The sequence below is a fragment of the Procambarus clarkii genome, chromosome 45, assembly GCF_040958095.1.
Source record: "Procambarus clarkii isolate CNS0578487 chromosome 45, FALCON_Pclarkii_2.0, whole genome shotgun sequence".
NCBI classification, from domain to species: Eukaryota; Metazoa; Arthropoda; class Malacostraca; order Decapoda; family Cambaridae; genus Procambarus; species Procambarus clarkii.
In genome coordinates, this window is record NC_091194.1 from 5,917,916 (window position 1) to 6,062,094 (window position 144,179).

Sequence of the window (144,179 nt, forward strand, 5' to 3'; positions counted from 1 at the left end):
TGGCTGTGTGGGGGTCCTTGGTGGCTGTGTGTGGTGGTCCTTGGTGGCTGTGTGTGGTGGTCCTTGGTGGCTGTGTGTGGTGGTCCTTGGTGGCTGTGTGTGGTGGTCCTTGGTGGCTGTGTGTGGTGGTCCTTGGTGGCTGTGTGTGGTGGTCCTTGGTGGCTGTGTGTGGTGGTCCTTGGTGGCTGTGTGTGGTGGTCCTTGGTGGCTGTGTGTGGTGGTCCTTGGTGGCTGTGTGTGGCTGTGTGTGGTGGTCCTTGGTGGCTGTGTGTGGCTGTGTGTGGTGGTCCTTGGTGGCTGTGTGTGGCTGTGTGTGGTGGTCCTTGGTGGCTGTGTGTGGCTGTGTGTCGTGGTCCTTGGTGGCTGTGTGTCGTGGTCCTTGGTGGCTGTGTGTGGCTGTGTGTGGTGGTCCTTGGTGGCTGTGTGTGGTGGTCCTTGGTGGCTGTGTGTGGTGGTCCTTGGTGGCTGTGTGTGGTGGTCCTTGGTGGCTGTGTGTGGTGGTCCTTGGTGGCTGTGTGTGGTGGTCCTTGGTGGCTGTGTGTGGTGGTCCTTGGTGGCTGTGTGTGGTGGTCCTTGGTGGCTGTGTGTGGTGGTCCTTGGTGGCTGTGTGTGGTGGTCCTTGGTGGCTGTGTGTGGTGGTGTTTCTGTGTGGACTGAGGGTGTTAACCTCTTCACAGATTACAGTGTGGATTAGGGTACTTTTCGAAATAGGTTTACCTACCTATTTAGCTACGCAAATTTCATTTTTCTGTTATGCTTAAAAATATACAAGAAATACCCAAGAGGAAGGGTATTTCTGAAGAAAAGGATATTTTCGTGATTTGCTTCGTATATACGACAAATTAATTAACAGGAAATTTCAATCTTAAAAGATTTTTTTTTTATTTCAGGGAAGCCTATGTATCAACTACGACTGACGTCACTAAGCAGCATTTACCGTAGCTGGGTAAGTTAAAATACAACCGTTGTATAAATACAATCAGGTCTCCCGAGGAACAAGTTGGGTGTTGTATCAGTCTTCGCAAGATATCACAGATAAAAGTTTAAAAGCCACAGATAACATTTAATAGAATTTTATCTTTTAATTTACCGCCCGATGAGTGCCACCAACTGGTTACGAAAGCAGTCACTAGATACACTCTCAACTCTGTGATATCAGAGGTCAAAGGTCAGGTCACGAGTAGGTGATTGTACTGACGCCTCAGCTGTAACAATGTTTTCTGTGCATGAAGGTTCTCGGCTACAGGCTGGTGGTGTACGCGAGGAGCCCTTCTTACACTCAAGTGGTTCCTACGTTTAGGCTGCATAGAAAATGATAATACCAGATAATTTTAATTTTAGTAACTGATCATTTATAAGTACAAGTACATTACTGTTACTATTCTTTTAATTTCGACTTTTCAATGTATGTACTAGTAAAGGCAAATATACTGTAGGCAATCAGTCATAGGAGACTATGGAGTGGCCTCTGCAAAGCCAGGGTAGGTTGATATGGAGAAGCTGTCACCCAAGCAGCAGGTCCCCCTTTTACACACATGTATATATATGTGTGTGCTTTTATACATGTGTGTGTATATATATATGTGTGTGCTTTTATACATGTGTTACGGGCTATTCATGCCCGTGCCACCTCTTGGGTGGCTTAATCTTTATCTATCTATCTATACATGTGATCCATAGGTATGTTTTACAGGTGTGCTCTATATATGCGACTAACAAGTCCGGTGTGTGTGTAAATTGAAGCAAATGTATGACTCTTTAGAACTTGTTTTTCTTACCATGGCGTTCTCAGGCCCTCTGTGACCCGTGAGTGGTATCGGGGCTCTCACACTTTATCCGTTTATCTCCTTATCTGCGTCCGGTGCCAGGAGGTTTTATACGCAGAGATATGTAGGGATGTATTCATACGCGCACGCGCACACACACACACACACACCGGCTGACCATCAGTGTAACAACCAAAAAACACACCACGACTACATCCTTCCCCAATAAAACGGTTTGGGGTCCTCACGTCATATCAGAAATATCAAACTTCCACTCTTTATCTCATCAACTTCCACTCATTATCTCATCAACTTCCACTCATTATCTCATCATCAACTACCAGATGAGCTGAACCATGATAACAGCGTCAAAACTGCACACGATTTCAACTACCAGGGATGAAAGAGATTAAGGATAGGACAGGCTAAGAGAACCCGTAATTAGAAGAGAGAGAGAGAGAGAGAGAGAGTGGATATGATCACAACGTACAAGATACTAAGTTGAATAGTGCATAGAGCCAGACTTTTCCATGTGAAGAACAACAGAACAAGGGGACACAGGCGGGAGTTAGTACTAAACAAATATCACCAATAGCTTGAGTATCAACACATCAAAGTGTCATAGCCATGAGGCGGGGACTAGAGCTAGACCTCACTCCCCGTAAGCACACAAGCGCATCACTTACCAGGGATAACAACAGAGGGACCTTTATTACAGATGCAGACGAGGAGTCACAATAACAAGGCTGAAATATGTTGACCAAACCACACACTAGAAAGTGAAGGGACGACGACGTTTCAGCCCGTCCTGGACCATTCTCAAGTCGATTATGAATGGACCAATTGATTTATGATGAAGATTAAGCCACCCAAAAGGTGGCACGGGCATGAATACCCCGTAAATGGTGGCCCTTTTGAACCATTTCCAGTATCAAGAGCTGATACTGGAGATCTGTGGAGGTGCGACTGCACCCTACGTGACGAAAATGGACCAATGGAATAGTCCAACCTTTATTACCCCCATGAGACGCGACCGAGGCGCTCACTCCCTCAACATCACTTCTCACTTAGCTGCACCACCCCTTGCAGAGGTAGGGTGCAGGGCGCTGCAAGGCTAAGGTCTTGCCCAAAGTGTGTATGACTCCATAAGGAGGACAATATTATAAGTGCGGTGATGGTGGCTCTGTATTGTGTATGATGTGTATAGGTATTTCGTGACGGAAGCTAAGTATAGAGGCTGGTAATGTTTTTATAAGGGAAGGGGTTTGATGGCATGTGTGATACAGGATACTATTGTGGTGGCCGCCCCGTGCAGGCTGCTCCAGCCATCAGTGATGAATGGAACTTTTGGCAGTGGAACCTTTGTCTGGTGTATTTTTGTCCTGCTAGTTCCTTTGTGTCGATTTTGTGCTGAATATATATAGGCGTCGAGGGTAAATTAGGAACTAAGTAAGTGTCTTAGATATGTTAGAGACGAGGTAATTAAAAGACAGTGTAAGTGTTGAGGGTAGGTTAGAAATTAGGTAAGTGGCGCGGGTTATCTTGAAATGATTTCGGGGCTTTAGTGTCCCCGCGGCCCGGTCCTCGACCAGGCCTCCACCCCCAGGAAGCAGCCCGTGACAGCTGACTAACACCCAGGTACCTATTTTACTGCTAGGTAACAGGGGTATAGGGTGAAAGAAACTTTGTCCATTCTTTCTCGCCGGGGACCGGGATCGAACCCAGGACCACAGGCTCACAAGTCCAGCGTGTTGTCCGCTCGGCCGACCGGCTCCCTTCCGATGTAAGTTAAAGATATGTTTCATCATTCAATGCACTGCCCTAATTGTGCTTGTGTAAGGGTCGAGCTTCGGTTCTTCGGTTTCGGAGGATGGGTTGCTAATTGGTTACTAACACGTACTAACTATTGAGGCACTATAATGGGATCGAACCTATGTTCCTGATCTCTTCAGCCATAGGCCTGTTGGGGGTGGATGTTGTGAGGGGTGATGTGGATGTGTGTATTTATTTGGGGGGGGGGGGAATAAAAATAGTGGACTGGAAACAGGGTTGTTGATATATGGAACAGATCACTGAGTTGTTTCAAGCGTAGGATAGACTTACTGTATATATGGATAAGTTTGGGTGGATACAGATGGAGCTGCGGTTCGGTTCAGTAATGTCCTTAATTCATATGGTCTTGATATCTTGATAGTCTTGATCTTGTCTTAATTCATATGGTAGCTTGGAACTACCTCAAGGTATCCTTACCTTGAGGTAGTTCCACGTTCAATGTCTCCGCGGCCCCGTCTCTGACCAGGGCTTGCGGTTGGTGGTGTGATCAACCAGGTTGTTAGATGCCGCTGAAAACATTCTAACGTATGACTCCCACAGTCTTTAATTAAAGGATTTAACAGCGGCTTCCAGTCTTTGATCAAGCAAATTATTGCATACAGTTGCACGTATTCTTCCCCACCTCCACGATCTCCCATGGTCCATAGCCGCTCCCAAGGAGGGTGGGAGGACAGCACATGGAGGCAGGAGACCGAAGTGTGACCAGGAATCTGATCAACCAGATTGTTGGATGCAGCTCCATGCATTATTTTTATCCCACACTCTCCCACGGTCCCACATCGGCTCCCAGCAAGGGTGTGGGGGGTGGGGGGGGGGGAGGGACAGTACCTGGGAGCAGTAGACCAGGGAAGTGTCGAATTAATCCTGGTTGCTTCCTGTACCACCATCCGTGCCCAGTACTCTGTAGCCGCCCGGCCTCAAGCTGCCCACTTCCTCACTTAATGCTCTTAATAATACTGCCGCCCTCTACCCACCCACCCACTTTGTGTACCTAATACTGGCCGCCCTGTAGCCACCCACCCACCCACTTTGTGCACCTAATACTGCCGCCCTGTAGCCACCCACCCACCCACTTTGTGCACCTAATACTGGCCGCCCTGTACCCACCCACCCACCCACTTTGTGTACCTAATACTGGCCGCCCTCTAGCCACCCACCCACCCACTTTGTGCACCTAATACTGGCCGCCCTCTAGCCACCCACCCACCCACTTTGTGCACCTAATACTGCCGCCCTGTAGCCACCCACCCACCCACTTTGTGTCACCTAATACTGGCCGCCCTGTAGCCACCCACCCACTTTGTGCACCTAATACTGGCCGCCCTGTTAGCCACCCACCCACCCAATTTGTGTAACCTAATACTGCCGCCCTCTAGCCACCCACCCACCCACTTTGTGTACCTAATACTGGCCGACCTCTAGCCACCCACCCACCCACTTTGTGCACCTAATACTGGCCGCCCTCTAGCCACCCACCCACCCACTTTGTGCACCTAATACTGGCCGCCCTGTAGCCCACCCACCCACCCACTTTGTGTACCTAATACTGGCCGCCCTGTAGCCACCCACCCACCCACTTTGTGCACCTAATACTGGCCGCCCTGTAGCCACCCACCCACTTTGTGCACCTAATACTGGCCGCCCTGTAGCCACCCACCCACTTTGTGCACCTAATACTGGCCGCCCTGTAGCCACCCACCCACCCACTTTGTGCACCTAATACTGCCGCCCTGTACCCACCCACCCACTTTGTGCACCTAATACTGGCCGCCCTGTTGCCACCCACCCACCCACTTTGTGCACCTAATACTGGCCGCCCTGTAGCCACCCACCCACCCACTTTGTGCACCTAATACTGGCCGCCCTGTAGCCACCCACCCACCCACTTTGTGCACCTAATACTGCCGCCCTGTACCCACCCACCCACTTTGTGCACCTAATACTGGCCGCCCTGTAGCCACCCACCCATCCACTTTGTGCACCTAATACTGGCCGCCCTGTTGCCACCCACCCATCCACTTTGTGCACCTAATACTGGCCGACCTGTAGCCACCCACCCACCCACTTTGTGCACCTAATACTGCCGCCCTGTACCCACCCACCCACTTTGTGCACCTAATACTGGCCGCCCTGTTGCCACCCACCCACCCACTTTGTGCTACCTAATACTGGCCGCCCTCTAGCCACCCACCCACCCACTTTGTGCACCTAATACTGCCGCCCTGTAGCCCACCCACCCACTTTGTGCACCTAATACTGCCGCCGCCCAGAAATGATGTAGCCGTCGGCAACTCTGATTTGTTCCACAAATCATAAAGATAATGGAGCATTATATTTTGTTCTGGTGCACTTGCGCTCGGACAGTAGGAACTTCTTGAAGAATTTAAAACTTCTTCTCTAAGAATAATGACGCCGAGATAAGCTTAGACAGCCACGAAGATTAACCGAGGATAATCAGATTAATAATTTATAATGTAGTGTTGACGGCTCGCGCGTCAAGACTATTTAATATGGGACCCTTAGCCTTAGCCCCCTAATATGGGACCCCCTTAGGGACCATCCCTGTCCCCTAAGGCCAGCGGAGAGTACATACCTGTGTCCTTGCACGCAAGGACACAGGGTTTTTCTTACCCCTGTTCTTATTTTTACATGTTTGGTTGTGCAAAAACCGTTGCAATTTTTACGTTTCAAGTTCAAGTATGTTTATTGAGACAAGGGGAAAAATACATCTCAAGGGGATAGAGTAGCTTAGGCTATTTCTACCCCCCCCCCACCCCCCACACACACATTTCACGTGTCTGGTTAGACAAAAGAGTCGCATTTTATACGAAGTGGCGAATTATGAGAGAATGAGGCGATTGGAAATGTAGAGTGTAGTTAGTGTGTAGGACAGAGGCTACAAAGGAACCAAAGACCCAGTCCTCAACATTTATATAACCTTGAGTCGAGGTTGGGGGTTTATGGGGAATGGGGTGGGGGTGGGTGGTTGTGAGGGGGGGGGGATTGGAAGGGGTTTCTGGTTTGGGGGGATGAGGGGGGGGGGTGTCGTGTGGGGGAAGGGGGTCCCAGGAGGGGGGCAGGGGTAAGGGGGACCAGGAGGAAGGGGTGGGGGGGGGTAGCGGGAGCAATGCCTCCCTGGTTCTTAACTCCGTCTACTGGCTGTTCTTTCCTCTGTTCTTGCTGTTAAACAAATCTATATTTATTATTTAGAAATGTTTAAAAATGTCACCGTCTCCATTTCACAAACAATTAGGAACACTTATATCAACGATAATGTTATGCTAAAGAGAGAGTGTGTACGCACTTACGCACGTACGCGCTTGAGTGGGTTGAACTCTGGCTCTTTGGTCCCGCTTCTCAACTGTCAATCAACTGGTGTACAGATTCCTGAGCCTACTGGGCTCTATCATATCTATATTTGAAACTGTGTATGGAGTCAACCTCCACCATATCACTTCCTAGTGCATTCTATTTTCTAACTACTCTGACACTGAAAAAAGTTCTTTCTAACGTCTCTGTGGCTTCCACCTGTGTCCACTTGTGCGTGTTCCACCCGTAGAACTTATTGTGATGCTACATAGTATTATATGTAGGCTACATTCATGTGGCTACATAGCTGCCACATGAATACACATCCTACATTGCCTCACATGAATACACATCCTACATAGAAAACCCATAGAGGCCTACATAGCTCCACACGAAAACATCCTACATAGTCACATGAAAACGTACTACATAGCCGCACATGCAGACGCATGCGGCACTGCCTGTTTACACAAGCAGAGAGATCGTGGCTTGTAGAGCAATGAGGCTGTTTATATACTGTGGGAGCGGTTTGATCCAGATGACTGCCACCACCAGGGGCGCCCCACACTACGCTGTGGGAGCAGCTGCATCCAGATCACTACCCCCCCTCCAGGGGCGCCCCACACTACGCTGTGGGAGCAGCTGCATCCAGATCACTCCCCCCCCCCAGGGGCGCCCCACACTACGCTGTGGGAGCAGCTGCATCCAGATCACTACCCCCACCACCACCAGGGGCGCCCCACACTACGCTGTGGGAGCAGCTGCATCCAGATCACTCCCCCCCCCCACCATGGGGGCGCCACCGCATGACGCTACACCATAATCACCATCAGGGAAATACTGATAGATAGATAATCATTTGTTCACTGATAGATAAACAACGCTTCCCCCCCCCCCCATGTTCCCATTGCCTCGCCTCTTCCATCACTCTTTCCTATCCCTTTCCTGATGAATATGTGTGATGAGTGATGATCATCACTCATCACTAGTGTGTGATGATCCGCTCATACCACATATCTTCAGCCAAGGTATTGTGACTCCCCAGTCTGCAATTTTTATCATTTATAATTACCTTGAGAAATGAATACACATCCAAATCAATATATTGTATATATACAATATAATGTAATATACATTGGTTAAAAAAGTAGTTTTCTTTCTAGTTGTAGAGGTAAATAAAAGGCATCCCCCTGAGACTGGAACTATCTACACAAATTGTTTCTGTACAATTGAGAAACAAACTCAAAACGCCACAAAAAGTACATTACTTTTTAAGCTTAAAAGTAAATAACAGGCAGAAGACCAGAGCCATTTAACGAGAAGTAAAGACATTAAACGATCAAGGGGTAATTAACTAGGGTCGTTAGGGAATCTAAAGTTATTAAACGATCAGCTGATAGCACGAAACGTAATGACCTCGTCCAGAGAGGTCTGAACTGACTCCCAGGGAATGGTGTCGCCAATTATGGGGAGGGGGGGGGGAGGGAATGGGAAATGGGGTTAGTTAATGGTGGGTCTCGTGTAGCCTATTTTACCATTACGTAAATGAAGCAACTGCTTTGTCAAAGACAGTAAGATACGCCCGAGAACTGGAGCTCAACTCCATATATACAGCTAGGTAAACACCACAACAGCAATACAATAGGGGGAAATATAATACAGTAACGAAGGGATACAGAAACATAGTATATATAATAAAATATATAGTATATTTACAATTTCATACTATATACAATTAAAAAAGAATGAAAGAGCTGCCCAGAATACAGACAAGGAATAAAAATGAGGGAAGTTAACGAAGCGATAACGAGGGGAGACAAAAACGAAGCGATAACGAGGAGAGACAATAACGAAGCGATAACGAGGGGAGACAATAACGAAGCGATAACGAGGGGAGACAATAACGAAGCGATAACGAGGAGAGACAATAACGAAGCGATAACGAGGGGAGACAATAACGAAGCGATAACGAGGGGAGACAATAACGAAGCGATAACGAGCGGAGACAATAACGAAGCGATAACGAGGGGAGACAATAACGAAGCGATAACGAGGGGAGACAATAACGAAGCGATAACGAGGGGAGACAATAACGAAGCGATAACGAGGGGAGACAATAACGAAGCGATAACGAGGGGAGACAATAACGAAGCGATAACAAGGGGAGACAATAACGAAGCGATAACGAGGGGAGACAATAACGAAGCGATAACGAGGGGAGACAATAACGAAGCGATAACGAGGGGAGACAATAACGAAGCGAAAACGAGGGGAGACAATAACGAAAGAAGAGAACAGGGAAACACAATTACAATAGAACCAATACAGAGTGAATCAATACAAATGGGAAAATAATGAGCATTGTGGTGCAATTCTCCAATTGCCTAAAGACTAAAGTCTCTTGGTCTAAAGCCAAAATGCTTCTCAAATGAGGTCAATCTTGACTAATTCTAGGTCACTAAAAAAACGTAGAAAACGGAAACGATGTTTAAATTTTTTAATTATCTCTAGTTTTCATGCAAGACTAGTTTTGTTACAAAATGTTACATAATCTCCATGTTACATAATGAAGAGCTTTGTCATCAAGTGCATTTGGTCATGCATTGCCTTACCATATGAAGGAAATGAATCACAATAACGTGGCTAAATCGACTTGAGAATGGTCCAGGACGGACCGAAACGTCGTCGTCCCTTCACCTTCTAGTGTGTGGTCTGGTCAACATATGAAGGAAACTTATGGGGGGTAAAGCAGGCGCATAAATGATGACCAACCTCAGTGGTTTGTTGTGGCGACTTGAAGGACTCTTATGATGGGTACGTAGGGTGCATGTGCAAAGTACCTTACCTTCAGGTGCTTCCGGGGCTTAGTGTCCCCGCGGCCCGGTCGTCGACCAGGCCTCCACATCAAGGAAATTTAACAAAAAATGCAGTAGCATATTGTACTACTCAGGCTGACCCCAATGGATCCGCTCATGTGCACTGAACCCAATGGTGCTCATTGAGTCAGCCACTACTCAATGGCGCCAATGGAGCTCCATTGCGTTCAGTGCACCGGACCCAATGACAGTCCCATGCCTCCAATCAGTTACTCTGCAAAGTTTAATGAGGCTACGTACCAAGCGTCTGACTTCCAACCTTGAACAAATCGATGAACTTTATATGTTATAACAAATTAAACGATCAAGAGCCATGACGATTATAGCGACAGATTAAGAAAAATTAATATAATAATTTGATCGTTAATCGAAGCCAAATACGGAATACCAACTGCCTTCCAGGTCGCTACTTGGCAACACTGTGTTTAATATTATGACGTCACTGTTTGTTTTCCGCCAGGAGGAATTGGATTTCTCCCTGAATCATCACTTTTCCCCGCCACTCGTAGTTTTAATCATCCTTCCTTTCTCTGGTCGGACTTGATTTGATAACGTAATCTCTGCGATAACTGGTTTGATTTCCCCCAAGATTACAGAAGGTCATGCTGATGACTTGGCAAGACTTTCCCTCCGTTCTTGCTAGGGTTCCTCCCTCCCGTGCAACCCGTTCTCGCAAATTCGTAAAGTCAATATTGACTTATTAACTACGTACATAGGTGATATACTAAACATAATAGATACCCTTAAAAAGATTCATAGAAAACACCGACCTTACCTAACCTTGTTAGTATCTTAAGATAAGCATCTTATTGCTTCGTAATTACAATTATTACTTAACCTATACCTATTATAGGTTAGGTAATAATTGTAATTACGAAGCAATAAGATGCTTATCTTAACATACTAAGTAGGTTAGGTAAGGTCGGTGTTTTCTATGAATCTTTTTAAGGGTATCTATTATGTTAAGTATGTCACCTATGCACATATTTAATAAGTCAATATTGACATTAAATTTGCGAGAACGGGTTGCTCCCGTGACGCCATCGCGGGACGTCTTGACATCATAATATAACTGAAACAAAATGGTCAATCCTGAATAGCATCTCGGGTTCCGGCCGAGTTCCAAGATTCCAAGTTCCCACCTTGGAATTAAATGCACTAATTAAAAGTGCCCAAGAGGAAAACTTGTAAATAAATGTGTAAATTAAATAGTCAGTAAACTTTGAGGCTTGTTTCAAAAGAAGATATACGTAGAAACGCGAGTATTCTATGTAAATAGAATTATACTTTACATAGTATTCTATGTAAATAGAATGAGGAAATCTCGATAATGTTATCCAATACTGTTATCAATCTAATCGAAAGTGAAGAGGGAATGGAAGGGGGGAAATCCAATACTGAGGAAGGGGAAATGGGTAGTTACACGTAGTAGTTGGAAGAGTAGGGAATTTGAGTGAGGGGAATTCCGGTGAAGGGAGGGAGAGAATACAGTATAATAATAAAAATTGTTCAAGATGTTAACAATATATGATTAAAACGAGCCCTACATAATACCTACCAATACTATATCTTCACACAGATATATCAATGAACGATAAATCAAAATCCACAGGAGCGAAAGTGACCAGGGTTCGAACCTACCTGATAAACTAGTCAACCTGTCCTCATCCCCACCAACATAGACGTGTTGATGAAAGAAATACATGCATCTCTAAAGCTTATAAATTAAGCCTTGTCAAGCTCTTCATATGGAAGGTTTATAATTTGTAAGATAAACTTTATGCCTGCGTTCAAATAGGAATGTGTGCATTGTACAGTATGGCGACCATAATTGATGCATATTCTAATTGGAGCATATTCTATCTCTTGATTAAAAAGTCGGGCTATTTGTCTAGTCAAAACTGTTCTGTTAAGTCATAATTCCTAATTAGGAATTAGTTAAACCAATTAATGTCATAATTCTGTTCATAAATATATTAGGAAAGAAATTGTAAAATATTGTCAGGTCATTTTTTTTTTATTTGACTCAAACCAAAGAATACATTACAAGTAAACTAATAGGTTTATAATACTAGAGATCTTCCATCCATTAGAACCTGATAGCTCGATCAGGTATACATTACTAGTGCACTAGTAGGTATACATTACTAGTGCACTAGTGGGTACACATTACTAGTAAGTAACCACTAGCGAACTCGTAGGTTTACATTAAAGTAAACCAGCAGATTCCATGGTGTCCGTAGCGTCGGGGGACTCATCATTCCTCCTTAGGCTTCCTGTCTTCTCTACGACTGATCAGGCTTCGTATCTCCTCTATCAAGCGCTTGGCCTCAGCACTATCTGAGACACGGGACGGATACAAAGGAACATTAACATACAAAATAATGATAAAGAAACGCTAATATAGAGAGCATGATCGTTGGATTGTTTCAGGCGTAGGTTAAACAATGTGCATTTGGATATAGACAGGAGCTGCAGACGATGAGTCACAATAACGTGGCTGAAGTATGTTGACCAGACCACACACTAGAAGGTGAAGGGACGACGACGTTTCGGTCCGTCCTGGACCATTCTCAAGTCGATTGAGAATGTTCCAGGACAGACGGAAACGTCGTCGTCCCTTCACCTTCTAGTGTGTGGTCTGGTCAACATAGACAGGAGCTGCCTGTCGTGGAGTATATCACTTTATTAAGCCAGTTGGTATATCACTTACTTCGGTCAAGACGAGCTATCTCATAGTTAAGGAAGGCGAGACGCTGCCTCTGAGCGCTCACAGTTAACTCAAGGATAGAGTTTTCAGTCATGAGGGCCTTACGCTGGCGCAGCAGGCATTCCTGGAGGAGCAACAGATACATTACGTGCAGACGAAGAGTCACAACGTGGCGGAAATATGTTGACCAGACCACACACTAGAGAGTGAAGGGACGACGACGACGTTTCCGTCCGTCGTGGACCATTTTCAAGTCGATTGAGAATGGTCCAGGACGGACCGAAACGTCGTCTTCTCTTCATTTTCTAGTGTGTGGTTTGGGCAACAAGATACATTATGTTTATCACAAGGATACTCGGTATCCTTCTCGATATCACAATACAACATTTCAAATTAAGGTTCAAATTAAGGTTTCAGGTTCAAATTAAGATTCATCTTTTACGAAATAATGTACATATTTCCTCTTGAAGAATTTAAGAGTTTGAAAACTTCACAAACTCAAGGTTATTGTTATAAACAACCTCGTTGTGCTTAAGAAGTCATAAGATGTTAAATAAAACAAAACCGCCATTTTGAGAAACTGTCATTCATGATAGAGGAACTAAGAGTGAGTTTCCTAAGTTGTTGCATAGATCCTGGATCTACTGAATCAAATTCCCCTATTCTAAGGTTGTTGATGTTGTTAAAGATTTAGCTACTCAGGACGAAGTGTCCATGTAGCACGGGCTATGGTGAGCCCGTAATCTATTCTAACGTGGATCTTTACTTACGTAGGAAGCATTAGAGGCGGATAAACCCATGGCAGAGACGCTGATGTGAAGGAGGAGTCAGGGAGAATACACTAGTTGAGAACACACTGGGTGTAGGTGACCCCAAGCGGGCTACATATAGGGCCAACTACCAGAGGGACGGTCAGGTGTAAGCTCTCATACTCAAGAACTTCCATCCCAAGTCACAATAATGTGGCTGAAGATATGCTCGCTAAACCACACAAGATGAAGAGATAATGGTCCGTTCTGGACCATTATCAAGTGGCATCAAGTCATACCACGTACGACTTGATAAACTTTCTCGACGAACAGAAACGTCGTCGCTTCATCTTCTGGTGAGTGGCTCGGTCATCATTACGACTACCTTAATAATATGCAGGCGATGAGTCACAATAACATGGCTAAAGTATGTTGACCAGACCACACACTAGAAGGTGAAGGGACGACGACGTTTCAGTCCGTCCTGGACCATTCTCAAGTCGATTGAGAATGGTCCAGGATTGAAATCGACTTGAGAATGGTCCAGGACGGACCGAAACGTCGTCGTCCCTTCACCTAGTGTGTGGTCTGGTCCCTAACACCTTAATAATATAAGAACATAAGAATGAAGGTAACTGCAGAAGACTTCTAAATTTATTTATCTGAATAAATCTAAATTTATCCAGTTTATACCCATTGTTTCGTGTTCTGTCTTATGTTGATACAAGACAAAACACGAAACAATGGGTATAAACTGGATACATTTAGATTTAGGAAAGACCTGGGTAAATACTATTTCGGTAACAGGATTGTTGATTTGCGGACCCAATTACCGGTAACATAATAGGCGTAGGATAGGGGGGGGGGGGTAGAAATAGCCTAAGCTACTCTATCCCTTTGAGATGTATTTCTTTGTTATCTCAATAAACATACTTGAACTTGAACTAGGCGTAGGATCCCTTGATTGTTTCAAGCGTAGTTTACACACGTATATGAATGAGTTTAGATGGATATAAATAGGAGCTGCCTCGTAGGGGCCAATAGGCCTTCTACAGTTTCCTCGATTCTTTTGAACATAAGAATAAAGGTAACTGCAGAAGGCCGTTAATGAATGCGTGTTACGCTGTAATTTACCCTATTTGTAATTATGACATTGATAAATATATTATAACTCTGTATAAATTCAGTTATAAATATACAATCAAGATATCAAGTTTTTGAATTTGATTTTGAATGACTCCCCAGTTCTCCTACGCAAATTTAGTTATCAATGTACACTACTGAGCGGGTATCTGGTGCCCGCACTACAGAGACCAATGTTTATCTGCTTGATGTGGATATAAGTCTTATGTTAACAACCATGGAGCTAACAACAGTCCTGGAGTGAAGCCTCCCTCTACCTGTCTACCTCCATACCTCCCTCTACCTGCCTACCTCCATACCTCCCTACCTCCCTACCTCCCTCTACCTGCCTACCTCCATACCTCCCTACCTCCCTCTACCTGCCTACCTACATACCTCCCTCTACCTGCCTACCTCCCTACCTCCCTCTACCTGCCTACCTCCATACCTCCCTCTACCTGCCTACCTCCCTCTACCTACCTACCTCCCTCTACCTGCCTACCTCCCTACCTCCCTCTACCTCCCTACCTCCCTACCTCCCTACCTGCCTACCTACCTTCCCTCCTACCTACCTGTCTACCTCCTGTACCTTCTTAACTCCTCCTCCTAAGAACATAAGAACAAAGGTAACTGCAGAAGGCTTATTGGCCCATACGAGGCAGCTTCTATTTATAACCACTCTGTAACCACCTGAAAACCCCATTTAGAGTATGCAGTTCAGTTTTGGTCGCCATACATAAATGGATATAAATTCACTAGAATGCGTCCAGCGTAGGATGACAAAATTAATCCCTCAAATTAGAAATCTGTCATACGAAGAAAGATTGACAAAGCTTAAATTATATTCTTTAGAAAGGCAATGAACTAGGGGTGACATGACAGAGGTCACATGATAGTGTACAAGCAGCAAAACTACTCGCATACTTTGCATCATTATATAATGGAATGTAAAGAAATAGCAGAATTCAGGGATAGCGCCATCAATGGAGTTCAAGAAATGCGTAAGCACTTCATTCATAATGATGTATTTCCAGGAATCTTGGCGAAGTATCCAAAATTTGCTTACTATAGGTAATGCTGCACATGACTGTAAAGCTGCCGCCCAGTTGGGTGGGTGTGGAGCAACACTAGTAACTGTCTGACTCACCATAGATGTAAAGTGCCTTGTATAGTGGCTTGTGTTGAATCACTTGTGATATAAAAATATTATTAATGTGTATATGTATTTATATATATGATTGTATATATGTATATGAATATATGTATATGAATATATAACATTAATAATTGTGTAATCAGCTTCAAAAGATTGTCACTTGCTTAGCTAAATGAACTATGGGGTTCAGTTCCTGAATTGATAATGTGCCTCTGAAACCCTTTCCACCACCGCCCACGGGATGGGTATGGGATGTATAATAAAGAATCTGGAATCTGATTAAGGAATGATGTACAGGTTTCGTGAGTGGTTGGTGGATCATGGGCCTGGCAGATAACGTCGAATGACAGAGTGTGGACTCTGCTTCATACACAAACAGGAGATACAGGCATCACGATAAGCTATAATCATATGGGATTAGTAGAGTACACAAAGCACCATGATATTACAGTCCCAAGAGGCCCATGACCAGGACCATGACCCCTACCCCAGAATGGCGAGGACCATGACCTCTACCCCAGGAGGCCCACTAACTAAGACCCTGTAGCGAGTAAACAATATAATCGCTCCAATTACACATTACCTTAATGACAAACTCATTAGCACTAATTAAGACTACTCAAATCTTTTCCCTAATTACAGGTAACGTTCCTTCCATCCTATTGGAGGAAGCTGAAGTGTAGTCCAATAATATAAACAGTCAAGAAGCTAGTAATTATCTTACGGGCTATTCTTGCCCGTGCCACCTCTTGGGTGGCTTAATCTTTATCAATCAATCAATCGAGTAATTATCAGTATAATTTCCACAGTGATTCAGCTAGTTAACTTCAGTACAGACCAGACCACACAGTAGAAGTTGAAGGGACGACGACGACGTTTCGGTCCGTCCTGGACCATTCTCACAATCGACTTGAGAATGGTCCAGGACGGACCGAAACGTCGTCGTCCCTTCATTTTCTAGTGTGTGGATTGGTCAAAATACTCAACAACGTAACGTAATCGTACGTTACAATCCCAACTGCACCAGCAGCAGCACCATTAGGAATCATGACTGGTGTAAGAGTAGGTGAAACCTGATTGAATCCTTTAATAACACGACGTATTAGTAAACATTAAAGTACCGTAATATTGACATTTTCTTTGCATCGGCTTCGATTGGTTAGGTGGGTTGCTTGGGTCCCTACGTTTCTGGTCAGTCCAGATATTAACAACAGATGGCTAATATATCACAGCTCCTTGTCCTCATATCCCAGCTCCTTGTTCTCATATCCCAGCGCCTTGTCCTCATATCCCAGCTCCTTGTACTCATATCCCAGCTCCTTGTCCTCATATCCCAGCGCCTTGTCCTCATATCCCAGCGCCTTGTCCTCATATCACAGCTCTTTGTCCTCATAGCGATCAACCAGTTTGACTTGTGGGTACAGCAACCCACTAGGTCGCTCGCTTCTTGCAGGGTCGATGGTCGATCCCAGATGGTCCAAGTGGTTGCATGGGCACCGTTCTTTTCCCAGAAGCCCGTACACCTCCCTCCCCAGAGAGCCGGTACACCTCCCTCCCCAGAGAGCCGGTACACCTCCCCCGTGAGACGGCACATCTCCCACAACCAGAGTGAGTCAGGCTTGAGACACGACAAGCATGTGCCACCATTCCTGAGGGAGACGTGGAAGAGAGGCCCGGGCGCCATCATTACTGCCACCTAAACCCGATGGCACGCCACCGGTTTATGCCACCCAGGCAAATATTTACGCCACCAGCTGTGGCTGGAGGCTCTCCCCAACCCCCCCCCCCCCCCCTTAACGTACTGCTGTTATATACGCCAGAATAGAATGGGATATTCTGGTTACACTTTGTTTATACTATGCGGCCATGTTTGCTTAGGTCAGATTTTTGAACTGCCACAGATATAAACATTCCTGGCATATTTCTCTGGTTTCGAACGGTCCACCAATTCAGTATATTTGGGGAATCTTTTCTTACATATCCGTTGGTGTTACAGCATTACCATAATGGTTGCATTTGGCCCTAAGGATAAAATAAATACGCAAAATCATAGCGGTGAAAAAATCGCGCTTTTAGTCTTTCCCAGCAGTACGAGTCAACAGAAAACGGGAGCGGAATAAATAAATCAAGGGATGCATTTGTAAATTAGCAAGAGTCGAGAATTTGAGAGTTGGGCGCGTTTAATGGATAAACATATAGAATTGGATAATTGGATAAATTTTAATGGATAAAAATATACAATAAAATCCCAGGTATCCCATCCCAGATGTTCCAACCCTACGTTCAAGTTTATGGAGATAATTAAATAAATCTAAAAAGGATAAAGTAGCTTAGGCTATCTCTACACTCGTGCCATCCCAGATGTCCCATCCCAGGTATCCCATCCCAAATATATCATTCCAGGTATCCCATCCCAGATGTCACATCCCAGATATGAGAAATGAAAACTGAAACATCACTCCCTCTGAGAAGTGGAGCACAATAAACGCTCTGACAGTCTTTTAACACCTGTCTTCCTGTCTATTGACAGAGGGAAGGTAATTACGGGGGGAAAAGGCAAAGTAATTATGGCGGAGAAAGGTAAGGGAAAGTAATTATGAGGACAAAGTTCTAAGTCACTTGGAAAGGATATGAGGACAAGGAGCTGGGATATGAGGACAAGGAACTGGGATACGAGGACAAGAAACTGGGATATGAGGACAAGAAGCTGGGATATGAGGACAAGAAGCTGGGATATGAGGACAAGGAGCTGGGATACGAGGACAAGGAACTGGGATACGAGGAAAAGAAGCTGGGATATGAGGACAAGAAGCTGGGATATGAGGACAAGGAGCTGGGATATGAGGACAAGAAGCTGGGATATGAGGAGTGTGTATACCTGGTTATAAAGATATCAATACAAACATACAAATATACACCAGCTGTGAGCTTTTATATGAGACCAGCTGTGAGGCGTCGTCGGCCCGCTGGACAGTCGGGTTCCTGGTGCCACGTTCCGGTAGTAGTCTGGCCGACACACCCCCCCCCCCCCCGCCGCCGCCGCGGCTGTCGGTGTCGCAGTGTCGACACCGCCAGTGCCCATTGTAGCCCCCGGCCCTGGGTGCGTTGGCGGCGGTCCTGACAGTGGTAGCCCCCGACGGCAGACCTGGTAGCCCCTGACGGCAGACCTGGTAGGCCCTGACGGCAGACCTGGTAGCCCCCGACGGCAGACCTGGTAGCCCTAACGGTGTCGCTGGCTGCCCCCTGGGTGACGGCGAGCGACATTCACACTTGCATCCGGAGGTCACTAGTGCTGTAATTATGTTCCGGGGTGAGGCGTGTGACTATGATCCAGCATACGGATAAGTGTCTCTCTCTCTCTCTCTCTCTCTCTCTCTCTCTCTCTCTCTCTCTCTCTCTCTCTCTCTCTCTCTCTCTCTCTCTCTCTCTCTCTCTCTCTCCCTCCCTCCCTCTCCGGTGTCACCCTTGACAATCCAGGAGGGAATGGAAGGAGTGGGAGGGAGAAAAGGAGGAAGGAAAGGGAAGGAGAGGAAGAGGGTGTGGCCCTGAAACCACCTTACAACCAAACCGCTAATGTCGACTTGTCTACGTCTCTACGGCCTACTGCCTCCATTTGTTCCACTCCCCTACCCCCCCCCCCCTCCCTCAGCCACGCTCCACCCGCCCCCACCCACCCCCCATGCTTCAAGAGATCCATAACCTTTAGGCATTTGTCTTGTATGTTTTGTAACCTTTAAATAGACAATAAAGAAAAAAAAATAAAAAAAAAAAAATAAAAAAAAAAGGGAAGGGGGTGGTAGGAGAAAAGCACACAGAAACTGTAGTGGAGGGGACCTACATTCCCTCCAATGCGTTATGTGTGGTTTCCTCCGAGGCTATGGGTCCCCCTTCTTCCAGCCAGAGGTGGTACTCCCTTCCCTATTTAAAAAAAAAATTATATATATATATATATATATATATATATATATATATATATATATATATATATATATATATATATATATATATATATATATATATATATATAAGGCGTGGTAGCGGCTAGGTCATGTGCAAGAGACAGGTGATTATAAAGGGCGTATACCGACATAATTAGAGCGTGAGGCCCTTGGATGTAACCAGCGGCGGATGTAGGTGTGTGAGGCGGGTGTTTCAGCGGCAGGTGTGTGGACCAGGTGTGCCGGGGGCCAGGTGTGAGGCTGATTGGGATGAGGTACAGCGGTGGGGTATAAGGGGGGGGGTTGTGTGTGTGGGGGGGGGGGGTATAGTGGTATAGTAACAGCGGTTTGGTTAATTAGTCTGAGAGGAGGGTATCGGAGGGGGGAGGGGGGGGGAGGGATATGGATGCGGAGACCAGTTTAGGTTTCACGTCGACCCTTAGTTCTCGTGGTTCTTCCCTTGCTCCTCCATCTCCTTCTCCACCTCCTCCTTCATCTCCTTCTCCTCCTCCTTCTCCACCTTCATCTCCTCCATTTCTCAACCACTTGGGCTGGACGGTAGAGCTTCAGCAGGTCGGCGTTCAATCCCCGACCGCCGTCCAAGCCTGATCATTCTCTCCCTCCCCCTCTCCTCCATTTATACCATTTACTCATCTAAATAAATCCAAACTATTAAAATAAATTTCAAAATCAAATTACTTAAAATGTTATGATTTTACATTTAAAAAATATCACCGGTTTATTTAATTCGAAGAATTATTATTCCTATAAAATATACAAATAGATAAATTAATAAATATCGAGGGAAAATGTACTTTTGAATACAGAAAAAAATGACCACACCTTTCCGTGCCCAGGATCTGATTAGGATTAATGATGTGATGGAAAAATATGAGCTTGGAAAGGAGATAAGTGTATGCTAGCGTGTGTGTTGGGGGGAAGGGGGGGGGAGGGGGAGACGTGTACTCACCTATCAGTGACTATCAACCCGTTCTCGCACTTTTGTATAGTCAATATTGACTTATTAAATACGTACATATGTGACATACTAAACATACTAGTTTACCTTGAAAAGCTTCATAGAAAACACCGACCTTACCTAACCTTCTTAGTATGTTTAGATAAGCATCTTATTGCTTCATAATTACAATTATTACTTAACCTATTATAGGTATAGGTTGTTGTTGTTGCCGTGTTGTACCTGTTCTGGCGTTCGAGTTCTTCGTAGAGTCCTCTAAGGTACACCGCTTAAAGTTGTGGGTGGAGGTGGCTTCCACAACTTCTTCTTTCAGTGCATTCTGACTTTTAACTTTTTATATTTGTTGTGATTAACAGCTGTTGTGATGAATAACTTGTGATGAACAGCTGTTATGGTGAACAGCTGTTGTGGTGAATAACTTGCGTTGCTCATCAGTAGTGATATACAGTTGTGATAAGCACCTGAGGTGTAGCTGTGAGTGTCGAGTACCAACAATAGGTAGATGAGTACAGTGAAGGACAGGATATGAATAATGGATGAATTAGGGGAGGCTCTTCCCCCCCTCCACCCCTGTGAACCTGACAGGCTGTCCCCGTCATCTCTTGACAACTGGGATGGGGCAACTCTTCTCCCCCTTCCACAGGCTGGGTTGACGGAAGGTCGGGGTCCCGTTCTGTCTGTTGGACAGTATAGGCTGTGGCTTGCTGGGGAGGGGGGAGGGGGGGGAGGCCAGGGTGTGGCTGGCTGGTCGGAGGGGTGTGGCTGGGATGCGACTCTTCCACAGTGCTGTACACAGGGGATCAATGAGATGCAATGCATGCAATGCAGTACTGTACGTGAGGTACACTGATGGCTCTCCCCTCTCTCTCTCTCTCTCTCTCTCTCTCTCTCTCTCTCTCTCTCTCTCTCTCTCTCTCTCTCTCTCTCTCTCTCTCTCTCTCTCTCTCTCTCTCTCTCTCTCTCTGACACACACACACACACACACACACACACACACACACACACACACACACACACACACACACACACACACACACACACAGACACAGCGGCCTGGTGGCTGAGTGGACAGCGCTCGGTATTCGTAACCCTAGGGTCTGGGGTTCGATCCCCGCGATGGCGAAAAAATGAACAGTTTCTTTGACCCTGATGCCCCCTGTTCACCTAGCAGTAAGTAGGTACCTGGGAGTTAGACAGCTGCTGCGTTAGAGACCCAGGTGCGTGTCTGGTGTTGAGAGAGTGACTGTGGGAGACTGTGGGTGCAGCATGAGGCGAGCATCACAGCAGACACGTACAGGGAACAGTCAACAAACACAATATGACACGCACAGAATGTATTTGTCACGCACTCCAGCCACGCACCAGATATGCCTCAGGCCACGGGCGGGGGAAACCTTTTAAAGCGTGCGCGCCAAAATCGCCAAATCTTTTATGCAAAAATTTCTCACGTACCAACGGAAACGTTTGGGAATATATCATATTTTGGTGTCTTTTAAGTATCGGGAGAACCTTTCAATTAATAGAAAATAATAATATGTCCGAAACGCTTTGCGTAATAGTGGCTTTAGGTATTGTATGTACTAGCTCTATAAATCCATCAATGTTTGTAACACACCTTGTACAAATAAACATTTGAATTTTGAATTTGAATTTTAAATAACCTCACACTAGAGCAGTAAAATCAAAGAATATTCTGAGAGTGATTATTGTAAGTGAGGTAAGATTGAATGAATGTAAAATTTAGTGACGGAATTTTGATTTAAAGGTCGTTGTGTCCTGTTGACAGTGTGGATATTTTGGTGTGATCCTGTAAAGGTAATTCTCGCTGCCATATACGCCCACACAATTTAAAGAAACAGTTTTTAACATCAGCAAAAAAGAGTAAATAATAATTCTGAATATTTTGTTTAAGCATTTTATATCAGATCAATCAGCCATAAATTTTCAAGTTTCCCCAATATATTATAGTGCACAATCTCATAATATTTTGACTTGGGTAAAGCGCACTAGAAGAAAATACAATTAAGGATATTATCCCTCAAGTGTAATATTAAGTTAGTTTAGAAAATCTCATCACAATGACTCTACACACTCACACATCTACCAAGGTTTATGATAGTAGGTTGGTGGGTAAACAAACCAAAAATGAGTACAACAAAGCTAGTGATTTTTTTTTCTACCACAGACGTGGCCACACATTTACAATGCTAAGCAGCATATACACATTTTCTTCTGTCCTCCATGGACAGGGTTAGAGATGTGTTAAACATATAGTTCAGGGGTTTATTGAACAAGCTAGAGTGATAGTGAAGGAGTGAGCCGACGTGTGGCCCCCTGGCGAGTGACGCAACAACTGAATGGGACAAAACCTTTACATCAGTATATAACCAAGCCAGATGGCCGGGAAATAATTTTTTTTATTATTTCATTTTATTATTACTGATTACACACAGCAACCACAATAGCGTGATGCATCAAATGAATAAATCCACAAGGGCTGTGACGAGGATTCCAGAGGCTGCAGGATCCAGTAAGTTCAGTAGAACTTCGGTTTCAACTCTTTTGACCATGTCGTAGCTCAGTCGATTAAGACAGCGTCTGGGATGCTCCCGGACTCAGGTTCGAATCCTCGTCACGGCCTTTGTCTATTTGTTTATTACTAAAACACTTGTTAGTATTTATTTTGTATTGCGTTTTTAATATTATGAAGTTAAAATATATTCGGTGAAGAAGTTGGATATTTAATTTTTTTTAAGGCTAGCTCTGAGATTTGCGTTCTGGAAAAAGTCGTTGGCGTGCCACTTTTGGCACGCGTACCAAGGGTTGCCCACCCCCTGCCCTAGACAATGACTTTCTATGGACCCACATTAGACACTTGTTAAGTATTAGACACGCACCAAACTCCCGCCAGATATTCCCTGGACGCGCATCAAGTGCTAGACACGCACCAGACACGCACCAGACACGCACCAGACACGCACCAGACACGCACCAGGCACGCACCAGACACGCACCAGGCACGCACCAGGCACGCACCAGACACCACACACACCACACACACACACACACACACACACACACACACACACACACACACACACACACACACACACACACACACCAGACACGCACCAAACACCACACACACCACACACACCACACACACACACACACACACACACACACACACACACACACACACACACACACACACACACACACACACACACACACAAACACACATACACACACACACACCACAAACGACGGGGCCAACAGTACGAAGCAGTGGATCAAAAATCAATAATGTATTTTCCATGACTGTTGGTGATGACCCCACTCCCCCCCCCTCACACTCCCCTCACACTCTCCCCTCACACTCCCCTCACACTCCCCTCACTCTCCCCTCACACTCTCCCCTCACACTCCCCTCACACTCCCCTCACACTCTCCCCTCACACTCCCCTCACACTCTCCCCTTACACTCCCCTCACACTCCCCTCACACTCCCCTCACACTCTCCCCTCACACTCTCCCCTCACACTCCCCTCACACTCTCCCCTCACACTCCCCCTCACACTCCCCCTCACACTCCCCTCACACTCTCCCCTCACACTCCCCCTCACACTCCCCTCACACTCTCCCCTCACACTCCCCTCACACTCCCCTCACACTCCCCTCACACTCTCCCCTCACACTCCCCTCACACTCTCCCCTCACACTCTCCCCTCACACTCTCCCCTCACACTCCCCTCACACTCTCCCCTCACACTCTCCCCTCAAACTCCCCCTCACACTTCCCACACTCTTCCCTCTATCCCTCACGCTCTTCCGCCACATTTATTCTCCCCTCACTCTCCCCTCTCTCCCATCATCTTCCACTATCACCTCCCATCACTCTCTCCCCTCTCCCCCATCACCCTCTCCCCTCTCTGTCCCATATCCGGACTCCAATATCCACACCCTCATATCCGGACCCTCATATCCGAACCCCCCATATCCGGACTCCACAATATCCGCACTCCCACATCCGAATCCTTTATATCCGGACCACCTACCTAGACAGCCCATATCTGGATCCCCCCTTATCCGAACCCCCTTATATCCTGATCCCCCCCAAATCCGAACCCCTTACATTCGGACCCTCATATCCGGACTCCATATCCGGAACCCCCTTATCCGGAACCCCCTTATACAGGCAACGATGGCGATAACCTCTGTAATGTCCGGTAAAATAGCCGTTGTAACGAGGAAATGAATCCGTGAAGGTCCGGATAAGAAATGGTATAGAAGATTATAGCGGGTTACATATGGCTTTGTGGGATGTTATTATCCGGATGTTATGGCCGCTTGGGGCCGTTGTCGCCTCGGGTATGACTTGCCTCATCCTGCCTCATACACTACCTCATCCCCCCTCATACACTGCCTCATCCCCCCTCATACATTGCCTCATCCCCCCTCATACACTGCCTCATCCCCCCCTCATACACTGCCTCATCCTGCCTGCATACACTGCCTCATCCCCCCTCATACACTGCCTCATCCTGCCTGCATACACTGCCTCATCCTGCCTCATCCTCATCCTGCCTTATCCTGCGTCATACACTGCCTCATACAGTGTCTCATCCTGCCTCATACACTGCCTCATTCACTGGCTAGCTGGAGCTGCTGTGTATAATTTAGACTGAGTCATTCTTTATCTCAAACTTTCTCTTCTCTGCTTTCTACTTTCATTGTTTTATTTTCTGATCTTTCCTTTCTATTATTCACTCTTTCAGCTGTCTCTTTGAAAGTTGTATTTAATCTACTTTCACACCTTTCTCTATACCCTTGCTTTCACACCTTTCTCTATACCCTTGCTTTCAAACCTTTCTCTATACCCTTGCTTTCAAACCTTTCTCTATACCCTTGCTTTCACACCTTTCTCTATACCCTTGCTTTCACACCTTTCTCTATACCCTTGCTTTCAAACCTTTCTCTATACCCATGCTTTCACACCTTTCTCTATACCCTTGCTTTCACACCTTTCTCTATACCCTTGCTTTCACACCTTTCTCTATACCCTTGCTTTCAAACCTTTCTCTATACACTTGCTTTCACACCTTTCTCTATACCCTTGCTTTCACACCTTTCTCTATACCCTTGCTTTCAAACCTTTCTCTATACCCTTGCTTTCACACCTTTCTCTATACCCTTGCTTTCACACCTTTCTCTATACCCTTGCTTTCACATCTTTCTCTATACCCTTGCTTTCACACCTTTCTCTATACCCTTGCTTTCACACCTTTCTCTGAACCCTGAGTTCCATTACAAGAGGTTTTGAGCGCAGATGTTGCCGTGGTTATCCCGCTAGAGGGCACACGACACACTCCAGGGTACAACAAGGGTGAAAAGTATCGCGCTACGTCATCGATTCTCTTTAAATGAAACCTAACCTTTACCTTACCTTACCTTACCTTACCTTACCTTACCTAACCTTACCTTACCTTACCTAACCTTACCTAACCTTACCTTACCTTACCTAACCTTACCTTACCTAACCTTACCTTACCTTACCTAACCTTACCTTACCTTACCTAACCTTACCTTACCTTACCTTACCTAACCTTACCTTACCTTACCTTACCTTACCTAACCTAACCTCACCTCACTTCCCCAGACACGCACCGCTCCTGTGCCAGGTAAGTCCACTACGGGCTCACCATAGCCCGTGCTGCTTGGAACGTTTTCCGCGTAGCTGAATCTATGACAACAACAACAATCTAACCTCTTGCTGACCTAACCTAACCTCTTGCTGACCTAACCTCTTGCTTACCTAACCTAACCTCTTGCTTACCTAACCTAACCTCTTGCTTACCTAATCAACCCTAACGTAAAGGCAGGAAATATTGTAGTTATCTGTCAATACCCGGTGTGGGCGGCTGAGGGTTGAGGTGGTTGGGCTGACTCCCTGGGATCTCGCGGGACAGTATTGTGTGTGTTGTTACGGCCTGGTCCCTGGACTGGCGCCCGGGGGGGGGGAGCATAAGGATCAGCGGGTTTAGAGAGGATTGACTCGCATATTCCTGGTATTGATCCTCTTGTAAGACTCTTTATGGCTTGCAGGATCCTCCTAAGATGTTTCTAGGACCCCTAGTGCAGATGGCATGCCTCTCGGTGCATATACTTGACATTCTTCACCTTTAGTTGTTAGCAACGGGGGATAGTGTGGAGAAATTGTCTCCCATGATTCGTTTTTTAGTTTAGTTCATTTATTATGCACCCCATACCCATCTTGTGGGCGGTATTGGAAAGGGTTACAGAGGCACATAATGGGCTCAGGGACTGAACCCCATAATTCATTTAGCTAAGCAAGTTACAGTCTTGATGAGCTAGGTACAAAATTCAATATAAATCGTCACATCAACAATGGGTTCGAGATGAATCGGTAATAGTGATCTATGAATAGCCGATAGGTAATAGTGCGCTGTTAGGTAGAGATTACAGCCGCGAGCACCCTTAGTAATAATCTTCCCTGGATGTAACCCACAACAGTTGGCTGAATCCCAGATACCTATTTACTGTTAAGTGAACAGAGGAATTAGGTGCAAGAACCCCAGCTAGGTCAACTAGATTTCCACGGGATGCGACACACAGAAGTTGCCTAATTCCCAGGTACCTATTTACTACTAAATGAACACAGGCATCTCATGAAAGAAATTGTGCCCAAACGCCTCACCCTGCCCGGGAGTCGAAGCCTGGACTATTCGAGTGTGAAACGACTGCGAAACCCACTGTGCTACAGGACCCATTAAGAAATCTTTGGAGTCACTAGACCATATAAACGACCGAACCACCTCAAAAGTACTCTGAATGAACTCACTGAAACGAAAGCAAGAGTGATTAATCTCTTATCTACAAAAGGAAGTGTCTGTCGACCCGGGCAACGCCGGGTACTCCATCCAGTAATCTATAAATGGTAAACACTCCGTGATCAGATTTTTATCTCCACCAGGCTTGAACAACATGGGGGGGGGGAGGCAAGTATGAGGGAGATACGGGAGGGGGGTGTGAGGAAGATAAGGGGGGGTGTGAGGAAAGTATGAGGGAGATATGTGGGGGGATGACGCATGAGGGAACCAGGAAGATGTATCTTGGGGAGCAGAGGAGCTGGAGGGGGGGGGGGAGGGGGAGACTGGAGGAAGGCGTGAAAGTGGTACAGGAGTCATGGGAGGCGCGGGGAGGCATGGGCGCGTGGGGGAGGCGTGGGGATGTGCTGGCGGGGGGAGTAGATGAGGGGAAATTCCTTGTCTGGAGCGCGTCTGGCTCTGGATCGATCGACTGGTACTGATGGGCCAGCCAGTGAGCTGCTCGCCTCTCGTTCTCCTCTTCCTTCACCATGGTAGTGGTCCATTGTGGGTGGTAGTGGTGGGGCGGGGAGGGGCGGGGTTGTGGTGGGTTGGGGAGGGGCGCGGTTGTTGTGGGTTGGGGAGGGGCGCGGTTGTTGTGGGTTGGGGAGGGGCGCGGTTGTGGTGGGTTGGGGAGGGGCGCGGTTGTGGTGGGTTGGGGAGGGGCGCGGTTGTGGTGGGTTGGGGAGGGGCGGGGTTGTGGTGGGTTGGGGAGGGGCGCGGTTGTGGTGGGTTGGGGAGGGGCGCGGTTGTGGTGGGTTGGGGAGGGGCGCGGTTGTGGTGGGTTGGGGAGGGGCGGGGTTGTGGTGGGTTGGGGAGGGGCGCGGTTGTGGTGGGTTGGGGAGGGGCGCGGTTGTGGTGGGTTGGGGAGGGGCGCGGTTGTGGTGGGTTGGGGAGGGGCGCGGTTGTGGTGGGTTGGGGAGGGGCGCGGTTGTGGTGGGTTGGGGAGGGGCGGGGTTGTGGTGGGTTGGGGAGGGGCGCGGTTGTGGTGGGTTGGGGAGGGGCGCGGTTGTGGTGGGTTGGGGAGGGGCGCGGTTGTGGTGGGTTGGGGAGGGGCGCGGTTGTGGTGGGTTGGGGAGGGGCGGGGTTGTGGTGGGTTGGGGAGGGGCGCGGTTGTGGTGGGTTGGGGAGGGGCGGGGTTGTGGTGGGTTGGGGAGGGGCGCGGTTGTGGTGGGTTGGGGAGGGGCGGGGTTGTGGTGGGTTGGGGAGGGGCGCGGTTGTGGTGGGTTGGGGTGGGCCGCGATTGTTGTTGGTTGGGGTGGGGCGTGGTTGTGGTGTGTGGGGAGGGGCGCAGTTGTGGTGGGTTGGGGTGGGGCGTGGTTGTGGTGTGTGGGGAGGGGCAGAAGGAGGGTTGGGACGGACTAGGGGGGTTGGACAGCTGTCACGCCGATGTGTTAAGATGACGGACGTGCCCTAACATCCTGAAGGAACATAACAAACACTTGTTCCGCAAGAAGACCTCAGAGGGGAAACGATTTGGGATGAGGGAAAAATACGAAAAAATATGAGGATAGAGATAAGGGAAGGAGAGAAAAAAATGGATAGTGAAGGGAAAGGCGTAATGGAACGGGCAAGAAGAAAGGGCGAAATAAATTAGGTAAAAGTTAGAAAGGGGGGGGAGGGTTAATGAATGAATGAAGGGAAAGAGATATGACATGACTCATGATGGATAGAGTAACGGATAGAGAGATGCGAAGGGGCATGGAATGGATGATGGAACAGACGAGCCATCCCACAAGGAGATGGAACAGGCTGGATGTAATAGACGAGAATGTTCCCTGTCGATGGTCGATGCTTGCAGCTTTAAATGTGTTTTCAATAATGTCGCCAGACGCTAGAGTTGTTACTATACCTGGTTACCTGGTTGATGGGGTTCTGGGAGTTCGTCTACTCCCCAAGCCCGGCCCGAGGCCAGGCTCGACTTGTGAGAGTTTGGTCCACCAGGCTGTTGCTTGGAGCGGCCCGCAGGCCCACATACCCACCACAGCCTGGTTGGTCCGGCACTCCTTGGAGGAATACATCTAGTGAGGGAGATTGAGGGAGATGTTTATCATGTCTTGTCCACAGCTGTGGGGGGCGGTGTACACTGTACAGTGGGGACAGTGTACAGCGGGGGCGGTGTACACTGTACAGTGGGGACAGTGTACAGCGGGGACGGTGTACACTGTACAGTGGGGACAGTGTACAGCGGGGACGGTGTACATAAACTGTACATTAGATCAATTAATCTGAATCGTGTCAGAGGGACGAAGAAAGGAAGCAACAACAGAACTAAGCCTCTCCCAGGCCTAGCATAGAACATAAATGTACATCACTAGACATATGATTGCCAATATTAGGCCTAAGACTGCTCAATAATAGGAAATAATAGAAAATAATAGTAAATAATAGAATAATAGAAAAGTCGAATTAGTCTATTGCCCTTTCTGTATCTCGGTAACTTAAAAGTGGATTTTTCAGGCACAACTGTCTATATTTTCCTGAGGATTTGTTGTATAGTGAAGGAGAGAGGAGAGTATATTGTGGTGGTTCACCCTTGTTCTGGTTAAGCAGGAAGACCATGATCTGGCCTCTGATGTTATAACTTCCTCTCGCATTGACTGGCAGCATCCTTCCTGTAGAGTTAGGGTTAGGTGTCACTAGTGCCAGTAGAGAAGCTGCGTGGCACCAAGACCCAGCGTGTCTTGTGGCACTTGCCTATCAGTCACTACGGGAGAGTCACTGATAGGTAACTATAGCTTTTGGTGCTCCTGCCTTGTCGTACCTGCTGCGTTAAAATGTAACTGTGTCTGGCGCTGGAATGCTTTGTCGAGTCTGGCCTTTAACGTTGTGGGTGGAGGTGGCTTCCACAACTTCTTTCAGTACATTCCACTTGATGACCGTACAAGGTACAGAGTATTTCCTTACATTCCTTCTACTAATTTTCGTTTCCAGCTTGCACTTATGTCCTCTCGTCCGACTTTCACCATTAACAAGGTGTCCCTGGCCATCTTGGTAATGTGCAGCTTGTTCAGCTGTTGTAAGTTACACCCTGGAGGAGGTCAGTTGTAAGACTAAGGTGACCTCCATTAGCCTAATGTGACCTTACATAACCTAATATGACTCCCCGTGACCTCACATGATCTTAAATGTGACCTCTCGTTAGATCCGAAAATAAGGCAGTTTCAACATCACTGTTACGACCCTGGGTTCATCAGTGGAAACCAGAGGTCAAATTGAGCTAAATAAATGACTATATTATTTGAGCCGCTTGTCGACGTGCCTAAATATGTTTCGTGTCTCAGCTTAATTACCGGTGAACTGCCTCATTCCGTCAAGGCGTTCGATAAATCTGGGTGCAGCCGGATAAAATATAAAATCCATATAGAAATATGATGACATCCGGATAAAACATGTGTAATTAATGTTTTAATTGTTCTTTATTACTTTACCAATAATTAAAACGTCGCAATGATATGGATGGCGGGAGGAGACGAGGTGGGTGGCAGGCTGTGTTGCCATCTGCGTCAGACACTCCTGCGTCTGGCACTCCTGCGTCTGGCACTCCTGCGTCAGGCACTCCTGCGTCTGGCACTCCTGCGTCTGGCACTCCTGCGTCCGGCACTCCTGTATTCACCTATTTGTGCATGCTGCAGGATCGAGCCATTTGTTCTTGGACCCCGCCTTTCTAACCGCCAGTTGTCTAATGTACTAACTCCCGTCTTACTATTCTCTCTCTCTCTCTCTCTCTCTCTCTCTCTCTCTCTCTCTCTCTCTCTCTCTCTCTCTCTCTCTCTCTCTCTCTCTCTCTCTCTCTCTCTCTCTTTCTCTCTTTCTCTCTCTCTCTCTCTCTCTCTCTCTCTCTCTCTCTCTCTCTCTCTCTCTCTCTCTCTCTCACACACACACACACAAGGGGTAAGGGGTCTGGTAGCTGAGTGGACAGCGTGCGGGACTGGCAATCCTGTGGCCCGGGTTCGATTCCTGACGCAGGCAGAGACAAATAGGCAGAGTTTCTTTCACCCTGATGTCCCTGTTACCTCTCAGTAAATAGGTACCTGGGAGTTAAACAGCTGTTACGGACTGCTTCCTGGGTGTGTGTGTGGAAAAAAAATACTTAGTGGTTAGTAGCAGTTGATTGACATGGTTCTTGATCACTTGGAATACAAGCAGCAAAAAGCACAAACAAACCAAATATAAAAGGACTCAGTGTCTGTTTACTATAGGCTTGGTATGTTACAAATGGCACAGAATCGACCAGTGAAAGTGATCTTTGAGAATATTACTCCACTCAAATATATAGTGGTTGAAAGGAGGAAATTGAGGGATAAAGGGACATGTTATGACGCATACGTTAGTGAAGACATGTCAAAGGAGGAAAGAGAGGAAGCAAAGAAACTCACAGAAATAAAACTAGTAGCTGGAGGACACCAGAAAGTGACACCAGCAGTGTGCAGGGGGCAGGAAAGTCAGGGAGTTCAGAATAATGGGTCAAACCACTCTACAGAAGCAGTCATTGAGAGGATCAGGCAGGAGTGATTACCCTAATGAACTAATCCCACTGCCAGAACTGGCTGTGAAACAATTAGAACCACTTCACCAAAGAAGCCCATTAGTATAGCATTAAATTTATATACACAACTGCAGATGGGATGACAAAGGGATAGAGCACAGGAAAGGCTGATAGAAGAGCAGTCTGTCATTATTGCAATAACAAACAAAACTGACAAATATTATGGAAATGTAATCTTCCCGTGGTTATCTTGAGGTTATCTTGATATGATTTCGGGGCTTTAGTGTCCCCGCGGCCCGGTCCTCGACCAGGCCTCCACCCTCAGGAAGCAGCCCGTGACAGCTGACTAACACCCAGGTACCTATTTTACTGCTAGGTAACAGGGGCATAGGGTGAAAGAATCTCTGTCCATTGTTTCTCGCTGGCGCCCGGGATCGAACCCGGGACCACAGGATCACAAGTCCAGTGTGCTGTCCGCTCGACCGACCGGCTCCTGAGTTCCGTGTAGGGAACTCACTGAAGGAAGAAGTTGTGGAAGCCACCTCCACCCACATCTTTAAGGCCAGACTCGACAAAGCACTCGAACGTCAGAACAGTTAAATTATAACCCAACAGGTACAACAAGGCTGGTATTCGGGGCATAAAGAGCTAGAGCTTCACTCACTCATAAACACCATTAGGTAAGTATTAACAGGTAACACCTCATAAGTCTCGGATAATCTTATACTAAGTAAGTGAATCAAAAGAAAAATTGTGAATAATTCCTACTGAATAATAACAATAGTTCATACCATTGCATTTACTCCGGTTAAATTCTAGTAGCTATTTGTTTAATTACTTTCATATTTTCCAAACTAAAATTAAATTTTATGATTTATAAATTAAATTCATATAATTAAAATACATTTCAAATCACATTATTAGAACAATCCGCCAATCAATGCCAGTCCTGGGCAAGAAGGGTCAGTTAGGGTCGTTCCTTACACTCTATTATAGCAGTAATTACCTAACTGGATGGAAACTGACTGGGGCCACCTGTTCTAGGAGAACAGGTTCTAGCAGCATGCTAGGACCTGTTCTCCTACAACATATATGTTATATTCAAACTCTAAAATACCTCAATTTTTGGGGATTGTAATTTATATCTCGCTCGAGAAGTCAGAATCTTACGCTAGCCTCAACAACCCGCTGGAACTGTCTCAGCCAATCAGAGATAAAAACTAAGCTAATCAGCGGGACCATCTGCGTCTGAGCCAATCACAGGTAACATATATGCTCTGTCTCGTCCAATCAGGGGAAATCTTCTCTGTGTCAGCCAATCCCAGATAATTTGGACTCTTTGATGGATCTTACGTCTGAGCTCATCTCTGGACGACCTCTGTTGCTTCCTGGACGACCTCTGTTGCTTCCTGGACGACCTCTGTTGCTTTCTGGACGACCTCTGTTGCTTCCTGGACGACCTGTGTTGCTTCCTGGACGACCTCTGTTGCTTCCTGGACGACCTGTGTTGCTTCCTGGACGACCTGTGTTGCTTCCTGGACGACCTCTGTTGCTTCCTGGACGACCTCTGTTGCTTTCTGGACGACCTCTGTTGCTTCCTGGACGACCTCTGTTGCTTCCTGGACGACCTGTGTTGCTTCCTGGACGACCTGTGTTGCTTCCTGGACGACCTGTGTTGCTTCCTGGACGACCTCTGTTGCTTCCTGGACGACCTCTGTTGCTTCCTGGACGACCTCTGTTGCTTCCTGGACGACCTGTGTTGCTTCCTGGACGACCTGTGTTGCTTCCTGGACGACCTCTGTTGCTTCCTGGACGACCTCTGTTGCTTCCTGGACGACCTCTGTTGCTTCCTGGACGACCTCTGTTGCTTCCTGGACGACCTGTGTTGCTTCCTGGACGACCTGTGTTGCTTCCTGGACGACCTCTGTTGCTTCCTGGACGACCTCTGTTGCTTCCTGGACGACCTCTGTTGCTTCCTGGACGACCTCTGTTGCTTCCTGGACGACCTCTGTTGCTTCGTGGACGACCTCTGTTGCTTCCTGGACGACCTCTGTTGCTTCCTGGACGACCTCTGTTGCTTCCTGGACGACCTCTGTTGCTTCCTGGACGACCTCTGTTGCTTCCTGGACGACCTCTGTTGCTTCTTGGACGACCTCTGTTGCTTCCTGGACGACCTGTGTTGCTTCCTGGACGACCTGTGTTGCTTCCTGGACGACCTCTGTTGCTTCCTGGACGACCTCTGTTGCTTCCTGGACGACCTCTGTTGCTTCCTGGACGACCTCTGTTGCTTCCTGGACGACAAAATTAAGTTATCTTTTTGGAGGCAAGTATCCATGTTTTCTACTGTCATGCAAAGAGATAAAAAAGGTTCTATTATTTATAGACGACGAGTTGCAATTTTCTGTTCCATATTTCTCCAGCCTTCAAGTGTTGCCAAATGTCTTTCATTTGTTGTGTTTATTTTAAGATTTATTTATTCAGTCGATCTACTCAAAGGATTTTTTTTTATTCAATTCTATGAAATTTATTCCCTTAAATATTCATTTATTCAATTTTAAATATAATATTATCCATTCTGTCTTGGTTCAAATAATAAACAATGGATAACGATTGTATAAAATATATAAATATTCAAATAAATCGCCGACGTTCTGCAATTTAAAAAAAAAATGGAAATGCCTTTCCATTTATTGTTTAAATCTCCACCGAGAAATAGAGTCGCTTAAAAAAAATAATAACGCAGGAAGTAAGGAAAACTCTTGGTGGTTTGGGTTTAGTGGTCGGTTAACTGGGAGTTTTAATTAAGAGTCAAGTGTGGACCACGGGAACACGCAAGCACCGGGAGCTGCTAATGGCGTCCTCGACGATCCTCTCACAATAGGGGCTGAGAGATGGGGCGATGAGGGGCATGAGGGGCAGGCGAGGGAGGTACTCACCTAGAGGTGAAGCTGAGGGGAGTGATGTTTTGAGCAGTAGGAGAGGGAGGGGGGTCTGTATTTTGAGCAGTAGGTGATGGGGGGGGAGGGGTCTGTATTTTGAGCAGTAGGTGATGGGGGGGGTCTGTATTTTGAGCAGTAGGTGATGGGGGGGGGTCTGTATTTTGAGCAGTAGGTGATGGGGGGGGGGGTCTGTATTTTGAGCAGTAGGTGATGGGGGGGGTCTGTATTTTGAGCAGTAGGTGATGGGGGGGGGGTCTGTATTTTGAGCAGTAGGTGATGGGGGGGGGGTCTGTATTTTGAGCTGCATGGGAATAGGTGTTGACTGATGGGGGGGGGGGAGGGTATGTTTAGACCCATGTTGGGGTAGATTTGGACCATATCTTGCCCCTCATCAAACTTACTTATGTGTTTGTTGCAATTCGTCCTCAGACCAACTCCATTCCATCCAGCGGTCGACCCCAAAGACGCATTCATCCATTTTAACATGCTGTTTAGATCAACTCCATTCCATCCAGCGGTCGACCCCAAAGACGCATTCATCCATTTTAACATGCTGTTCATTCAAAACAGGAACTTTCTCAAATATAAATTAATATAATATATTAGCATATTGTGCATGTATTGGCATAGGTTAGGTTAGGTTAGGTTAGGTGTTTAGGTTCTGTTGGCGATTATTTGTATTTGTAGTACGTGGGTGAAGCATTTACAGTGTTGTGGTTCGAACAAAAGTTCTCATCGAAGCATTTGTTCCAGAAGTGTTCGGACGTCATCAGTTGTGCAGCCCGTCCTCCAAACAAAGACCCAAAAGTGATTCCATCCACCCGCCAAACCCCCTGTTTATGAATGAAAAACGATTTACACACGACTCACAACTGATGACGTTCGAACACTTTCTGAACAAGTTCTTCACTTTTTTTTTTTTTTAGCAGGGATAATCCTGCGCGGGCCCTAAGCCTCTGGCTGGCCCACTAAGTGTTGCTTGTTTCTGTTTTACCTGGACGGAGGATGAGTATGTATGACTCGTATGGTCGCTTCAGTAAGATTTTGCCATATGTGTTTAACAACTTCCTCTGCTCTGGTGAATCGAAGGTGAAATCTTAACGGGTTTGTAACTGTGCACTGTGTTAGATAATGTTCCAGTGGTCTGTCGGGCATTTCTCCACAGTGTTGACATTTCCTCTCACCTTCCGGAACCTGTAAGCCTATTTCCCATGCACATGGATATCCAAGCCTGATGCGATGTAAGTGCACTTCTGTTGTTGTCTGTGGGGTCGACCGCTGGATGTAATGGACTTGAGTCGAGGACGGGTTGCCCACGTACTTCAAATACCAATAATCGCCAACAGAACCCAAACACAACTTAACCTAACCTAACCAATGCCTAATTATACATAATTTTTTTATGTCTAATAAATTTAATTTATATAGGATAACAAACCAATGTTTAATACACAGTATAATAAAATTGATGAATGCGTCTGGAGAGGACGGCCGCTGCTTTAAACAGCCTAGAGTGAGAACAGGTTGCATAGAGTCAGTGATTTATGGCTTGGGGGGCCATTCAAGCTATCATATATACGTATATAGCTCACCTGTAGTGTTGTATACCTTGATAAGGGCCAGAAGGAATATCAGGACACTCCATATATACCAAAACTGTCATCAAACTGCCTCCAAGTATGGGGCCAGAGATGAAGTCAAGATATTTGTCGGCGTTTACCTTAACGATGTGTGGCGCGCATTGCCTTTTACCGCCATTACTATGCCACTATTAACAGGATACAACCAACAGCGTCATTTATTGGTGAAAACCACAGTTACCGCCATCTGTTGACGGATACTGCCAACATCGCCATCTGTTGACGGATACTGCCATGAAAGGCGCCATCTGTTGACGGATACTGCCATGAAAGGCGCCATCTGTTGACGGATACTGCCATGAAAGGCGCCATCTGTTGACGGATGCTGCCATGAAAGGCGCCATCTGTTGACGGATACTGCCATGAAGAGCGCCATCTGTTGATGGATACCGCCAACATCGCCATCTGTTGACAAATACTGCCAACAACGCCATCTGTTGACGGATACTGCCAACATCGCCACCTGTTGACGGATACTGCCAACATCGCCATCTGTTGACAAATACTGCCAACATCGCCATCTGTTGACAAATACTGCCAACATCGCCATCTGTTGACGGATACTGCCATGAAGAGCGCCATCTGTTGACAAATACTGCCAACAGCGCCATCTGTTGACATACTGCCAACATCGCCATCTGTTGACGGATACTGCCATGAAGAGCGCCATCTGTTGACGGACACTAACATGAAGAGCGCCATCTGTTGACGGATACTGTGATAATAGCGCCATCTGGTCTCTGCCCTCCTGACCTTCAGTTCCTGGTCTCCAGCCCTTGGCCTCAAGCCCTTGTTCTCCAGCCCTTTGTCTCCGACCTCAGCCTTCAAGTCCCCGGTCTCCAAGCCTTGACCTGCAGATAAGATCACTGCTAGAGCCCTTAAGGGGGTTATAATGGACTCTGACAGCTTACTGAGACGCCTCCTGGCGGCAGCGGTGCTAACAACAAGGACTTCTCAGTAATGAGAGCACTCCCCCTTCCCTCCCCCCTCTCTGATGAGTGGACTCGCCCACCAGCTGCATGGGGCCTTGTGTATCTCTTCCACCCGCTCTCCTCTTCTCCCCTCTCCCTTCCCTCTTTTATCTCCCCCCTCCTCTCTGTCCCTTGTTCTTAGGTGACTCGTATGAATTTAACGAAAGGACACAGTTTCATCCCCCTTTTGTCTTCCCCTTTTCAATCGATTATTTATTTTTCATATATATATATTTCTTACTCTTCTCTGTATCTCCCTCTCCCTGACTCTCTGTCTCTGTCTCTCTCTCTCTCTCTCTCTCTCTCTCTCTCTCTCTCTCTCTCTCTCTCTCTCTCTCTCTCTCTCTCACTCTCTAACTCTCTCTCTAACTCTCTCTCTAACTCTCTAACTCTCTCTCTAACTCTCTCTCTAACTCTGTCTCTCTCTCTCTCTCTCTCTCTCTCTCTCTCTCTCTCTCTCTCTCTCTCTCTCTCTCTCTCTCTCTCTCTCTCTCTCTCTCTCTCTCTCTCTCTCTCTCTAACTCTCTCTCTCTCTCTCTCTCTAACTCTCTCTCTAACTCTCTCTCTAACTCTCTCTCTAACTCTCTCTCTCTCTCTCTCTCTCTCTCTCTCTCTCTCTCTCTCTCTCTCTCTCTCTCTCTCTCTCTCTCTCTCTCTCTCTCTCTCTCTCTCTCTCCATTCAACACACGAAGGAAAATGAATTTGAGATAGCTCTTACCCTTCACGCAGCTGCCGCTTCGAGGAAGAGAAGAGGAGATGAAAGAGGGGAAAGGACAGGAGAAGAGGTGAGGGGAGTGAAGACCAGGGAATGCTCAAGTTGGGAGAAGGGACATAGTTTTGAAGGAAGGAAGGAAGGAAGGAAGGAAGGAAGGAAGGAAGGAAGGAAGGAAGGAAGGAAGGAAGGAAGGAAGGAAGGAAGGAGAGAAGGCAATGAAGGAAGAAAGGAAGGGAAGAATGTAGGAGAGTGACGAGTGGATGAGAAGAGAGAGAGTAAGAATGAATTGGAGTTGAGGAAGAGAGAAGAGGAGAGGAGTGGGGGGGGGAGAGAAAATTGAATTGGCATAATTCAAATGCGAGGAGAAATGAGAAAAGTGAGTGATAAAGAGGGGTGGGAGAGGGAGGTGGAGAGGGCGGTGAGAGACGGGTATTGGTGGGAATACAGGAGCTGAGAGGGGAATCTGGAGTCTGGGGCTGAGAGGGGAATCTGGAGTCTGGGGCTGAGAGGGGAATCTGGATTCGGGAGAAGCGAGTGTGCGTGACAGTAGCAGAGGGGAGATGGAAGAAAAGATTGGAATGAGGGGACAGTCATATGACAGTGAAGGGTGACCGGTGTGGTGTGTACTAGGGAGAGAGAGAGAGAGAGAGAGAGAGAGAGAGAGAGAGAGAGAGAGAGAGAGAGAGAGAGAGAGAGAGAGAGAGAGAGACAGACAGACAGACAGACAGACAGACAGACAGACAGACAGACAGACAGACAGACAGACAGACAGACAGACAGACAGACAGACGAGCAAACAGTACTGCAGTATCAATATAAGTACGGATAAGTACAGATACCCCGGAAATAAGTACGGACACACACAAGAAATAAGTACTGATACACAAGAAATTAAGTATGGATACACAGGAAATCACAAACAAGCAGACACACTAACAGACAGGCATTGATACATATATACAAACAGATAGAGACACATGTAAACAGACTCATTGACAAGTAAACAGACAAATACAGAGTCAATGACAAGCACACAGAAACGGGCACAAACTAGCAACCTGGAACTCAAGCGGACAAATAGTCTGACACTCAAACAAGCAACTTGGCACAGAGACAAACACACACACAGACCCACAGATACACAAGCAGTCATCACATACACCCTCAGAATCTTGAACACTAGTGCAGATGAAGTGACAGGCAAGGCTGCAACCGAGTTATCTTGTTGCACACTGGTATATGTTGCGCACTGGTCTATATCTCACTTAAATAAATTGTATGAAATAAGGCATGCAAATGCCCGTTACCAAAGGTCCATCATGTGGATGAGTGACGATGAAGCATCCATCTATGATATCGTTCATGACCTGGAGAGAACACGAGCACACGCCTTCACCTGAAGAACCATATCATTCAATGGGGATTCGCACAATAGGGATTCGTTCTAAAGGAATTCGTTCAAGAGGGATTTACTTGAAAGATTCATTAGAGATTCATTGAAAATGAATTCGCTCAAGAAAGATTTATTCAAGAGAGATTCATTCAAGAAAGATTCATTCAAGAGAGATTCATTTAAGATATTTGTTCGAAAGGGATTCGTTTAAGAGAGATTACAACCCGTATTAACCTTCGATCATCACTTGTGTAAATAATGTCCAGAGTAAAATGTCAAGCAGTAACCACTGCGCACCGCAAATACTGACCCCGTCTTCACCAACAACTGACTTTGCGGTTGTTGGATGCAGCGAATGTCAATGAACCAATCAGGCTAAACGTTCTTGGAATGCCACGACCGAATTAGCTCAGGGGAATCAATTATTCCAACTAGCCAATTGAAAAGTTATGACTGGAATTTCCCGTGACCAAAGGGCCCCAGAACCATTGAGCCAGTCAGGAAAGACAACCAGGAAAGGAACAAAATTTTCAGAGAGTTTATCTTGAGTTTATCTTGAGATGATTTCGGGGTTTCAGTGTCCCCGCGGCCCGGTCCTCGACCAGGCCTCCACCCCCAGGAAGCAGCCCGTGACAGCTGACTAACTCCCAGGTACCTATTTACTGCTAGGTAACAGGGGCATTCAGGGTGAAAGAAACTTTGCCCATTTGTTTCTGCCTCGAGTCCTGCGCGCTATCCACCAGGCTACGAGGCCCCTTTTGAGAGAATCATCAAATTACCCTTGCCATAAGCCAGACTGACGAAATCACACCAACTTGATGCTTAGTGAGAAAATATCAAGGCCAATATAAAATAGAAAGTGAGAACATATAGAAAATATCAGTGAGAAAATTTCAAGGCCAAAATATAATGGGATCGAACCCATATCCTTGGAAAGTCCAGGAGTACAGGTTCGATTTTATTGCATGCATGACCTTAGTATTTTCTCACGGAACATTTTTGTTATCACTCGCGTCGGACAGCAACGTGAATGTGTCATCGTCTTCAATATGGCACCGGAGCTGAGAACTTGTAAACTGTTTATCAAGCTGACGGAGAAAGTCCCAACACCCAGTTTGGTTAAGCTGTGTCGAGATGCTTTATTTTATTGTTCAGTGATCAAAGGAGTTATTAAGTACAGTGATGAACCACTGTGAACCCCCCACTGTGATGGGGTTCACAGTGGAAACAAGTAGGTAATGAAGGGAGTTAGTCTGAGACAGGAGAGAAAGATTGATCGTCCATTCACCGTGGGTATGTTGTATATGTTGGTGGTAGTGTGTTCTAGTGTGTGAAAATTGTTCTATTGTTTAGGACATTATTAGCGTCTGCCATCTTGAGGGTGATATCCTGGTGATATCCTCCACAACAAGTAAATAGGAGCCGAGACTATCCTTGCACCTCCTATGCGACCTCAGCGACAAAGCCAGACTCGCCAGGAAGTGCGTGAAGCATAGGAAAGGTATGAGGTCAAACAAACACTATAACATAAACAGAAGATAAAGATACAACAATAAGAGAGTGATTAATAAATATTAAAAAATCTCAAGAAACGCAGAGAAAAATTACAAATATAGCAACTAAGGCAAAGGAGCAATCTTAAACTTTAGCAAAGCCGAGTAAGAAAGAAAATAATGGTGAATGAACACTTATTCAAACGATAGAATGACAAAGGATTGTGTGAATCACCAAATGAGACTTGTAAAGGTATTTTTAAATTACACAGAAATCTTAAAGGATATGTAGGTACAAACTGAAGTCAACCAACCCCAAACTGACGCATGGGGTAATAGGTGACGCATGGGGTGTCTGACGCATGGGGTGGGTGACGCATGGGGTAGGTGATGCATGGGGTTGGTGGCGCATGGGGTGGGTGACGCATGGGATGGGTGACGCATGAGGTGGGTGACGCATGGGGTGGGTGACGCATGGGCTGGGTGACGCATGGGGTGGATGGATCAGCAGACAAGGGGATGCGGGCTGTCTAAAGTGGTCAACACCGCTATGATGGGGCGGTCCAGGCCGATGGTGTCCGGAGAGAGAGAGAGAGAGAGAGAGAGAGAGAGAGAGAGAGAGAGAGAGAGAGAGAGAGAGAGAGAGAGAGAGAGAGAGAGAGAGAGAGAGAGAGAGAGAGACAGAGACAGAGACAGAGAGAGACAGAAAGAGACAGACAGACAGACACAGACAGACAGACAGACAGACAGACAGACAGACAGACAGACAGACAGACAGACAGACAGACAGACAGACAGACAGACAGGCAAATATTAAACCACATAATAATGGCAGTCAAACTACGCTATAAGAAGGAAAAAATAAATCTGAAAGACCTTGGAGCAACTATGTTGAAAGATCTTAATTTATTAATAAAAATTATATGCCAGACCTGTGATGGTGCATTGTTAAGACACGGGGCTAACTAAGGTAGAATATTCTTGCACACTAACACCGGGGGCCTGACGGCTGAGTGGACAGCGCTCGGGGTTCGTAGTCCTAAGGTTCCGGGTTCGATCCCCGGCGGAGGCGGAAACAAGTGGGCAGAGTTTCTTTCACTCAGATGATCCTGTTCACCTAGCAGTAAATGGGTATCTGGGAGTTAGACAGCTGCTACGGACTACCTGGAGATTTGGAGAATAAAGAAGGCCTGGTCGAGGACCGGGCCGCTGGTACGCTAAGCCCCGAAATCATCTTAAGATGACCTCAAGATAGCCCCCATTCAAAACTGAGTGACCTGAAGAACGTGTAGAGAACTTTTACTTCTTCAACCCATTAAAAAGTCACTTAAAAATCCTTAAACTGTCAGATATTTCCACAAGTTTTCTCAAATAGACAATATTATCATTACAAATTATTAAATTAACATTAGTAGCATCGAATATACATAAATACCCGGCATTCAAGCCATTGGACACACGAGTGACGAGACAACAGGAAGTATAGCTCCCTGGCCGAGGTTATGTTGGCACTGATGGCTTGGCGAACTCATCAAATGAAGGCAACTCTGTCCACAGAGACCTCTGGCAATCACACACCCAACCAAATGTTTGCAGACTTTGATTGATTGATTGATGAAGATTAAGCCTCTCAAAAGGTGGCACGGGCATGAATAGCCCGTAAGTGGTGGCCCTTTTGAGCCATTACCAGTATCAAGAGCTGATACTGGAGATCTGTGGAGGTGCGACTGCACCCTGCGTGACGGGAGGTGTCTCCCGTGTGCAGACTTTATTTACGGTTCTCTCCGCTCTCCGCATCGCAAGGGTTAAGCCTAGCACCGACCCAATATCACATACATCTTTTCAAATTCATTTATTCATTTGACATTATATTTATATACTCTCAGTCTCAAGGTGTGATACACCGAGGAACAGAATGCACCTCTGAGTGTATATATTCCTAGAGTGTGGCTGTCAAGGGATGATTAAGGTGGATGGTGACCCCTGGCACACCCGCCCGCGTCACGGGTACCGCTGCCCAGTTGCTCTTCTTTGTGTGGCTTTACCGCCGCCATTTTTGTATTCTTTCCCGCTTTTCACATGCTAATGTATTCCTCATTCAAAACAGCGCCGCGGAGGTTACAATGAAGACGTCTAGTGTGTGCCAAGGGTTTTTGTAACCGTGGCGAAGGTAACGAATGACAATTTAATCCGTATTGCTTCTGTATTTACTGAAGTGTGAGGATTTTAATCCTTTAATGCCACAGTGACGTCATGACCTGATGTAGTGACATCTTGACCTGACGAAGCGTGACGTCACAGTAATCCTATAGGGTCATGTAGTACAGTTGCCTTCATTTTCGACTCACAATCGGAGCTCCCGGGTTCGATTCCCGGCCAGGACAAATATGGCTGGACACGTTTCCTTTCACCTAATGCCTCTGTTAACCTAGCAGTAAATAGGTACCAGGGAGTTAGTCAACTGCTGTGGGGATGTATCCTGAGGAGGGTCAATAATTCGACCCTCGGAGGTCCCCGATATATATATATATATATGTGTGTGTGTATATATATACCCAAACTCAAAAAAAAAAATATATATATATATATATATATATATATATATATATATATATATATATGCAATTGACGATCACAAAACACTGATCATTTTATGCGGAAAATCCACAGAGAAATATGAAATGAGGTGAACGTTTCGGCTTTGTTAAAGCCTTTGTCAACACCAGACTGACTGACTGACTCAGTCAGTCTGGTGTTGACAAAGGCTTTAACAAAGCCGAAACGTTCACCTCATTTCATATTTCTCTGTGGATTTTCCGCATATATATATATATATATATATATATATATATATATATATATATATATATATATATATATATATATATATATATATATATATATATATATATATATATATATATATATATATATATAATATAGTTATATATATACATATATATGACGTTATAATGAGGTGTGTGACGTTATAATGTTCATCCCTGTACGGGGTTTTGATCCTCCAGGTTGTTGCTGCCAGCAGAGACAAGTGTATAAATTCCCAGGAGGAAGAGGGTGTGGGCCTCCCCTATTAGGGTCACAAGTTGAATTGAAACAAATTGACCGAACCATTCAGACCCAATAATATGGGAACTTTTTGAAGAAAGGAAAACGGTAGTAGGCCTACTGGCCCATACAAGGCTGAAACAGTGCAGTAGGCCTATACTGATCCATGTGAGGATCCATGTGATGTCTAGATTTGTACATCAATGTTTCTTTCTTACAAGCAAGTAAACTAAAGGGAAATGTATTGTAGTTTACAGTATACGACTCCCTCCCTCCCTCTCCTTGCTTTCCTTCCTTCCTTTCCTTCCTTCCTTCCTTCCTTCCTTCCTTCCTTCCTTCCTTCCTTCCTTCCTTCCTTCCTTCCTTCCTTTCTTCCCTCCTTCCTCCTTCCCTCCCTCCCTTCCTTCCTTCCTTCCTTCCTTCCTTCCTTCCTTCCTTCCTTCCTTCCCTCCTTCCTTCCTTCCTTCCTTCCTTCCTTCCTTCCCTCCTTCCTTCCTTCCTTCCTTCCTTCCTTCCTTCCTTCCTTCCTTCCTTCCTTCCTTCCTTCCTTCCTTCCTTCCTTCCTTCCTTCCCTCCTTCCTTCCTTCCTTCCTTCCTTCCTTCCTTCCTTCCTTCCTTCCTTCCTTCCTTCCTTCCTTCCTTCCTTCCTTCCTTCCTTCCTTCCTTCCCTCCTTCCTTCCTTCCTTCCTTCCTTCCTTCCTTCCCTCCTTCCTTCCTTCCTTCCTTCCTTCCTTTCTTCCTTTCTTCCCTCCCTCCTTCCCTCCCTCCTTCCCTTCCTTCCTTCCTTCCCTCCTTCCTTCCTTCCTTCCTTCCTTCCTTCCTTCCCTCCCTTCCTTCCTTCCCTCCCTTCCTTCCTTCCTTCCTTCCTTCCTTCCTTCCTTCCTTCCTTCCTTCCTTTCTTCCCTCCCTCCTTCCCTCCCTCCTTCCCTCCCTTCCTTCCTTCCCTCCTTCCTTCCTTCCTTCCTTCCTTCCTTCCTTCCTTCCTTCCTTCCATCAACAGACCCTGGCTGTCACTTGCAATTAAGTATTCAGGTTCAGCAACCCCCCCACCCCCACCCCGTGAGGTTGCAACATGGAAGTAGAGTTGCACAAGAGACTTCTGCAACTTATGAGTAGCCTTATATATTCCTTCCAACGTCTCCTTGACCCGTCACACCTGGCTAGATAATGTGGCAGCTTAAAACGTCAGGTATCCAAGTCCTCCTAGTAATATTAAGCAACTCGTCCTCTTCGTAGGATAAATCAACAGGTTGCTAATATGTCGAAAGAAATAACTCCACATGAGACCAGGAGACACGGCAGGAAGTGCAAAATATTCTCGTTGCATACCAGAGGTGTAATAGGTACACTGAGAGTCATAGACAATTCTATCAACATCAAGGGGCTCAAGACTAACGTTCTCCCTCTAAACATAAGAGGCATAACTAGCCGCCCTCTCACTGTCTTGTAAAGAGAACTTGTTAAAATATCTCCAAATGATACCTGATCAACCTGGCTGTGATTCATATGTCAGACTACGCGCAGTGTCGTCTAACAGCTTCATAGACCAGGTGACGAACCAGGAGGCCTGGACAGATACCTATGGTAACCTGAGGATCGGCTGTCATATTACACAGGTATTTATATACATTTATATATCTTTATCTACATAAAAGGATTTGTATTTGTTCGTTTATCGAAAGGTTATACAGACTGAAGCTTGTGGCTATATCTCACCAAATTTTTCAGAGTGATTGGTCGGGATGACAGGACTATCATAGGTAAGTCAGGCTCAGCAACACTGCTCCTCCACGTAAGGCGGCCCGCCTCTGATAGTGACAAGATGGAATTGCAGTCGCCAAGTCCATAGAGTTTCATTGCCTGTTCATAATATTTATAAATCAGATAGTGGTAGTAGATTTGTATTTTGAGGGTTTCTAACACTTAAATGGTGTCAGACCCTTTGTGCCTTGATGAGATTAGCACTGTTGAGGGGGTTGCATCCTGGGATGGGTCAGTAGGCGACCTTGTAAAGCCTCGATACATGCCTAAAGTATATACATACACAGGCTTCTTGTCCCCGACAAAACAAAGGAAGTACTTATATACAAAAATCTACAATGGGGTATTTGCATTCTGGCCTTCAAGTGGTACATTCTGACGCAGCCAGAGGCGGGACCAAAGAGCCGAAGCTCAACCCCCCCACAAGCACAACTGTGTGAGTACATAGTGTTCATGTGGATTATAAGCCTGGACTCTGGGAGACAAACCCGCTCTGTCGATTTAACACTGCGTCAAAAATGCGACAGTTTTGCCTAACCAAAGACGTACGATCCCAAGCAACCCACCTAACCTATCAAGACCAATGTGGAGAATATTATTACAATGTCAATATTACGGTGCGTTCGTATGTACTAATACCTCACATTTTACCGCAATTATTAAATGCGTATAAAATGCGAGTATTAGATGTGAGGACGCGTTGTACGAGCAATTCTCAATTCGAAAAGGATTGAACCTTGCACGTACTAACTTGATGTTGCAAGGAGCGACAGATGAATGTCGCTGGTGCTGGGATTATATGACTAGGGGTGAGTATCTGTCCTAGGGGCTAGCTAGGACACGAGACATGATTTGAGGGACACTAGCTAGAATGTCCCAGCTCCCAGCACTGTTAATATAGGCCTAAAACCAAATCTAAACTTTTTTTTGTGTGTGTGTGCGCGTATGCGCGCGCACACACACACACACACACACACACACACACACACACACACACACACACACACACACACACACACACACACACACACACACACACACACACACACACACACACACACACACACACACTCACACTCTCTCCCAGAGTTGAGAACATTTACAAGCAAAACTGTAGTTTAAAGCCACACACGCAAGTTATTTACGCGGCAAGGAAGTCCATCAAGATCTTCGAGGACGATGGTGGAGGTTGTACTGAGCTCCTCGGGGCGTGACGCCGTGCAGATGCCTCTATCGCTAAGTCAGCATCACTCCAAACACGAGCACTGACCTCTTTTAGTGAAGTTCAGTCCTCATCAATAAACCCTTGCAACGCCAGACGCTCTTCCCAGATCATCCTATCTCCTTCTAGGGTTTCTTAACTCCTAGTTTTTCTTAGCACCTATCTCTTGCTAGCTCATCTTAGCTCCTCCTAGTTCACCATAATTCACCGTATGTGTGAAGGGATCACCTTCTATATCCCCCTTCCTTCTCTCTTCCACACCCTCTCTCTTCCACACCCTCTCCCTTCCACACCCTCTCTCTTCCACACCCTCTCTCTTCCACACCCTCTCTCTTCCACACCCTCTCTCTTCCACACCCTCTCTCTTCCACACCCTCTCTCTTCCACACCCTCTCCCTTCCACACTCCTCACCAGTGTCATCAGTGTTGACCACTACCACAATCCCTACCACCACCACCACCACCACCACCACTACCACTACCACCACCACCACTACCACCACCACTACCACCACCACTACCACCACCACCACCACCACCACCACCACTACCACCACCACCACCACCACCACCACCACTACCACCACCACCACCACCACCACCACCACCACCACCACCACCACCACTACCACCACCACCACCACCACCACCACCACCACCACCACCACCACCACCACCACCACCACTACCACCACCACCACCACCACCACCACTACCACCACCACCACCACCACCACCACCACCACCACCACCACCACCACTACCACCACCACCACCACCACCACCACCACCACCACCACCACCACCACTACCACCACCACCACCACCACTACCACCACCACCACCACCACCACCACCACCACCACCACTACCACCACCACCACCACCACCACCACCACCACCACCACCACCACCACTACCACCACCACCACCACCACCACCACCACCACCACCACTACCACTACCACCACCACTACCACCACCACCACCACCACCACCACCACTACCACCAGGGCCACATTACACATGAATGGGGGTGTGCAAGACTTTGGTTCTTAAGCTATTGTGCACCACTCAGAGGCCTTAGTGGGTCGTCTTCCAGTGTGTGTACTCACCTAGTTGTGCTTGTGGGGGTTAATAAACATTTTTCCATACACTCACAGGAAACATTTTTTTCCCTCCATACACCCCCCCCCTCACCCCAGGAAGCAGCCCGTAACAGCTGTCTAACTCCAAGGTACCTATTTACTGCGAGGTAACACGGGCATCAGGGTAAAAAAAACTCTGCCCATTTGTTTCCGCCTCCACCGGGGATCGAACCCGGAACCTCAGGACTACGAATCCGAAATGCTGTCTACTCAGCTGTTAGGTCCCCTAGTAAATGGGGGCCATTTAGTGAGTAAATGGAGTGAACTAAAGGAGCGGGTTGTAGAGGCTAACTCCTTTCATAACTTTAAAAGCAGGTATGATAGGGAAATAGGTCAGGAGTCATTGTATTAGACAACCAACGGCTAGAAAAGCTGGGTCCAAGAGCTAGAGCTCGATCCTGCAGGCACAAATAGGTGAGTACACACACACAGAAGCCGGTGGCCGAGCGGACAGCATGCTGGACACGTGATCCGTGGTCCCGGGTTCCATCCGGGCGCCGGCGAGAAATGATGGACAGAGTTTCTTTCACCCTATGCCCTTGTTAACTAGCAGTAAATAGGTACCTGGGAGTTAGTCAGCTGTCACGGGCTGCTTCCTGTGTGTGTGTGTGTTTGGGTGTGGTGTGGGGAAAAAAATAGTAGTAGTAGTAGTAGAAACAGTTGACTGACAGGTCAGGCGGGCCGAAAGAGCAGAGCTCAACCCCCGCAAGCACAACTAGGTGAATATAACTAGGTGAATACACACACGTTAGGTTTGTCGAGTTACAACGAAATCCTGAGAGTACTAAACTTTACGTCATCAGAAAAGACGAAATATCTAGACAAATACCTTGGCGATGGCGTGGGGGATAACAGACAGACTAATCCCTGGGGTAGGTGGCGAGAATGGTGGGGGGGGGGGTTATGGACGGAGAGGTTCTGGGTAATCGTGGGCGGCGCGGCGTATGGATTTTTTGGTATAATTTATTTTATACCACAGATGTGTCTGTTTGTTTATACAATGGTAACCTGCCGTCATGCACTTGTGGGTTGATTGGGAGGAGGAGGAGCAGCACCAGCAGCAGCAGTTGTAACAAGAGCAGCAGTAACAACAGCAACAACAGCAGCAGGAGTAAGAGCAGCAGCAACAACAGCAGCAGGAGCAAGAGCAGCAGCAACAACAGCAGGAGTAAGAGCAGCAACAACAGCAGGAATAAGAGCAGCTACAACAGCAGCAGCAACAACAGCAGCAGGATTAAGAGCAGCAACAACAGCAGCAGGAGTAAGAGCAGCAAAAACAGCAGCAGGAATAAGAGCAGCTACAACAGCAGCAGCAACAACAGCAGCAAAAACAGCAGCAGGATTAAGAGCAGCAACAACAGCAGCAGGAGTAAGAGCAGCAACAACAGCAGCAGGAATAAGAGCAGCAACAACAGCAGCAGGAATAAGAGCAGCAACAACAGCAGCAGGAGTAAGAGCAGCAACAACAGCAGCAGCAACAACAGTAGCAATAACAGCAGCAGCAGGAGCAGCAGCAGCAGCACCTGGAGTAACAAAGGAGGCATGCCAGTAGAAGGACGGATACGCCCCCGGCAGGACTTCAGGTGGATGGCCTCTACACAATATCCAACACACGCTAATTCACATTATTTTACACCCAATAGGTGTTAACTGATGCCTAGCTCTCAGATACTGGCAGGCGCTGCCAGCCATTATATACGCTGTCAACCATTAGTTGAATAATTAATATATGTATTAATGATATGTTTTCCATTCAGACTTCTTGAAAGCTTTGAACAATCCAGGGGCCCACATGTTTATAAACACCTGGATTATATAAATTATGTACACATTATAGCTGTTTTGAATGACATTTCCGCTGTAATAAATGAAGAGCTATCATTTATACTAATTACCAATTATGTAGTAGGATTTTTGTTTTTAAATTTCGAGACAATTGTCTTGAGCCGTTGACACCAGTTTGCTGATTTCAAATTCCTCAACGATCATATTTTTTTTTAGTATGAATAACTTGGAAAACAAGAATTATCTTGGGATGTATAATAAAAATAGCTGATATAAACGGTTGTATGGTTTCTAACAGTCGTGTGTATGGACTAGTAAATATGGTATAATAGACAATTTTAGGGAGGAGTTGCTGATTTAACATCCTTCGATGATCTTTAATTCCTAGCATTAGGGGGTTGAACAATCCAATTTAATGTAATGTTTTATTAAACAAAAAATAGATTTTTGTTATATGGTTATATAGTTTTAAAACCAGTATGGGAGTAGTAGAATAGGGGATATAATGGGGTGTTTGGGGAGGGCGTGTGGCGGGAAGAAGAGCAGGAGTAGGGGTGAGGTCCACCCGGCCAACAGCCCACAGTTCTCAACGAGCAGTGCCCGTGGGAGGTCTTGTACCGTCGTGTCTGGTCTGTGCTCAATTAATATCTCGCTTGGTGTGGAAATATATACAGTGGGTGTGTGTGCGTACGTGGTGCGGCTCTAGGGCGGAAAGGAACTCTTGAGGGGTCGAGTGTGAGGCGGAGAGCGATATAAGAGGTGAGTTATGTGCGAGTGTGTGTGTGCCGGTGGCGGCTTGGTTCAAGCCGCCGCTTGTCTTCTTTTTCCCCGCCACGTGAGAAACATCTGTCAATTGCGCGCCATTTTGCTGTTTTGCGCGCCAAAATGGTGTATTACTCGTATTTACCGCCGAATTAGGCTTCCAGGAGTATAAAATGTGTGGTTTTCCTATATATTAAGGTGTGAGAAGCCGGTCAAAAGTCAGTCTAGAAGTCAAATCTTTGTTTCATAGCGGACAAAAGCTTTTTAAGCCCAAATAGTCTTTTCTTGGTTTAAAATACTTGTATAAACCTTTAGGTCGGCTTGCTCTTACTATAAGCCACATCTAGCTAGTTTTGTGTATGCCAAGCATACACAAATAAAAAATATCATACAGGATATATGGTGTAAATCTATTTTCCTTGCTATTAATTGTGGTCTTAATATCCAGTTCGTAAGGCACTAACAACCTTGGTTGTTTATTTATCATTGTTCTTCTGGTAGCCGTAGGCCTATTTGTGGTTAAAGGGTCTATGGTGTGGTGGGTCAGAGCGGGTCTTGGTCTGGAAAGGGGGGGGGGGGTTAATTTCCAATTCCTGGTTGGTTTGGAGCAGCGGTGAGGTCTGCCCTGGTGTAAAGAAAAAGGGGGGGGGGGGTCATATTAATTAATGGGGGATCTATCTGGCTCTTGGTTTAGGGTGAAGGGGGGTTGGTCTAGCTCTTGGTTTAGGGTGAAGGGGGGTTGGTCTAGCTCTTGGTTTAGGGTGAAGGGGGGTTGGTCTGGCTCTTGGTTTAGGGTGAAGGGGTGGTTTGGCTCTTGGTTTATGGTGAAGGGGGTGGTCTGGCTCTTGGTTTAGGGTGAAGGTGGTGGTCTGGCTCTTGGTTTAGGGTGAAGGGGGTGGTCTGGCTCTTGGTTTAGGGTGGAGGTGGTGGTCTGGCTCTTGGTTTAGGGTGAAAGGGGGGTCTGGCTCTTGGTTTAGGGTGAAAGGGGGGTCTGGCTCTTGGTTTAGGGTGAAGGGGGTGGTCTGGCTCTTGGTTTAGGGTGAAGGGGGTGGTCTGGCTCTTGGTTTAGGGTGAAGGGGGTGGTCTGGCTCTTGGTTTAGGGTGAAGGGGGTGGTCTGGCTCTTGGTTTAGGGTGAAGGGGGTGGTCTGGCTCTTGGTTTAGGGTGAAGGGGGTGGTCTGGCTCTTGGTTTAGGGTGAAGGGGGTGGTCTGGCTCTTGGTTTAGGGTGAAGGGGGTGGTCTGGCTCTTGGTTTAGGGTGAAGGGGGTGGTCTGGCTCTTGGTTTAGGGTGAAGGGGGTGGTCTGGCTCTTGGTTTAGGGTGAAGGGGGTGGTCTGGCTCTTGGTTTAGGGTGAAGGGGGTGGTCTGGCTCTTGGTTTAGGGTGACGGGGGTGGTCTGGCTCTTGGTTTAGGGTGAAGGGGGTGGTCTGGCTCTTGGTTTAGGGTGAAGGGGGTGGTCTGGCTCTTGGTTTAGGGTGAAAGGGGGGTCTGGCTCTTGGTTTAGGGTGAAGGGGGTGGTCTGGCTCTTGGTTTAGGGTGAAGGGGGTCTAGCTCTTGGTTTAGGGTGAAGGGGGTGGTCTAGCTCTTGGTTTAGGGTGAAGGGGGTGGTCTGGCTCTTGGTTTAGGGTGAAGGGGGTGGTCTGGCTCTTGGTTTAGGGAGAAAGGGGGGTCTGGCTCTTGGTTTAGGTTGAAGGGGGTCTAGCTCTTGGTTTAGGTGAAAGGGGGGTCAGTCATATTCTCCTGGTCTGGGAATAGGGGGGGGGGGCAAGGTCGACCATACCCCTAGTCTTCTTTTTTTTTTTTTTTTTTTTTTTTTTTTTTTTTTTTTTTTTTTTGAGTAAAGAGGAAGGAGAGGCATAGGTGAAGGGAAGTATAGAAGTGGGAAATACAGTGAGAGGTATGAAAGCAGGCGGGCTGTCCGCCTTGCTGACACGATGTGTGGGTGTTGGCAGCTAAGCTAAGCTGGCTCCCTCTTGTCAGGGAGCTGTGAGTGTGTGAGAGGTTCTTCACATGTGTTTCACCATATATGGATGTCCATAGATGAATACTGTGAAGCATTTATATATAGACACTCCGATGCTTCCACACACGGTATTCTGTTTAATGCTCTTTATTTTATTATTATTATTTATCGAGTTGTCATACATATTATTTATCGAGTTGTTCATACATACACATATATGAACTGTTCATATATATACATATATAACTCATCTTGGGATTATATACTGTGGGGCGGGGTTTTCGTCCAGAGAATCGAGGCTCCTGGGCCACCAGCTGTGGGAGCGGGGCGTCTCATCTTGGAGTAATCTTTCAAACATTGGGTCCTCTAACATTTCGATGGTGTTCCATACCCTGATGGCTTGGTGCTGCAGTCTGATGTTTAGTGGCTGTATGTTCAGGAGTTCGTGGAGCTCCTGGATTGTCTGATCATATGGTGGACGGTGTTTTGCTGCTCTCCTTAGCGCCTTATTTTGTACTGCTTGCAGTTTCTGCATGTTAGTTTTCTTTATGGTGTGTAGTGGTACTGGGGGATATTCTAGATGCGGCCGAACTAGAGCCTTATATAGGTGGATCTGAATGTTAGTACTGAGGCTTCGGAATCTTCTCAGTTTTCCTAATGCTGCTTTGGCTTTGTTTAGTCGGTCCCTTACATGAATTTGTATCCCTGTTCTATTTATCATAAGTCCCAGTATTCTGCCTACCTCCGCATATTGGATGGGCTGGTTATCAAGGATGATGGGGTCAGGGTTTCTTTTCGCAATGTGTATTATTTGGAACTTTTGTTTGTTGGTGCTAATTTTCCATTGCTTCTCAAAGTTGTTTATGAGTTCAATGGCTGCCTTGGTCTTGTCGGCTAGTAGCGGCTTTGATGGGCCCGGTTGGCATATTATTTGGGTAACATCATCAGCGTATGTGATGTATTCTCCATGTTGGGGTTGGGGTAGGTCAGCTGTATATATGTTGAATAGAGTGGGGGAGAGGCAGCTTCCTTGTGGTACTCCGCTTTTCAGTTCTATTACGTCACCCAAGTAGCTGCCGATATTAAGCCTAGCAGTTCTATTGTCTATAAAGCTGCAGAGAGTAGCTGTAAATCTCTCAGGAAGTCCTAGTTCAGATATCTTATATTTTAGGCCTGTGTGCCACACTTTATCGAAGGCTTTCGAGACGTCCCTAAGCACTATATTACACTGATCTTTTTTCGACACTGCGTTAGCTATATGCTCGTAGATCAGAGCTATAGCTGTATGGGCCCCTCTGCGGTGTCTAAACCCATGCTGCCTGCTGTTATACTTCCCTTCCTCTTCCATGTACTTCACAAGTCTCTGATTGATAATTTTTTTCGAATATTTTACCTGGTACTTCGAGGAGGGAAATTGGCCTGTAGTTTCCAGTTTGGGTTGGGGGTTTACCTGGCTTGGGGATTAATCGTATTGTGGCATTCTTGAAGTATGTGGGGAATAGTCCAGATGCCAGAGCTGCATTTAAGATACATGTGTATTGATGGAGTGCAATCACTGGTAGGTTGGATAATACCATCTTATTTATTTTGCTGTTGCCCGGCGCCTTGTTCTTGAAACCCATAATTGTTTTATGGACCTCCGCAATGGTTATGTGTTTCATAAGGTGGCAGTCATCGCGTATGTTGTTAAGGTCTATTGTTTGCGTCGGGAGTAGTGCTGCAGCTCTGTTATCGACTTGAGTTGTAATTTCCCTTTCATTAATTGGGCAAAAATTTAAATTTTCTTCCGGGTTTATCCTGAATATTTTTTCCCAGAACTTCCTGAATTCCTGCTCTTGTTCTCTCTCCTCATAGAGTTTATTTCCTGAGGCGTCTATGATGTAGGGTGTTTCCTCAGAAGAGCTTCCCATCAGGGTCTTTACTTTTTTCCAGAACTTCCCCGGGTTTCTGTAGTCGACTTGGATATTGCTTATTAGGTCATCCCATTGTTTGGTGTACTCTGTTTTGCATAGATCTTGCAGCTCATCTTGAAGTTCCCTTTGTAGTCTTTTGCGCTCATCCGTCCACCCGTGTTGTGTTATGAGTTGTAAAAGATTGTTATATCTGGTTTGCAGTGTCCTGAGCGCCTCAGTGGCTGGGGGGTGTGGGAGCGTTATGTGGTGAGCTACGGGAATGTGATCAGTCATGCATTTTTCAATGGTGTTAATCCATGTATTTAACTCGGCGTTTATGCAAGATGTTTCCTTTCCATTAAAATCTGTGACACTGATTTCCTGTGCACTGCTTGGGGAGGGTGTTGGGAAGGGGGGGGGGTCAGGCCCCACCCCTGGTGTGGGGGGATGGGAAGGGTGGGCTCGGCCACACCCGTGGTCAAAGGGGGGTGGGGGGGTCTGAAGGGTGAGCTCGGCCACACCATGGACTAGGGTTTATCTCTCTTGGATGTCTGGGGTCCCACTTTTTTGTCTGGGGAGGGGGGAGTGTGGGGTGGGGTCGGTCGCTCTTGGTGGGGGTGGAAGGTTGGGACGTGGTCTATCACTCTTGGTCGGTTGTGGGGTCTGGTTGACGGAGTAATCCATAAACCAAGTACAGTAGTACATTTGTGTTCACTCATCTTGTGTACCCCGTCCGCATGACTGGTCAGTAGCGGCCATTTTGAGGGTGTGATCCTCTTGTACTAGGTGCACCCTTGACGCTGACTCCAGTCAGTCCCACTCAATTTAGTGGTTATAGAAGCTGTTGACCTTGGTTACTCGACTTGGGTAGAATACCATCTTGTCTTCAACTTTGCTCCCGTGACCTTGAAGACTTTGCAGTCTCATCCGTTGTTCAAGTCTGAAGCTGGTATTCACCTAGTTGTGCTTGCGGGGGTTGAGCTCTGCTCTTTCGCCCCGCCTCTCAACTGTTACTATTTGTTTTCCCCACATCACACATTTTTGTGTATTACAGTATTTAACCAGCACAGTATTTAACGCCCAAGGCTTGAGTGCTTTGGCTGAAATGTAAGTTTAATCCAAATAGTACACAAGACTTCAATAACACATTTTAAACGTGAAAATTTGATGTTAATTGAACACTAACAATCTTGGCCGCGCTTTAAAAGTTGTCATGAAACGACTTGAGTTAGTAAGGTGTGGGAGGAAGTGCGTGGTGTTTCCTGCCATGCTAGTCCCCCCTCTTCGTCAGTCTTCGGCATGGCGGGAGTCTTGCCACAAGATGGAGGCAGAGACTGGTTGTCACAGATATGGCGTAAGTGTGTGTACAGGTAACGCCCAGTTCTCTGGATACATGTGACAGGCTGAACAGCCCAGAGGGCGCTCTTTCTGTCATTGTATTTGGCGTGATGCAGAAGCTGCTATGGCGGTATGTTCACTGGAGTGAATGACATAACATAAGAACAAAGGTAACTGCAGAAGGCCTATTTTCCCCATACGAGGCAGCTCCTATTTACAACCACCCAATCCCACTCATATACATGTCCATCCCACGCTTGAAACAATCGAGGGACCACACCTCCACTACGTGACGCGGTAATTGGTTCCACAAATCAACACTCCTTGATTTGTCCCAGCGGGCGTTCTAACTATTCATTGCAATGTTATTTTTGCTGCTTCAGGGAAGAAAAATAAAACTAGCAGCTGAGTGGACAGCGCTAGGGATTTGTAGTCCTAAGGTTCCGGGTTCGATCCGCGTTGGAGGCGGAAACAAATGGGCAGTTTTCACCCAGATGCCCTTGTTCACCTAGCAGTAAATAGGTACCCGGAAGTTACAGCTGCTACGGGCTGCTTCCTGGGTGTGTGTAAGAGGCAGAGGACCGGGTCGCATGGGACGCTAAGCCCCGAAATCATCTCAAGATAACCAAGATAGCTTGGTTGGTTTGTGTTGCATGTTCTCCCCCTACCTCCTCATAACCTTACATTGTGAGGTAGCCCCACAGTCAGAGGCGTGACTCGTAGCCTAAAGACCTTAAGCTGACATACACGTTTGTAAACTTGTAAACTCCGCTTGCAGACTACATGGCAAATAGTCCCGTGTATCAATCGGTTGTCAGATGTATCTAAATGGCCTAATGAACACGTGTAGTCTTCATTAGGATCTTGCACATTCACTAGTGCAAGATCCATTTAGATCTTGCACTAGTGAAAACTGAAAATTTATTTAAAGATTTTTTTTTTAAGAAAGGCGGCGTTGGCAGAGCTGTGGGCGTCGTTAGTGGCGTGACCTTGATAGTCGTCCCGGGAAAGTTGTTGCTTAGGGTGGGTTGGTGGCTCCCGTTATCCTGGGGCTGTGTTCCTTCACCTAGTTGTGCTTGCGGGGGCTGAGCTTCGTATCTTTGATCCCACCACTCGCATGTCAATCAACTGATGTAGATTCCCACGAGTATTGGGCTCTTGATCATATCTACCTTTGAAACGTGTCTACATTTGTGTGCCCGTGTTCGGTCGCTCGCGTCCTTCGTGAACCACATCTGCCCTAAGGTAGACACGTGCCCATCAGCGAGTTGGTGTTAAATGGAGATGCAGCAGTGTACTTGGAGGCCCGGACAGCCTCCCCCGACCAGCTGCTGGGGAGGGTCGGACGGACGGCCGGCATTTCCTGCCAGGAATGTCGAGCACAGTAAGGCGTGGAGGAGTCTTGTTTAGCTTCTTGGTTCGTGAAAATGTCCGGGTTTAGTCATGTTGTACAAGAGACCGGCTGTCAAGGCTGAGTTAAAATGATCATGTATATCGTTAGGACGTGATGTTTTAGCTTGGCCCGTGCTGGGAAAGCTTAGGTGGGTAACAATTGAATAGTCCTAATCTAATTATGCCCTAATGAAGACCATGAGCCGCGGCCTCGCAAGCTTTTTGAAGTATAATATTAGGTTTTCGTGTGATTCGCCTTCAATGTGTTCATAAATTTTAAACATTGTACATACTCGGAGAGTTCTAGATGTACTTCTCTCCAAGCCAGACTTGTCTTTAGATGGCTTATCTTTATATCTTGTACTTCAAAAGTCCAGCGGTATCTAGCTGTTGCTTAGTGGTCCACAAGCTTCTGATTCATTAAAACGCGGATGGTCCGGCACTTAGTGCTTTTTTATAAAAAAAATATGTATATATTTTGTTTTTCCTCCTTTAGGAACTTGTCTAAACGTTTCTTAAACGTTACCTTGCGCTGATTCAGCGGACCAACGTGCTCCGTGGCCCGACCACTGGTTTGGTTAACCCTCTAGGCCCGTATGGTGGTTTTCTCTTAAATCGCAAGGTTCAGGATCTACCTTGGGCAATTCTTTGATTACTGGCTTACGGATTACGTTCGCAAGAGCTATCACTCGATTTAGCATGTATATTGCTAGTTACGAAGCCGTCTGTGGTGACCTAAATTAGAGGAAATACTGTAGTTGTGATAGTCTTGCTTACCAGTGTCAACTGTTCACTGTCGTGTAGACCTGTTACCATTAGGGTTATGCTAACTTGATGTGCAATGGTTCCCAGATTACAGTTCCTCAAGAATTTGCAAACGACTTGGGGGGGGGGGGGGGTACAACCTTGCCATCTTTATTTTTTTTGTGATTGTCAGGAACTCGTTCGCGGAGTATCCAAGCATTTCAAATTTACTCAGCCTGCAGGAAGACATTTTGACTGAAGTGTGATCACGCACTAAAAATTGAATTTAATGAACTGTCATTTAGATGTTTTGACAAGATTGGCGTGGTATCAGCCCGGGACCTTTTAATTTTTTTTCTATAACCCCGGCCGAGTTTAAAGAACATTTTTGCTTTAATATGGGCCAACTTGGTTAATTCAAATTAACGTACCCGCGGTCCGGTCTCGGATCAGGCCTTTGATTCAGGCTACAGAGCCTGACATACACAACCATAGGCCAGGGAAGAGCTTCTCGCAGGAAGAGTATGGCGGCCAAAGGAACCAACAACATTTTTCCGGAGGGCTAAAAAAAACTTCACGAATAAATTACCGAATGCGTAAATAATAAACAAATTCTGGGTTCAGATTGAATCTTGAATACTTGTTTTGCAGTTTTATATTTCGGTATATTCTTTGTTACTTCCTTGTAGTTGTCTCCCTTTACATATTTACCTGTAATATTTTCTTGTACAGAAATGATTTTGTAGGAAGTGTTATTTTACCCCCCCCACCCTCCCCCCACCCCCCCAGGCGTGTTGTGATCATTTCCACTGTCCTTATTTATAATGATAGAATATTGCTCGACATACGTAAATAAAATCTAAAGTAAATTTTGATTACTTTAATTTTGAACTTTTTAATGAACTTTGAATAATTTATTTACTTTTGATTTAATTTCCAGTTTTCAAAACTGGATTAATGAGTGGTGGAATTCGCGCACTGGGGACTCAGGCTCAGTAGAAATGGGGAAGACTGATAAATAAGGTTGGTCCCCCTGCAGATGGGAGTAGGGGAGAGGACTAGGAATTTGGCCTTCCCAGTCAGATGTAAATGGAGAGCACATTAAATGGCACTCAAAAATAGGCAGTGATAAAAAATTGAGCCATTGGCTTAGGCCTTAAACTAGCTTGTCAGCTGGGGACGGCAAGTGTCATTTGTCACTGAAGAACGTGGCACTTTTTGTTACTGTAGACGATTTTTCCTCAAACCTCATTTTTTTTTTGAGGACTTTAATATTTAGAATGTTTGTAATGTGAATGAGGCAAAGTACTTGGGCTAGGCCAACTAATATGGTTCATTATGTATTAAGACTATTTACTTGTGGCGGATGGTAGGCAACACAGTTTTTTCTACCACTTACGTAACCGTGTAATTACAGTGTGATGGTTTCGGGGCTTAGCGTCCCTGCGGCCCGGTCGTCGACCAGGCCCTGTTGGTGGATTGCTCGACCAGGCTGTTGGACGCGGTTGTTCGCAGCCTGACGTATGAGTCTGGTTGATCATGTATCCTTTGTAGGTGTTTATCCAGTTCAATCTTGAACACTGTGAAGGATCAGCCAGTTCTGTCCCTTATGTGTAGTGGAAGCGTGTTGAACATTCTCGGGCCTCTGATGTTGATAGTATCTATTGTAGTCGGTGGTTGGTCTGGGGTCTTGGCATAACACGGGGTTATCTTGAGATGATTTCCGGAGTTTAGTGTCCCCGCGGCTCGGTCCTCGACCAGTCCTCCACCCCCAGGAAGCAGCCCGTGACAGCTGACTAACTCACAGGTACCTATTTACTGCTAGGTAACAGGGGCATCAGAGTGAAAGAAACTGCCCATTGTTTCTCACCAGCGCCCGGGACCACAGGATCACGCGTCCAGCGTTGTGTCCGCTCAGCCACCGGCTCCCCACCAGGGTGCCAGAGGTGCGGTTCTGGCCGCGTGCGTTTGGGTGTTGTCTGCTGACCGTGTTGACCCGAGGGCGGAGTACTCTTTATTTGCGTGGGTGATAAAGTGCAGCTCTTGGGTCCCGCCTCTCAACCCTTAATATAGTTGAGCCTGTTGAGCTCTCTTATCTACATATAAAGCTGTACGTCCAGGTCTCTGACAACGCTGCCTGGCTAGAGGTCTGGTCAACCAGGCTGTTAGACGCCGCTACTCAGTCTGACGTATGCAGACTTTGAATTATGAACTATTTAAAATGTGACAATTACGACAGCATAATCTTATTGGTCAATGTTCTAAATCTTAATCGTAGGATACATGAGCAACTGGGCTGTAGATTCATATGTCTGACTGCGAGTAGCAGCGTCTAACAGCCTGGTTGACCAGATTAGCAAGGCAGTGTGCTCAGCCTGGTCGCACAGCTTTAAATGTAAATAATACCGCCCAATTGGTTCAATACCTATACTATCTAGGAAGGGTCGAAAGGCGGGACCCAAGAGCCGTGGCTCATCTGCCATGAGTGGTGTTACAGGGTCCAGCTGACCTAAGAGTAGCCCCTCCCAACCCCCCCTCGACGAGTGGCTCCAGGCTAAAGAGACAGATCCAGTTGGACATTCAGATCCATAGATCTACTTTGGGGAGTAGAACAACTCCCAGAACCCCATCAAGCAAGCAGTTCATCCCCCTATCCCTCTAGATGAAAGAATTGTACGGGGGATATCTGTCCAGGTTGGAACAAAAGGATGGGCGTTTTCTTCCTACATGAATAAATGAAATGTTGTTAGTGGAGTACCTCAGGGCTCTGTCCTGGGACCTCTGTTGTTTATAATATATATAAATGATTTAGATTCAGGTTTGAGTAGCAACATTTGCAAATTTGCCGATGATACGAAAATCGGTAGGGAAATTAATTCGGAGGACGACTCACTATCACTTCAAGTTGATCTAGATAGGGTTTTGAAATGGTCAAAGGATTGGCAAATGCAGTTTAACGCTGATAAATGTAAAGTTCTGAGGCTAGGTAACGATGTTAGTTACAAGATACGAGCTAGATGGTGTTGAGATTGCGAAGTCGGATTGCGAAAGGGATCTGGGAGTTATGATTAGTAAGAATTTAAAACAAAAGGATCAATGCATGAATGTTCGTAATAAGGCGAATAGGACACTGGGATTTATTAATCGAAGCGTTAGTAACAAGACACCTGGTGTGGTTCTTAAGCTATATCTTGCTCTGGTTAGGCCCCATTTAGATTATGCAGTACAGTTTTGGTCGCCGTATTATAGAATGGATATAAATTCACTTGAACGTGTCCAACGTAGGATGACAAAGTTAATTCCCCAAATTAGAAATCTTTCATATGAAGAAAGATTAACAAAGCTTAAGTTGCATTCACTGGAAAGGCGAAGAGTTAGGGATGACATGATAGAGGTTTACAAGTGGATGAATGGACATAACAGGGGGGATATTAATAGGGTATTAAAAATATCAACACAATTCAGAACACGAAACAATGGGTATAAATTGGATAAGTTTAGACTTAGGAAAGACTTGGGTAAATACTGGTTCAGTAACAGGGTTAGTGATTTGTGGAACCAACTGCCGCGTAACGTGGTGGAGGTGGGGTCCCTCGATTATTTCAAGCGCGGGTTGGACAAGTATGAGTGGGATTGGGTGGTTATAGATAGGAGCTGCCTCGTATGGGCCAATAGGCCTTCTGCAGTTACATAAGAAGAACATAAGAACAAAGGTAACTGCAGAAGGCCTATTGGCCCATACGAGGCAGCTCCTATTCTATAACCACCCAATCCCACTCATATACTTGTCCAACCCGTGCTTGAAACAATCGAGGGACCCCACCTCCACAATGTTACGCGGCAATTGGTTCCACAAATCAACAACCCTGTTACTGAACCAGTATTTACCCAAGTCTTTCCTAAATCTAAACTTATCCAATTTATATCCATTGTTTCGTGTTCTGTCCTGTGTTGATACTTTTAATACCCTATTAATATCCCCCCGGTTATGTCCATTCATCCACTTGTAAACCTCTATCATGTCACCCCTAACTCTTCGCCTTTCCAGTGAATGCAACTTAAGCTTTGTTAATCTTTCTCCATATGAAAGATTTCTAATTTGGGGAATTAACTTAGTCAGCCTACGCTGGACACGTTCAAGTGAATTTATATCCATTCTATAATATGGCGACCAAAACTGAACTGCATAATCTAAATGGGGCCTAACTAGAGCAAGATATAGCTTGAGAACCACACCAGGTGTCTTGTTACTAACGCTGCGATTAATAAATCCAAGTGTCCGATTTGCCTTATTACGAACATTTATGCATTGATCCTTTTGTTTTAAATTCTTACTAATCATAACTCCCAGATCCCTTTCGCAATCCGACTTCGCAATCACAACACCATCTAGCTCGTATCTTGTAACTCTATCATCATTACCTAACCTCAGAACTTTACATTTATCAGCATTAAACTGCATCTGCCAATCCTTTGACCATTTCAAAACCCTATCTAGATCAACTTGAAGTGATAGTGAGTCCTCCTCCGAATTAATTTCCCTACCGATTTTCGTATCATCGGCAAATTTGCAAATGTTGCTACTCAAACCTGAATCTAAATCATTTATATATATTATAAACAACAGAGGTCCCAGGACAGAGCCTTGAGGCACTCCACTTACAACATTTTCCCACTCTGACTTGATTCCATTTATACTAACTCTGTTTCCTTTGGTATAGCCATGCCCTAATCCAGCTTAATATAGCACCCCCAATACCATGAGACTCTATTTTTTTAATCAGTCTTTCATGTGGCACTGTATCAAAAGCTTTGCTAAAGTCAAGGTATACAACATCGCAATCCTTACCACTATCAACTGCCTCAACAATGCTAGAATAAAAAGATAACAAATTTGTTAAACATGAACGGCCATTTATAAAACCATGTTGCGACTCAATTATTAATTTATGTTTTTCAAGATGAAGACGAATTTTATTTGCTATTATAGATTCCAGTAACTTTCCCACAATAGACGTTAGGCTAATTGGTCGATAGTTAGACGCAAGTGATCTATCTCCTTTCTTAAAAACTGGTATCACATTAGCAACTTTCCAAAACTCTGGCACTCTGCCTGACTCTATTGATTTATTAAATATGGTTGACAGTGGGTCACAAAGCTCCTCTTTGCATTCTTTAAGCACCCTAGCAAACACTTCATCCGGCCCTGGGGATTTGTTTGGTTTGAGTTTTACTATTTGTTTAAGAACATCCTCCCTGGTAACTGCTAAACTCGTCAACCTGTCCTCGTCCCCACCCACATAGACTTGTTCGGCTGAAGGCATATTGTTAAGTTCCTCTTTAGTAAATACAGATACAAAATATTTATTAAAAATACTACTCATCTCTTCATCACTATCTGTTATTTGACCTGTCTCAGTTTTTAATGGACCTATCCTTTCCCTAGTCTTAGTACGATATAACTGAAAAAACCCTTTAGGATTTGTCTTTGCTTGCCCTGCTATGCGAACTTCATAGTTTCTTTTTGCTTTCCTTATCTCTTTTTTAACATTTCTAACCAGTTGTACGAATTCCTGTTCTAAAGTGACCTCCCCATTTTTAATCCTTTTGTACCAAGCTCTCTTTTTACCTATAAGGTTCTTCAAATTCTTTGTTATCCACTTTGTTCTTATGTTATGTTACCTTTGTTCTTATGTTCTTATGAACAGGCGACCTGTTCTTTAGTGCCAATATGAAGCAAAGCCTCCGTAGATCCTGTTCTTCTGTTCCAACATGGTATGGAGGCTTTGTAGTAGATCCTGCTCCCAGAGTCTACTCCAGTTGTACCTGGCGTAGATTGCAGTAGCCATTGGGATGAAATATCTAGAGCATCTAGATCTAACAGTATTTATGTCATGGGTGACTTTAATTTTAGCGGAATAAACTGGTTGAACAAAACAGGGAATAGTGAAGCAGAAGATTTTCTAGAATTAATTGACGATTGCTTTCTTACGCAACACATTAAGGAACCAACACGGGAAAATAATATTTTAGATTTAGTGTTAACTAACAGGGAAACGCAAATTAATGACATCGAAATAGGGAGTGAGCTAGGGAGCAGTGATCACAAAGAAATCAGATTTAGCATAGAATGGAATAGACCAGTAGGAGAAAATTCTGTTAAAGTGCCAGATTTTCGAAAAGCTGATTTTAATAGCCTAAGAAATTTTTTGGGTCAAATTGATTGGAAAGGCTTGGGTATGGGGTGTGGGCCGGTCTTGGAGCGAGACATGAACCCAGCGATAGGTGACTTAAATGGGAATTTCGATGTGGATTCAATATATAACTTATTTAAGAATATTCTAAACAAAGCACAGGAACGTAGTATACCATACAAATTGAATAGATCGTATACTAATGACCCAAAGTGGATAACAAAGAATTTGAAGAACCTTATAGGTAAAAAGAGAGCTTGGTACAAAAGGATTAAAAATGGGGAGGTCACTTTAGAACAGGAATTCGTACAACTGGTTAGAAATGTTAAAAAAGAGATAAGGAAAGCAAAAAGAAACTATGAAGTTCGCATAGCAGGGCAAGCAAAGACAAATCCTAAAGGGTTTTTTCAGTTATATCGTACTAAGACTAGGGAAAGGATAGGTCCATTAAAAACTGAGACAGGTCAAATAACAGATAGTGATGAAGAGATGAGTAGTATTTTTAATAAATATTTTGTATCTGTATTTACTAAAGAGGAACTTAACAATATGCCTTCAGCCGAACAAGTCTATGTGGGTGGGGACGAGGACAGGTTGACGAGTTTAGCAGTTACCAGGGAGGATGTTCTTAAACAAATAGTAAAACTCAAACCAAACAAATCCCCAGGGCCGGATGAAGTGTTTGCTAGGGTGCTTAAAGAATGCAAAGAGGAGCTTTGTGACCCACTGTCAACCATATTTAATAAATCAATAGAGTCAGGCAGAGTGCCAGAGTTTTGGAAAGTTGCTAATGTGATACCAGTTTTTAAGAAAGGAGATAGATCACTTGCGTCTAACTATCGACCAATTAGCCTAACGTCTATTGTGGGAAAGTTACTCGAATCTATAATAGCAAATAAAATTCGTCTTCATCTTGAAAAACATAAATTAATAATTGAGTCGCAACATGGTTTTATAAATGGCCGTTCATGTTTAACAAATTTGTTATCTTTTTATTCTAGCATTGTTGAGGCAGTTGATAGTGGTAAGGATTGCGATGTTGTATACCTTGACTTTAGCAAAGCTTTTGATACAGTGCCACATGAAAGACTGATTAAAAAAATAGTCTCATGGTATTGGGGGTGCTATATTAAGCTGGATTAGGGCATGGCTATACCAAAGGAAACAGAGAGTTAGTATAAATGGAATCAAGTCAGAGTGGGAAAATGTTGTAAGTGGAGTGCCTCAAGGCTCTGTCCTGGGACCTCTATTGTTTATAATATATATAAATGATTTAGATTCAGGTTTGAGTAGCAACATTTGCAAATTTGCCGATGATACGAAAATCGGTAGGGAAATTAATTCGGAGGAGGACTCACTATCACTTCAAGTTGATCTAGATAGGGTTTTGAAATGGTCAAAGGATTGGCAGATGCAGTTTAATGCTGATAAATGTAAAGTTCTGAGGTTAGGTAATGATGATAGAGTTACAAGATACGAGCTAGATGGTGTTGTGATTGCGAAGTCGGATTGCGAAAGGGATCTGGGAGTTATGATTAGTAAGAATTTAAAACAAAAGGATCAATGCATAAATGTTCGTAATAAGGCAAATCGGACACTTGGATTTATTAATCGCAGCGTTAGTAACAAGACACCTGGTGTGGTTCTCAAGCTATATCTTGCTCTAGTTAGGCCCCATTTAGATTATGCAGTTCAGTTTTGGTCGCCATATTATAGAATGGATATAAATTCACTTGAACGTGTCCAGCGTAGGATGACTAAGTTAATTCCCCAAATTAGAAATCTTTCATATGAAGAAAGATTAACAAAGCTTAAGTTGCATTCACTGGAAAGGCGAAGAGTTAGGGGTGACATGATAGAGGTTTACAAGTGGATGAATGGACATAACCGGGGGGATATTAATAGGGTATTAAAAGTATCAACACAGGACAGAACACGAAACAATGGATATAAATTGGATAAGTTTAGATTTAGGAAAGATTTGGGTAAATACTGGTTCAGTAACAGGGTTGTTGATTTGTGGAACCAATTGCCGCGTAACATTGTGGAGGTGGGGTCCCTCGATTGTTTCAAGCACGGGTTGGACAAGTATATGAGTGGGATTGGGTGGTTATAGAATAGGAGCTGCCTCGTATGGGCCAATAGGCCTTCTGCAGTTACCTTTGTTCTTATGTTCTTATGTTCTTATCTTCACGTGGCGTAGATTGCAGTAGCCATCTACACAGCCTTGCAGAGCAGCCGAGGGTGTAGAAAGAGGCAAATGGTTGGTAGTAAACCAGGAAAAGGATGTCGGTTAGTAGTACTTAAATAGCCTAGGGTAGAGGGGCACGATGAACGGATGTGGGGGAGGGGGGTGGGGTGTAGTACCCGCCGCCCCCCCCCCCATCATAGGGGAGGCAGGAAGTGTCACCACTTCTCCCCACCCTTAGCATTTAAACAGCCTCTTCCTAGGCCTATCCCACAACACTTCCGTTTGTCCCCTCCTCCCCCTTGGCCTTTTGCAACCAAAATGGTTGCAGTGACTAGTTTGATAATATTTTCCATCCCTTAGTTTGGTTCCTCTCTGCTCCTAGAACGGAGCAACAAAACAACTTGATTGTTTCCTCCAAGGAGTGCCGGACCAACCGGGCTGTGGTAGGTATGTGGGCCTGTGGCCCTCCAAGCAACAGCACCCAATCTCTCAAAAGTCAAGCCTGGCCTCGGGCCGGGCTTGGAAGTAGAACAACTCCCAGAACCCCATCAACCAGATATCAACCCGGTATCCTATTTTCCCCATTGAAACTATGTACAGTTCTTGCACACCCTCGTTAATATAATCACAAATGGGGCAGTAGGTAAAAGATGGTAAAACCTGCAGGCGGCTTGTTACAAGTTTCGTAATTGGACACACTAATGCTTAACGACTGGTGGCCCAGGCACTGGCAGGCTAGTATCACTCGTTCGCAAGCACAGGACCAGAAGCAGTTGTGCTGTAGTGAGTGTTGAAGTGCCGGATGGAGAGGATTCCCCACAGTTGCGTCAGTGGCCCTCCTCAGGCTGGTGAACATGAACCTGTGTGTGGGGCCGGGGGTAGGAAGGTGGAGGGGCGACTGGAAGATGGTTGCCTGGAGGATATAGATGTATGTCACTTGGCCATAAACTATTAACACAAGACAGAACACAAAACAATGGGTATAAATGGGATAAGTTTAGATTTAGGAAAGACTTGGGTAAATACTGGTTCAGTAACAGGGTTGTTGATTTGTGGAACCAATTGCCGCGTAACGTGGTGGTGGGGTCCCTCGATTGTTTCAAGCGCGGGTTGGACAAGTATATGAGTGGGATTGGGTGGTTATAGATAGGAGCTGCCTCGTATGGGCCAATAGGCCTTCTGCAGCTACCTTTGTTCGTTCTTATTTAAACTACTCAAGCACAGTGTTAAGACTGCACCAGCGCGGACTGATTGTCCTGACAATCATAGCAAAGGTTTCAGAGCGTCGAGCGCAGTCTCTTGCCGCTGGATCAATGTTCAAACTATTTATACATTCAGGGCAGGATAGAGGTGTTAGGATTAGTTTTCAATTGGTACAGCGACGGCCTCACTTTTTGCAGGTTGTTTTCGATCCCAGGTGGTCAAAGTGGTCGGGCTTCACTCTTTCAGTGCGTCCTATTCCAGCTCCGTGTTCAGCGGACGATCCCCTTGGCGTGGTTGGCGTCCTATAACCCGCTCTCACACAAGACAGCTCTTCTGTTTTATTAAACAATAGAGATTTTATACAAAATTTGACAATATCCTGAGTTACTTTACAATTTAAATATTTTAATTTTGTTTTATTTTATAAAACTAATATCAATATAGGTATAGGTTAAGTACTAATTGTAATAACATGCTAAGAAGGTTAGGTTAGGTCGTGGTTTTCTATTCAGCTTTTCAGGTAAACTCAAATGTTCACAATAAATTAGTATATCACATATGTACTAATTCATAGTCAAAATATTAACTATAAGCAAATGCGAGAACGGGTTGCGTGGTGAGGCTGCGCACGCACGCACGAAACTACACCCAGGGTGGGTTAGCCGGGTGGAATTCCGTCCCAAGAGCTCTTTACCTGGAGCCAGAGGGCGGGCGGTCTGGACGATGCTGCTGCCTCTCGCCTCACCCTCGCCAGCCTCTCCTCACCCTCGCCTCACCCTCGCCTCACCCTCGCCAGCCTCGCCTCACCCTCGCCTCACCCTCGCCTCACAACCACTACTGACAAGATGTGGTTGAATTGAAGCCATACATTGGTATGGAACTCGTGTCCCCGTGTTCATATTACTAGTATCGGCCAGATTTAATCTTGGCTAGTGCTAAGTGTTCTTATTGGTCCCGACTAGTTGAGCTGTGTAGATGTCCCCCCCCCCCTTCCCTCGCCCATCCCCTCCATTTTTTTGTTACCACTACCTAATCTTTACCCCCCATGGGCCTCCCTCTACCCTCTTCCTCTCGTATCCCCATGTTCCTTGCACCTCCCATACCTCTGTCAACCCTCCCCCCCTCCCCTCACCGTTTTTCCTTCCACCTGGTCTTCTGCCCTCATTTCCTCCCCCCTCTTCATCCCCTCACTTTCCCAGCAAATGAGTAATTACCATCCTGCAAACCCGTTTGAAAAACCGGTTGGTGCTATTGGTCTTATATCTGGTGCCGCCGATCAGAGGGTCAGGGTTCGCAGATGGTATCCGGCTTGAGAGCCGGATATTTAGCCTTCTAATTTTGTTCGTCTTTAGTTTGGAAACCATTGTCAAATTATGGATCAAGTTACAGGGAAACAAGACATGGGATCAGTATTGTTTCAAGCGTAGGTTAGACCAATGTGTGTGAGCAAATACGAGTGTTTGGGTGGATACAAATAGCTCTTCATTTATGGGACAAATTACATGGTAACAAGTGAGATCGCTGGGGGTGTTTCAAGCGTAGGTTAGACATGAATCCAAACTCGCTCATACGCACTTAACGTTGTTAATGGATTTGTTTAACAGCCTTCTTTGTAGGCTTGAGTGGTAGGTTTTTAGTGGCTGGTGTCGCCCTTAAAGTGGTACTTGAACCACTGTTGGCTCGAGTTCTCTCTAGAGGTGATACAAGGAGAAAGTGCTAAGCCAGTGTGACTTAGCACTTGAGGGGACGTGGGGAGCGAGCGGAGGAATGGTGCCCATCAACTTGAACCATCGGGGATCGAACTCCGACCCTGCAAGAAGCCAGGTTGTGAGGCTGCTTCAGTGAAGTGGTTGGTTTTCATCCAGGTCACAAGTTTGGCGCACACAAAAAGGAACAGTTTTACCTAACAAATGTGCGAACCCAAACAACCCGCCCAACCTAGTGTCAGAGACACAGCAAGCGTAGATATGTCGAGCCCCTTTCATAGTAGGTTACATTTGTAACGTTGGTTACCATAACGTGAAAAAACGACGTATTAATTGAAAGAGCAGCTTTAGTGTGGGGGGCGAGCCAGCCATGTGGTCTACTGGGTCGTATCCCTGTAAACAACAATAACAATCATTTACAAAACTTGCGAAACCTGTATATCTTTTCTCACTCATGGCGCCTTTGTTCGTGCATTATATATTTTAAGCACCGAAGCACTAAGAGGTTGTTTATAACATTAACAACATTGGGTTGTGATGCTCCGGAGCTGGTAAGGTGTTTAATTAAATGTAAACTGAGCCGCCATAAGGATATGGGAATTAACGAAACGACAGAAGGCCCATGCGAGGCGCCTCCTATTGGGCCATGCGAAGCTGTGATAAAAGGTGTACAGGTTTCGTAAGTACCTATAGTAATAAAGTAAATGGTTGATGAATCCGTGGTCAGTAACCATTGTGTGCAGGACGAGGAAGGGGAGTCACTTGTGGGTGTAGGGCTGTAGAGATACCAGGACCCCCTCTGGGGGCTCGAACCCCGTGTGGGCGTGGTTGTTGCTCTGGTACGCGGCATGCACGCGTGTCTTCAGGAGAACGGGTTGTGTAACACGCACGCACACCACCTATGTCCACGGGAGATATGGCGAAGCAACTTGAGACGTGCTGAGGAACTACTCTATTTAAGCATGAAGCTCCCTGGCCAGATTTAAGAATAAAATATCAAGTCTGAAATTCGAGGAACTGGAAATGGTTCGCGTGCTTGAGTTATTTAATTGAATGAATTGCAATTATTACACGCTTCCTGCGTCTGCTGGTTGGTTTTGCTGCTAAATGTTGCTTTTTAGACTGTCATAATTGTTGGAGTTTGTCGGTGGCACGCGCTGCCAGACCCGTACACCGTGCGTGTGGTACCTGGTTGATGGGGTTCTGGGAGTTCTTCTACTCCCCAAGTCCGGCCCGAGGCCAGGCTCGACTCGAGTCTCTGGTCCACCAGCCAGCGGCCCGGCTGATCCGGAAATTCTCTTAGAAAACCGTCCAGTTTTCTTGATGTCCACGGTTGTTCCGGCAATATTTCTTGTAGTCGCTGGGAGGACGTTACACTGGTGTACAGTGTTGAGCCGCAGCAACGTTTTAACTACAACACGTAACGGGAAAGATTGCCGGAACATGTGGGAGTGTTCAGGGGTAAGTTTCTGCAAGATGATCCGGGCGGTAGTGTGGGTGTCTGCGGGTAGTTTACACAGTTATCACCAGACGAGCCTGGTGCTTGGCGCGGGACTCTTCCAAGAACCCACTCCAGGTACAGGCTATACTGACCATAAGTGCTCACGTGCGCATGACTGGAAGGCTCGCGGTAATGTCTTGGTGTTGAATCAAAATCATTTGAAAGTCAAGCAAATTGGCTATTCAGGGTTGTCAATGATGGCGTCTTGGGGTCAATTTACCAACTCTAACTTGTAAATATAGAAAAGTTGTCAGCTGGCGCACACCTGTAGTGGAGTTGAGTCCCCCCCCCCCCTGCCCGCCGGGCAAGGCTCGTCTCGTGATAACTTGCAATGGTCAAGTACTGCATACATAATAGTCGTCATTGCCTTCCCCATGAGATACAGTAAATGGAAAACAATGGTTGTTCACTAGTGATTGTCATCTTCGGATACTTAAGGGTATCTTGCCTTCAGGAGAAGTAACAAGAGCTATGAACAACTATGAACGTAGGTTCGAATCCTCGTCACGGTCCATTTGATGCATCACGCTATTGTGATTTGTGTGTAGTGTAACAAAGCTACTATATCCTTATGGGATGTATTTTCTCAAACTTTGATTGAACCTTGATGTGGTGAACTAATGGCCCGGATATTACCAGGTCTCCTGGTTGGTGGTCTGGGCTGACGTGAATCACTGCAGTTGATGAGGTATACCTTGGAAGAATTCGTACCAGTGTAAAAGATTTTGTGAAGAATACTTGATCAAATAGGCTGTCACGTCAGACTGTGCAAGCAACCACGTCTAACAACCTTGTTGACCAGCCCACCGACCATGTTCGGTTGGAGACGGAGCCGCGAAGACATTGGTCCCCGGGACCTTCACTAGGTAGATACAAAAGTCGTAAAATTAGTGGATTTATAATAACGTTTCCCTTAATGAATGGTGATTCATTAATAAATTCATTAATAAATGGTGATGGGTGGTTGTTAAATGGTGGTGAGTGAACGAGAGGTTTATTCTGGATGAGTAATATCAGAGTATAATGAGATTACTGTCGGTGGCCGCTGCTGACTCAGGCTGTGAGGGGGGGGGGGCTGACTCATGCCTCCCACCACAGCCAGCTTACTCTACTGCGGTACTTATGTCGAGTCCAGGTTTGTTCAATGGTATATCCAGCCCCTTATCTTGTTTCGTCACTCTTTAAAAATGCAGCCGTTTTGCTTAACCAGAAAGGTACCAACCCAAGCAACCCGCCTAACCTATCGAGGTCGATGTATAGAAAACTTCAATATTACGGTGCTTTGCTACTCGCACACCACGTCTACAATGGACTGATTCCATAAAAATATGATGTACTCGGTAAAAGGTTTGACGAGAGAGGAGAGCATGAACATCAATAGGATTTTATAGTTTTGTCTGTTCAAACTCTCCTCCCCGCCCCCCTATCCCTTCCTCCCCCATCCCTTCCTCCCCCTTCCCTTCCACCCCCTTCCCTTCCACCCCCTTCCCTTCCACCCCCTTCCTTATTCATGAGAGGGTGGTTGTACTCCCAGCTGGCCACTCGACCCACCACCATATTTGGGAGGGAGGCCCACACAGCAGTTTCCCATCCTCTGGTCTGTCTCATAGTCGCCCTTCACGGCTCGTTCGAATCCCTTGCTCGTGTACTTTATGCAACTTGATTAATAAGTATGGGTATGATGAAGTAGTGTGTTTAAAGGAACCCATGGTGGCGTTGCGGGACAAGGGAGACATCTCCCGTCACGCAGGGTGTAGTCGCATCTCCACAGATCTCCAGTATCCTCTATCGATACTGGTAATGGCTCCAAAGGGCCACCACTTACGGGCTATTCATGCCCGTGCCACCTTTTGGGTGGCTTAATCTTCATCAATCAATCATGAATCGTTGCAGGGAAGGGGAGTCGGTCGGCCGAGCGGACAGCACACTGGTCTTGTGATCATGTGGTCCTGGGTTCAATCCCAGGCGCAGGCGAGAAACAATGGGCAGAGTTTCTTTCACCCTATGCCCCTGTTACCTAGCAGTAAAATAGGTACCTGGGTGTTAGTCAGCTGTCACGGGCTGCTTCCTGGGGGTCTTCCTGGGACCCGGTCCTCGACCAGGCTGCGGCCTGGTCGAGGACCGGGCCGCGGGGACACTAAAGCCTCGAAATCATCTCAAGATAACCTCAAGAAGGGTAGTCAGTCTGGGTCGCTTGTGTGGTCAAGTTTGGTGCGTCTGATCCTCCGCCACACCGCCAGCATCCACTCCATGGTATGGGTTTAGGACGATGGTCTAGTATTTGGGGCCAGAGTTCGAACCTTCGAATATCATTGTGAATTAATGTCCACAATCATGTAATAATTGGTGTTTGTTTGACGAATCCTGACCATTCTAAATTTCCCTCAGTATCTTGTATGCGTGATCATGTCTCCTCTGTAATCTAGGGGACTTTCACTTTCAATTAGAGCCTTGGCTCAGTTGAACCCCCCCCCCATCCTGAAACCCTCAACAGGTTATGCTCCAGGAATGCTCCTCCAGGGCTGAGATCTAATGGATACCTTACCTTGCGATGATTCCGGGGCTTAACATCCCCGCGGCCCGGTCCTCTACCAGGATTTGGGTGGGTAGTGTTTGACTCATTCAGCCACAAAGGACAGGTGGATAACTTTGAGGCTCAAGTAATCCACGTTCCCATCTCTGAGGCCTCCTGGTTGGTGGTCTGGCCAACCAGGCTGTTAGACGGAACTGCTCGCAGCCTTGACATTTTTTTTTTTTTTTTTTTTTTTTTTTTTTTTTTAATATATACAAGTGTTGTTACATTCTTGTACAGCCACTAGTACGCGTAGCGTTTCGGGCAGGTCCCTGGAATACGATCCCCTGCCGCGAAGAATCGTTTTTTCATCCAAGTACACATTTTACTGTTGCGTTAAACAGAGGCTACAGTTAAGGAATTGCGCCGAGTAAATCCTCCCCGGCCAGGATACGAACCCATGACATAGCGCTCGCGGAACGCCAGGCGAGTGTCTTACCACTACACCATTACCATTCCCCTAATATGAATTAGGGGAATGTCCAGGTCTCAATGTTGATCATAATACTTGAAGTAGGTGACCAGGCTTTGAGGGTAGACAACCCTCCTACAACCCCCTCCAGGTATAACTTGTTTCAAACGTGGGTTCTGTAGTTACCCTGGTCTAATGTTCTTATAATAACCAAAGCGTCGGACTGATCGGGTCCGACGCTAGTTGTGCTTGAGGGATGAACTGCCTCTTATGGGGGTCCCACCTCTCGATTCTTAATCGACTGGTGTGTATCGGTTAGTGATATCAGATGTAGGGAGATCTCGTATGGCTGGTCGTGGTAGGAATTTTGTATAAAAAACACATTAGGCCTATGGAGGTTGTAGGTCTTGAGGATCTATACATTCTTTCATCTCTCTCCCTCCCGTACTGGACGAGGCTAAACGATTTAATCTATTACAGCCAGAACGAGGTTATAGGATAGGATAGGCCTAAAATGGCTTAGGCTTGTCCCGAGGGCCTTGAGAGCCCTGGGGGAGGGAAAAGAACCCATGTTCATCTCTGCTAATTACAACTCAGGCCTCGCGGGGCATGTTGGGCAACCTTCAGCCGTGCTCATGATTCGTTACAAATGCAACAGTTTTGCCCAGAAACGTTAGGAGTAAAGCAACCTCGCTAGCTTAAGCCAAAATACATAAAACGTAAGTATTACGGTGCTTTCCTTGTTACTAATATGTCGCATTTTTTAAGGATTCGTTCCGTAAAAATGCAACCCATAAGAAGGGGACCTATTGGGTGAGACAGTAAATGTCACAGGTGAGGAATGATTTAGGGGGGGGGGGGAGAGGGGGGGAGTGCCTCGCAAGCACTTCGGTATGCAGTTTAACTTCCTTGGAGGACTGGACGGGTTGATTATCTATTATAAAGAGTTGGGGGAGGGGGGGGTCACTGGCTTGTGGTCGAGAGGGGAGGGGAGGCAAACTGTTGCTCCCACGGTGATAAGGGGGGGGAGCCGGAGCCCTCAACAGGTGCCCCCATCCCTGCTTGCTTGCCTGCCTGCCTCTGCCTGCTTGGCTCTGCCTGCCTGGCTCTGCCTGCCTGCCTTCAAGGACTGTACGCTTCCGCAGCGGTCGCGATGGCACCGGTATGTGAGGAGGAATTAACATTCCAGGTAGGCAGGGCGCTCCGCCCGGAGGGTGCACTTTACGCGCGGTAACTGCGCATGACGGACGTGGGAGAGGACTTTGTGATGGACTCACGGGGCGGCACTTGGTCTTACCCAACTTCTTAGAGTATAGCTTTGTTGTATACAAGACTTTTAATGTAGAATTAATCAGGTTAATTAATTAATCAGGGAGCCGGTCGGCCGAGCGGACAGCACACTGGACTTGTGATCCTGTGGTCCTGGGTTCGATCACAGGTGCCGGCGAGAAACAATGGGCAGAGTTTTTCACCCTATGTCCCTGTTACCTAGCAGTAAAATAGGTACCTGGGTGTTAGTCAGCTGTCACGGGCTGCTTCCTGGGGGTGGAGGCCTGGTCGAGGACCGGGCCGCGGGGACACTAAAGCCCCGAAATCATCTCAAGATAAGGTCACAAGACACCCCCCCCCCTACATGCAGACATTCTCCCCCCCCAACATCCGCTCGTCTAACAACTTGCTTGATCAGTCAACCATGAGGTGTGGTCAGAGACCGGGCCGCGGAAGGTGCTGATCCCCGAAATCATCTCAAAGTAGTTGTACCATGTTGGTAGACTAACCATGGTAGGTGGTAAACAGTTGTGTGGGGGGGGGGGTCACCTTGTGCCTCTCAGACGGTGACGAACATGTCAACCTTATAGAGGAGTTTCTCCACTGTGTGCAACTCTCAACAGTTGCCCAGGTACCTGTTTACGCCTAGGTGAACAGACACATTAGGTGAAAGAAACGTGCCTAACGTTCGAACCTGAAGCCAGGTTCGAACCTAGCTTCAGGTCGGGCCCGGGGAGTAGAACTAAGCTCGAAACCCTCTCCAGGTATGCTTCGGATAAGTGTCTATCCCGGGGATCAAATCCTTGGTTGTGGGTCGAGGACGCAGCCTACTGTGCTACAAGACACTTTAAATTCCCTTTCATAGGTTTATTATGGCCATATCCGAGCACTGGATCTGTGTATCTTATGTATTTACGTATGCGAGTTAGCTTAGCATTTTTAAAAGTACCGAATCACCTTCTGTGGTTGATTGTTCAATAAATCCCTCAACTATATGTTTAACTGATCTCTAACCCTGTCCATGGAGGACAGAAGAAAATGTATATATGCTGGTTAGCATTGTAAATGTGTGGCCACGTCTGTGGTAGAAAATAATAATAATAATAATAAAACCTTGATCCCTTCACATCCCCCTGGTAGACCTATGGTTGCTCTCTACGACTTTGCCCCCGTTGGATATAGGCCTATGCCCGTACCGAACCACTTGACCCCCTTCACATAACCCACTCGTTATGTCCTAGACTGTGACCTGTACTACTCCAGTAGGGGCGGCCCAGCGTGCCCGCCCTTACCCACTCACGGTACAACAAACTTTCACAACTCGGTGATCAGGGGGACAATGACAAGAATAATGGGAACTGCATATATCGGTTATTTATATCCCGCCAAACTCGCTCCTGTCTAACCTACACTAGAAACAACCCACCGGTCCCGCGTCTGTCATTACTCTACAGTCCTCCTTAAACGGCTAATTTGAAGTAAAAAAAAAAAAAGTCAACTTTTCGATGACTGTAACCATGTCCAATCAAAAGTGATTTGTATAAATCGCTGCTAAATACTTTCGAAATCTAGATTACACATTATTTTTTTTTAGTTATATAATTTAGTGTACTTTTGTTTAAACTTTTCATAACGTTTATAATTTAAAATAGTTTTGAATGGCTGTGTTTGTAACAAATGTGGTTGATTGTGGGAGTGTGGAGGCGGAGTGTTAGGGTGTTGCACCTTGAAGCTGAGGTGGTCTGATAAAGCCAACGACTCCATTATTCAAGGTGCTGCTCGACCACCCCCTCCCCGTCCCCCCTTTGCTTTTGTTGTCGGCCTCGTCGCTTCTGCCAGGTTCCTCGCCTCGATTTGTCGATATTTTTGTCCGGGGGGGGGGTAGGGGGTGAAGATGGAGGGGGTGGAGTTTAAGGACAAAGTTGAAGTGTCAAGTATTGAGTTATGATGGCGTGTGGGCTGTCCGTCTTGACGATATGTTGTGTGGGCTTTTTTTCCTTAATGTTTTCCTCGCCCCTTAATGTATTTCTCCCCCTTTAGCCATTTTTTTCTCCCCCTTAACAATGTTTTTCTCCCTCCCGTCAGTTGCACCAGAAGTCCACACCACCACCAACCACACACCACAATGGGGATCCGCCACTCTAAGAAGTCTCACGACATTCAGTCGAGCCCCAAGAAGAACGGTAATCCCGAGACTGAGGTCAAGATTAAGGAACTTACCGACGACGCCCCCGTCAGGCTGGAGGAGGCAAAGACGGTGGAGACCATAGAGGAGGTGGCAGAGAAAGCCACAGCTCCTAATGGTGATGCTACAGCAGACCAGACACAGATTGAGGTAAAGTGAGTTGCTTTGTTCCAGGGAGGGAGGGGTGGTGGCGGTAGTTTAGGAGACAGGAGGGTGGTTTTGTAGTTTAATTGCTAGTTTGGGTTAGATAGGCCTCTTAAGAACGAGGCCTTAGTCATAGTAGCATGTATAATCCCCCAATAGAAAAGCCCACTGGGAAGTTCATTGTATGAATGAACATACTAGGATAACAGCATGTGCAAAACCTTTAACACCTGGGGTAGGGGGGGTTAAATGGTTTACCCAACTCTTGATAGCACTAGAGGGTGCTGCTATCACCCAATTTTTGGCTAGGAAACCTTTCCAGGGTCTTAAATCCATGTTCTGGGATGCACTCGATCACATCACTTGGTACTGGGAGCCCTGGACTCAGAGAGGACTCCTCCTCGCATTTTTTTAAATAATTATAACTAAACGGCCCCCCTTCACTCTCAACATCTTACGGTCACTGGATCATCCTTACTCTACTCACAATGTACAACCTCAGTATTCACAGACTGAATTTCACTCTACACACTTCACATAACTCATAAAGGACAAGTGGATAACATGTGTAAATTCATTTATTTCCAGACTACAACATACACCACTTGAGTTTCTCGCTGAACTCCACTCCACAGTGACTAGCCCACTGATAAGCCCACTTCTGAAATCAGTCATTTAGAAGGCCTAGTCAGATATGAACTATACTCCACAACCCAGAACTTTGAAAAGTTCTCACATTACACGCCAAGCGCAGAACCTGGCTTGCATCTTGGCACACGATACACCAACACACTAATTATCCACTGGGGAGTATCTGGCCCATGCAAGAGTAGTACCAAACCTCTTGCACACTCCCAGATTGACACACCGATGACTGGCATCTGTCACCCACCAGGGTCTCTCATCTCTGACCACGAGCCTGGAGCCCAGGCTGTGTTGATGGGTGCTTGTCAAGGTTCTGGATCTTTGTATATATACACAGTATGTTTGAATTCCTAGACCTAGGCTCCCATCATCTCATTCGCTATGGTGTGGGAAATGAACAACATGGTCACCTGAGACCGAATTTTCACTTGTCACGTGGTTAGCGCGTTCTTTGAAGGTATCGCGCCATTTGACCCCATTGTGGATTAGCACTTAGAATGGTCCAAGTCTCTTAAGATCCATCTGGTCTTGCCAATTTAAGTACTGACTAAACACTTAAGCCTTTCCCCATGTTAACCTAACTGTCAGTCTTCCCACAAGATCAAATCTCTTTCTGTGTACATATATAAATATGAAATACATCACTTGTAGTCTAAGCTATATGTATCTAAGCCATGTATGGTGTTACCCGCCGCTAATAGGAAGAGAGAACTCTACTGGAGTGTTCATCCTGTGAGTGAACAGACCACCATAGCAGCATGAACAAACTCTCCGATCCCGTCCTCCATGTAACACTCTGGGCTTTTTCTATCACTTTCGATAATCCAGTTAGGAACTTAATAGAAAGGTAGTTAACATAGTAGTTATTTGTAATCATAGTTTGATTTATTAGCATGGCTAGCTAGCATGTGGTGGTCAGAGGTGGGAAGATTTGGTGTGTGCAGGGGTAGTGTTGGGATGGCGTGTGTATGTAGCTTGCTGGGTATGTTGTGTGTAGGGTGTAGTTGGGATGGTTGTGCTGTCCTTAAGTGTCCCTGTCTTGCAGGTCAGCACACACTGATTTTGGAGAAATATTGTATTGTGAAATATTGAAGAGATTTTTTTCGTGCTTGTATATGTATATCAATTTTTTATGATTGGTAGAAGTGTGTGTGGGGGTGACAGTCTGAGAGTTCGTGGAGTGGGACGACTAAAAATTCACTTATTCTATCCGTTTATACAGCCCCCCCCCCTCCCATGAATGTAATATTACTCTGGCTTTTATCACCACATGCGATAAAAATTACTTTTTATCTGTAAAATGGTGCCTCCATTATATAACACGGGAATAAGGTTTGTAACACCTGTGGATGTGTGTTGCAGCGGACCGCTCAAAGCAACAGCCTGTTGGACCAAGCTCGCAAAAGTAAAGCCTGGCTCCAATCAGGACTGATTAGAAGAGCTTGCAGAATTCGGGGAAGGATTGAACCTTAGCGATGAGCCTGGTGACGGTCTTATGATGGCAGGTGTCGCGTCATCTTGACTTGTTCACATTCCCATGGGGGGGTAGGCTTCTTGTCTTGCAACTCGTGCAGAGGTTGATCGCCTCATTAATCCCTGATCAATAGTTATAAGACTTGGAGGATGGATTAACAAGCTAGGCGATGTACACAAAGGAATGACATAATAGAGATATGAAGTAATTTGCGTTTTTATTGTAATCCTAAGTGTGTGTGTGTCGGGTTAAGATATGTTCTTTAAATCCTAGCAAAGAATGATTAAAATCAACCAACTCAAAGAACAGATGGGAGGTAACGATGCTCCTATTGTGTACCCAATACTTCCCCCTCCCCATTATACAATCTCCACTCCCCATACTACGTTTTTTCACTTTCAGCCTCGGGTATGCCATCACCACGTCCGTCCCGCACCAGCTGGTTGTATAGGCTTGCCTCAGCCTGTAGGCCCACAGACCAGTCGGTGAAGCCTCTAGGTACCCCCTGCAGCCGTGGGATTGACCTATATGTACCGAAAGCTCCTTCCTCGCCTTGCTTCTTGACTAGTGTGGTCTTGTTTTACCCGAACATTCGTGTTAAGCACCGTCCATCACAGCCGGAATGAACGCAGTTTTGAACAATGTTCCTCAGAGAACACACAGATGTTACACCACCTTTTGTGGGTATAGTTGGGGAGGGGGAGTGTAGAAGGGCCCATCAGTGGCCCGGCTCGCCTAAGGAACGGGGGTTGGGTGGGTCACTGTGAGGTCTTGCTTTTTCTGCCCCGCCATAGCCTTGGTGTACCTGTTGTCATGGCTTAACTATTTAATAATATTCAAAACCTTTGTCGAGCCTATCCTTCAAGGTGTGGATGGAGGTGGCTTCCACAACTTCTCTCAGGGAATTCCACTGACTCCTGACTCCCTCGTACAGGCTTGCCATGATTTCGGGGCTCAACGTCTCCTCTTACTCCTGGAGAGTAAGAGTATTTCCTTACACACTTACTCGTTTATCCGTCTACCACTTGTACTCTTATCTCTTCTGTCTGGGTGGAGTGCCACACTTCACTTTCCCCAGATTGGCTTTACTGTCTTCCTGTTCGTCTTGCAGACGAGGAGTCACAACGTGGCTGAAATATGTTGACCAAACCACACTAGAAAGTGAAGGAACGACGACGTTTCCGCCCGTCTTGGACCATTATCCAAGTCGATTGTGGACCATTCCTAGACTCGCTCACCATCGACTTGAGAATGGTCCATGACGAACCGAAACGTCGTCGCCCCTTCACTTTCCTGTTGGTCTTGTATATGGGTATAACAGTGATGGTGTGATGTCGAAATCTCCTAGGGGGTATGACCGCTCTCGGCCCCTTTCCAGGTACAATCCAGGTAAGAGCACTAGTCGAACGTGCCAGGCGTGTGGAGTGACCCAGAACGCGCAAGTTCAATCGTGTTGCATTACTCGGATTTTCTTAGTTGAAAATGTAGGAATGGTGGTGTACGGTGGGGGCTGTGGTTGGTTCAGTGGGTACGGCTGTTATCTTAACCAAGGTGGGTGTTGCTGGGGTGACTATTGCGTAGTGGGGGGGGGGGGAGGGCTACACTTAACACAATCAGTGAGTCAACTCTGATAAGAACCAAGTTGGCTTCACCCACTGACTGTTCCGGCTACTTGTTAAATAATGTTCTGCTGTTCACACTCGCAATAATCTACCTATTGTTGGTTCCCGGGATCAGTGTCCACGTGACTCGCATCATGATTGGCGGTCAGGCCAATCAGACTTTGACGCAGCTGGTTGGAGTTCAACGTACTGGTCACGGTCGGGTTGATCAGGTAGGTGTTGATAGTTACCTTGATCTGAAGTCTTCAGCTGAAAGTGGAAAATCTTCACTTTCATCTAAGGTGTAGGCTATAGTTCTTGCCTGCAAATTTTATTAATACCCAAGCTATTCATCTGAGCAGTTGAGGCAGATGCATAGTCATTATAATGCTTTAATTTGCAGTAATACAAGGCATTATTTGCAGGAATCTGTCGAAAACGGTTTTGGGTGCGAGGGCAGGCGGAGGTTCCCCGCTTTGGGGCCTTGTGGTGGTGTTGGGTGGAGCAATGGTGGTGTACTAGTCTAATTGTGCTTGCGGGGGTTGAGCTCTGGCTCTTTGGTCCTGCCTCTCATCCGTCAATCTACTGGTGTACAGATTCCCGAGCTTCTCGAGCTCTTATCATATCTACATTTGAAACTGTGTGTGGAGTCAGCCTCCTCCACATCACTTCCTAGTTCATTCCATTTACTAACTACTGACACTGAAATTGTTCTTTCTGATGTCTCTGACTCATTTGGGTACTCGGCTTCCACTTGTCTCCCCTTAACTTGTGCGTGTATCACCCGTGTTAAATAATCCATTCTTGTCTACCCTGTCAATTCCTCTGAAATTTTGTATGGTGATCGTGTCTCCCCGAGTCTGTCCAGCGACGTGAGGTGCATTTCACGCAGACTTTCGTCGTAACTCATGCCTCTTGGTTCTGGGACTAGCCTAGTGGCATACCATTGAACTTTTTACAGTTTGGTCTCGACTAGTGTACAGATTGTGGTTGGTTGCTCCTGGTGGTGGAGGGGGAAGGTCGTGTTGACGCGTTGCAATACGTGGTTTGGGTTTAATTTGTAGTATAAGCCATGTGCTTGCATAGCTTCCAATGTAGATGATAGAGCCCAGTAGGGTCTGGAATCTGTACACCAGTTGATTGACAGTTGAGAGGCGGAACCATAGAGCCAGAGCTCAACCCACGCCAGCACAACTAGACGAGTATGTACATAAAGGTACCCCGCTAAGCTTAAATGTGTGTTTAGATACGTGAGTACATACACATTTACACTAAAATGTGTTCAGAGTTTACAATATCAGCGGTATTAGGGGGGGGGTGTGGAAGGGGTGGAGGTACATAGGTACAATAGGAACACTAATCATAATACTTGTTTACTACAGATTAAGCAAACGCCAGTAGGCCTATTGGCCTCCATGCCAGGCGGGCGCCTATGAATACTCACTCTACTCCACTCATCTGTATGAATGGATCGTTGCTTGAATGGTGGGGGGGAGATGGTTGCCAGGTTATAAATGATATTTCTACGTTACCTTGATCTTCATGTCAAGTTGCTAGGTTCCCACTCCGACAGCCACGTGAATCACTGCCAAAAAAGTGTTGGCACCCCACCCCGCAGCCCAACAGACTTGACAGCTATTTAAGCTGTTTATTAAATAGCTGAATTAACGCGTGAAAGTGACATTTGGGCCCGTTGTGGGGCCCGGCTGCTGGAAGGAGCAGCCGCCGCCTGGGACACCAGACGAGCCCAGGAGCCCCCACGCGGCCCGTGGCGGGCCCGCCATCCTAGCGTCCTCCAGGCCGCGGGGCGAAAATATACAACGCGTGCTGGTAAATCTCTCCCTTTCCCCCTCCCTTTCCCCCTCCCTTTCCCTTTTCTCCCTTTCCCTCCCTTCCCGGCCCGTCTCCTCTTCAACAGTACGCGACGCATCGATTAGACTAATCGTATATTAAGCTACTTTTTATAAGATTTAAAATTATTTCCGGTGTAACTTCTGGCTGAGAACTGTATCGTATGGTGGCGAGGCCTCAGCACACGCAAGTTCAATCCCATCTCATTGACTATTGTCAGTACAGGACTTAAATATAAATGCCTGTTAATGATTGTCTTCAACTCCCATGGCGACCATGTATAAGAAAATATCGCTAATGTTAAAAGTGCTTTATGTATTTTGAACGCGTCGATTCCGTAAAAAGTACAACCTATCTGGGTGGGGGAGACGCGCGCCGCTCCCTAAAGTCTGTGTTCCATTTGTACCTAGGCCTACAGTAGTCGGCAATTTATTAAAATGTTATGAAACGTCTGAAAAAATGGCTATTGGGGGAAGGGTTAGTGCTTATTTGGCACCAACTGGTTTACTTTGTCACTTCCAGGGATCAACGATCTCGCGGCTCGGTCTCTAACCAGGCATGGTTGGTTTGGGGGAGCAGGGGGGGGGGTGGTAATGATAAAGGGGAGGGGGAGATGGGGCGAGGTGGGCTGGTGTTTTTTCCCGTGGGAATGCAGACGCGGGGTAGTGAAGACAGAGCATGCTGGTAATGGTGGGGGGGGGGAGGGGGTAGCGTTTGGGTATGGGGGAGGGGCGTGGGGGCATGAGATCATGGTGGCGAGTGTACGTGCTGATGTAGTAAACTCTCACGCCGGCACCTCGGTAAACTAGGTTGTTGCTACTAGCAGTTTGCAGAAGTTACTCTTTCCCTACTCCCAATCCCTGGGTTGTGTCGAAGCCCTTGGCTGGTTGTAATGGCTACCTTACCTTGGGGTGATTCAGGTCACTGAAGGTAAGATCATCTTACGTAAGAAGGACGATTACTCAAAATGCCAGGTGGTCTTGTTCAGACCTGACCTGACCTGGCATGGAGGGTTGGGCATCCTTTTAGACGACGCTGCTCGCAGTGTAGCGTATGAAGCACAGCCCGGTTGATCAACATAATTACCGAATCAGTCTGGGTAGTGCTGACCTAACAAGTGACTACGGGGGAATGAGTGAAGATGATTAAGCCACCACGAGAGGCTGTCTTGTACTCGCCTGGGACACCAGTCCCAGGCCCCCCCCATACAATCTCAGGGGGGTCACCGCCCCCATACAATCTCAGGGGGGTCACCGCCCCCATACAATCTCAGGGGGTCACCCCCGTAGTCCGCCTAGACTACGGAGGAGTGAGGTCTTTCTCCCCGAGCCCCGCCCTCTCGCCTTGTTGCATCTCTTATTGTTTAACTATTGTAACGTTCAAAAGTGGCAGCAAGGCGGAAAGTGGCAAAGGTAGCGACAGTAGACAATGTAACTGCCCTCGGCAATTACCAGTAGACCAGACAACACACCACACCACACCACACACTAGAAGGTGAAGGGACGACGACGTTTCGGTCCGTCCTGGACCATTCTCAAGTCGATTGTGACTGGTCCAGGACGGACTGAAACGTCGTCGTCCCTTCACCTTCTAGTGTGTGGTCTGGTCAACTTACTGTAGCCACGTTATTGTGACTCATCGCCTGCAATTACCGGTACTTAAGGTGGTGTGACACGCACTCCTCCTCCCCCTCTGTGTATTTCCCCCACCAACAGATCCACCCCCCCCCCCAGTTTGTCTTTATCGATTTCCTTCCTGTCACTTCGCCTCGCTGTCGCCTTCCATGGCGTTAGATTTTATTTATTACCACCCAGCCTCCTAAAATGGCGGTGCTTGCAGCAACAGTTTGGAGGAACGGAGACAATGTTAGTTTGTACTATTGTATATAGGGCATGGAGAAAGGTCAAACCAAACTTGAACATTCCTAGGCCTAGTACGGCACAGATACTCAGTCCTAAAATAACGTATATTAGCCCTGAATTACTTATTTACTTGGTAAACAGGCTTGACGTGTTGAACTTTCATTATTCTGGTGTGCCTGCTTGATACCTGCTTGATGGGGTTCTGGGAGTTCTGCTCCCCAAGCCCGGCCCGAGGCCAGGCTCGACTTCAGAGTTTGAGGCTATTGCTTGGAGCGGCCCACATACCAACCTCAACCCGGCTGATCCAGAACTTCTCTTAGTGTGCCGTTTGGATTAATTAATTGGTACAAAACGTGAACTTTCTTGGTCCAACAGTTTGACCAAATAGTTGCAACTGTATTCTGAGGGATTTTAGAGTATAGATGAAGAGGTCGTCTAACATCTCTACCTCACAGGATGATTAGTCTAGTGGCTTGCACTAGCATTGTGAGGAGATTACCAGAGTGTAGAGCATTCGTGGGTGGTGGTAGATGCTGCTGCTGGCTGTTGTCTAGCGTCGCCACCTACACTACACAATGAGGCTGAATAAATAATACTCACAAATGAAATATTTCGTGGCAGCCTTCCCCCTTTGTCTTCTGCACCGAATAATCATTGTCATTTTTGGGTCGAGTTATTTATAGGTTGGGTTGTGATGGCCTTGAATGGTGGTGTGTGGTAGAGCCTTGTGGCGGACACTGTTGGCTTGGTATTTCCTTCACTCTTCCTTCCCTCCCACACTTCTTAACTTTTCTACTGGTTTTCCCCCCCCCCCCCCATTCTCTTCCATTTCCGCACTCTACTATTGCCTGTCCTGTCCGTGCGTGCCTTCATCCATGTTATATCTTGAGGTTGAGATGATTTCGGGGCTTTAGTGTCCCCGCGGCCCGGTCCTCGACCAGGCCTCCACCCCCAGGAAGCAGCACGTGACAGCTGACTAACTCCCAGGTACTTGTTTACTGCTAGGTAACAGGGGCATCAGGGTGAAAGAAACTGCCTATTGTTTCTCGAACCCGGGACCACAGGATCACGCATCCAGTGCTCTGTCCGCTCAGCCACCGGTTCCCAGATGTTGGTGTATCTTCGACCTAATCTACAAACGTCTCCCTCCCTTGGATCTCGGTCTACCATGGCAGGAGATGCCCATATTTAAGCGGCACTCCTTATGCCTATATAATACGGCAACTAAATATGGATTTAAGTGCTGAACTAATTTCTTGAACTGAAGTATATGAAGTAACAAAAGAATATACTAATTTCGACGCCAAAATAGTTACAATGCAACAGGCACGAGGCTAGTAGACGGAGTAGAGGGGAAGACCTCGTTCCCAGTAGTTACCGATAGTTAAGCACTCGCAAATAATATTGAGGGAAACCTCCAGTCCTTGTTGGCTACCTTTTGAGGGCCGTGTGGGACTGCTGGGGTGAGCGGTGGGGGTAGCTAACCCCCTCGCCCCCTTTTCTCCTTCCCCTTGGTGTGGGTTTTTTTAGTAATGATGGCGGGGCACAGGTGAAGGGGAAGTGTAGAAATTGGAGATATAGTAGCAAGTAAGATGGCACGCTGGCTGTCCGCCTTGCTACCTTACCTTGCGTTGGTTCCGGGGTTCAAGGTCCCCGCGGCCAGGCCTCCTGGTCGATTGTCTGGTCAACCAGGCTGTGTGTCTTGTTAGCGTGTGTATTGACAGGTAAGTTTGTTCCCTCGTGTGTGGGTGTGGGGTTCCTCATGTATTTCAGCACAAATAGATGTCTATAGGTAAATACTGTATCACTGACATACTCGCTCCGATGCTTTTGTACACGTTTCGATCTGTTTGAGAAACTTTTATTATTTAAGAGATGGAGGGATTTCTGATCTAAGATTTCATCTAGGAATTATGTATTGTGTGTTCCACACCCTGGTGGCCGGTTGTCTGGTGGCCATGTTCAGCAGTTACGGGGCCTCGCCATTCTTCTCTTTTTGGCTTGAGAGGGTGGGAGGGGGGTACTATTTTTGGTTGTGGGGGTGGGAGGGTTGGTGAGGGGGGGTTACGAGGCGGGGGGGAAGAGATTGTTGTTTACTGAGGTGACTTATACCAGAGATTAATGAAAGAGGGATAGTGGAGGGGGTTTTCCTGGTGGGTGAGGGGGGGGGGGTGTCAGGAAATGATAGCCCGTTTGAGAAGTGATGGGGGGGGGGATTGGAAGTCAGGATATGATTATAGCATTGAAGAAGGGGGTGTCAAGATACGATAAACCCTCCCCACACACACGCTAATCAATGGGGGGCTATACACCCAAAATATATTCTCATGATGGCACAAAGGCTTCAACCTTTACCTGCTGTTAGTCGGTAAAGATTCTAGGGATTACATCTGGACAGGTAACACATACAGAGCTGAAGCATCCAGACTAGTACCAGTGACCAGAAGCTACCTACTCTCATGTATCTTAAGATACACATGAGTAGTTAGAAGGAACAGTTGTATACATGTGGCGTAAACTGCCCTGGCAGCTTTCCTGTCCCGGTGTTAAGTAAGCAAGCTTGCTCTTGTTATTATAGTCCGGGTATTGAGACAGTAAGTTCCATCTCAGGAGGATAGAGTAGACTATTTGTACTCTCCCGCTCTTATTGTCTTGCTTCCCTGCGCCCCTCCCTCATGTCACATCCCGGGCTGGCCTGCTAGTTAAGGTGTGGCTTCTTTCCCTCCCTCCCTCCCTCCCTCCCCCCCCCCCACACCTTCCCTCCCACCAACCTGGTATACGAGGGGGGCAGGGAGGGGGTACAACGACCCAATCGGCCCCCTCCTTCCCCCGAAATGGTTACCTTGGTGGTGGAGGCGGTATGATACGACCAAACGACAAATAGCATGGGAGCACGAGGACTCGCCACGTCCCCCCCCCCCCCACCTTCCTCAACGCTGTCCCCCCCCCCCCCCTCTAACCTCTGTGCTTGACCCACCGTCACACACCTGGTGACCAAAGCACTTGGGTCATCTTGATGGCAACACAGCCCCACGCATTGCACAAGTCAAAATGATCTGCAGGCGAGAAAGCCTGCAGGGAAACAAGTGCCGTGTGACCAGGACATTTAGACGTGTCCCGGGATCTGTGGCCCAGTGGACAAGTGTTACAAGTTGAGCCTCGCCCCGAGTGGGCTTGGGGAGTACTACCAATCCTAGAACCTCATCCAGGTACAATCCGGGCAGTGGATTGTCACACCTTGGAGCTGGTCGGTCGAGCGGATAACACACTGGGCTTGTGATCCTGTGGTCCTGGGTTCGATCCCAGGCGCCGGCGAGAAACAATGGGCAGAGTTTTTCACCCTATGCCCCTGTTACCTAGCAGTAAAATAGGTACCTGGGTGTTAGTCAGCTGTCACGGGCTGCTTCCTGGGGGTGGAGGCCTGGTCGAGGACCGGGCCGCGGGGACACTAAAAAAAAAAAAAGCTTCGAAATCATCTCGAGATAACCTCTAGATAACCTTGTATAGCAGTGGACTGCTAGAGTATTCGTCCAGACAACCGCAGAACTGAAGAGCTGAAATACGCACACGTTAAACATGTGTTAATGTTATACATGTTAATTTCACATGTTGAACACTCGCAGCTGCTCCCTTCAAAATGAAGGCATGAGCCCACCCCTTCCCCTGCCACTTCTGGCATGTTAGTGGTGTGGTCAAGCAGGCTGTTACACGCCGCCACACTCCATCATAACTCCGCCCCGTTGACAAGTCTTGATTTGTTAATGTTGGGTAATTAAATAATTACCCAACTCGTAATTAAGAACATGTACTTGTGGTTTATCAGTTACTACGGGGATGGTAAGGTAATTAAGAGTGCCAAGCCAGTACGATCAGCACTCGGGATACGAGGACCTGCACCTGGGATACGAGGACGGTGCCCAACCACTCCGACAATCTGGGATAGTCTACCGACCATTCCAAGTAGATGGCCTGACCAAAAGAGAGCTCTAGCTCTGTGTCCCCCCGCATAGTGGTATTGTCTGGCACTGTCCTTCCCTATGAGCGACTTGTTAGTGTTTTTGAGGACGTCGTTAGTGGCGGTGCATTGCGACGATTTCGAGGCTCCATGTCCCCGCGGCCCGGTCCCCGACCAGGTCTCCTGGTTGCTTGACTGGTCAACCAGGCTGTTGGACGTGGCAAGGTCTCAGCCTGACGCATGAATCACAGCCTGGTTGGTCAGGTATTGTTTGGCGGGGACGGAAACGGTGAACATTGTGAGGTAGAGCCCTCGAGATGAGGGTGTGGTGGGCGGGAGGCGTGGGGGGGCGCCTCGCCACATGGTAATATTTTATGCATGGTGTAGTCTCGGTTCTCCCCCCTCCCCCCCACCCATCATCTCTCTGCTTAATCTTGTTTTTTTCCTCCTTTTGTTTTATGACCTCTCTCGTTTACTATCGTTCTTCTCTTGTTACAGACATTCTTTCACTTCTCTAGTCTCCTCTCCCTTCACTGTCCTCTCCCACCCTTCTTCCCGCCTCCCAGCTGTCTCTACTCCCCACAGTCTTGGGTTACACGCCCCCCCCCCCTCACCACGCCACAGCCTCCACCTCCACACAGCTCCTCTGACTGTTGCCTTCTACTCCCCCCCCCCCCCCACCCTGATTCTTACACCCTTACCCCCAAACTCTGTACTGACCCACAAGACATCACGCTATTGTGATTTGTGTGTAATGAAGTAAGGGCGAAGAGGGAGAACGGCCTATTAACTTAGCTCGAGTGCAGGGGGGAGTTGTGTAAAATCCTGGTTTGTCTCGGAGAGGCTGCAGGAGCCAAGTAAATTCGGTAGAATTTCTACTTTGCAATTCATATACCATGTCGAATCCAGTCGATTAAGGCAGCGTCTGGGATGCTCTGGGACGTAGGTTCGAATCCTCGTAACGGCCCTTGTGGATTTGTTCATTTGATACATCACGCTATTGTGATTTGTGTGTAGTGTGAGACGCAAGAAATCTGTGCTCCTCCCCCCCCCCTTTCAATTCTACATTCCCCTTTCCTCCTCCAACGGTGCTGTCCTCCCTCACACCCTGCCGCCGCTCCACACCCAAATCCCCACCACTGCCAGTAATGATATCTGCTTCCCCCCCCCCCCCCGCAACTAATGAGTCCCGGCCGCTGCTGCTCCACCATACAGCGTAACAGGGCGATAATTTATCTATTGGTCACTTGTTATTTGTGGCGGGGAACTATCAGGAGAAAGCACCAAGCCATTACGACTATCGGAGTGTGTGTATGAATGCTACACAGTATTCAACTCACAAGATGAGTGGCGCTGCCCAATAAACTCGCCCCTCGGGGCAAAATTTAAATTTAAAATCTATAGACATCCAGATGTGGTGAAACACAAGTGAAGAACCTCTCACACACTCACAGCTCCCTGACAAAGAGGGAGCCAGCTTAGCTTAGCTGCCAACACCCACACATGGTGTCAGCAAGGCGGACAGCCCGCCTGCTTTCATACCTCTCACTGTATTTCCCACTTCTATACTTCCCTTCACCTATGCCTCTCCATCCTCTTTACTTAAAATAAAGGGGGGGGGGGGGTCGGAATAAGGATTTGGTATGGGACGCGGGAAGGAATGGTGCCCAGCCAACTGGACGGTCGGGGATAGAACGCCGACCTGCATGAAGCTACGGAGGGGGGGGGAAATAGTTGGGGACAATCTAGAAAATATAGTTGATAATTAACACGAGCACAACAGACTGACAGCTAAATTGACATGTTCTTGTACTCGTCCCCAGGTCCTGACTCCTGCTGGGATTCAGTATTCATAAAGAAAGTGTAGCGCCCCCCCCCTTTCCCCCCCCCTCTTTCCCTCCCACGCGTGTATGTGTGTGGTGGGGGGGGGGAGAAGTGGTATGTAGGACTTGTGGGGGGGGGGGGGCGTCTAGTTATCAAGAGTGGTCGTGTAGTCTGTAATCAATATGTTGCAAGTGTCATATTGTAGTGGTTTGTGTAACCACAGACTGATACTAGTCATCACCCCCCCCCCACCACCCCCTAAATATCTGGAGGTTAATGACCATTACTCGACAAAAATGGTCAAAATTACGTTGCTTTAAATTTCAATGAAGAGGCATAATTTTGACGCCGTGAAGACCGTCGAAATGTGGGTGGATTACCCGAGCCAGTTTATGACTGACAACCTACCTGTTTGTTCCGGGGATCAACGTCCCCTTGGCCCGGTCTCTGGGTGGCAGCAACTAGGAGGGGGTGGCGATACTGTTACGCACAGTTACTCGCAGCTCGCGTGCCTTTGCAGCCATTAGCTAAATTACAATTTTTCGTGAAATTTAATGGAAAAAAATTTGTTTGGTTTATACATTTATAATGGTATAAATTTACCAGAATCATGTTAAAAGCATAACGTGTCATATTAGTTAGAGCGGGGGAGGGGGGTCCTAACCGGGGAGGGGCCACCCACGCTTAATCTGACAGAATATTAAAAAAATTAAATATTGGTCAAATTAAGATCAAGGCCGTTTCAAGTTTTGATTCTACAAAAGTGTTACAAATCTCACTAGTTGTAGCTAGCTTCTGTTTGTGATCTATAGTTTTTGTATAAATAGAATCCATAAATATCATTCGGGTATTTTCTAACTATGCCTGTGTGAAGTAGAACAAAGCTATTGACATGTTTTTGAGGTCATTACCGATACCTAGTAGGACTGGTGGCTTGGTCTGGCGAAGGGGGGTTGTGGGGGCATATATTGGTTAACGCATTAATGGTTTGTAATAGTAAAAAAGTTAAGAACTCCCAACCTAAATAAAGTACCGACCTACCCCCCCCCCTCCCCCGGATATAACATGAGGGGAAGATCGGACCCGTATGCCTGGAGTGTGTGTGGATGACGTAGACTACTGTACTACAGAGCCCCTCGATGTAGTAATCACACTTATCTCGATGTGTGATAAGTCACTTGTCACTTTCCGATACTCTGCTCCCAGTTGGAAATGTAGCAAGTGTGGTGGTGGCAGGAGCGGGCGAGCAGTGGTGGTACACAACCTGTGGGGACTGTGACGTGGGGAAAATGAAGTCTTAACTTTATGCCTTGCATGTTTTATAATTGAATTCTTTGTCGTATCAAGTCTCAAAGTTGTGGATGGATGGAGGCGGTTTTAACAACCACCATTACCACTACTACGATTACTACTACTACTACTACTATTACTATTCAGCAGACGATGAATCGCAACGTGGCTGAAGAATGTTGATCAAACTACACACTAGAGAATGAAAAGACGTTTCGGTCCGTCCTGGACCATTATCAAGTCGATACTACTGCTGCCCGCTATTAGTAGCGAGTACTACTACTCGGACCCACTACTCGCTGTAAATTCTTCGGGTGCAATCGGCGACGTTGATCACCCGCATTGGATACCACAAACTAAAGGAAACTAATTATGAGTGCTGAACCGGTATGACGATATAGCATTCGGAACGGTTATGAAGACAAGGAGCTAGGATACGAGGACAGTGAAGGAAGGAACGGTGTCTAACCACTTGGGTCATCGGAGATCGAAAACTGACCCTAAGAAGCGCAGCGGTCGCAGTGCCGACCAGTCCAACCGGATACCACAAACGAAAGTGGTTTGAGATGACGGCAGCAAGTGTGGTGGTTGGTGGGAGGAAGGTAGCCAGCCATGAGGGTACTAGGCCTACAGGATACCACAAACGAAAGTGGTTTAGGATGACGGCAGCAAGTGTGGCGGTGGTGGGAGGCAAGTAGCCACCCGTGCGGGTACTACCGGTATGTCTGGGGAGTGTAAACAAAAAACTAGATCACCTTGAGTCCGGCCAGGCCAGAGGGAGATGCTCTTGGCTGCTCCCTCACACCTACAAAAAACTGGCGGTCGTGGAGCAAACGTTACTCTGCCCCCCCCCTCTCTCCCTGCCCTTGCCCCGGGGTGAAGTCTCCTCTGGCTTGATATGGGCATGGGGGACAGGAGGGGGGAGCTTGAGGGGTGGACGCTGCCCCTGGGGACTGGAGGAGGGACGTTAGAACGCTGGAGGTGCTGGACGCTGCCACAGGGGGAGCTAGTGGAGGGTTGCAGGTGCTGGAGGATGGGGTTGTGGGGGGGGGGGGACCATCCCACGTGGCATGGGGCCAGAAGGAACACATAATTAGGACATTGAACTACGGGAGACGCTGGGTAATGGAGGGGTGGAAGAGGTTTTAGATGCTTGAAACTAACACTCTGATCATCGGGGGATCGAACACCGACTATGCAAGAAGAGGCCGTAGCCGTGTCGCTGTAGTGAGAGCCGTGGGGGCCCAGATCCACGGACCCACCACCAAAACCACAAGGTGGACAGGAGTACGAGGGTATTGGTGAAAGGTAGACTTAACCAGAAAGGGCCTTTATTAGTTAATAAACTTATTGTGCAATGGTGTGGGATTCTTTGTATTAGTTTAGTGAATTAGTTTAAGGTCTACACACTTGTCCCATCATTACATTCACCCTTGTATTACACGAGAGTAAAGGGCATTAGCATCCTGTTAGCAGACTGAGAGCTTTCTATCTCCGTGGCCCCTGGCAAGTCTTACCGCATTATTCTCTGGAACACGACCCACCAATCGGTTAACTATGTTACAATTTAGTGCTGGAGGAACAGTTAGATTGGCACCCGGTCAATCCTCCCTGGTCAGGGTTCGAAGCACTACTCGCAGCAATCAGTTGTACAGGAGGCACAGTATCAGACTGCTAAACTGTTGACCTGACCAGTATCTATTGTATATACATCAGGAGGCAGCACAATTGTCAATGTTGACCCGGTCACAAGTCTTGGTGATATTACACAACACTTGTGTACATGTCACTAAACGCAAGTGCTTGTTTGCTGTGAGCAAAGATGCTTTATGTAAATTTGACGATGAGATGTGGAATTGGAAGTGTCAATAGTGGTGGCGGTGTGGTGGCGGCGGCGGCGGCGGCGAGATGCTGGTAGGTCCTTGGGTACACGTGTTCCCTCCCGCACTCAAGGTCTAGACATACGAGCTTCTCGCTGCTGCTGCTGGTTGTTGAGTAGTGGTGGCGGCTGTTGAGTGCTGTTGCTGGTGCCGTGCATGTTTGCCGTGTTAGATTAACATGACGCCTGCACTGTTTCCACCCACTGCAATGAACGTTATAGACGGGCGTGAGAGGCCAGGGTCATCTCCGTGAGTGTGACGATACGGGCTCACCAGCTTACCCTCTTGGGCAGTGTGCAGCCAGCCGCTCCAAGGATCACCCTTCTCACAGTTACCAGGCTACAAGTCTGGCGGGGCCTAAGTACACCACCTCCCACCGTCCACTCCGGCTGGCTGCAGCAACACAGCCAACACTTGCTGCTCCTCACAGTTGACGGCTACTAGCTAGAGGGGCCATGAAAGCTGATGAACTACCTATTTCAATACTTCAAGAGAGCGTCTACACCACGCTTCTATATGACTGCCTTCATGGATCCCACAACCTGGGCTTCATCTTCATCGCCCAGGCTGTGGGTACTTGTAACTCGCAGTTGCGTGACCTAGTTAACTAATGGTGGTTCAGAACATCTACGTTCTCGTGGCGGCCCAATTTGAGCATAAAGTACTCGGGGGCGTGTATGGGTGGTCAAAAAGTGGAATGCGCTGATAAGATCTGGAAACATCTCTATTCACATATGTTAAACAAAATTCGAACGTTAGAATAGTTGAGGTGCTTCCGGGGCGTAGCGTCCCCGCGGCCCGGTCATCGACCAGAAAGACGTGCTAGAAAAACGTGCTTTCTGCTAAAAGAAAGCAAGCATAGTGCTAGACCTCACCAGGAAGCCTCCTAGATCAGGCCGCGAAGACACTGATCCTTGGAACTACCTTAAGGTAACGAGGGAGAAGATGTGACATTGTCATTCACATTTCCCTGGAAATAAACATTCCATTCACCTGGGTGCTAGGAGATTCGAACCGTGGACCCCACGTGTGAGGCTAAAGCAATATCGCTTGAGCTATTGAGAACTTTGGCCGCAGGATGCTGCTTATGGAAACTTTCCTTAAGACAACTCATAGCTCGGTCGAGAGCGCTTCGGCTCTCACACGTGGGGTCCACGGTTCGAATCTCCTAGCGCCCAGGTGAATGGGAAGAGATGAAGTTTCAATATCAAACGGGAGGGTGATGCCTGGGAGGGAGGGAGGTGTAGGTAAGGAGGCTGACAGGGAGGAAAGGAGTGTCGTATTAAACCGGTTCGCCAGGAACTGCTCCGGTGGACCAAGCCAGAACCAGTTTTGTTTTAGAGAAGAGCACTTGGGGCCGCGGTGTTCATCCTGCGGTCGCCAGCTGTCAACTTCGTCACCCTAGCCTAAGACGGTACCTTATTAACGGGCCGCAAGTTCGAGCCCACAGCACGCTGTTTCATCAGGTATTATTGATAAAGCATAGAAAGGAAAAAGTTTCTTGGTAGGGGCAGTAATTATATAAAATTCCCAAATACCCAACAACAAAGAAGCCAGTAGTGACAACTAACTCGATAGAGGGAGCACGGAGAACATATACGGCACAGACACGATAAAGCACCTAAATTATTGGGATAGTCTTAAAGCTCTCTAAATGTTCTCACTAGAAAGGAGACGAGAGAGATGTCAAATAATATACACGTGGAAAATATTGGAGGGCCAGGTCCCAAATCTACACCGTAAAATAACATACTCGAGTGAACGATATGGACGAAAATGCAGAAAAGAACCAGTGAAGAGCAGGCTGTTGGGTGCAGCTGCTCGCAGCCCAATGGTGAACCACAACCCGGTTGAATCATTACAAAAGTACAGAGCACAAAATAACTACCAAAAGATATCTACCTACCTACCTACCTTGTGTATCTTTTGTAGCCTCCTGGGATCAATGGTTCCGCGGCCCGGTCTCAGACCAGGCCTCCCGGTTGGTTGTCGGGTCAACCAGGCTGTTGGAAGCGGCTGCTCGCAGCCCGACGTATGAATCACAGCCTAGTTGATCAGGTATTCTTTGGAGAGGTTTGTCGAGAGGTCTCTTGAACACTGTGAGAGGTCGATCAGTTACTCCCGCTACACGTAAAGAGCTTGTGTTGAAAAGGGTTGAAAAAGATGGTTCTCTCAAGAGTACCTGTTGCACCTTTACTCTTCAATGGGGGTATTCTGCACATCCTGCCATGCCTTCTGGTCTCGTGTCATGTTTGTGTTCAGTTTTGGAACCAGCCCATCTATTTTCCCACGTGTAGATTCTCTCTCTCTCTCGTCTGCGCTCTAGAAAATACAGATTTAGAACTTTTAATGTCGCAATAATTTAGATGACTTAGTGGCTTCTAGCGGTAAAGGATCTTGTCAGACTCTCCAGGTCGTCAGTTTCTCCGGCTCTGAATGTGGCTGTTAGTACAACAGTATTCCACCTTAGAGCACTCTTGTCTTAGATTATCATCATTGGTATGGCATCCCTTGTTGGGAAGGTCCTTAACCTTGCTCTCTAACCTGTCATATTTCTTGCAGTTGTGACAACTACTTTATGGTGTTCCGGTTTGGTAAGGTCTGCTGACATGATTACTCCTAGCTCCTTTACATTGCTTCCTCGTTCTAGTATTTTTTATAAATGGTTTCCAAACCAAAAGATATCTAAACCAAGGATTTAATACTGTGGAACCGCCCCCCCCCCTCCCCCCAACCTCCCACAACCTGTCCGCTCATCCAATACGCCTCATTCTTAACGGTTAATAATGCCATTATTCAAAATTAAAACAGCATTGGTAATACTTTTTATACCTCCATCGACCTCAATAGGTTAGGTGGGTTTGGGTTCACAAGTTACTCGTTAGACAAAACAGTCGCGCCTCTGTTTCTGATTACGTCAAACAGCTGCTTATGTTTTTACCGAGTGGTAAATTAAGAGCCCGGGCTGCCCCGCTTTTCCTGCCGCCACCACCGTGGTTCAGAGAGCAACTCGTCCTCCTAATAGAACGTCGCATTTTGACGTATACTCTACATAAGGCCAGTAATTCTTACTAGAAAATGTTAGCGGCTCATGAAATTAACATGTCCCGTTTTTTGTTTTGGGTCCTCTGGCAGGTTAGGATAAGGGCACTTTAGTACGCCAGTGTCTTAAGGTTGGGAAGTGTTGGGAGGACGGCGTGTACCGCGGCCGTCAACACATGGCGTTAATCTGGCGGTGTCTGGCAGCGTGTGGACGGGATGGAGTTTTTTGTTACTTTACGGAGCTTCCTTGTCTTGCTTTACAAGTAACTCATCCGGTACCTCTAACGACCTGGTTCATTCATTATCCCAGCTGCTTACTGTGGGATATTCACGTGGAGGCGTGTGACGTGTTCACGTGTTAGGGTAGAATGTTAGGATTTATCAATCGTTTACCCAACAACTTAGGATAACAAGTGCCTCCTTCCTCATCCATGGCGGCTGTTTGTGTATACGTTAAACAATTTGAGTTTGGAAACATCACAACCCAAGGTTATTATTGTTATAAATAACCTCGTAGTGCTTCGGTGTTCATAAACTTTAATAAATGTAAAGAAAACCGCCATAATTGAGGAAAGATGTAGAGGTTTCGTATGTGGTTTGGTAAGTGATTTGAATCTTGGCAGAGAGGCATACTAAAGCGGTAAGATTGTGTAGAGGTAGAGCTTGCATGTAGGGGTGTAAACTGTGTACCAGCGTGAACACCATGACCTCACACTTGGTGTACCTTGACGTGTTTCCAGGGCTTAGCGTCCCCGCGGCCCCCTCGCGCCGCGGCCTGGTCGAGGTCACCTCGACCAGGCCTCCTCGTTGCTGGACTGGTCAACCAGGCTGTTGAACGCGGCTGTTCACGACCTGACGTATGAATCACAGCCTAGTTGATCAGGTATCCTTAGGAGGTGCTTATCCAGTTCTCTTGAAGACTGTGAGGGGTCGGCCAGTTATGTCCCTTATGTGCATCACACTGTATACATATGTATACTGTGTACAGTATACATAAACGACAAGTTCTCGCTCACTTGGCTGGGGATTGGATTGGGTTGATTAGGTGTTTACCTGAAGCATACCTGTAGTGTTCTGAGAGTTCTACTCCCCGAGCCCGGCCCGAGTCCAGGCTCGACAGGTTTGTTTATAAGGTAATGCCGTAGAGGGGTACATAGTTCTCTCAGGTTTGAGAGCCTTACTGTCTTGTGTACAAGGGTGATTACAGCGAGGACCACTGACCACTGCGGCAGGCGGAAGGTGTACATCCCCCCCCCCCTCCCCCCACCACCTGTCCATCTGTCGTGCGACGCTTCCCACCTGTCGCACACCCGTCAGTTTCTTTCCACTACTGCTAGTTTTTTGTCGCTAAATATATTATTAACATTAGTTACATAAACAATTTGGATGGTCTTGGTGTATGTTTTAAATTACTGCTAACTTATCGCAGTGGAGCCTGGCCCCGGGCCGGGCTTTGGACACTTAACTGCTACAACCCATTTAGGTAAGCTGCCGTGATCGAGGAAAGATGTACAGGTTGCGTAAGTAGACGGGTAAATAGTTGATGAATCCTGGTCCGAGACAGAGCCGCGGGGGAGGATGATGCCAGGAGCCGTAGGGAGGTCGTCATCTTTGATGTAGTGTGATGCAGCACTGTGGGGGGGTGGGTGACCCGGGCCACCCTCCCCCCCCCCCTGGCCACCTGGTGCGGGTCACCGGGGTCAACGTCCCCGCGGGAAGGTGACCCCAGGGGTGTTGGGGGAGGAGGTGAGGTGAGTGTCGGCTAATAGTTACAATATTTTAACGGGTTGGTAGATTCCGTAAAAAATGGAACGTATTATGGGGGAGTTGGTGTGGCCATAGCCAGTTACCATGGATGGGGGGGGTTGCAGCTGACCCTGACCCTTAAATAGCATGACTGAAGTGCACCGGATGTAACTACTCCCACATCGGACCCTCCCTCTCCCCCCCCCCTTACCATCCAACTTATCTCCGGCCACTGGTATCTTCCCGCTTTCTTAGCACATTGTCCCGACACCTGCTGGCATCCACAGCTGGGGGGGGGGGGTCTTGACCCCCACCTTTATTCACCCCCTCCCCTCCCTCACTGAAACAAAATGTTTCCTCCCTTCAACCCCCCCTCTCCCCTCAAACCTCCCTACCTTCAATTTCTGACCCCCCCCCCACATACTAACAGCCCCATTCATAGCTGGAGAAATTGCTGATTTGGAGAGCGTTCACAGCCTTTACTGCTGGACCCACTCTATAAAACTTCTAAATTATTGGGACCGATTACAAGTTCGAATTCTGTACTCTAGAGAGAGCAGTTGAGAGAGGCATAATAATTAAGAGGAAAATATTACAGGCTACATTACCCTGCGATGATTTCGGGGCTTAGCGTCCCCGCGGCCCGGTCGTCGACCAGTCCTCCTCGTTGCTAGACTGGTCAACTAGGCTATTGAACGCGGCTGCTCGCGACCTGACGTATGAATCATAGCTTGGTTGTTAAAGTATCCTTTGGAGGTGTATCCATTTCTTTTGAACTGTGAGGGGTCGGCCAGTTATGCCCCTGATGTGTAGTGGAAGTGTGTTGAAGAGTCTCGGGCCTACGATGTTGATAGTTCTCTCAGAGTACCACCTATTACACCTCTGGTCTTCAACGGGGGTCTTCTGCACATCCTGCCATGCCTTCTGGCCCCGTGTGGTGGTATTTATTCCTGTAACTTACTGCAGTCCTCATTTTATCTTTTTACATTTCTGATCAACATTGCGTCGTTTGCAAAGGGGTGGGGGAAGGCGGGTGCTGTGACCAGCCGCCTTTGTACTAAGCAGCTTGATATACACACGTTAGGAAGGGGGGGGGGAGGTGGGGTCGCCTGAGCTTGTATATGTGCTTTAACAATCTGACGTTGGTAAAATTCTCTAGTTACTACATTCCGTGTTGCCTGGAGGTTTACCTCTAGTAGGTTTCTATAGTTCTACCATAGCCAGGCCTGAGCTTGTCTTGTGATAACTTGCTCCACCAGGCTGTTGCTTCTGGGGACCCGTTTTCAGTGGATCAACGTGCCCGTGGCCCGGCCTGTGACCAGGCCTCATGGTTGACGCCGCTGCTACCTACAGCCTTGTGTGTGTGGCTAACAAACATGAGGCGTGGTGTGTGTGGAGGCTTGGTAGTGGAACTAATACAAGCATGCACTACTCTAGACTGGTATCGGATGTTGGCTTATCTGCGATTGTCCTGTACAAAGGTTAAGGGTAAACTGGCCTTAGTCGAGTGAAGAGTTGTGTGGGTCTGGTGTTCCCAGCGGTGACCATGTGGGTCTGTGGTCCAAGAGTCGCCAGTATACAAATGGGTTAAGTATAACTTGAGAAACTGGAATTATTTGGAATTGGATATATTGAGAGGCCGAAAGATGTGCGCACATCTCTGGAATGTTTTCATTTACATATATAAAAGACTTTTGAGAATCAATATCAAGATGGTATTGGGTGCTCAGGAATGGCTATGATGCCAACGTGAAATTGCCAACAGTAACGTGTAGCGGTAATTGGCCAGGATTCACTTCTTCCCTAAAGAAATCTACATCATTCAATAATCATTGCGGCATGGTTTAAATTGTATTAAACATTTTACGAGCTAAGAGAATTTATAATCCATGTTAAATTTTAAATCTCGCCCCGAAGGGCGAGATTTACTGGGCAGCGCCACTCGTGCTGTGAGTGGACACGTCGCCATAGCAGCATGTACAACACTCCAACACTCCCCAATAGAAAGAAAACCCGCTGGGTTGTTCATCCTGTCACTTGTACCCAGACATGGCTGGGACTTGCTTAACTGTCAAGTTTGTTATTGTTGTAAACGATCTCGTAGTGCTTAGATCATACTGTTAAATAAATGTAAACGAAGCAGTCATGAAGATGTACAGGTTCCGTAAGTAGACATGTAAATGGTTGATGTATCCTGGCCGTGACCATTGACCTAGATGTGTGGTGTGAACCAGCACCAGGCACAGATGGTAGTAAATAGGACATGAAGCGGGCGGAATGTGGCGAGCGCTCTCCCGCCGATCACTTCCCCATGAATCAATAGATATGACGACAGGGAACATGTCAGTTCTCCCGCCTGCTGGCTCCCAGGGGCATCTTGACTGGCAGTGGGTGGCACCCTTGTTAGGTCTCGCTCCATGGTAATGCTCTTATCACTGGCAACATTCACCCGTGGCATCTCTGGAAATGGCACGCCTTCCTCCCACCTCCAGCTGCTGTTGGCCAAACCTGCCTGGTCTCGAAACTGTAAGTGATCAACCGGGCTGTGATTCACAAGTCAGATTGCGAGTGGCATTGTGTAACAGCCTGGTTGACCAGACCACCAACCAGGAGGCCCGGTCCAAGACAGCGTCGCCGGGACGTTTAACTTGTTGGTTTCAGGGTTAACAGTTGAGTTTAGTCTGAATGGCTGGTGCTTGTGCGACCTGCAGGCCTGCGTGTCCTCCACTACCTGGTTGGTCCGGCCTGGCAGGGGTCAGACCCCACGACTAGTAATCTTTCTAAAGACTGACAGCATTACTCGTGCAGACAGCAAGTCACAATAACCTGGCTGAAAATTACTCGCGCCCCACATCTGGAAGGTAACATTTCGGTTAGTCCTGAACTATGGGAAGCGAACACTAACACTGCTCCTATTTGATTTACATTAACTAAAATACTCTGAAAGGGTTCCATATTTATTACTGAAATATGGATACCAGCATGCAATCTTACCAGGTGTAACGGGAAGCTTTCAACAGAATAAACTACCAGGGAACATAATGGACGGGGGATAGCTGGATTGTTTTAAGCGTAGGCTACACAGCATGAAGTGGTTAGGTTCATATAAATAGCTGCCTCGCCTTCGAGGGGGCACAAGGTGTTATCTTGTTTGTGGACGACAGGCCTTCTCTTTCCTGTATTGCGTTACATAGCGAGTGCGCCGAGAATCAAAATGAATCCAAAATGTAGTTGTTGGTCTTGTATTGGTGCCACCGGGTGCAAACCGTCAGAAGTTTCCAAAGACCATAAGAATAAGCAGTGTCAGTGGTGCCTGTCACTTTAAGGCAGTGTCTGGGATGCTCCCGGACGCAGGTTCGAATCCTCGTCACGGCCCTTGTGGATTTGTTTACCATAAAAATAGATTAATAAAGTACTGCCTATAAAAGTAGATATATTAGTGTGGAGGGCGAGGCACGCTGGCGGCGGCGGCGGCGGCGTTGTTGTTAGCTTCCTCAGGATATTACTCCCCCCCCCACCCCCCCAACATGTCCTGATCAGCTGGTGTGTGTATGTAGGAAGCTGATAAGACTCGTATTCAGGGCCGAGCTTCAGGGTTTAGGATAATAGGGATGGCTTTACCCGTCATTGTTCGAACCTCAGTGTGCTAGATACACTTAAGTCCGATTTTAGTGTAGCTATGGAAGTAACCTCGTTGATTACCTACTTGACCATCCCATTCGAGACGGCTCATGTTTATATCCTTGCAAACATGTTCCATAGAATCATAAAACTGTTTCCAAACCACTCTTTCATCAATGTAAACTTATCCCATTTTATATATATATATATATATATATATATATATATAAATATATGTGTGTGTATATATATATGTGTGTGTATATATATATGTGTGTGTATATATATATGTGTGTGTATATATATATGTGTGTGTATATATATATGTGTGTGTATATATATATGTGTGTGTATATATATATGTGTGTGTATATATATATGTGTGTGTATATATATATGTGTGTGTATATATATATGTGTGTGTATATATATATGTGTGTGTATATATATATGTGTGTGTATATATATATGTGTGTGTATATATATATGTGTGTGTATATATATATGTGTGTGTATATATATATGTGTGTGTATATATATATGTGTGTGTATATATATATGTGTGTGTATATATATATGTGTGTGTATATATATATGTGTGTGTATATATATATGTGTGTGTATATATATATGTGTGTGTATATATATATGTGTGTGTATATATATATGTGTGTGTATATATATATGTGTGTGTATATATATATGTGTGTGTATATATATATGTGTGTGTATATATATATGTGTGTGTATATATATATGTGTGTGTATATATATATGTGTGTGTATATATATATGTGTGTGTATATATATGTGTGTGTATATATATATGTGTGTGTATATATATATGTGTATATATATATATGTGTATATATATATATGTGTATATATATATATGTGTATATATATATATGTGTATATATATATGTGTATATATATATATGTGTATATATATATATGTGTATATATATATATGTGTATATATATATATGTGTATATATATATATATTTGGATATAATTTACAGTAAGCAATGCCTGTGTTAACTCCAGCTGTTGGTAGGTAAATATCCATTTGGAAGTGCGCGTACTCCATCTGGTGTTGGGTAAATATCCAGCAGGAAGTGTTTACTCCAGCTGTTGCCAGGTAAATGTACAGTAGGACGCGTAGGTTGGGCGTGGATAAGCAAGGTGGCTGAGGCAGCCAGTATTTATTACTCGCTTACTTAGCGTGTATCCCCTGGACATTGTCTTGTGATGGGGTATATCTACCAGGCTCCGTGATGGGCAAAGACGTTGTTATACTCGCGTTATTCACTGCTACAGTGTTGTGGAGGGATTGCTGTACTTCGAAGTACATGAAATCATTTGGTGTACACGTTTTGTATTATGAATAGGGGGTTGAGTGAAGGGGATACAGTGGTGGTAGTGTTGGAACTTGTTGTGTGGCCGCCTGGGAGCGAACAGCTGTGTTGAGGTGGCCGGGTGGACGTTGGGGAGATGTGGGATGGGGAGGGGGACTTAAGGTGGGGTGGAAAGGGAGGGAGGGAGGGGGGGTAGGGACTGAGATAGCGTTGTGAGGGGGAGGGGAGCTTTGACAAAGGAGAGCGAGCTTAGCTAAGCTCCCAAACTCAAAAGGCGGGCAACATCCCTGCTATCGCTACACACTATTCCACATTTCCCAAACTTGGATACTCTCTCTAAACACCTCCAAAGGATACCCGATCATCCAGACTGTGGTTCATATGAGGCTGCGTCCAACAGCCTGGCTAGCCAGAATACCAACCACGAGGCCTGATCAGAGACGGTGCTCCAAGCTATATTTTTAAAGGAGTGTTAGTAACCCGTCCTCGTCTAATGCGTAAATTTTCTTATTGGCGTTTTCTATACATCGGCATAGATGTTTTAGATGATTGAGGAGCTAGATAGATGATTGCATAGGTTGCTTGGGTTCGTACGCGACTGGTTAGGCGAAACGGTTGCATTTTTTACGCAGTGATAAACTATGAAGATGTTGGTTTGACTATATTTTGGGCTACTCTAAATAGTCTTAGATTGTTACGGATGAAATTGGTTAGTGACTGGAGGCTGGTTAGTTGCTTTGTCATGTTAGACAAAGGAGGCGGTATATTATTAGGAAACATTGTTGAAGGACAAGCAACTGGAGGTTGCTGGCATCTATGATAAGTACGATGTTGGCGTTGACATTTACTAAATTTATGAATAAAAATCGTTATCATGCATTTTTTATATTAAATAATCAGTAGATTGTAGGTTTTTTGTGTACTTGTATGATAATGGTTCGGTAGAGGTGGAGAGGCCTGGGGGACGACACAATACAGGAAATGTGAGAGTTGGTACGTCGGCAGTTTATTAATAACACTGACAATTGACTGTCATTTGGAACTACTTTTCTTTTATATCAATGTTTCATCAACCAAGACTTTTTAAATCCAAGTGAACTGTTTAGTGTTGAAAATACAGCAGCGTCCTCAAGGTCTGACGTGCGTTATATTTGAAGCTGTTTCGTCGCCAGAAGCGGACAGTGCTAGGCAACTCAGCTATAGCCTCTCCGGTCAGGAAAACGTCAATATTCCGGTGCTTTTGGTATCACAAAGGCACCGGAAATTTGAGCACGTGATTGCGTCATGATTTGGGTGCATAGTGTGAGGACAGGGTATCTAGAGAGCTCGGTCTTCTTAGCTGTTGGACAGTGGTCTGCGTACTGGTCTCGGACCTGGACTCTGTCCTCGGGCGGGACAGAAATGTTGGGGCTAGTTTTCTTTCACCAGAGTCCACTGTTCACGTAGCAGTAAATAGGTACCAGAAAGTTGAGAGTTGTGGGTTAGAGCCTGGTCCCAGCCCGAGCTCGGAGTAAAAGAACTCCGGAAACCCTCTCCAGGTTTCAAGGTGTGGTTAAGCTTCGCTAATAACCTGACTACTCCAACGTGCTGGGAAACAAGACACATTTGGGTAGAGGAATGTTGTTAGCTCCTAGTGGATTGGGGTCCAAGACCTTTGAAAGCTTGGTTGGTTGGAGAGGCTGTGAGCTGGTCCTTGATGGAGAAGATTTGCGGTAATTGAAGAAGAATGGTTTGTGGGAGAGATGGGAACTGGGTTGTTAAAGTAGATCGTTGGTGGTAGTCGGAGCACTTGCAGTGGTGGTGGTACAGCTGTCTGAAGGCCGCCAGGGGGTTTGTCAAGGCCAATATTAAACAAGCATATTCTCAACCACTTGAGAAACCTATACATCTTTCCTCAATCATGGCGGCTGTTTGCATATATAAATTTACGAGCTTGGAAAGTTACAACCCAAAGTGGCTGTTGCTATAAACAACCTCATAGTGCTTCGAAGCTCAAACTGTTTATCGAATGTAAATAGTCGCCATGACTGAGCGAAGATGTACAGGTTTCGTAAGTGGATGTTCAAAATGTCTCCGATAAAATAAGGTGTAATAGGCACGCTGAAAGAGAACTATCAACATCGAAGGCCCAAGACTTCAACGCTACACATAAGAGGTCGGCTAGCTACGTCCCTTATGTTTAAGAGAACTAATCACCTTTAAAAGATAAGTGATCAATCGAACTGTGACTTGTCAGACTGCGAGCAGCAGCCTCTTAAATACTGGTTAACTAGACCAAGGAGGCGGCCTGGTCAGCAGGTCTTGTCGCCGCCTCGTAGACTGTTAGACAAGTACTACAGCACATTCTTCAGGAAGGTGGGGGGGGGGGTGACTCTACGACTGGTAATGGGCAGACAAGTGCCACCCCGGAAGGTCAGAGGTTGTGAGGGGGGGGGTGATGCCAGTGGAGTGCCAGAGGACATGCCGCTTCAATTTACAACAACTTGGGTCGCTTGAATGTGGGTGGTTTCGTTTAATATGATCTAAACAACTACAGTGGGATCAGGCTCCTTTCTTGGGTGGGGTCAGAACTTCGGTCTTAAACTAAATTATACTTGTGCATGTTTAAAGTTTTGTCTTGTAATTATGTATTGATGTGGTTGTTGGTTTATCTAGAGTACAAGAAAGCTGTGTTTAATGGTCATTTGATATCGGGAGTAGATTTGGAGAGGGTAAAGAGGATGGAGCAACCCGTCCTCTTAAAAATAACGTCACTTTTGGCTCGTATGCGCACTATGGCCAAATTTGGACGTAATTTGAAATGAAATACTCACAAAAGTGACGTACTGTTCCGTTTTCTGTTTGAGTCGTCCGACCCTCCTCGAACAGCTTCGAAGAGGAACTTTCAATTAACGTTTTGAATAACGTTTCGAAACTTTGAGAATTTCCTGCCCACCTAACCTATCAGAGGACCCTTAACTTACTGTTGTTGAAAAAAAAATCCCAAATTTATTTTCAATTTATTTTCATTTTCAAATTACGTCCATATTCGGCCATACGGGTAAACGGCCAAAAGCGACGCTCTTTTTAAGAGGACAGGTTGATGGAGAGGTGAAGGGAAGTTTAGAAGTGGGAAATACAAGGAGTTATGAAAGCACGCGGACTGTCTGCCTTGCTTGCTGAGTACCCTGCTGGTAGGGCCTCACAGCTGAGTGCACAGCGCTTCGGATTCGTAGTCCTGAGGTTCCGGGTTCGATCCCAGGTGGAAGCGGAAACAAATGGGCAGAGTTTTTCACCCTGATGCCCCTGTTCACCTAGCAGTAAATAGGTACCTGGGAGTTACAGCTGCTACGGGCTGCTTCTCGAGGTGTGCAACAAAGGCGGCCTGGTCGATGATCGGACCGCGGGGTCGTAAGCCCCGAAATCATCTCAAGATAGCCTGAAGATGGTACGGTCTACACGAGGTTGGGGGGGGGGGGTAAGAACCACTGTAAATCAGGAAACATGGTTGAAAGTGCAAAATGACTCCCGTTGACAAGCAGAGGTGTCGCTGAGAGCACGCTGAGAGAGAACTCTTATAAAAACATAAAGGGACCAAGACTCCAATTCTGCCTTTACACATAAGGGGCATAACTAGCTGACCTTTTTCAGTGTTAGAGAGAACTGGTAAACACCACTTGACGATACCTGAACTTCAGGCATTAATTCACAAATCAGGCTGCGAGCACGGCTTCTAAACAGTCTGGTTGACCAGACCACCAACCAGGAGGCCTGGTCAGAGACCGGGCCTCAGGAAAATTGATCCTCGGAACCAACATGTAGGTTTGGGGTGGACGAATGTTAGTGGTACAATGGTTCTAGGCTAGGGGGGGGGGGGTGTGGTTGTAGAGCAAAAACTTGGAAAACCTGATGTACATCCTTCCTTCTCTCCCCTTCCCTCCTTCCTTCTTTCCTCCCTCCATCCTTCTCCCTCCCACTCCACCGCCCACGCAGGGTAACAGCTGTTGACCAGCCGGCAGCTGATCCCCACAATTCCCAATGTCTCGCCATGTTTAAGGAGTTAGGTCATGCTGCCTCCTGGTGTAATGCTGAGTGGACACCGTGTGGGAGCGACCTCATTGGGTGTTGATGAGGTGGCAGCTGCATCAGGTGATGGTGTTATTGGCTCAGGAGTAAGCTGCTGGGAGGTGTGGTGGGACCCCCAGGAGCACGCTGGGACAATGGTGAGGACGTGACTGGTGGCTGGCTGGCTGCGCCGTGTGAAAGGCGGGGAGCTGTCCTCTGTTGGCCCCCCCCCCTTCCCCCCTCGCGTATCCCCCCCCCCACACACACAATTTTCCTCCCCCCTTTTAACTTTACCCTTCCGCCTCCCCCGTTCTGTCCACTCTTTCCTCAGTTTTGTCTACTCTTCCCCTTTTGGAATAGGGGGTCGGGTAGTATCTAAAACGTTATTGTTTATAAAACGCGACCTCGCGATGCCGGGTCAACGGTCCGATGAATGTAACCGACACGCTGTTCATAGTATTCCTCGCAGTCAGATGTTTGCCGGAAAAACGCTGATGGTTCATCAGGCTGTTGTGGTTTGGATAGCATAAACGCCGACGGAGTGCTTGCTTGCTTACAGCCAGTCGTGTCACCATATCTGGCATGGCCGAGAGGGTGGGTGTAGAGGGGACGGGTGTAGAAGACTGGCGAAGAGAAGGGGGGGCGGGATGGTGGATTTTTTTTTTTTTTACAATTTACTAAACAAAGATGGTGGTGATGGCGGGGTTTGATCAACTCACGGTCCTGAAATGGTAATACTTAGTGGGATTTTCGACCAAATAGTTAATATATGTAGCGATGGACTACATAATTCATGGTTTTATCCTGAAAACCCCCACAAAGTATATAGCACATGGTACTATATTATGTGTAGTAGCGTGTGTTAGCTCTTGGCTGGCAGCGGTTAGCTTCCGTCTTATAACTGTTGCCGTTAAAACAAAAAAAATTGTCTCGGACAAAAGTCAACTTCTTGGGTCCGTCACTACATATTGGTATTTACGACCAAATAGTTACTGTAAGTACCATCATTTTAGGGAGCTGGGCTGGGGTTGGCGGAGGCTGCTGGTGCAGATGTCCTACAGTAGTAAAGCCATCGTGAGGAGTCGAGCATTCCGGTGTTGACAGCGTTGAAGTGATGATTTTAAGCATCGTCGGTGAGCCCCACTTAACCAACCGCCAGGTTCTCATTGTCAACAAATTAGATTACCCACCTTGTGGTGGTTCCGGGGAGTCGTGTCCCCGCGCTCCTGGTAGGTAGTCTGGTCAACCAGGCTGGTATACTCCGCTGCCTGCGGTCTGGTCAACCAGGTTGGTATACTCCGCTGCCTGCGGTCTCCTGTCCGCATCTCAGCCTTGGGGTCGTGAGGCTCTCACTTCCGGTGACGATACGGAGCCCCATTATGGTACAAGCGGTGGTGGTGTTGAGGGCCAGAGACGACGGTTCCTGGTGTCTTCGTCCGACGTTGGCGGTGTTTGTCAAGTGTGTACTCGCCGGCGTGGGAGCGTGTAGCGTGTAGTGTGTAAGTGTGCGTGCGTGTGTGGCGGGCAATTTGTGTAAGTGTTGAAACATTGGATAATGCTGCTTACCGACGAGGGCCGGCTTGACTCTTGGGTTGCTGGCTAAGAACACACTCCTTCCCACAGCTGTGTTTGGCTGGCTCCTCTCCTATAGCTGCCTGTGTGTGTACAAGGAATAAGGAATGTGTTCAGGAAACGGTGCCCCAGCATGAAGTGACAGGATTCATAAAGAATTTGCCGAATTACTTACGAAACCTATACATCTTCCCTTAATCATGGCGTCTTTACATTTATTAATAAATTTAAGAGCTTGGAAACTTAACAAAGCAAGGTTATTATTATTATTATTATTATTAACAACTTCAAGGTGCCTCGGTGCTCATATCTGTTTAAAGTGAACAAAGCCGCCATGATAATACCAATTTCTTAACTTGTACGTTCTTAAGTGGTTGTGTAAATGCTTGATGAACCCTGGCCCTGGTATAACGGGTGCCTAACTATATGCAACGGTGAACTGTAGGGTAAATAAAGACGAGAGAAAAGAATGACATGGGTCTTAAGAAGGCCTCGACATTTTGTGTAAGGAGTAAGGTAAAGTTGGTGGTGTGGGGGGGGGGGGGGTGAGGACGGTGGGGGTCGTTTAGTGTCGTCCTGTAATCAACGCCCCCCCTCCCCCGGCATTATCCTTCCCGGTTCACTTTCCCTCCCTCCTTCCCTACCCCGCGTTCATCGCAGGCTTGGAAGGCGGCGTGAGGTGCCGCTTCTCTTTACAAGCTACCTAATACTAAGATCACAGCCCTTGTTGTAAGCCCTTAGCGTCTCCTGAGTGGTCCCAAGGAATACTGTGTTCAGGTCCACCACCACACTTGACTAGGTGCTAACACCTGACAAGGAAACTCGGCAGCGCTGAAAGAATGTGAACACGGTACGACGTCATAGTTTTGTGGATGGTACAAGTTTGGAAAGTGTTCAAACATCACCTTGGGGCCCCTTCGGATATCATGTCAGTCTCAGTCGAGGGGGACCTCTGGCAAGGGCAGGTTGGCTACCAAAGCTTCACTATAGTGGCCTGTGTTTACGAGCCATCAGTCTGTTGAGTCGTCTATAACCGCTACGGCCGCCTTCCTCCTGTAATGGGGCCGGGAACAATTTCTTGACTTTTGGGTTCGGACAGATTCTTAAGAGACTTCAGCGGTAACAATTTGGTTCTATTTTAAGGAAGAGACGCAGGATTCACAGTGGAAGTTTCTGAGGAGTTGACGACTCGCTCTAGTGAACTTGATAGTGTGTGTGTGGGGGGGGGGGGGAGGGGATGGAATGTGCCACACAACGAGTGGCAAGTGATGGGGGTGGTGGTGGGATGCCATGCGATGGAATAGGATAATGACAGTGGAAGCAGACCGTGGGATAGAAGCCTGGATGTACTCGCTTGGGTAGAGTCTGCTCTTGAGCCCCGCCTTTCGACAATCTGTAGTTTCATGCAGTGGCAGGCATATATTTTTAAACAAAAGGTCCTCAGCAATTTAAAGTTTGTTCTATTATGAGTTAAGTGTGGGGGGGGGGGAGGGGTACTGATGTCAGTGTTGTCGTGGGAGGGGTGGTGCCCTGGGCACTAGTATATGAACATAATGTTATACCCTGAACATTTGGAGACAGGTACCTGATAAACAAAAAAATAAAAAAAATAAAAAAAATTGCCGCTAGCATCAACAGGGGAAAAAATGTGTGTATAAGAATGCCAAGGATGAAAATGACAAAACACAGTCATGTTACATAATTCTGGCTAATGTGGGTTTAGATCCGGAAGCGCACACTGGCATGCAAGGAATAGCTTTACAAAGTAATGACAAGACCAGCCTGGCTTCAGGCCGGGCATGGGGGGTATAGGAACTCTCGCTCCAGCCCCTCTTGCTGCTAGAGGTGTTGCCTGCAAGACTGGACTGTGATGCTTTTGTCATATTTCGTGTTTTGTCCAGCAGCCTGCCTGACCACACCATCAATTGGGAGGCCTGGCTGAAGACTGGGCTATTAGGGGCATTATTCCTCGGAACCAATTAAAGGTTTAAGGTATGTTGAAGAACAGGTCCTCAGTTGTTCAACATACTCCCATAAAGTATAGTGCAAGAAATATTGCAGGAACAACCGTGGACCTCTTCAAGAGAAAACCAGATAATTTTCTTGGTGCCGGACCAACCTGGCTGTGGTGGGCATGCGGGCCGCTCCAAGTAACAGCCTGTTGGACCAATCTCTCCAAGGTCAAGCCTGGCCTTGGGCCGGGCTTGGAGTAAACTACTCCCAGACCCCCCCCCCATTAAGTAGGTATGGAATAGACCCCCAAAAAGTTGAAGTTAAAGAGGTAGGTATAAAACACGACCCCTGGTGAATATTTAGTTCTACTCGCACAACCTGCCTGGCCTGTGGACAAACCTTCCCTGGCGATTAACTGGTCTGTGCGGCTGTTTGTCTATGTAGGCCCACTTAACCAACACACTGATATATTATCTCCAGCAGACACTTGTAACAGTGTACAATCATAAAGTGGTTAGGATTATAGGTTTTAAAGTAAAAAAAAAAAAGTTCTTCCCTCAGGTTATTCTTGCTGGAAACGTGTTAATCCTTACACTGCTCCAGTCACTGTTAGCCGTTTTCTCCTGTACTCCAGTCGCCCTACCAGATTAGTCTTCATTTGATTAAACACGTTCAGCTTGATGTAATACCTATTTAAGTAACTGCACCATATGAGGGATCAAAGTCAGCAAAATGTGTAACAGTTTATTTACATACACCAAAGCAAGTACAGTACTTGTACGGCTAAGCTTCCGGCATAGTGTGATAATGATAGAGGCAGTGTGTGCAGTGTTGTAGTACCGAGCATACGTATGTGGGTGGCGTCTCGTGTGAAGCTGACGACGATGATTACAAAGTTGCAACCTTGCCTCGGACGTGGGTCCTTGGATGCTAAAATCAAACTGCCTAATTGATGTTTTATTGGTGTGAAGCAGCAGTGCCTCTGGACCCCTGGAGACGATGGCATCTTGACAACCTGGGAAGGTATGTGAGAGGTCGCTTGTCAAGGAGCCATACTCCAAATCATGCCGTTTATGCTATTAATCGTTTGCTTATTTGTTTTTCGCTTTAATTTATACATGCCATATGTGTTGTTTTGCAGTTACACTACTGTTTGACCCTTGAACGGCCTCAGTCGCGCTCTGCGATTACTGCTTGCATCACTTAGTGCCATCTTGTTTTTGTTTAATGTATAATTTTTTTTTGTTCATGTGCACTAAGATGACTTTTTTTTTTACCGCAAGCCGTTTCAGGGTTAATACACTGTTGCTTCTTTACGGTACATTTTTTGTTTTGTTTTCGCTCAAGTGTTCGTCCTGTTTAGCTTGATAATTATTTGTTGGTGCTGCCACGCGTACGTGTTTGTTTATGGTTTCACCTCAGTCGATACTAAATTATTATATTCTGCTATTGCAATTTTTGTTTACTGCAAAAAAAATAATGTAAGCGCTTCCTGTTGGAAATCAAACGCACAGTATGACTGAACCACCACGGCGTAGGAGAGTCTCTCCTCGCTTATGAGATCTCTTATCACTGCTGTGGAAGGCTTCTGTTTAGTTCATAGGTCTTGATTATCCCAGCATACAGTGGGATGTAAAGATTCCATTGATTTCTCAAGACTCCCACCAAAACACATTCTTGCTGCGTTCTGCTGCTCTTGCCTTCTGTGCTAGCGAGGAAATTGCTGTGATAATCCCCATGATCTGATAGTGAAATTATGTAATAGATTGTGACATTAGAGTTGGATAGTTTACTCTACAAAAATTCTTACATGATTGTTCTTTGTTTCAGGAGAAAAATGAAGCTAATAAAGAAGAAAGTAAGGAAGTGGAAAATAAGGACAAAAAAGAGGAGCAGAAGACGGAAAAGAAGGTAAAGAAGAAGAAATCATTCAGGTAAGTGGGGGGGGGGGTCCCACCTGGCTGTCTGCTAAAAACATTAGCTATTGCACAACAGTTTTTGAAACTTATTTCATTGATCTGTAATTCTATAAAATGATTGTTCTAAAGTTTTTCATATATGAAAATATCCTAGTTATTTTAAGTTTTACATTCTTAATTCTTAAAAAGTACAAATTACTTTCTGCAATTATGGTACCTACTGTGTACAAATCTCTCAAATCTATTTTATGAATTTTAATTATTTTTTTTTTTATACCCATGTCTAAACTAGTACAATAATGGATCTCACTTGAAAAATGTTTAATTCAATTAATCCTCATTTATCTTTGCCTACATACAAGGCCTAAAAGCAAACAAAATATTAACTTCTCATAAACGGCTTCCTCACTGAGACGAGTGCAATACAGTACAGTATTTGGAGTTGTTACAGAAACCCATGCAAGGGATTACATGGGCAGTTGAGGTCTGGATACAAAAAATATAATTATATAAAGTAAATATATCACATGGCATAGCAGGTTTATATATTTGAAGACCTTCCATGTACATTGAAGTGTACAAATGTGGTGGTAGATAAGTACAGGTACTTAGAATCGAGGCAGAGTAAACAAAGATAATTATTTTAATATGCATTCCACCAAATGCAATGATTGAATTCAGGGCAGTTAAGAGAATTGCCTACGTAATCTAGAACACTTGGTGCCTGATGTCCCTGGAAGTCTTCCCTGGAAGTGGCTTCCCTGTACCCAGTTTCAAAGGGGAAATAACAAACTATAGTATTTTAACAGGAAGTCAACCTGGAAATAATTAAACATAGAACTACTTGGAATTTAATATTTTTGCTCAACCAGGAAAATGTGGTTGAGCTCAACCAACCAAGAACAAAGATACTAGAACAGATTTTTATAACTGGAATTCAATATTTATAAAGAAATATAAAGTACCAGTAGCAAAAGTGCTCAGTGTAATATGGAGAAAGTTAGGCGACAGTGCTTAGCACTTAGGTTAGTGCTTAATTAGCAGATAACTTTACTACACAGGGGAGGGAACAAAGCATGGGCTAAATAGATAGGATGCACAATCATAAATTAGTGGTTAGGATTCAGATCTTCACTTTTATGGGGAGCCATGAACTTGACAAGCCAGGTTAAAATGGATTTGAAAGGGAAAGATGCTGCGTTTTTGCAGTGAATGAAACATTGACAAAATCACTTAAGCATAATAATGAAAAGGAGAGGGGGTGGGGGGAGGAAAATACAGGTGTCTAAAAGACTTCGCAAAGGCATTTGACTTGATCATGGAGTAGTGATGACCACAAGCTGATCAACAGGGATAACGGGCAAAGTAGGGCAATTGATCTTAAATTTCCTGTCAAACTGAATGCAGCGTAAGTTGAACTAAATAAATCCTCAGGACAGTGAAAGCTTTGTACTCCAGGGCACTCCTTGTACTACTACTACTTATTCTCATATTAGAAAAATTGTCATGTCTTCGTGTCACCCTTTCTGGACAATACAAAAATGAGCATGGAACGTCATTAATGCAGATGTTCAAAAAAAGATACGTATTAATATTCTTTTGGTTGGTTAAAAACGGCAGGAAGGGCTTGGAGTTAAACCATTCCCTGAAACTGCTATAGGTATATGTGGGACGTTAAATTGGCCACACCAATTAATCTTTATATGATGCAGCTATGTAGAGTATTAAAATGGGGTGCACATGTTTAAAAATACTTATCAAATGGGGTGGGGAGGAAATAGCATATATGGTGATTGGGGCAGTGAAGTTTTAAGGGTTAATAATGGGCATGTAACTTGGCAGGACATGTTACAACATACAGGAGATGGGTTAACCAGCAGTTAAAAAACCAAACTAATGCACTCTAATCCAACCCAACCCAACCCTACAGACTGTTATTTAAGGTTATTTACAGGAAACTAGAGTAATTTTTCATGCAATTTGACCACATCCTGGTGGCTGGGGCCTAGGTTGGGTTGGGGGTAGGGTAGGAAGGTGAAATGGTAGGCTACTGGCCAGTAGTAGTTTGTATTGGCTGATTGAGGGTTGGTTGATCATACCCCCACTTAACATTTGTTAATGCCTTTCCCTTCCCCTTCTGCAGGAGCTTCTCCTTCCTCCGGCGGGAGAAGAAAGCGGCCAAAGTTGAGAACACCAACGGCGACGTTGCCAAAGAGGAGGTTAGTACTGTACAGTGTTCTACCATGCACCAGTAGCCATCTTGAAGCATGCTTAGGAAACCAAGATTCATTATACTCAATCCACTGTTTTTATTGGATTTTTATTAAATTTTCACACCAGAAGCAAATAAACAGCAACAGCCATTATTAAGTTAGTAAATGAGTTAATTTTTTTATGAAATATTTTATTAAAACAATATGTAATTAAATTAATATTTTATTAGTATCTATATAAGACTTCTTTTTTGTTCCCAAGGCTTTTCAATGATGATTAAATTGATAAACACAAATGAGCTAAGAAAATGGGAATGCATCCCCCCTTTATTTGGTTAAGGGACTATCTAAGCAATAAACAAAATTAACTTGGACTAGTGATTTTGACAGTCTGGTGAAGGGGCTAAAAAATCATAATGGGTAATCCAGTGGGGAAGTGGGGGGGGGGGTCATAATTGTACAAATAGTTAACCCCCTACCCTAGTGCATCCAAGCCAGGATTAATGAAGCATCCACTTGTGGAACCTGTAAGTCTTTCCTTGATCATGACTTTTAGACCGTTTAATAAATGTAAACAGAGCTTGGAAATGCTGTGAGGACATTCTCGATCTAAAATGGTTGTAATTGATAAATCTCAATTTTCAAATAGCTTCACAGCTCATAAACTGTTTAACAACTGCCATGATTGATATGTACTGTACAAACACGACACGTTTCGATGAAAATTGAAAATACTGTATGGCTAAACACACTGTTCTGGGTCCAGACTCATTGAATCTGGAATATTTTATGAAGAAGGGTAAGGGTAAGGGGAGCCGGTCGGCCGAGCGGACAGCACGCTGGACTTGTGATCCTGTGGTCCTGGGTTCGATCCCAGGCGCCGGCGAGAAACAATGGGCAGAGTTTCTTTCACCCTATGCCCCTGTTACCTAGCAGTAAAATAGGTACCTGGGTGTTAGTCAGCTGTCACGGGCTACTTCCTGGGGGTGGAGGCCTGGTCGAGGACCGGGCCGCGGGGACACTAAAGCCCCGAAATCATCTCAAGATAACCTCAAGAAGGTGGTAAGACAATGGCATCAGCACTGTGTGTATTGTGGAGAAAGCTTGAATACAGGGGAGATGCTGGAAGTGCTAAAGTTGGCAAATGTACTCCACTGCACAAGGGAGGGAGCAAAGCATTGGCTAAAAATTATACTTGTCGCACTATCACCACTTGCAACACGTTTCTGAAAGTGATAAAGAATCAGATTTCCAGTTTTATGGAGAAAAATGGCCTTTGCAGCCAAGATTAACGTGGATTTAGAACTGCAAGATCATGCTTTTAACTTGCTCGACTGGAAATATGGGAAAAACAAAATGGAGTTGTGGTACATATACACACTTTCAAAGTACAGTACAGTATTTGAAAAATATGACTGTAGAGTGATAGCCCATTAAATGAGATCAACAGGAATAATGGGTGAAGTTGGGTGATGGGTGTTCAATTCTGTCACAGAATGCAAAGAAAATCAAATAAAATTAAGCCTAAGCACAGTGAAAAAGCTCTGTACTTCAGGGTACAGTCATTGCACCACTGCTTTCTCTTGTATATCAAATACAAATTTGCTTCCTGTCATCTGTAGCAGACAATTAAAAAATCATGAAAATTAATTCTGTAGGAGAACATTGAAAACTAAAAGCTGATTGTTTGGGAAGTGGAAAATGTTTGAGGTCAATTCCAGGTACTTAAGTATGGGAAAAAGTGAAGACCTTAAATGAGATACAGGACACAAGCAACAGATAAAGGATCTGGAAATAATGTCTGACAACCTAATGTCCAAGGAGGATAAGCAAGTAAATAGTGTTGGCCAGGTAAATGAAGGGATGGATTAATAACCTTCAAATACATGGATCTCATCACAATAGCCACACTATTCAAATATATTGTGCTGTCCCACCCTGAGTACTGTGATATTTGCTTCCCACTTTCAAAGTAGGAGATGGGGTATAGCTGAAATAGAGGGGAATACAGAGAACTTGCATAATACACACATGACAAAGCGCCTAAATTGTTGGGACGGTCTCAAAGCTCTCAAAATGAACTCTGAGGAGAGAGATATCATGTAATATGTGCTTGGAAAATACTGGAGGGCCAAGTCTTACATTTGCACAGAAAAAAAAACAAGATTCCGTAGCAAATGATATGATGGAAAATGCAGAATTAAAGCCAGTGAAGAATAGTGGTGCCACATAAGTGAACATTTGAGGTCCATGACTTTAATATCCACCCAGCAAGCATAAGAAATATTGCCAAAACAAAAGTAGACCTGTTGAGGAAATTGTTCTACAGGAAGTGCCAAAACAACCAGATTGTAGTGGATATGTGGGGACACTCAAAGCAACAGCCTTCTAGATAATCGCAAGACAAACCTGGCCCCAGACCAGGATTTGGGGAGTAGAAACACCACCATAACCCACTCCTGGTATAATCCAGACCTAGACCACCAATCAGGAGGCATAGTCAGTAAATGGGTTGCAAGGGATGTTGATCCTCAGAACCACCTGAAGGTAACTCGAGGTGAGGAAAACGGCCATCGTGCTTCAGTCCCACTTTTCTATATATTCAAAGTTTTCCTTAATCTGTACACCTTCTTATTACCTACCTTAATGCGAGTGGACCTTCCTAAAGTGTACCCACCCTCCATGGTCACTAGTCATTGTGGTGCCAAATATTACCATTTTGGCAACCCCCTCCCTTCCTCCAACCCCTTCTGATCCTCCTTGGTTGCCCTTGACAATAATATAGCGTGTTTGTGGGCCGTCCTAAGCCTGACAGTCCCAAGACAAGCTTGCCTCAGAGTAAACCAACTAATAGAACTCATAGGTATCCACAAAAATGGAGTTTAGGTCCTGCACTTTTGGCCCTATTGAAACATTGTGAAATGTCAAATCTGTGAAAGCAAGAGCGCTAGCACAGTGGCCAGATGACAAGCAAGAACATACATTGAGAATTTATGCCAAAACCTCTGTACTTAAATTTAATTTTTGTACAAAATGTGTTTTGATGTTGAATAGTTTAGCTGGTGCCAGAAGATGCTTGTGTGGACGCAGCATGATCAAGAGTGAGTGAAGGAGGGGGGGGAAGGGTTAATTACTTTGCCAGTTACTAAGTCTGGGCTGCTGCCTTGGATTGCTAATAATACCCTCCCTTTCTTAGCCTACTTAAGGTTTGCTTAAGGCATTACACTTAATTCATAAGTATCCACATACAGAATTGAAAATAGGAGCCCCTTCACTCTTTCATGGAATAACATTCCTTTTAAAGTGTTAATATACAAAGTGCTCAGAATGTTAAGATTTTCCCTGTGGATACTTGTGTACAACTGAATCTTGGTTTTTATGGTCTTGCCATTTTACTTTAAAATTAATGTTAACAAACCAAAATTTGTTTGCTTGCTTTCATCTTTCAGTATTTTTCAACTGTGCATGCAAGTCTTGTAATTTATAGGCTTGCTTGCAAAGTTACCCACTGAGTGCAGAGTAAAAACCCACTTCTGGGCTCATTAGGTACTTTGGTTAGGGTTTTAAGGTCATTACAAGAATAAAGAAAAGTGACCTACAGGCAGTAGGGCCATACAAGGTGACTCCTGATTATATCTACCCAAACTGTTGTGTATGTAAATATCAAACCTACACATAAAACAAGTGATATCACTCGTCTGTTATATTGTAATTGGCAACGAAGCAACCAACGAAGCAAAGGGAGCCGGTCGGCCGAGCGGACAGCACGCTGGACTTGTGATCCTGTGGTCCTGGGTTCGATTCCAGGCGCCGGCGAGAAAAAATGGGCAGAGTTTCTTTCACCCTATGCCCCTGTTACCTAGCAGTAAAATAGGTACCTGGGTGTTAGTCAGCTGTCACGGGCTGCTTCCTGGGGGTGGAGGCCTGGTCGAGGACCGGGCTGCGGGGACACTAAAGCCCCGAAATCATCTCAAGATAATCATCTCAAGATAACCACCTTGTTTTCAAACCAATATTTATCCAAGTCTGAACTGTTGTACCATTTCATCCATTTGTATACTTTCCATCATGTTATCCCTTACTCTCTGCCTTTCAAGGAAATGTAAATTAAGGTTTCAAATCCTGCAAGTGTCATCCTTTTCTGTACTCTTATTCATTCTTATAGTATGGGGACAAAAATTTAATTGCATAACCTAAATGGTACCTAAAATGTTAGGATTCATTCATTAATGTTCGTGACACTATTTCGGTCTCCCACAAAATAATTCTAGTTCGCCTGACTGTGCCACAAAATTAATAACCAAGGAATTGGGACTATCTAGGCAAATGGGAGGGGGGGGGGTCCTTCGACAAGCCGCCAGCTTCCTGTCCTCGTTGGGGCCACTAGTGTTAGTGGCTCTTGGGGTAAATTAAAATAAAACACACACACAAATATAGCTGAAAAATAAATCTTATTGCGAATGCTTCTATAAATAAATCCCAATATCCTATTTAACTTATTCTGAACACTTATGATTGATAGTTTTGTCATTAGATCCTTAAAAATCATTACTCACACGTTTTTAAGTACTCACACTTAGCAATTTCAACACAATCCAGCCAATTCCTTGTACGTTGCCTATCCTCGGAACATTACATTTCTTCAGTATTAAACTGTCTGCCAATCGTTCGTCCATTTTCAAAGCCTATCCCGATATTGTTGAAGCAATTTTGAATCTTAGTTTATTTCCTGGCCAATTTTTATATTGTCTGCAAATATTGCTGTTCAGTCATGTACCTATATATTTTATGCACACTGTATCTAAGAGGCACACAGGAATTAAAACAGCCTTGAGGCATACTAAAGTCTTCCCTAATTGGACTTGGCTCCTAGATTGTACCTGGCTGGGGTTCTGGGAATTCTACCCCTAAAACCCTGCTTAGAGCCAGGCTTGACTTAGAGCTTGGTCCAACAGGCTGTTGCTTGGAGAGGCCCACATCGGCGTTTTCTCGAAGATATCCCGTTTTCTCGAAGATATCCACGTTTGTTCTGGCATTATTTCTTATGATCTCTGGGAAAATGTTGAACAATCGGACCTCTGATAGTGTTCGTGTGCATTATTTGATACCTCTCGTCTTTCTAGAGTACATTTGGAGAGCTTATTGTATTTTGTATGTTTATATAATTTCTAGGAAATGTATTGTTGCCTAGGGATTTGTTTGACTTTAATTTTGTTTAATAACTTACTTCCCTGGTAACTACTTAGGAGTTAAATTGTCTTGGTTACCTACATAAATTTAATAAACTAGTTCTAGTAAATAGATAAGTACTTGGAAGTGAGCGACATTCTTAATCGGTTACTTGACCTGTTTTGTCACCTAGTATTAATACTAGGTGACAAAATTATGTATTAATATGGTGTATTAATACTAGGTGACAACACTAGGACAAAACGCCTAAAACAAAAACGCCAGAACACAAAACAAAACGCCGCCTGGTCAGAGACTGGGCCGCGGAGAAATTGATCCTCTAGACTACCACAAGGGAGGTGGGAGAGAGAATTCGGCACGGTGTTTTTGAAGAATGTCGTTCCCAGGCGTTGGTGGTGTTTTTACCGGAACTAACACCTGGAAGGTGTTGGTTTCGGTGTTGGCGAAGGTGGCTTAGGTACCGTTCATGGCTTGCAGGTTGTTCCCCAATTGTGGGACCAACTGTGGCCTCCCCGGGGGTGTGGTGGGGGCTGGCACGTACCGGTCATTAATGCAGGTAAATAGTGTTGGTACTAATTGAGAAATTGCTAAAAATTGGTTATTTTTGCTTGTGTTGCTGCTCTGGTGCCTTTAGTTTGGGAAAGAGGAGCCTTCGGGGTAGTTGCCTTAAAGGCTAGTACAGCACCCTCGTACTAGCACCAAGAGGTTGTTTATAGCAATAATAACCTTTGCTTGGGAAGTTTCCAAGCTTGTGAACTGTTTAATAAATGTAAACGAAGCCTCCATGATCGAGGAAAGATGTATAGTTTTCGTAATGCTCGATAAATCCTGGGACTAGGTTAAGTTGTTTGAATTATTGTAGGGTGTGAGCTTATTCTGTGTTAGGCATAGGTAGGATGTGCAAGATAAAGTTTGGTGACTTGCATCCTCCAGGAGGGAGCGAAACGTAGTGTTTAAATACCGTGAAATTGTAGAGTGCCGACACGCTGGAGTGAAACTCGAATTGTGAAAACTATAAATTTAAGCGTGACACTTAAAACTAACAGTTAAATAATGTAGTTGACTTAGATTGATAAATGGCTATTCGTGACATCTCAAGATTGGCTCCCCCCCCCAACCCCCACAGTTGTAGAGGGTGTTGGCTGCTACCACAGTGTGGGGCCGGTGTGGCTGAGAGTACCCTGGTACCCTTGTACCCTTGTATCATGTACCCTGGTAACCAACCCTTGTATCATGTAACCAGGGTACATGATACAAGGGTTAATGATACATGATAATGATACATGATAATGATACATGATAATGATACATGATACAGAATGTACATGATACAGAATGTACATGATACAGAATGTACATGATACAGAATGTACATGATACAGAATGTACATGATAATATGTACATGATAATATGTACATGATACTTGTATCATGTACACATTATTTGCAAGTTTTCGCCTGACAAGTAAATTTGCTTTTTATTTTTTCGTTGACACTAGTTACACAGGGAATCCTTACTACCTACAGTATGGTGGTGGTCATAATGTTGGGGGCATTGAGCCTCTGTTTGGCGGTGTTGAGTGCGTACCTCTTGGGCTTGACAGAGTTTTCCCACAGACTTAATTGACAGGAGATTGACGGCGTGTTTATTGGAAGGGGTGAAGTTGAGATGAGACAGAGAAGGGAGACAGGTTGTCAAATAATCATGGCTGTTGTCAAGGGTTGCCTGTTGTCAACGGGAGCGGGGAAGGGTAAAGGGGGGGGGGTGTTGTCGGGTGTTAAGCAGTTAGCTCTTGAACCCCGCCAAATATACCGAGGTCTTCGGCCAGGTATCGAACCAGGGGTCCCTGGATTGAAGAGTCGCGGGCGCTGCACAAGTTAGCTTGTACTCGCCTAGTTGTTCTTGCGGGGGTTGAGCTGTGGCTCTTTAGTCCCGTTTGTCAGCTGTCTATCAACTAGTGTAGATTCCTGAGAGGAATCTGTGGGGGGGGGGTCGTGTCTGAGGTTAGGGTGGTGCAGGTGTAGGGGGCCCCCATGAACCGGTGCAGGTGTAGGGGGCCCCCATGAACCGGTGCAGGTGTAGGGGGCCCCCATGAACCGGTGCAGGTGTAGGGGGCCCCCATGAACCGGTGCAGGTGTAGGGGGCCCCCATGAACCGGTGCAGGTGTAGGGGGCCCCCATGAACCGGTGCACGTGTAGGGGGCCCCCATGAACCGGTGCACACAGCGGTTGGTGGTGCGCGTGACGGCTGCCATGGTTGGCGGCGGTGTAATTGCTGTTATGTAATTAGTATAGGTTTTCCGCGGGGGAGGGGGGGGGGGCGAGGGCTGGGTGTGGTGACTGCCGCTAGACTACACCTGAGGGAAAGTCTGTTGACACTGGGCGTGCCAGGTGGGGGGGGGGGGGAGGCCTTCTGTGTATGCTGAGGGGTGGGGGCGTGCTGAAGAGGCACCCTCTGGTAGTGCCTATAAAGGGAGGCTGGAAGGGGATTCCAGAGTTTACCATCAGCTGTGAGAACTGACGAGGTGACCTGCAGTGTCAAATTTTGTTTTTAATTGATTGATTATATATAGAGTTCTTAATGTTGTACAGTCGCCGGAAACGCCAGGCGCGCTAGTAAGTCCTTAATCCTGATATTCCCGGAATACGACCCGTCAAATACCTTAACAACCAGATACCAATTTTACTGTTGGGTAAACAGGCTACAGTTCAGCACAGTGCAGTTCAAGATTGACGCTCAGTAAACCCTCTGGGCAGGATACGAACCCAGGACAAAGCGCTCGCGAAACGCCAGGCAGGTAAATAGTGTCTTACCGCTACACCACGAGATCTGCTATATATAAGAAATATTACCAAAACAAGCACGTCCTTAAAATGGAAACGACGTCGTCTCATCTTCTAGTGTGTGATTTTTTTCAAAAAACTAGTTAATGTAAAGGTCTTAAGAAAAACTTGCTTGGAGCGGCCCGCTGGCTTGCAACAGCCTGTTGGATCAAGCTCTCGCAAGTCAAGCCAGTCTTGCAGTAAAACGCCCAGAACCCCAGCCAGGTAGAATCCAGGGATGTCCGGTTGGCAACCGGGTGGTTAAAATAATTGTGGCGACGGCGCCAGTGACGACCTCGCGGTGTTGGGGATTATAACCTATCGATACTGGTGAAGGTCGCAGACAGCCGCTGCTTGTCCCCTTCCCCGGGTGGGTGAGGGTAGCTCTCACTACCAGTGGGTCACACATGTACCTCTTAACCCCCCCCCCCCCCCATATCTACCCGCCTCCAAATCGCAGTGTATTCCCCCCCATCCCTTTCCCAGCACTTAAACCACACCTGTACCACTTTCCCCGTCTCCAAATCGCACCTGTACCCTTCCGACACGGCCCGTATCGCACCTGAACCTCCCCCCCCCCCCCCCTTCGCCCCCAAATCACGCCTACCTTTCCTAATCCCACCTAGCTACTTTGGGGTGTAGGGTTGATGGTAGTAGGTTGCCGGACGATGAATATAGGGTCGTAGAGAGGGGGCGAGGCGCGCTATGGGATTGGATCGTTGTGGGGGGAGGCTCTTGGGTTGCTCGGGGTGAGGGTATGGTGGTAGGGGCCGGCCTCCCTAGATGGAGGGGACAGAGGGAGGGGGGGGTTGTGAGGAGTGATGTTTACAGTGTTGCCAAGATACCGCTCTACATGCCTCAATAATAATTGTATCATTTAATTAGTAATGAAGTGTTGTCTTGGCAGAAGTGCCTGACCGAGTTAGTGCACGTGGGAGCATGCAGGCCGGTCCATGCAACAGTCTGTTGGACCAAGTTCTCAAGGGTCAAGCCCAGGTCAGGCTTGTGGAGAACAACAACTCAGAGCCCACTCCAGGGACAAATAAGGTTATCCAGTTAAATAATTGCATCAAATTCCTGTCTATTATCAAGACGTCATAGGAACGTTACACATCTCGTCCACACACCATATATAAGACTAATTTTTTATCAGAAACTAACTTGTAAATACGTTGTTGTATTTTAGCACAGCATAACATGCTTGTCTCAGGACTTTGACCCTACTTTCAACCCGTATTTAATTAAGTTAGCATTTCTTATTAAATACCTATATTGTTTTAACTGTAGTCTTGTATGCTTGGGTGTTTGCTATGTAATAATGATATTTGTATTAAATTGGTACCTGTGCCTTAATTTGGAATAAGTTGACCCTAAATTTTAAGTTTTCTTAACATTTAAGGGAAAACGTAAATGTGAATTAGTGAACTTTCATCAATGATCTCGGTGTTTTGCCCTTGTTTCTGCGATGATGCGGATTAAAGTTAATTTTGTGTAATTATAAGGATAAACGGAACATTGTTTCTAAATTTCTAAATAGAAAACTTGGTGTGAGCGGCAGTCAAAGGTTATGTTGATGGTAGGTGGCCTGACAGTTGAGTGGAGAGAGCTTCGGATTAGTAGTCCTGAGGTTCTGGGTTCGATCCCCGGTGGAGGCGGAGACAAATGGGGGGGGGAAGGATCTTTCACCCTGATGCCACTGTTCACCTAGTAGTAAATAGATACCTGGGAGTTACAGCTGCTACGGGCTGCTTCCCGGTGGGGGGGGGGGGGGGGTGTAACAAAAGGTCTGGTAGAGGACCGGGCCGCGGGGACGCTAAGCCCTGAAATCTTCTAAAGATAACCTCAAGATATGGAGTGACAAGCCATAAAATTAGTAGTAGAAATGACAGGTAAAGTAGGGCGATGGATGTTCAATTATGTCTAATAGTGTCAGCCAGGGAAATGATACACTAGCATTGAACTGTCAACTTGTGCTAATTCACTGCTGCTGGCCCATTAAAACGCCTAAATTAATGGGACCGGCGCAAACCTCTCAAAATGGTTTTTTTAGAAACTAGACGAGAAGAGCTTCTCTTAATATACACGTACATGGAAGATACTGGAGGGCCAGGTCCCAAATTTGCACGGTAAAATAACATACTGAAGAGAACGATATGGTAGGAAATGTACAATAAAGGCAGTGGAGAGTTGAGGTGGTATAGGCACAGAGAACTCCAACATCAGAGATTCATGGATGATCAGTACTCTTCCCCAGCAAGCATATGAAATATTGCTGGAATGAAGGTGACTTTTCTCGAGCACCAGTTATAGGTTCCTAAGAGAAGTGCCAGACCAACCGGCTTGTAGTTGAGGCGGCTGCAAACATCATCCTGTATGACTGTTACCACAAGTAGTCTGGCCTCAGGCTGGGCTGGGGGAGCAGAACAACTCTCAGGACCAACTCCCAATCTACTCCAGTTTACTGCATAAATATACCTGTGCAAACGTTTAAAAATAAAAGACGAACCAAAAAACTTTTTAGAAGAATTCTGCATTTGTAGCCCTGTTGCACCCTTAATAGGAGATACTAAGGTTTTGTGGGCAATGTATCTGGTGTTTGATCACGGATAAACACAGCTTGGGCGACAAGGCGATGATGGGCAGTGTGTGTGGAAAGCTGGGGCGGGGGGGGGGATAAACAAAGGAAATTCTGGGGAATAGCAACATTTGGCAGCCACGGCTTATTTGTGGCAGAGGCAGACTCCATACACAGTTTCAAATGTAGATATGATAGCCAAGTAGGCTCAGGAACCTGTACATCAGTTGATTGACAGGAGAGACGGGACCAAACCGCCGAAGCCCAACCCCCTGCAAGCACAACTAGGTGTGGACAGCTGCATTGTGTACGAGCTTCAGGGGGGAGGGGAGAAGATTGACAAGGGGAATGAGTCGGGGGGTTATAGTTAAGATGGAGTGAAAGGGGGGGGGGGCGGTGGTGGTGGTTGTTGTAGAGTAGCTATTACGTAACCGGTTCCAAGTTTTGGTAGGTCTTGGCCCCTACTGGGCCGGTCTGTCCTTGGCTTGTCCTACTGCTTAGTCACCCACCATTAATCTCTCCTTCCTCGCAGCTGTTTTTATCCCTTCCCGCGTCCGTAGTTTCCTGGTCTTTCAACTCTCCCTCTTTTCAATTTCCTTTGAGATTCTTCCCACCTGCTAGCCCCTGTTCGTATTTTAGCTTTCTGCTTGATCATCTTTTACTCCTCCTAGTTAGTGGACCGGTAAGTATTGTTAGGAAAACACTGTCAAATATAGATATCGTTTTTCAAAGGTTCCCCCGTTTTGCACCCTCAAGATAACGTAAATTTTAAGGGTTGGCAAATGTTAATCTACTAGTGTGATGAGCTGTTCACTTGAGACAGTTAAGCAAGTCCCAGCTGTGTCTGGGTACAAGTGACAGGATGAACAACCCAGCGGGTTTTCTTCCTATTGGGAAGTGTATATGCTGCTATGGCGGTTTGTCCACTCACAGGATGCGTGGCGCTCCCCAATAAACTCGACCCCCCTCGGAGCAAAATAAAAAATAAAATTGGTATGTTTATATGGTAAGGGATGCCTTAAGTGTAGTAGTTCAGTGTATAGATACGTATCTAATACAAATTTTTCTCGTTATAGGATTATTAATTTGTAAATACATTAACTTTGGGGCAAATGTCTGGTATTATAGTTTGTGTGTGTGTGTGTGTGTGTGGATGCTAGTGACAGGATGAACACTCCAGTCGGCGTTCATCCTATTATGGGTACATGCTGCTATACCTGCATGTGCAACAATTGTACATAGTTGTACCTGGATGAGGTTCTGGAACGTTTTCTTCTCCCCCAAGCCTGGCTCGGGGTCAGACTTGAGAGCTTGGTCCAACAGGCTGTTGCTTGGAGCGGCCCGCAGGCCCACATATTCCCACGACAGCCAGGTTGGTCCCACACTTGTTGCAGAAAAGTGTCCATTTTTTTCCTTTTAAGACTTCCATTTTTGTTTTGGAAATGTTCTATACTTGCTGGAAGGCTAATGAACTACCGTGGACCTCTGATCAGTGTTCTGCTAGTGTGCCTTTGGCTCCTCTACTGGCTCCGTGGACCTCTGATCAGTGTTCTGCTAGTGTGCCTTTGGCTCCTCGACTGGCTCGATTCTGCATACATTTCCTTCAATGTAGTTTACTCCAGTACGTTATTCTAGTGTGTTAATTTGGGACCTGGCCCTCCAGTATCTTCCATGTATATTGTTTGCATCTTTAGTCTCCTTTCTAGAGTATATTTTGAGAGCTTTGACACGGTGCCAATAATGTGGGTGGTGTATCGTGTCTGCGTGCGTTTTCTATTCGCGGGTCTATTAGGTTAGGTTCGGGCCATTGAGTACATAATTTTTTGTGGTGTGCCAACTCTAGAGAACGGGCGGCACTCAAAGGTTGAGTGACACGTGCACTCCTTTTCTAGGGGCAGGGGGTGATTAATTCTGGAGCTCTTCCCAATGTTTACCTGTGATGGCAATTCCTTCCACTCCCATTTTTCCCATTTTCATTACACTAGGGATGAATTCTTCTAATTTTACCCTCTTGTTTAAATGTCATTTTCTGCTCACCATCTGCCTCGTCTGCCAACACCTATAGGGTCGTTGCCTTGGATAGGTCGTTCATATGGAGTTGTTGGGGGCTAGGTTAGCAGGAATGGATAGGGATGTGGGGGCAGGATTCCGTTTAGATGGGTGAGGGTTGTGGGTGAAGTCTTCGGCGTTGGTGTGGGTGAGGGCGACGGCCTTGTTGGTGAGGTCGTCTGCGTCGTTGTGTGTGGTGGGGGGGGGGGGGGGGGGTAGAGGTGAATGGGGTGTTGTGGGGAGTCACTAAACACAAGAGCGTCTGTTGCCTGGGGCCAGTTAGCCATGGGGAGGGGGGGGGACTGCGTTACTTGACCTCAACCAACCCCCGCCCCTCCCCCCCCCTGCATGCTACATGTCCTCAACACCCTCTCCCCCCTTTGCGTCGACTCCATAATCCATCCCCCCCTCCCTGGCTGCCTGCTTCTCCTCCCTTGGATCCATTGCTTGTTGTGTAACTGTTATCTTCGTGGTTCAGAGAATTAATGTTCCCTCGGCCCGGTCTCTGACAAAGCCTCCTGGTAGGCGGTCTGGTCAACCAGGTTGTTAGACGCAACTGCTGGTAGTCGTATGCACGACAGTCGGCTTGATCATGTCCGCTTAACACCTTTGGAGGTGTTAATAAAGTTCGTTTACTTACGTAAGCCCTTGGCGAGGCATCGACTGCCAACAGCGGCGACTAACAGCGTGGTTGATGACAGTCAATCAGGGACACGGGGACACTGACCCCCGGAACAACCACCAAGGTAAGACACCAATAATTTGGGTTGTCTTAGCTGGTGTTGGTACAGAGAATCAATGTCCCTGCGGCAAAGTCAACCTGACTATTAAATGCCGCAGCCCGCATTATAGCGTAGGGATCACAGCCCGGGGCGTGCGTGGGGGCGTGGGTGACGCCAGTAACCCGACCAACAAGACGTGTAGTGTCGACGACTGTGTCGTGGACCCCTCTCGTCCCTGAGGACGAGGACAGTCCTCGTCCTGGCTCAAACCTTGCCACCTTGTCCTCGTCAGGCGGTGTGAGCGAGACGCGAGACGGAAGGTGTTGAGGGGGAAGTGAAGAAAAGCGTGAAGACCAGCTTGCATAATATAAATAAACATTGATACCAGCTTGACTAATCCAACAATGAACCTCCTTAAGCACTCGTCTATTTACGAGTTGCAGGCGTGGTGGTGGGGGGGGGGGAGTACATGGGTCAAGGAGGGGAATATTGGGAGTGAACTGCTTGGTAATTTAGGCTGGGAGGAAGGGGGGGGGATGTATTAGTGTGAAGGAATACTTGGAAAAGGACCAGCTTAAATAGTTTGAGGCCGACCATACAAAGGGGGGGGGGGCTGTATTGGTGAATGGAAGCACAGGCACTAGGGGCACTAACAGGGTAGAGTTTAGCTCCTGGCCCCGCCTTCCTGCCATGCCTAGTATAATGCGTGACTAGGATCACATCCCACCATTTTTAATGTAATTATGATTACAAATGTATTGTCACTTGTCTAGAGGAAACTGCATATTTAATTGAAGTAATTGGTCATGCCCTCGTCAGCAAGGTGGGCAGCCGCCGCCCTCCGTGCCAGCTTTTCCAGTACACCGCCCCCCCCCCCGCAAACAATGGAAGTCGAGGACTGGGTGTGTCAGCACGGGGCTGTTTCCGCCTACTACTCACCATTCTTGCCCGTCCTGAAGGTGTTGGTAAGAGAGGCAAGCACGATCATTCACCACAACCCACCTCCATTCATGCCTCGCGCACCCTCGCCCACTTGATTAGTGAGTAAGAGACATCAGTGCCTCTCCAAAGAGTCAGGTTCGCTGTACAACCTCCTCCTTATTCAGCCTGGGAGATGAGTCTTGAGACGAGGCCCTTGATGCTGGGGTGGTGAAGTGCTGCCGCTGGTAGCATGCGCCTCCCCACCCATTTGGTCTGGCTGAGAGTCCTCACCCACGACTCTTGACGCCACTAACAAACCTGTACATCTTTCCTTAACAATGGCGGCTTTGTTTACATAAACATTTTACGAACTTGAAAACTTCACAACGCAAGGTTATAAACAACCTCGTAGTGCTTCAGAGTTCACACACTGTTTAGTAAGTGTAAAGCCACCAAAGATTGAGATGTACGAGGTCGTAAGTGCTTGCGTAACTGCTTGACGAATCCGGACCCTGATTGTTAGTAGATTGGCGGGTCTGAAGAACTGGGTAGGGGAAAGCAAGTCTTGTGCCCCTGTACCCACCTGTGATAGTCTGGCAGCCGTAATTGTCATGACAACCGGCCCCTTATAAATATCAATTGGTCTTTCCGCCTCTAGAAAGAGCAGTGTGACAGTGTCAGACCACGGAGGAAAATTGAAACAGGAATTTCCTTAAGTACTTTCGTATATTAATACATCTTCAGGAGTAGTCTGACTCCTCCTGCTTAGTAATGTAGGAGTCTGACTCCTCCTGAAGATGTATTAATATACGAAAGTACTTAAGGAAATTCCCGTTTCAATTTTCCTCCGTGGTCTGACACTGTCACATTTTTAATCACGTGTTTATTTTCGTGATATACACACAAAGAGCAGCCTGGGTGTGAGTGACGGGGGGGGGGGTCCTTGGTAAGCGACCTGTCCTCTCATCTAATACATTGATTTTTTTTTTTACGGAAGCACAGTCCGTTAAAAATGCTGCTAAATATTACTAAGCATTAGGGCGCAGAAATGTTTAAATCGGCCTAGATAGGTTAGGTGGGTTGCATGGGTTCGTTCGTTAGTGGTTCTGTATAACGGGTGCACTTTCTGTTGGACTGACATAGTAGTGGTCAACAATGGTCAACTTAAGTGACGTTGTTCAAGATTCGCTACCTGGAACAATGTTCCAAGTAGCACGGGCTATGGTGAGCCCGTAGTTACCGAGTGACGTCAACTGTACCGTATTGAGACTTTTTAAACTTTCACTTGTACCTTTAATTTTGTCCCTGAAGGCTAGTTTATGGGGCGCGTCACTGGTCCTGGGAGTGGACACGCCGCCATTGGCGGTACCCCCCCCCCCTCCCCTATACGGAAAAAGGTGTCTGGGTTCTTCATGCCGTCACTTGTACACGCAGCTGGCACACACTTTACCCTCTAAAATGAACCCACCGTCAAACAAGGGATTAACATCTTAATACCCTTATGTTTACATTATCTTTAGGGTACAAAGTGGGGGGGGGGGACCTTTTAGGGACAATATCTACATTTGACAAAGTGCTTTCCTAACTAAATGTGGGGTTTACTATACTACACATATCTAATATCTTTTAGATGGATACTTGTATCAAAGACGAATTCTTGCAATAGCGGATTCCCTCACTTTCGTCGATAGTGAATGAGGTTGTGGGGTGTGACTGCCTTGAACCAGCGTACAGGTCTTAGCACTGGCGACACCTTTACATATATCTTGTTATAATAATAAAGAGGCCACCGGCGTTTTGTACCGTGTTCCTTCCCACAGACTAGCAAGATGCAAGCAACAGGTTCACTGGTCTTGTGGAGTCGGTGCAATATTACTCCACTTGTGCTTTGTTCTGTGATTGCGTTGGAAGAAGTTCAGAATCTGTTCATTATCGTCTTGGATGTTATTTATTTCTTAAGAATGCACACTCCAACATAGGGTGGGCAAATGGGGTGGGGTGGGGTTGTGACTGTGCTGGGGTTGGCCAGGGCTATCACATAAGGTGCGTCTGGGGGGCGGGGGGGGGGGGGGGGGGGGGCGCTGACCGCGACCAACACACCATTACCAGAACAATGGTAGCGTTATAACCCCCCCCCCCCCAACACGCTCCCCCCACCTTTTCTCCCTTTATCTCTCCTCCCTTCTTCGGGCTCTTGCGAGGGTTACTTTACCAATATTAATACAAAATTTTATTATTAAGTTAAACATGTGCAATACCTGTATTCAAAAGGTTCTAAGAAGCACCTCAAGGTAGGTAACTGGTATAGGCTAAACTATCTTTGAAATAAAGTTCGTTCACGGAGCCTTTACTGGAGTGGATGGCGTTGAGTGTGTTCTCACTTTAGTTCATTTATTATGCACCCCATACCCATCCCGTGTGGAAAGTGGTAATTGTTAGACACACACACACACACACACACACACACACACACACACACACACACACACACACACACACACACACACACACACACACACAATTGGCCCAAAAGTCATTTAGCTAAAGTCTTGATAAGCTAGTTACAAAATGTAACGTATATTACTGTCAACAGCGGGTTAGATACCAACCACATACAATCTCAAAGCTAAGCAACTATGCTGGATATTTTACAATTACCCACATTTACTAATATGCAAATTGAGGATATATGGCTAAAATATCTATACCATTTTGAATTAAATATTTGTACATTTCTTGAACATTTGGTATAGAACTGTTTCCAAATTCACTTATATTTTCGCACTCCATCACATAGGGACGAGGTGTGAGAATAATTGAGTATACATTTGGGCAGGTCTTCATCGGCAGGTAATGCAAATTCCCAGAGATATTTATAGCAGTATTAAGCCGAGAAGTAATAAGATCTTTTAATTTACCTGGTTACCTGTTGATGGGGTTCTGGGAGTAGTTGTTCTCCCCCAAGCCTGGTCTCGTGTGTTTGGTTCATGAGGCTGTTGCTTGGAGCGGCCCGCAGGCCCACCACAGCCCGTGGATTTGACAAAGACAATTTGACAATTTGCTGCTCCTCCTACTACTCGCAGAGGGCCTATAGGGAGCAGTTTTTTTGCCCCTCGACAGGCAACTTGTCAACTATTGCTTGGAAGGAACTAATGTTAAATTACTGATGCTATCATAACACTCGCTATATATCCTTTTTCTAAACTATCACTTCACCTGTACCTCTCCATCCTCTTTATCCCCCCTTCCCCCCACAGAGCCTCTCCACCCAAAAAAGGGGGAGGTGGGGGGTGATTTCTGGTGCGGCACACTAATCCTTAGCGTGAGGAGGCTGTCTTGTACATGTAGGATGGAGGAGCAGTGGGCTACCACTACACACTCGCCAGGGAAGGCTGGTCCCGGGTCTGGCTGATACATTCACAGCCTACCGATAGGCCTACTCCATGTTAACAAGACCTTTCCACCAGATTATTGGATTACTGTGTCCCCATAACGAAACTTTCGAAATTATCCATTTTCATAATTGTTGATTATCCATAATAGGCACCGGTGACTTCCAAAGATGTCAATATCTTGGTTTTACTTAACACATGTAGTTAAGAACATAACAGCTGAAAGATTAACACAAGGGTATCTTATTTGTTTAATCTAAAAAAAATTTTGTAACTGGCTCAGAGATACTCCCAAGCGTTTGGATACTCTTTTTCATTAAGAAATATGTATTACTCTTTAGGCCTAATTGGTATGACAAGTTTTACAAATAATGTATTGTGATTGAAAATGTGAAGTAGTTCAACGTTCTTCAGTGCTGGTAATTGGCTTGTAGGTTCAAAATGGGCTTCTTATAGGCCTTCTGCAGTTGTCGGTATGTTTGTGTATAACAAAGTATACTTCAAAATGGATGGGTTACCACACAAGCCTAGTTTCTGACGCGCACTAATCCTTTATATATTTGGAGGTCGCGGCAGTAATGAGATTGATATTAAAACAGTTCTGTTATTGACTGTTCCCGGGACCGTTGTGGATCAGATGGAAATTTATTAAGTGTGTGGTAGGGTTGATTTGGTTGATTGAAGATTAAGCCACACAAGAGGGTGACACGGGCATGGGTAACCCGTAAGGGAAGGTGGAGAGGGTGCGGAACTTTATTGAGGGTGGGGAGGCGAGGTAGGGCCAGAACGTGACTGTCATAACATGGCGGTCCGGCGCCGGGGACCCGGAGTGGCGGTGATGTTTATCGTGTCTAGTGGAGGACGCAACTCTGTCACTGTCTGAGTATATGGGCATCAGGCTGTCCCTCTCCCTCCGCCCCTCTCCCGCGACCCTCTTCCCCACCCCCATCACCTTTCCCTCCTTCCCTTCACCCTGAGGGGGACGCCGGACAAGCGGAGGGTCACTACGGAGATGTGGATGACTCCGACATTACGATGCACGAAACAAGGTGTCCTGGTTTAGGCTATGACGATCTCGTGGAGGGTTACTGGGTTTAGGCCTGATCAGTGACCGGTCCTCCGGGGTAGTGATCCACGCTACCACCTTGTGGTATGTACGCTATGTGCTTTTTGAGGTTGGGTTGATGTTGCTTGTCAAGGGAGTTGAGGATGCTGGTTTATATATCATGTCACCTCATCCGTCAGTCTCTGCCGCCGCCACCACCACCACCATGCTGACTGGCGTCGTGTGGGCTGCTGGTGGCAGGGGTGGTTGTTGTGGCTGCTTCTCCACTACTGGTTCCTTGTTTGGTTGGTATCCAGCTGTGGTTGCTTACCCCGCTGGTTCTGTCCGGCCTCGTCACCCAAGTGCTGTAACTCTGGTCACCCCGCCACTGTTACTGTGCCACCATCTTTTAACAATCACTGCTTACTGCTCCACCACCTGCTGCTGATTACCGCTCCACCACCACCGTTCTTTAATGGCTGGCTAATTAAATCTGTTTCGTTAGTTTTCTCGATTTGAATTTCAAGATGTTATTTATCTCTGGTAATTCCGTATTGTTTTAATTTTTTTTTGTCAAGATGAAACGTCAATCTTGTTGGAAGCTTGTATTCGTCGGCAATTTGGTTTTATTACATTTTCTTTAAAAGGAAAATATAATTAGTGAAGAAATTAGTCTTCTGGAGCGAAATAGAACAGTTAGGGTTAGAAAGACAGAGAATGGTGGGGTGAAGGCCAGGTACATTCTCTTTTAACGTGCGCGGGGGAGACTACGCTATTTGTCAGCGGATCGAATCCCATGCTTTGGTTCATCACAATCCTTTTATATAAATACATTGCACATACCGTATTCTACATAACCAGTGAATTAAAAGGAACATATGATTGTGCAACATTAACTAGAAAACTTTGCTTAAACTTACAAAACTTTTCATTTCCAGGTAGGCGGAGGTTTGGCAGTGGAGAGATTATACAGTCCGGTAAAGTACTGTTTTTAACATTATCGTCAAATGTTTGTTCAAAACCTATTGTATTTGTGTACAGTGTGGAACTTATACAAAATAAATGTGTTCAGAGTTTTGATTAAGCCAGCCCTTTTATAAAGCTTTACATATTTATCTTAAGGATTTGTTCGAAATTAGGAAGATCCTACTTACCAAATGGGGGGAGGGGGGGGGGGGGGGGTAGATAAGGTTAGGAATCATGGGGGTTGACAATCCGTCTGCTTCCTGTCCCCATAAAGCAACTAGACATGGAGGTATGCTAAAGGCTGGGCCTAGGGGAGCCGGTCGGCCGAGCGGACAGCACACTGGACTTGTGATCCTGTGGTCCCGGGTTCGATCCCAGGCGCCGGCGAGGAACAATGGGCAGAGTTTCTTTCACCCTATGCCCCTGTTACCTAGCAGTAAAATAGGTACCTGGGTGTTAGTCAGTTGTCACGGGCTGCTTCCTGGGGGTGAAGGCCTGGTCGAGGACCGGGCCGCGGGGACACTAAAGCCCCGAAATCATCTCAAGATAGGGTAATCTATACATGTATCCAAAAGGTCTTTGGGAGGTCCGGCGCTAATGTGGACGAATAATGTTACTATAATTGATAAACCTAGAATTGTCCTCAATGTGGGGCCGGCGGCTAGGGTTGTCCGGCGATACGTTGATCAGTATGACTATTGCTTCCAGCGACCCGCAGACATCACCTCCCCTCCCTCCCTACCCCCCCCCCCCCACACACACACACACACACACACACACTCGGTAAAATGGTGTTAATCCAGCACACCAGATGGCAGGAGTTTGGCCAAGTGCCTTTAACTTTCCCAGGCGACACAAGGTGACCCCCGTCACTAGAGCCAAGAGGGCACAGGGAGCCGTGATGCACGTCCAGTAGGCTCATCACGGTGCCTCGTTACCACGTCACTGTCCAACCACTTTGTCGCTCTACCGTCCAGTCAATCTCGCTTCATGCAGGTCGACGTTCAATCCCCGACCGTCCAAGTGGTTGGGCACCATCTCCCCCCCCCCATCCCATCCGTTCTTATCCTGATCCCTTCCAAGTGTTGTATAGTCGTAATGGCAGAGTGCTTTCTCCTAATAATTATCTCACCTTAGATGTTAAAGTCGCATCTGCATCACACGTGACGGGATGAACAAGCCAGCGGGTGTTCTTCCTGTCGGGGGTGTTATACATGTGCCTATGGTGGCATGTTCATTCCCGGGATGAGTGACGTCGCCCAATTAACTAATCCTCTGGAACACTTAAAATCTATTGTACATCTGGCAGATTGGTTCACAATCAAGTGAAGACCTTTACGTAGACTACGAACATGTTAGGTATGGGGCGTTACCACTCATATGACAAGACTCTCGCCTATGGTAAAAAGTAACCTTGAATGTGTGATGCTTGACTAAAGCTGGGTGGGAGTCGCCGGTGTTGTCTTGAGACGACGAGGGTAGCCGGGAAGCACCAGATGCTGGAGCCGCCCCGCCCGCTGACTCATGCGGTGGGGGGCGGGTAAGGGCGTAGGGGAGGGGGGGGGGGGAGGGCCTGGGGCGCCTGGGAGGGGGAGAAGGGGGTGGACAAAAGCAGAGTGGCTGGAGGGGGAACGCTAGGAAGTTGTTGCGGTTAAGCCCAAGAAGGCCCAACGTCTCGGGGTGGCGTGGAGGGGTGGTGATCATAGGAACAGTATTTGCTGAACTTTTGTTGTTGCTGTAATGGTATGGAAGTGACCAGGACCCCTAGTGTGTGTCACTGGTGGAAGGTGGGTTACCCAGCCTCCCAAGAGGCTGGGTAATCCACGCTGGTGAAACAGGATGGAGAAGCCTTGTCTGGTGGAAAAAATGAGGATTAAGATTACAAGATAAGTGTGGGGAGGGGTGCTTGTGGTGGAAGGCCAGGCGTGGCCACGTCTTCATATTGGCTCTCAAATTGACCTGCAGAAGGTTGTGGGAGTTGTCTCGCTCCCCAACCCCCCACCACCACACACTTCCTGCACACTTCTCTTGTTGCTGTTGTTGTTATAGATTCAGCTACTGGGAACAAGTTCCAAGTAGCACAGGCTATGGTGAGCCCGTAACTTACCTGGCACAGGAGCAGGGCAAGAAGAACGGGCTATGCTTAGCCTGTGTCTGTTGACACTTCTCTTCTTGAACACACTATTTCTTATTTAGGTGAACTATCTGAAACGTGAGGGGGGGGGGGTGAGGTGTTTTTAGGGCGAGAAAGGGGTTTCTTCTAGAGAGACTAGGGGCCAGAATTCAAGCAGCATATATGCATCTACTGGCAAATCTGTAAATCTTTCTAATCTATGGCAGCTTTGTTCACATTTATTAAACTTCTAATATCTAAACTTTCCAAATCAAAGGTTATAAACAGTTTTGTAATGAAAACCGGCCAAAATGGAGACGTGTGGAGGTGGGTTAGTACGTGTGTAACTGCTAGTCGTGCTGGCCCAGGCGGCACGGCAGGTCGCCCACAATAGCTCTCTTGAAATGCAAAGGTGCAATAGGCTGGTTGATAGGGAGCCGGTCGACCGAGCGGACAGCACGCTGGACTTGTGATCCTGGGTTCGATCCCAGGCGCCGGCGAGAAACAATGGGCAGAGTTTCTTTCACCCTATGCCCCTGTGACCTAGCAGTAAAATAGGTACCTGGGTGTTAGTCAGCTGTCACGGGCTGCTTCCTAGGGGTGGAGGCCTGGTCGAGGACCGGGCCGCGGACACTAAAGCCCCGAAATCATCTCAAGATAATCTTAAGATACCTGGTTGATGGGGTTCTGGGAGTTCTCCCCAAACCCGGCCCAAGGCACACTTGTGCACAGTTCACTGTGCATAAGCACAGTTCTCTTTTTATATTAAGGGACTATAAGGGTCTTATACATAACCTTTCCCTTTATACACAAAGGACATACCTCACCCATCTCTGTTCAAAAAGAGGACTTGATAAACGCCTCCAACGGATACCTGATCAATCAGGCTGTGACACACGTCGGTAATTTGTCAGCAGCAGCAGCAAAAGCAGCAGCAGCAAAAGCAGCAGCAGCAGCAAAAGCAGCAGCAGCAGCAGCAAAAGAAGCAGCAGCAGCAGCAAAAGAAGCAGCAGCAGCAGCAAAAGAAGCAGCAGCAGCAGCAGCAAAAGAAGCAGCAGCAGCAGCAAAAGAAGCAGCAGCAGAAGCAGCAGCAGAAGCAGCAGCAGCAGCAGCAAAAGAAGCAGCAGCAGCAAAAGAAGCAGCAGCAGCACCAGCAAAAGAAGCAGCAGCAGCAAAAGAAGCAGCAGCAGCAAAAGCAGCAGCAGCAGCAAAAGAAGAAGCAGCAGCAAAAGCAGCAGCAACAAAAAGCAGCAGCAGCAAAAGAAGCAGCAGCAGCAAAAGAAGCAGCAGCAGCAAAAGAAGCAGCAGCAGCAAAAGAAGCAGCAGCAGCAGCAACAAAAAGCAGCAGCAGCAAAAGAAGCAGCAGCAGCAAAAGCAGCAGCAGCAACAGCAGCAAAAGAAGCAGCAGCAGCAGCAGCAAAAGAAGCAGCAGCAAAAGAAGCAGCAGCAGCAGCAGGAAAAGCAGCAGCAGCAGCAAAAGAAGCAGCAGCAGCAGCAGCAGCAAAAGCAGCAGCAGCAGCAGCAAAAGAAGCAGCAGCAGCAGCAGCAAAAGAAGCAGCAGCAGCAGCAGCAAAAGCAGCAGCAGCAGCAGCAGCAGCAAAAGAAGCAGCAGCAGCAAAAGAAGCAGCAGCAGCAAAAGAAGCAGCAGCAGCAGCAAAAGAAGCAGCAGCAGCAGCAAAAGAAGCAGCAGCAGCAGCAAAAGAAGCAGCAGCAGCAGCAAAAGAAGCAGCAGCAGCAGCAAAAGAAGCAGCAGCAGCAGCAAAAGAAGCAGCAGCAGCAGCAAAAGAAGCAGCAGCAGCAGCAGCAAAAGAAGCAGCAGCAGCAGCAAAAGAAGCAGCAGCAGCAGCAAAAGAAGCAGCAGCAGCAGCAAAAGAAGCAGCAGCAGCAGCAAAAGAAGCAGCAGCAGCAGCAAAAGAAGCAGCAGCAGCAAAAGAAGAAGCAGCAGCAGCAAAAGAAGCAGCAGCAGCAGCAAAAGAAGCAGCAGCAGCAGCAAAAGAAGCAGCAGCAGCAGCAAAAGAAGCAAAAGAAGCAGCAGCAAAAGAAGCAGCAGCAAAAGCAGCAAAAGAAGCGGCAGCAGCAGCAGCAAAAGAAGCAGCAGCAGCAGCAGCAAAAGAAGCAGCAGCAAAAGAAGCAGCAGCAGCAGCAAAAGAAGCAGCAGCAGCAGCAAAAGAAGCAAAAGCAGCAGCAAAAGAAGCAGCAGCAAAAGCAGCAGCAGCAGCAAAAGCAGCAGCAAAAGCAGCAAAAGAAGCAGCAAAAGAAGCAGCGAAAGCAGCAGCAAAAGAAGCAGCAGCAAAAGAAGCAGCAGCAGCAGCAGCAAAAGAAGAAGCAGCAGCAGCAAAAGAAGCAGCAGCAGCAGCAAAAGAAGCAGCAGCAGCAAAAGAAGCAGCAGCAGCAAAAGAAGCAGCAGCAGCAAAAGAAGCAGCAAAAGCAGCAGCAAAAGCAGCAGCAGCAGCAAAAGCAGCAGCAGCAGCAAAAGCAGCAGCAGCAAAAGCAGCAGCAGCAAAAGCAGCAGCAGCAAAAGCAGCAGAAGCAGCAGCAGCAGCAGCAAAAGAAGCAGAAGCAGCAGCAGCAGCAAAAGAAGCAGAAGCAGCAGCAGCAAAAGAAGCAGCAGCAGCAGCAGCAGCAAAAGAAGCAGCAGCAGCAGCAGCAAAAGAAGCAGCAGCAGCAGCAGCAAAAGAAGCAGCAGCAGCAGCAGCAAAAGAAGCAGCAGCAGCAGCAGCAAAAGAAGCAGCAGCAGCAAAAGAAGCAGCAGCAGCAGCAGCAGCAAAAGAAGCAGCAGCAGCAAAAGAAGCAGCAGCAGCAAAAGAAGCAGCAGCAGCAAAAGAAGCAGCAGCAGCAGCAAAAGCAGCAGCAGCAGCAAAAGCAGCAGCAGCAGCAAAAGCAGCAGCAGCAGCAAAAGAAGCAGCAGCAGCAGCAGCAAAAGAAGCAGCAGCAGCAGCAGCAAAAGAAGCAGCAGCAGCAGCAGCAAAAGAAGCAGCAGCAGCAAAAGAAGCAGCAGCAGCAAAAGAAGCAGCAGCAAAAGAAGCAGCAGCAAAAGAAGCAGAAGCAGCAGCAAAAGCAGCAAAAGCAGCAGCAGCAAAAGCAGCAAAAGCAGCGAAAGCTAAAAACCAGGAGGCCTCGTCAGAGACCGGGCCATAAGATTCCTGGAACAGTGGCAAGGTAGGGGGCGGCCGTGGACGGGGAGGCGTAGAGAGCTCTCTAGGTATGTGTGGGGGGGGGGGGGGGGATGTCGCATACCTTTTACCTTACCCTCCCCCCCCCCTCACTCGCGCACCCCCCTTGATGTAAGGAAATGCCTGGGGTGCCCAGCCATGCCCCACACGGGGTGCCCAGCCATGCCCCACACGGGGAGCGACGCCCATCTATCGACAGGCGCGCCCGACACCATCCTTCCTTGTTAGTGTAGTGTTTTTTTTTTTTTTTAATTTTGAATCTTGTCTGCCCGCATGCTTCTTAATGGTCAATATCGTTCACCTTGTAGTTTGATAGTCCGGGACAGGAAGTATGTTAGTATATCGGAGTATGAAGTATATCGAACCCCCCCCCCCGGCGCGCACACGCACGCACGCACGGACGCACGCACGCACGCACGCATACATACATAAATTCCTGGCCCTATTCAGGAACTTGTCTAATTGTTTCTTTAACATTTTATATTTTTGTTGCGGCAATATTGAGCGTAGGGAGGCTAGTGTAGTGGTGGCGGCCAGGGCACACTGGGCCGCTTCTGCACTTACCACCATATAGTTCTCTGTACCAAAAGTGGACAGCTGCTGCTGCTGCTCCCCCTCCTCGGTGCATTATGGAATAGTCATTGTCCTTACCCAAGGTAAGGTATGCATGGTACTTCCCTCCCTCCCTGCCTCCCACCTCACCCTTCACCCTGTTGTCCCCTGCCATGCAAGTCTTCCCCCTCCCTCCCTCCCACGGCACAAGAGGGGCACCAGGTGGTGGCGGCCAGGGTGGGGGGCGTTCCTGCCAGTGTGTAGGGTTGGAATCTCTGCACAACATACTTGGTCTCTTAAGTAGACCAGACCTTGAAACCTTGAGGTGTTTTCGGGGCTTAGCGTCTCGGCGGCCCTGTCGTCGACCAGGCCTCCTGGTTGCTGGACTGGTAGACCAGGCTGTTGGACGCTACTGCTCGCAGACTGACGTATGAGTCACAACCTGGTTGATCAGGTATCCTTTGGAGGTGTTTGTCAAGTTGTCTATTGAACACTGTGAGGGGTCGGCCCGTTGTGTGTAGTGGAAGCGTGTTAAACAGTCACTGCCCTCTGAAAGTTCTCTTGAGTATCGATTGCACCTAAAAATTAAAATTTTGCCCCAAGGGGCGAGTTTATTGGGCAGCGCCACTCATGAAGTTTATAAATGGGGAAATAGTTATAAAAGCAGGCGGGCTGTCCGCCTTGCTGACCCGATGTGTGGGTGTTGGCAGCTAAGCTACGCTTGTGCTCTCTTGTCAGGAAACTGTGTGAGGTTCTTCACATGTGCTTCACCATATATTGATATCTATAGATGAATACTGTGTAGTATTCATCTATACACCGATACTTCCACACACATTTCTGTTTAGCTAATTGTTATTATTTAGATGGGTGATGTATGTAGTAGTAGAGGGGAGGAGGGGGAAGTGAGGATGCTGGAAGAGTAAGGGCGGAGGCTGAAGCTGGGGGGGACGTGAGGAGTGGGGGGGGGGGCGTGGCTGTGGCTGGAGGGGTCGGGTTCCTGTGCCACCTGAAGCCACTGTCACGCGGACACCGGCGGCCCCCTCCCCCCCCAACATCCCAGCTGCATGCTGCCTCCCCCTCCTCCCCCTCCCCACTTCCCCCCTCCCCCCACTTTTCCCCCACAACCTTCGATTAGCATGTAATTGGTCACCATCCCTACACTTGGCTTCCGTGGCAAAGGAATGGGGGGGGGTCAGGTTGTTGGGGTGGAGGGAATGGGTTATCGGGGTAATTACCCATTTAATTAAAATTCAATGGTTTAAAACTCCCCAAAACTTAGAATAGGTTAAACAAATAATTTTATCATGGTAGGCATTGAATTGTACCAGTTTATGGGTTATTCATGCCCGTGCCACCTATTGGGTGGCTTAATCTGTCATGTTGAGTATTTAATGTGTTGACAGATACTATAATTAAATAGTAGTAACATTGACTAGTGGTTCAAGGGAAAGGCGAGCGGCTGGGAGTGTCTGGATAGTTGGTTAGTCGCCTCGTTGCTCTATTTGGTTATATCATACTTCCGTGTTGGTGTATATGGGCAGTGCGCGCGCGCCTGGACTTCTCAGCCGCGAGCGCACAAGTTCGAATCCATTATATGAAGTTGATATATTCTCGTGCAGCTTCACTACGTCCTGGTGTTGTGGGGGTGTTCTCCCGGGGTGTTCTCCCAGCTCCTCCTCGATGCTTACCTGCTTGATGGGGTTCTGGGAGTTCTTCTACTCCCCAAGCCCGGCCCGAGGCCAGGCTTGACTTGAAAGTTTGGTCCATCAGGCTGTTGCTTGGAGTGGCCCGCAGGCTCTCATATCCAACCACAGCCCGGTTGGTGTTGGTGGATATAGGTTGGGTGGATATGCTATTTTTTTTTTGTTAATGTTTGCCCTGCGGGGCGAGTTTATTGGGCAGCGTCACTCATCCTGAGAGTGGAGCCACAGTAGTATGTACTCGCCTAGTTGTGCGTGCTGGGGTTGAGCTCTGGGTCCCATGTGCAACACTCCCAATGGGAAGAAAACCCGGTGGGTTGTTCATCCTGCGGCTGGATGTTAATTTTACAGTATTCCGCTAGTATATTTATTGCACGAGCATCTTGACATAGTATGCTTTTGTTAGGCCGTCTACGGTGGTGGTGGGGAGGGGCAGGGGGGAAGGTCTGCTCCTTGCGGGGGAAGGGCGAAACTTGATTTAGGCCTAGCGAGGCGACCGCCGGCGGTACCTTGATCATATCTTGATGTGGTTGTAAGAGCGGTACTCCCCCAAGCCCGGCCCGGGGCCAGGCTTGACCAGAAGAGCTTGCTCCAGGCAGCTGTTGCTTGGACCGGCCTGGACCACACGAGTCTTACACAAACTCATAAAGTAACGAGGTGTTGTTCCCGAAGTACCAAGTCTTGGCTCTTGTTTCACCCACCTCTATAGGCGACCACTTGTTTAAAGTCACTTAAACTGAATACGAGACGGCAGTTCTTACATTTGGCACTCGTTAGGCCCAGGAATTTGCCTTGCCAAGGCTCACGGTAAACCTTGACACTTTTTTTTTTTGTATTAGCTCTTACATTCTTGTACAGCCACTAGCGCGCAGTGTTTCGGGCAAGTCCTTAAGCCTAATTTTCACACGCGCGCACAACCCCCCCCCTCCCCACCCCCCATGTTTTGAGGGGCGGACATAGGAAAGATTGGATCGGGTGGATTAAAGTGGATAGTTGATTAGACTGGGTGATAGGGAGATGGATTGGATCGGTAGGATTGAAAATAGGGGTGGGGGGTTGGAGGAAGGTGGGTCTAATGTATCCACCAGCCAACGTTATTAGAGGCCGCCAGCAAGCATCCATCCATCCAGAGCAAGCATCCATCCATCCATCCAGAGGCGCAATAGGTACTGAGAGAACTATCAACATCAGAGGCCCGAGACTGTTCAACACGCTTCCACTACACATAAGGGGCATAACTGGCTGATCCTTCAGTGTTCAAGAGAACTTGATAAGCACCTCCAAAGAATACCTGATCAACCAGACAGTGACTCATACAACAGGCTGCGAGCAACTGCGTCAAACAGCCTGGTCGACCAGTCTAGCAACCAGGAGGCCTGGTCGAGGACCGGGCCGCGGGGACGCTAAGCCTCGAAATCATCTCGAGGTAACCTCAAGGTAACCTTCCCCTTCTCATTTTTCCCGTCTGTCCCTCGCCTGCTTCTCCCTCCCACCTCTCCCTCCATCCCTCCCTTTCCTTCCCTCCTTTACTTTCTTTCCCCTCCCTCACCCGTTTCACCCCCCCCCCCCCTCCCAACCCTCCAATTTCCGCTTGCAGGCACACTCATTTTTTTGAATATCAGGTTGAAGTGTAGATTGCCCCCTCCCCCTTCCCCGTTTCTTCTCGCTTGTGTAATCCAGCTTGGGGGAGG

The 144,179-nt window shown here is 46.6% G+C and overlaps 1 protein-coding gene and 1 long non-coding RNA gene across 2 annotated transcripts; one reads left to right on the forward strand and one right to left on the reverse strand.

Moving 5' to 3' along the window:
- Positions 1-11,691: 11,691 nt before the first annotated feature.
- On the reverse strand, positions 11,692-36,471 carry LOC138350353 (uncharacterized). Its single transcript, XR_011222053.1, has 3 exons — positions 36,346-36,471; positions 12,498-12,618; positions 11,692-12,124 (listed from the first exon to the last, which is right to left on the reverse strand). It is a non-coding gene; the product is annotated as an uncharacterized lncRNA (long non-coding RNA).
- A 14,062-nt stretch (positions 36,472-50,533) lies between these two features.
- On the forward strand, positions 50,534-115,306 carry LOC138349661 (uncharacterized). Its single transcript, XM_069301035.1, has 4 exons — positions 50,534-50,706; positions 77,170-77,419; positions 112,963-113,066; positions 115,195-115,306. Exons 2-4 carry the CDS (start codon positions 77,210-77,212, stop codon positions 115,304-115,306), a joined length of 426 nt encoding a protein of 141 aa, XP_069157136.1. The 5' UTR covers positions 50,534-50,706; positions 77,170-77,209.
- The last annotated feature ends 28,873 nt before the right edge of the window (positions 115,307-144,179 follow it).

Excerpts from the sequence above, each read along its gene's own strand:
- LOC138349661 (XM_069301035.1), top strand. The coding sequence starts at position 77,210 with ATGGGGATCCGCCACTCTAAGAAGTCTCACGACATTCAGTCGAGCCCC. Across the intron at positions 77,420-112,962 it reads CAGACCAGACACAGATTGAG|GAGAAAAATGAAGCTAATAA; the intron begins GTAAAGTGAGTT and ends TCTTTGTTTCAG. Across the intron at positions 113,067-115,194 it reads AAGAAGAAGAAATCATTCAG|GAGCTTCTCCTTCCTCCGGC; the intron begins GTAAGTGGGGGG and ends CCCCTTCTGCAG.